At 42.0% G+C, this 144179-nt stretch overlaps 4 protein-coding genes and 3 pseudogenes across 7 annotated transcripts; 5 read left to right on the top strand and 2 right to left on the bottom strand.

Moving 5' to 3' along the window:
• The first annotated feature begins 52952 nt into the window (after positions 1 to 52952).
• AY761185 (cDNA sequence AY761185) lies at positions 52953 to 54007 on the top strand. The gene is made up of 2 exons (NM_001012640.2): positions 52953 to 53162; positions 53732 to 54007. The coding sequence occupies exons 1-2, from the start codon at positions 52991 to 52993 to the stop codon at positions 53842 to 53844; spliced, it is 285 nt and encodes a 94-aa protein (NP_001012658.1). The 5' UTR covers positions 52953 to 52990; the 3' UTR covers positions 53845 to 54007.
• A 21595-nt stretch (positions 54008 to 75602) lies between these two features.
• On the top strand, positions 75603 to 95741 carry Gm6040 (predicted gene 6040). 2 transcript variants are annotated; one of them, XR_001778383.2, is made up of 4 exons: positions 75603 to 75748; positions 79985 to 80064; positions 80554 to 80828; positions 95694 to 95741. XR_001778383.2 is itself a non-coding variant. In NM_001025353.2 (3 exons), the coding sequence occupies exons 2-3, from the start codon at positions 80010 to 80012 to the stop codon at positions 80688 to 80690; spliced, it is 192 nt and encodes a 63-aa protein (NP_001020524.1). In that variant the 5' UTR covers positions 75630 to 75748; positions 79985 to 80009; the 3' UTR covers positions 80691 to 81211. The 2 variants fall into 2 exon arrangements, 1 of the variants encoding a protein (NP_001020524.1); NM_001025353.2 differs by lacking the exon at positions 95694 to 95741 and having other exon boundaries at positions 75630 to 75748; positions 80554 to 81211.
• On the top strand, positions 95245 to 97095 carry Gm15056 (predicted gene 15056). Of its 2 annotated transcripts, none has more exons than NM_001177471.2 (3): positions 95245 to 95785; positions 96744 to 96830; positions 96927 to 97095. In NM_001177471.2, exons 1-3 carry the CDS (start codon positions 95728 to 95730, stop codon positions 97046 to 97048), a joined length of 267 nt encoding a protein of 88 aa, NP_001170942.1. In that variant the 5' UTR covers positions 95245 to 95727; the 3' UTR covers positions 97049 to 97095. The 2 variants fall into 2 exon arrangements, with proteins under 2 accessions (NP_001170942.1, XP_011240405.1); XM_011242103.2 differs by having other exon boundaries at positions 95717 to 95785; positions 96753 to 96830.
• Positions 97096 to 99977: 2882 nt separating this feature from the next.
• Positions 99978 to 105034, bottom strand: Defb33 (defensin beta 33). The gene is made up of 3 exons (NM_001039119.2): positions 104995 to 105034; positions 102518 to 102686; positions 99978 to 100194 (listed from the first exon to the last, which is right to left on the bottom strand). The coding sequence occupies exons 2-3, from the start codon at positions 102573 to 102575 to the stop codon at positions 100064 to 100066; spliced, it is 189 nt and encodes a 62-aa protein (NP_001034208.1). The 5' UTR covers positions 102576 to 102686; positions 104995 to 105034; the 3' UTR covers positions 99978 to 100063.
• Positions 105035 to 108587: 3553 nt separating this feature from the next.
• Gm21944 (predicted gene, 21944) lies at positions 108588 to 121202 on the bottom strand (annotated as a pseudogene). The gene is made up of 2 exons (NR_002880.1): positions 121149 to 121202; positions 108588 to 108725 (listed from the first exon to the last, which is right to left on the bottom strand). The product of NR_002880.1 is annotated as a predicted gene, 21944 (transcript).
• Gm20796 (predicted gene, 20796) lies at positions 109218 to 118571 on the top strand (annotated as a pseudogene).
• Gm20945 (predicted gene, 20945) lies at positions 127043 to 128369 on the top strand (annotated as a pseudogene).

Below are 144179 nucleotides of genomic sequence, written 5' to 3'. Positions count from 1 at the left end.
AAGGGCCAGAGAAAGAGAGAAAGATTGCATGCAGAGAGAAATAGAGAGAGGAGAGAACATGTCTAAATTACATAGGGGAAAGTCTCTGGGGTAGGGCAGCCCTACAGACTCAGTGTCAACTTGTACTTCTTCAGGAATCAATGATTATGTTCCAAGCTTCTAGAGTTCTGAGAGCAACCAGAGCCTAAGACAATACAAGGAATTCCAGGAATTCAAGAGACCCCAGATGTTCTCTCACACCTTAGGGAACTCCAAAAGAGAGCACTGTGTCTTTGACAATTAAAGGGCTCTCCTCTTTTAGCTGGGTCTCAGTTGCAAATCCAGTCTTTCAACAGAGGACAGCTGAAGTTCAAAATAAAACTTCAATTAATTTCAATTTATATTGAGTCTATAGTCTTTCAAAGTTTTCTGAGTCTATAACACTGAGAGCTAGGGTTATTATAAAAAAAGGTTTTGAAATGGTAAGTTTTTTATTCTTGATTCCAAGAGTCTTCACAAAAGCATATACCAAATGTTAGTAGAAAACTGCCTTAAGCCTAGACATATCAGGCCAAGCCAGAACAGCTCCCATAAAAGAGGTCTTTCTTAAAACGGGTGAAGCAATGAAAAAGAAAAAGAGAAAGATGGGGCAGAATATATATCTTTTATCCAGTCCTTGAGGGAGGAGACACAGGTAATGATATGCTCAGGTGATGGGGTTGAGGCATGCAGAGGGAATGTGCAGTGGTTTCCATGGCAACAGGGCAGGAGGGTCCTTGTCAACTGGATGACAATCTTCGATGGATTCATGGGCTAGCTGTAAACAGCTTTTGATGCTATCACCAAATATTAATGTAGTACATATTGTAAGGATTTTCTAGAGGGCACTGAATTGGAACCAAAGGGTTCTTTAAAGTCTTTTGTGTTGAATGGTGTTTTGCTAGGGTATACATGGGAAGGAACATTGAGCTGAAAGGACACAGGTAAAATGCTAAGGCAGAGTCGTAAAGAAATATTTTCTTGAAGCAAAACAGGACAAAGGATGTTTTGCTAAATCACGCATGTGGAAGGACAAGTGATGAATGATTCTCTGCTAACACACATGTATTACTCCATTTTACATAGTGTATGTGACCTACATTTGCCAAGACTCTATAGAGAGAAAAGCACCAACAAACTAATGGTTGTGTGCTCTGGCTCTCTTGCAGCTTCTGTGGACTGGGGCTAATTGGTATATTGATGTCAGCTGAGACAGGTTCTCCAGCTTATGGAAGACACAGGCTCAGGTAAGACCCATGGAGATCACATGATGTTTGGGGGGTATAAATAGGACTCAGTAGACAGTGATGAAGTCTGGGGTAGGCTTGCTGATAGAACTCGCTGTGCAACTCTTGTTGGTCTGGAGTCATCACTAATCTTCTCCTCCCTGAGAGAGGCACAGCTGAGAACTTTTGGCATTCCTGCTGGCCCCTCCTGCTGACTCTGGCTGAGGATACAGCCTGGCAGTCTCTGTTAGTGCCATTGCTGCTGATTCCTGCTTGCTAATCTGACTATCAATCTGGAACTGCTGGTATATCTATGAAGTGTTTTCAAGTGAATCAATTTGCAGCTGATAACCTGTAAACTGAATTGCCTCTTCCCAGAAAACAAGATGGGAGTTGCTCCAAACTAGTTGCTCCAAACTACCATTGCTAAATAACTGAACTTCCCCTTCCCCATCCCCCATCTCCCATCCTTTCTTTTTCACTACTTCCAGTTCCTGCTGGGCTAAAAGAGAGGTGAAAACATTTAAGAACCCTCACTAAAAATGAGGCTTGAAAAAATTAGAATTTACAGGTGACCTTGAGAAGAAAGCAAAATAAAGAAACAGTATTAAACATTCCCATGTAATAAGAAAGCAGAGTAGGAGTTTACTGTTTGTCTATTTCCTTTATAAAATATAGAGATGAACTTCATCCTGTGATACAAGTCTTTAAGTTAATCTCTTCTGGCAGATACATTTTTATGAGGAAATGTTCCAGAAATGGACCTAGAGATACAGAGAACATTAGGAACAAAAAATAAGGCCTACTACACACTAGCAGAGAATCTGAGAGAAGTCCCATGCTGAGATGGATGGGTTTACTGTCCTGGCTACATCAGAGCATGCAGCTTGAACAGCTCTACTAGTAGGAATTAAGATCCTTAAGACCTATCATTCCTATACATCTCCAGGATGTGAGGATTTTTCTTGCCGCTTTTCTTGTAGTTGTTTCTGGAACTCACACCCCCTGCCCATATGCATACACACACACATAAAATTCCCCAAAGTCTATAATCCCTTCTGATAGTTAGATGAAATAGATTCACTGGTTTAACTTAAATATTTAAATATAATATTAACTACTCACAGTTTGTTGTCTCACTGATAGTTAGTACATTTCACACATATCTTGGAATCAAAACACTATGGCAGAAGGAAATCTCCTATACATATTTGGTTCTCATGCATAATCACAAATGAGAAAAAAGAAAAAAAGATTTTACACACACACACACACACACATATATATATATATCATCATATATAATGTTTCCCTTATGCCATGGGGAAAGTGAGAGGGAGTTTGGTAGGTAAAGATAAAGAGAGAATGGGGTGAGGAAGAGACAGAGAGTGAGATAGAGAGATAGAGTCAACACAAAATATCTGAATTATTTAGGGAAGAGCTTCTGGGAGAAATGCAGCTCACCCCCAGGGTAGGAAAGCTAAACCTTGAAGGCAGGTTAAGCTAGGGAGGTACTGAAGAATGCTGGGAGAATCTGAAGGCCAGTACCACTTCGGTATGTAAAATATGCAACAAGTCATTTGACCCTTGGTTTGAAATTAAACACATATATATTTATATAAAAAAATGTGTGTGTGTGTGTGTGTGTGTGTATTTCCAGAATGTTTTAAGTATCTAGTCCCTAATTTCTAGATATCTAACCTCAATGGTGTGTGACCATTCACCTGTTCCTTGATCATGTTATGGTTCTCTAGAGATATTCCTGGTCTAGAGGTACCTCAGGTTTTTCTCAGCCAGCTGCATCCTGGAGCCATGAGAACCACCTTGAAAATCCTAGAGAAGAGGGTGAACTTCTCCTGCAGGATGAGGGAACATGAGCTAAGTGTATGCAGAGTGAAGGCTAACTGGATGCAGAGTGTTGAGGCAGGCCAGTGGCTCACATGTCCAGGTTCTACCCAGGAAGGCATCTTGGAATCTGGAAGAAAGAAGGGAATTTGGGGAAGAGAGAGAAAGAATGGAAACAAGACAACTACTCTGATCAAGGTTCAACTTTAATGTCAGCAAACACACTTTATAAAGAAGAGGGGAGGCCCATTCCCAGTCAGGCAAAGTTCCTTTGTAGAAGTCAGATCAGCCTTTTAGTAGGAACTAGTGAAGATCACAGTTTGGTGCTAACTCTGGAAAATCTCAGGCAGGTTGGGCCTCAGGCAGGTAGTTGCACATCAAAGGAGAGTGATGAGAAGCTGCACAGCAGGTGGCTCTGCCTAAGTGGTGGATGGTCTGAGGCCAGCCTAGCTAGGCTGAAAGGAGGTAACAGCAGAGGTCTCATATGATCCTGTCAGGGAAAGGCTTTTGTTAAGCAGTTTTCCCTAGAAACTGAGTTTCAAAAGAAACTTGGAGAGTTTTCATGATATTCAAAGTCATGCAATTGAGGTTATTCAATGGCTGCTGCATAGTTCCATGGGCTCCAGTACTAGCCTGCATTCTCTATTAACTCTTCTGCAAGTAATGGAACTGTCTCTTCTCACTTTGGGTAATATTTGTGCTCTGTGTCAAGAACCTAACAGGTGACTGATGAGTAATGTGAGACTATACTTGATACATCACTGCCTTTGAGAATGACTGCGAAGTCTTATATTTTTATTTATAAGGAGTTGAAAAGAAGCTAGTTATCTGGCATTGTAAGTCATAATTTTCATATATGACCATTACTTTGTAAATGGACACACTCTGTCCAGGAAATGGTAGCTGGGGTTCTCTTGAATTCCAAACTTCGCTATGGCAAAAAAGAAGGACAGTGACAATTAGGTCATCAAACTCTCTGGGATTCAGACAGTTGTAAGAAGGAATAAAATATTGAAATTGAGGCCCACCTTGTGGTTCAGGACTGTACATGATATGGAAGCACAAAACTTTGTGTCCATAGGCCATGACCTCTGATCCTACAGATGAGCAAGATTCTTTCTGAAGACCTGTTTTCTATTTCCCCCAAACCACCTCTCATATTCACAGGACATGTTGAGCAAGACATTCACTTGAAGGAGAAAGAAAAGGCCTTAAGTGACAAAGAAGTTGTTTGCTAAAAATCTTAAATACGTATTAGACACTATGGAGGGAATAATCTCGATTTTCAAAAATAACACTTGCAAAATTACATTCTTGTGTGTTTCTCCAGGCATTCTAACTAAAAGGAAATAAGTAGGAAATACTTGCAATGGAAATGAGATGTTTGTCCATTTGTTGAATTATGAGTAGAATGAGATACAGGAGAAAAGAAATATTTGTCAGAGATGTCAAGGTAAAAATTATGGATGCAGGTAAAAGGTTCAGTGGGAGTCCAGAACTAAGGACTGCTTCTGCTGTTGCAGGGCTTATGGGCCTCTCTTTAGGAGGTACCTGCAAATGCTCTCCTTTTGCTCTCACAGTCTCTCTTCTGGATATCTCTCTTCATTCCTTCCTTTGGGTTTAATAGCATCTCCTTAAAATATATCTGCAAATTCCCTCTTCTGGGGTTGGATGTGAAGTCAGTGGAACCTGACATTTGTGTACACTCTAGAAATAGGTAAAATAATAAAATAATACTTATTATAACCACCAGTAACACAAATTTCCTGTGAAAGTTGAACAACAACAACAAAAAAAACCCTCTCCTTTAAGAAATGTTGATGTAAGTAATCAAAGTTATTTTTTGGAGATATCTTTCTGTTTCCTATAACCTTGTTTGGGCAATTCAAGGAAGAGTGGTTGAGACAGTGTTCCTCTGTGTAGCTCTGGCTGTCCTGCAACTCATTTTGTACAGCAAGCAACCTGGCCTCCCCCTTATAGGGATTTCAGGCCTCCAGTTCTCAACTGCAGGGATGAAAGGAGTTGGCCACAACCACTCCACCACCAGACTTGAAATTTTTTTTAACCTTACTATTCTTTTGCTTTTGTATTATGTTTCCAATTTTGTTGAATTTATTGATTGTGTTTTTGTGTGTATGAGTATCTCATACTCTTTCTTAATTTTTGTTTGTGTGTTTGTTCTATTATTGTTTCTTTTGTTTAACTGCCTTGGTAGTGAGGCAAGAGAGAGGGGCGGAGGGAGAGAATGCATGTGTATAAGTGTCTCATGCCCTTTCTTAACTTTATTGGCGGGGGGGGGGGGGGGTTGTTGAGACAGGGTTTTTCTGTGTAGCCCTGGCTGTCCTGGAAATCACTTTGTAGACCAGAGTGGCCTTGAATTTAGAAATCTACCTGTGTCTGTCCCTCCCGAGTGCTGTGGAAAAAAAGGTGTGTGCCACCAAGGCCAGCTCCTTTCTTAACTTTTGTTTGTTTGTTTTGCTGTTCTTTGTTCTCTTTAACTGCCTGTTGGCAAGACAGAGAGAGACAGAGAGAGAGAGACATAGACAGAGAGAGACATAGAGACAGTCAGAGAGAGAGAATATGCATGGGTTTGGTAGGTATAGTGGCTATTTCTGGTTGTCAACTTGACTATATTTGGAATGAAATACAATCCAGAATTGGACGGCTCACAGGTGACCCTAATATTGAAGTTGGGGGATAGAAGTTTCTGATCCGGATCTTGGTATGGAGATCTTGAGGCATGGTGTCTATGGATTCCAGAAGATTAATACTGGGAGATCTGCAAGTTCAAGGTCATCTGGGATTAAAGGTGTGGTGGCACAGACCTTTAATCTGGCTACACCTTCTGCTGGAGACCATATAAGACAATGGAACAAGGAAGCCTTGCTCTTATTCCTTTGCCTGCTTATTGTGTGAGACTGAGAAACTGCTAGATCCTTGGACTTCCATTCAGTTACTAATTAACCACTGTTGTGAATTGGACTGAAGTCTGTAAGTAATCAATAAATTCCTTTACTATATAGAGACTATCCATAAGTTCTGTGACTCAAGAGAACCCTGACTAATAAGGAGTATTAAGGTAAGGAGTATTTGGAAGGAGATGGGAAAGTGGAAAACACAATGAGAGTGTTGTATGAAAAATGATATTTTCAATGAAAATAGAAACTGAAGAAGAAATGTTGTTGTGTGTATAGAGGTGAGTAGGAGAAGAAGAAAAACTGAAGGCTATGGCCAAAATCCTGTGTTCCATCTCTACAGCAGAGTGTGGTCTGAATATCTTTGAACAAGAGGGAAAAAAGTTGGCATGCTGAGTGCACCAATTATTCATGCTAAAGGTTAGTGGTAAGAGGCTAGGATCAGCTCTGAAGATTGGATTAAAATATGTGTGTTGGCTGAGGATAAAAAGGAGATTGCATTTAGAAGGACAGAAAATCAAGGGTAAGGGAGGAAAGGTATCCTCAGTGTCAACAAAGGGATTTTGCAGTCTCTGACTCTGTAGCACCATCTTTTACTTAATACTGTTGCAAATGTTTTACACAATGTTTAAAATCTTATAATTTTCTGTGGCACTAACTCCATAGTTTATACATCCTCTATCATTCCAAGTGTATTTTGTAAACCTTGGACTTTCTGTGGTTGCATTTTCCTTGCACAAATACTTGCCTTTAAAGTACTGTTCCTGAGTCAAGCTCTTTCTCTCCAAGCTTGGCTCTCATGAACTATGTCCTTTTGACCTAATCAGTAAGTGCACAGGAAGCAGGACAGCAGAAAATATTATTTTTCATACAATATTTTCTCATTGTGTTTTCCATTTTCCCATCGCCTTCCAAATACTCCTTACCTTAATACTCCTTATTAGTCAGGGTTCTCTTGAGTCACAGAACTTATGGATAGTCTCTATATAGTAAAGGAATTTATTGATGATTTACAGTCTGCAGTCCAATTCCCAACAGTGGTTAAGTAGTAACTGTGAATGGAAGTGTAAGGATCTAGCAGTTTCTCAGTCTTACACAATAAACAGGCAAAGGAACAAGAGCAAGACTGCCTTGTTCCAATGTCCTTATATGGTCTCCAGTAGAAGGTGTATCCCAGATTAAAGGTCTGTGCCACCATACCTTTAATCCCAGATGACCTTGAACTTGCAAATCTAGCTTTCTTAATCTTCTAGAATCCATAGACACCATGCGTCAAGATCTCCATACCAAGATCCAGATCAGAAACTTCTATCTCCCAGCCTCCAGATTAGGGTCACCTGTGAGCCTTCCAATTCTGGATTGTTCTTCTTTCCAAATATAGTCAAGTTGACAACCATAAATAGCCACTATACCTACCCACCCTATCCATATATTCTCTCTCTGTCTCTGTCTCTGTCTCTGTGTCTCTCTCTCTGTCTCTCTGTCTGTCTCTCTCTCTCTGTCTCTCTCTGTCTCTCTCTGTCTCTCTCTCTCTCTCTCTCTCTCCCTCTCTCTCTCTCTCTCTCTCTCTCTCTCGCAAACAGGCAGTTAAACAGAACAAACAACAGCAAAACAAACAAACAAAAGTTGAGAAAGGAGCCGGCCATGGTGGCACACACCTTTAATCCCAGCACTTGGGAGGCAGAAATGGGTGGATTTCTAATTTTGAGGGCAGTCTGGTCTACAAAGTGAGTTCCAGGACAGCCAGTGCTACACAGAGAAACCCTGTCTCGAACGCCCCCTCCCTCATAAAGTTAAGAAAGGGCATGAGACACTTACACACATGCCTCTTCTCTCTCTCTCTCTCTCTCTCTCTCTCTCTCTCTCTCTCTCTCTCTCTCTCTCTCTCTCTCTCTCCTGCCTCACTACACAGGCAGTTAAACAAAGAAACAATAATAGATCAAACAAACAAACAAAAATTAAGAAAGGGTATTAGATACTCATACACACACAAACACAGTCAATAAACCCCACAAAATTGGAAACATAATACAAAAGCAAAAGAATAGTAAGGTTAAAGAAAATATTCCAAGTCTGGTGGTTGGGTGGTGGTGACCAACTCCTTTCATCCCTGAAGTTGAGAAGTGGAGGCCTGCAATCTCTGTAAGTGTGAGGCCAGGTTCCTTGCTGTACAAAATGAGTTGCAGGACAGCCAGAGCTACACAGAGGAACACTGTCTCAACCACTCTTCCTTGAATTGCCCAAACAAGGTAATAGGAAACAGAAAGATATCTCCAAAAAATACCTTTGAATTACTTTACATCAACATTTCTTAAAGGAGAGGTTTTTTTGTACAACTTTCACAGGACATTTGTGTTACTGGTGGTTATAATAAGTATTATTTTATTATTTTACCTATTTCTAGAGTGTACACAAATGTCAGGTTCCACTGACTTCACATCCAACTCCAGAAGAGGGAATTTGCAGATATACTTAAGGAGATGCTATTAAACCCAAAGGAAGGAATGGAGAGAGATATCCAGAAGAGAGGCTGTGAGAGCAAAATGAGAGCATTTGCAGGTACCTCCTAAAGAGAGGCCCAGAAGCCCTGCAACAGCAGAAGCAGCCCTTAGTTCTGGACTCCCACTGAGCATTTTACCTGCATCCATAATTATTCTCCTTGACATCTCTCACAAATGTTTCTTTTCTCCTGTCTCTTGTTCTACTCATAATTCAACAAATGGAAAACATCTATTTCCAATGTTACTGCAGGTATTTCCTACTTATCTCCTTTTAGTTAGAATGCCTGGAGAAACACACAAGAATGTAATTTTGTAAGTGTTAATTTTTCAAAAGCGAGATTATTCTCACCATAATGTCTAATACGTATTTAAGATTTTTAGCAAACAACTTCTTTGTCACTTAAGGCCTTTTCTTTCTCCTTCAAGTGAATGTCTTGCTCAACATTTCCTGTGAGTATGAGAGGTGAGTTGGGGGAAATAGAAAACTGGTCTCCAGCAAGCATCTTGCTCATGTGTAGGATCAGAGGTCATGGCCTATGGACACAAACTTTTGTGCTTCCATGTTGTAGTTTCCCCTCTCTCAACCTGAAACCTGTTTGCTCAAGGGTGGAGCTTCTTGCTCAATCGTTTTGTCATGCCCACTGTTAGAACCTGCTGCTTTGCTGTTTGGAGTCATACACGTGGTCACCCTGCTACTAGACCCTGAGATTATTTGGCGGGAATCGGGCCCCCTTTTCCTGCTTTTTAACTGTGTGTGGAAGAGTAAACTTGAGCTTTGATCAAAATGCCTGTCTTAGCTACATTTCTTTCTCTCGTCGCCTAGCCCCTCTTCTCTTCCAGGTTTCCAAAATGCCTTTCCAGGCTAAAACCCAGGCTGCTGGCTGGACACAACACCATATCATGTATAGTCCTGAACCACAAGATGGGCCTCAGTTTCAATAGTTTATTTCTTCTTATAACAGTTTGTATCCCAGAATCTTTGATGAACCAATTGTTCCTGTACTTGTTTTGTGCCATAGAGCAGCTTAGAAGTCAATAGAACCCCAGCCACCATTTTCTGGACAGACCATGTCTATTTATAAAGTAATGGTCATATATGCAAATTATAACTTACAATGCCTGGAGGCTAAATTTACTTCAACTCTGCATATATAAAAGAGTAAGACTTCTCACTCAGTCTCAAAGGCAGGCATGTGTCAAGTATATTCTCACATTAGGTAATCAGTCAACCATTGGGTTCTTGACACAGAGCACAAATATTACCCAAAGTAAGAAGAGACAGTTCTTTGAAATGGAAAACAATTGATAGAGAATGCAGGCTAGAAGTTGAGCCCATGGAACTATGCACCAGCCATTGAAAAACCTCAATTCAATGACTTTGAATATGATGAAAACTCCCCAAGTTTCTATTGAAAATCAGTTTCTCATAAAACTTCTTAACAAAAGCCTTTCCCTGACAGGATCATAAGAGGCCTCTGCATCCAGTTAGCCTTCACTCTGCATACACTTAGCTCATGCTCCCTCATCCTGCAGGAGAAGTTCACCCTCTTCTCTGTTATTTTCCTGGTAGTCCTCATGATCCCAGGATGCAGCTGTCTGAGAAAAACCTGAGGCATCTCTAGACCAGGAATATGTTGGGTAGAGAACCATAACATGATCAAAGAGCATGTGAATGGCCATACACCATTGAAGTTAGATAGCTAGAGATAAGGGACAAGATAAATAAAACAATCTAGAAAGACACACACACACTCACACACACATTTTAATATAAATATATATATATTTGTTTTCAAACCCTGGGACAAAAGTCTTGGTGCATATTTTATTTACCAAATTTATAATTGACTTCAGATTCTCCCAGCATACATCAATCTGTCTCTGGCTTAACCTGCCCACAACCTTGAACTATCCTGCCCTGGGGTGAGTTGCCTTTCCCCCAGAGGCACTTCCCTATATAATACAGATAGTTTGTTTTCTCTCTCTCTCTCTCTCTCTCTCTCTCTCTCTCTCTCTCTCTCTCTCTCTCTCTCTCTCTCTCTTTCTCCCCCTTTTTATCCCTTTCTCTCTTTCTGTTTCCCTACACAACTCCTTCTTACTTTCCCCATGATGAAGGGGAAAGGTTATATATTACATACAGGTAATATATATATATAGTTTTTTTCCTCATTTGTGGTCAATCATGAGAACCAAATATGTGTAGGAGATTCCCTTCTGCCATAAACTTTTGATTACAAGATATTCTTAAAATGTACTCACTATAAGTTTCAGGAGACCAAACTGTGAGTAGTTAATATTATATTTAGATATTTAAGTTTAACCAGAGAGTCTATTTTACTCTAACTATTAGAAGAGATTATAGACATTGGAGAATATTATGAGTGTGTACAAGCATATGGTTAGGGATTGTGAGTTCCAGAAACAACTACAAGAAAAGCAGTAAGAAAAATCCTCACATCCTGGCGATGTACAGGAACTAAATGTCTTATGTATCTTACTTCCTCCAGTAGAGTTGTTCAACCTGGATGCTTTGTTGTAGCCAGCACAGCAAACCCTTCATTGTTAGCATAATTCTTCTCTCAGATTCTCTGCTATTGTGTAGTAGGCCCGATTTTAGTGCCTAATGTTCTCTATGTCTCTAGGTCCACCACTGGAACATTTCTTCATAAAAAGGGATCCATCAGAAGACAGTGACTTAAAGACTTATTGTACAGGATGAGGCTCATCTCTATGTTTTGCAAAGGAAGTAGACAAACAGGAAAATCCTACTCTGCTTTCTTACTACATGAGAATTATTAATACTGTTTTTTCAATTTGTTTTCGTCTCAAGGTTTCCTGTAACTTTTTTTTAACCCTCATTATTTTTTATAATTTTTATTAGGTATTTTCCTCATTTACATTTCCAATGCTATCCCAAAATTCCCCCATATCCACGCCCACTCCCCTATCTACCCACTCCCACTTTTTGGCCCTGGCATTCCCCTGTACTGGGGCATATAAAGTGTGCAAGTACAATGGGCCTCTCTTTCCAGTGATGACCGACTAGGCCATCTTTTCGTACATATGCAGCTAGAGTCAAGAGCTCTGGGGTACTGGTTAGTTCATAATGTTGTTCCACCTATAAGGTTGCAGACCCATTTAGCTCCTTGGGTACTTTCTCTAGCTCCTCCATTGGGGGCCCTGTTATCCATCCAATAGCTGAGTGTGAGCATCCACTTCTGTGTTTGGTAGACCCTGGCATAGTCTCACAAGAGACAGCTATATCTGGGTCCTTTCAGCAAAATCTTGCTAGTGTATGCAATGGTGTCAGCGTTTGGAAGCTGATTATGGGATGGATCCCTGGATATGGCAACTACTTGATGGTCCATCCTTTTGTCACAGCTCCAAATTTTGCTCTGTAACTCCTTCCATGGGTGCTTTGTTCCTAATTCTAAGAAGGGCACAGTGTCCACACTTTGGTCTTCATTCTTCTAGAGTTTCATGCATTTGGCAAATTGTATCTTATATCTTGGGTATACTAAGTTTTGGGCTAATATCCACTTATCAGTGAGTACATATTGTGTGATTTCCTTTGTGATTGGGTTACCTCACTCAGGATGCTGCCCTCCAGGTCCATCCATTTGCCTAGGAATTTCATAAATTCATTCTTTTTAATAGCTGAGTAGTACTCCATTGTGTAATTGTACCATATTTTCTGTATCCACTCCTCTGTTGAGGGGCATCTGGGTTCTTTTCAGCTTCTAGCTATTATAAATAAGGCTGTTATGAACATAGTGGAGCATGTGTGCTTCTTACCAATTGGGACATCCTCTGGATATATGCCCAGGAGAGGTATTGCGGGATCCTCCAGTAGTACTATGTCCAATTTTCTGAGGAACTGCCAGACTGATTTCCAGAGTGGTTGTATAAGCTTGCAATCCCACCAACAATGGAGGATTGTTCCCCTTTCTCTACATCCTCGCCAGCATCTGCTCTCACCTGAGTTTTTGATCTTAGCCATTCTGACTGGAGTGAAATGGAATCTCAGTGTTGTTTTGATTTGCATTTCCCTGATGATTAAGGATGTTGAACATTTTTTCAGGTGCTTCTCTGCCATTCGGTATTCCTCAGGTGAGAATTCTTTTTTTCAGCTCTGAGCCCCATGTTTTAATGGGGTTATTTGTTTTTCTGGAGTCCACCTTCTTGAGTTCTTTATATATATTGGATATTAGTCCCCTATCCGATTTGGGATAGGTAAAGATCCTTTCCCAATCTGTTGGTGGTCTTTTTGTCTTATTGATGGTGTCTTTTGCCTTGCAGAAGCTTTGCAACTTTATGAGGTCCCATTTATCGATTTTCGATCTTACAGCACAAGCCATTGCTGTTCTATTCAGGAACTTTTACCCTGTACCCATATATTCAAGGCTTTTTCCTACTTTCTCCTCTATAAGTTTCAGTGTCTCTGGTTTCATGTGGAGTTCCTTAATCCACTTAGATTTGAACTTAGTACAAGGAGATAGAAATGGATCAATTCAGATTCTTCTACATGATAACCGCCAGTTGTGCCAGCACCATTTGTTGAAAATGCTGTCTTTTTTCCGCTGGATGGTTTTAGCTCGCTTGTCAAAGATCAAGTGACCATAGGTGTGTGGGTTCATCTCTGGGTCTTCAATTCTGTTCCATTGGTCTACTTGTCTGTCACTATACCAGTACCATGCAGTTTTTTGTCACAATTGCTCTGTAGTATAGCTTTAGGTCAGGCATGGTGATTCCACCAGAGGTTCTTTTATTCTTGAGAAGAGTTTTTGCTAACCTAGGTTTTTTGTTATTCCAGATGAATCTGCCAATTGCCCTCTCTAATTCATTGAAGAATTGAGTTGGAATTTTAATGGGGATTGCATTGAATCTGTAGATTGCTTTTGGCAAGATAGCCATTTTTACTATATTGATCCTGCCAATCCATGAGCATGGGAGATCTTTCCATCTTCTGAGATCTTCTTTAATTTCTTTCTTCAGACACTTGAAGTTCTTATCATACACTTCCTTAGTTAGAGTCACGCCAAGGTATTTTATATTATTTGTGACTATTGAGAAGGGTGTTGTTTCCCTAATTTCTTTCTCAGCCTGTTTATCTTTTGTGTACAGAAAGGCCATTGACTTGTTTGAGTTCATTTTATATCCAGCTACTTCACTGAAGCTGTTTATCAGGCTTAGGAGTTCTCTGGTGGAATTTTCAGGGTCACTTATATATACTATCATATCATCTGCAAAAAGTGATATTTTGGCTTCTTCCTTTCCAATTTTTATCCCCTTGATCTCTTTTTATTGTCTAATTGCTCTGGCTAGGACTTCAAGTACAATATTGAATAGGTAGGGAGAGAGTGGATAGCCTTGTCTAGTCCCTGATTTTAGTGGGATTGTTTCCAGCTTCTAGCCATTTACTTTGATGTTGGCTACTGGTTTGCTGTAGATTGCTTTTATCATGTTTAGGTATGGGCCTTGAATTCCTGGTCTTTCCAAGACTTTTTAGCATGAATGGGTGTTGGATCTTGTCAAATGCTTTCTCTGCATCTAATGAGATGATCATGTGGTTTTTGTCTTTGAGTTTGTTTATATACTGGATTATGTTGATGGATTTCCATATATTGAACCATCCCTGCATCCCTGGGATGAAACATACTTGGTCAGGATGGATGATTGTTTTGATGTGTTCTTGGATTCGGTTAGCGAGAACTTTATTGAGGAGTTTTGCATCGATATTCATAAGGGAAATTGTTGTGAAGTTCTCTATCTTTGTTGGGTCTTTTTGTGGTTTAGGTTTCAGAATAATTGTGGCTTCATAGAATCCGTTGGGTAGAGTACCTTCTGTTTCTATTTTGTGGAATAGTTTGTGAAGAACTGGGATTAGATCTTCTTTGAAGGTCTGATAGAACTCTGCACTAAACCCATCTGGTCCTGGGCTTTTTTTGGCTGGGAGACTATTAATGACTGCTTCTATTTCTTTAGGGGATATGGGACTGTTTAGATCATTAACTTGATCCTGATTTAACTTTGGTACCTGGTTTCTGTCTAGAAATTTGCCCATTTCGTACAGGTTTTCCAGTTTTGTTGAGTATAGCCTTTTGTAGAAGGATCTGATGGTGTTTTGAATTTCTTCAGGATCTGTTGTTTTGTCTCCCTTTTCATTTCTGATTTTGTTAATTAGAATGCTTTCCCTGTGCCCTCTAGTGAGTCTGGCTAAGGGTTTATCTATCTTGTTGATTTTCTCAAAGAACCAGCTCCTCGATTGGTTGATTCTTTGAATAATTCTTCTTGTTTCCACTTGGTTGGTTTTGCCCCTGAGTTTGATTATTTCCTGCTGTCTACTCCTCTTGGGTGAATTTGCTTCCTTTTGTTCTTGAGCTTTTTAGGTGTGTTGTCAAGCTGCTAATGTGTGCTCTCTCTAGTTTCTTTTTGGAGGCACTCAGAGATACGCGTTTTCCTCTTAGAAATGCTTTCATTGTGTCCCATAATTTTGGGTATGTTGTGGCTTCATTTTCATTAAACTCCAAAAAGCCCTTAATTTCTTTCTTTATTCCTTCCTTGATCAAGGTATCATTGGGAAGAGTGTTGTTCAGTTTCCACGTGAATGTTGACTTTCTATTATTTATTTTGTTATTGAAGATCAGCCTTAGTCCATGGTGGTCTGATAGGATGCATGGGAAAATTTCAATATTTTTGTATCTGTTGAGGCTTGCTTTGCGACCAATTATGTGGTCAATTTTGGAGAAGGTACCATGAGGTACTGAGAAGAAGGTATATCCTTTGGTTTTAGGCTAAAATGTTCTGTAAATATCTGTCAGATCCATTTGTTTCATAGCTTCTGTTAGTTTTACTTTGTCCCTGTTTAGTTTCTGTTTCCATGATCTGTCCATTGGTGAAAGTGGTGCGTTGAAGTCTCCCACTATTATTGTGTGAGGTGCATGTGTGCTTTGAGCTTTACTAAAGTTTCTTTAATTAATGTGGCTGCCCTTGTATTTGGAGCATAGATATTCAGAATTGATAGTTCCTCTTGGAGGATTTTACCTTTGATGAGTTTGAAGTGCCCCTCCTTGTCTTTTTTGATGACTTTGGGTTGGAAGTTGATTTTATTAGATATTAGAATGGCTATTCCAGCTTGTTTCTTCATACCATTTGCTTGGAAAATTGTTTTCCAGCCTTTCATTGTGAGGTAGTGTCTATCTTTTTCTCTGAGATGAGTTTCCTGTAAGCAGCAAAATGTTGGGTCTTGTTTGTGTAGCTAGTTTGTTAGCCATTGCAGCAGGGTCCCCTCAAAACACCTGCTCTTCACGCTGCTTCCTGCGCGTCTCTCAACGCTTATTTTTAATGATGGTTCCTAAATGTTTTAACCTCTATTTTAGCCCAGTACATACCAGATGTAGTGGAAAAGAAAGCATTGGGGGTCAGGCAGAAATGGACTTATTTAGCAATGGTAGTTTTGAGCAACTCCCATTTGTGTTCTCTGGAAACAGGCAATTCAGTTCACAGGTTAGCAACTGTAGATCAATCCACTTGTAAACACTTCACAGATATAAAAGCAGTCGGGGTTTGATAGTCAGGATAGCAATAAGGAATCAGCAGCAATGGCACTACCTAGCAGAGACAGCCAGGCCTTATTATTCTCATCAAGAGTCAGCAGGAGGGGCCAGCAGGAATGCCAGGAGAAGTTCTCAGCTGTGCCTCTCTCAGGGAGGAGAAGATTAGTGATGACTCCAGACGAACAAGTGTTGCATAGCTAGCTCTATCAGCAAGCCTACCCCAGACTTCATCACTGTCTATTGAGTCTTATTTACACCCTCCAATCACAGTGTGTCCTCCACGGGTCTTGCCTGAGCATGTGTCTTACATAACCTGTCTTACATACCCGTCTCAGCTGACATCACTAGGCCAATTTGCCCCAGTCCACAGATGCTGCAAAAAAGCCAGAGCACACAACCAGAAGATTTTTTTGTTGCATTTCTCTCTATGGATTCTCAACAGATATAGGTCAACTACACCAGGTAAAGTGAACTAATAAAGGTGTCTGGTCCACAAAGTATCATTTATCACATGTCCTTTCACATGCTTGTTTTAGCAGAACATCCTTTCTACTGTGTCTGCGTCAAAAAAATATTCCTTAACAAATCTTCCTTAGCATTTTACCTGTGTCCACTTAAGCTAAATGTTCCTTCCAATGTTTGCCCCAGGAAAACACCATCCAACACAGCTGACTTTAAATAACCCTTAAGTTTTCATTTCAGTCCCCTCTTGAAAATCCTTACTACATGTTCTACATTAATATTTGGTGTTAGCATCAAAAGTTGTTTACAGCTAGTCCAAGAATCCAGTGATGATGTCATCCCTAGTTGGCAAGGACCCTCCTTTCCTGTTGTCATGGAAACCACTGCACACTCCCTCTGCATGCCTCAACCCCATTACCTGTGCATATCATTACCTAAGTCACCTCCTTCAAGGCCTCCATAAAAGACAGAGAGACAGAGACTCAGACCCATCTTTCTCCTCCTCCTCCTCCTCCTCCTCCTCCTCCTCCTCCTCCTCCTCTTCTTCTTCTTCTTCTTCTTCTTCTTCTTCTTCTTCTTCTTCTTCTTCTTCTTCTCCTTCTTTCAAAAAGGATCTCTTTCATGGGAACTCTTCTAGCTTGGCCTAATATGTTCAGGCTTAAGGAAGTTTTAAACTAACATTTGATATATGCCTTTGTGAAAACCTTGGATTCAAAATGAAATCTTATTATTTCAAAACCTTTCTAAAAATAACCCTAGCTCCTAGTGTTATGGACTCAGAAAACACTGAAAGATCATAGACTAGGCTGGGCGGTGGTGGCGCACGCCTTTAATCCCAGCACTTGGGAGGCAGAGGCAGGCGGATTTCTGAGTTCAAGGTAGGCCTGGTCTACAAAGTGACTTCCAGGACAGCCAGGACTATACAGAGAAACCCTGTCTCGAAAAAAAAAAAAAAGATCATAGACTCAATTTAAATTGTAATTAATTGAAGTTTTATTTCAAGCTGCAGCTGTTCTCAGTTGAAAGGCTGGATTTGCAACTGAGACCCAGCTAAAAGGGAAGAGCCCTTTAATTGTCAAAGACCACAGTGCTCTCTTTTGGAGTTCCCTAAGGTGCAAGAGAACATCTGGGGTATCTTGCATTCCTGGAATTCCTTGTATTGTCTTAGGCTCTGGTTGCTCTCAGAACTCTAGAAGTTTGGAAATTAATCATTGATTCCTGATGAGGTACAAGTTGACACTGAGTCTCTAGGTCTGCCCTACCCCAGAGACTTTCCCCTATGCAATCTAGACATGCTCTCTCCTCTCACCTCTCTCCTCTCTCCTCCCCTCTCCTCCCCTCTCCTCTCTCCTCTCTCCTCTCTCCTCTCTCCTCTCTCCTCTCTCCTCTCTCCTCTCTCCTCTCTCCTCTCTCCTCTCTCCCCTCTCCTCTTCTCTCTCTGCATGAAGGCTTTCTCTCCTTCTCTGGCCCTTTCCCTCTGTCTTTGTTCCAATTGGTGACTTCCCTGGCTTCCTTCCTTGGGACCAGGACAATCAACTTGCTCTAGAGTAGTTTATCAATAATAATTCTTGTTTATACATTTGTTTGTAATTTATGTATATAAGTTGTCCCAAATTAGTAGCTTTTACAAGATTAGTATTTTATAAACTTATATGTTGAGCAATTTTATTTACTTTAACTTTTTAAATTGTATATTTTGCTTGTTCACATTTCAATTGTTATCCCCTTTCCCGGTTTCCCCTCTTCAACACCCTATCCCATCCCCTCTTACCCTGCTTCTATGAGGATGCTCCACACCCACCCACCCATTACCTCCTCAATCCACTAACATTCCTCTACACTGGGACATCAAGCTTTCATAGGACCAAGGGCCTGCCCTCCCATTTATGAACGATAAGGACCCTTAGTCTCCTCCAGTCCTTTTCCTAACTCCACCTTTGGAAACCCTGTGCTCACTCTGATGGTTGGCTGCAAGCATCCCCATCTGTATTGATCAGGATCTGGCATACCCTCTCAGGAGATAGCCACACAGAGCTCCTGTCAGGAAGAACTTCTTGGCATCAGCAATAGGGTCTGGTTTTGGTGTATACCTGTGAGATTTATCCTCATGTTGAGAAGTCTCTGGATGGCCTTTCCTTCAGTCTCTGTTGCACTCTTTGTCCCTGTGTTTCCTTGATTATATTATTCTGCTTTCTAAGAAGGAATGAAGCATCCATACTTTGTTCTTGCTTCCTCTTGAGCTTCATGTGGTTAATTAGTTGTATCTTGGGTAATCCATGCTCTTTGCCTAATATCCACTTGTCCATGAGTACATACCATGTGTGTTCTTTTGTGACTGAGTTACCTCACTGAGGATGATATTTTCTTTTTTTATTAGATATTTTCTTCATTTACATTTCAAATGCTATTCCCTTTCCTAGTTTCCTCTCTGAAAGTCCCCTATACCCTCCAGATGCCCAGCTCTCTAACCTACCCATTCCTGCTTCCTGGCCCTGGATTTCCTGTACTGGGGCATATAATCTTTATAAGACCAAGGGCCTCTCATCCCATTGATGCCCAACTAGGCCATCCTCTGCTACATATGCAACTAGAGACACAAGCTCTGGAGGGTACTGGTTAGTCCATATTGTTGATCCTTCTATAGGGTTTCAGACCCCTTTAAGTCATTGGGTACTTCCTTTAGATCCTTCATTGGGGGTCCTGTGTTCCATCCAATAGATAACTATGAGTACCCACTTCTGTATTTGCCAGGCACTGCATAGCCTCACAAGAGATAGCTATATCAGGATCCTTTCAGCAAAATCTTGCTGGCATATGCAATAGTGTTTGGGTTTGGTGGTTTTTTAAGGGATGGATACCAGGTGGGGCATTCTCTGAATGGTCCTACCTTCGGTTTTGGCTCTGAACTTTGTCTCTGTAACTCCTTCCATGGGTATTTTGTTCCCCATTCTAAGAATGAACAAAGCATCCACACTTTGGTCTTCCTTCCTCATGAGCTTCATGTGTTCTCTGAGTTGTATTGTGAGAATTTCATGCAATTTTCCTAATATCCTCTTATCAGTGAATACATACCATGTGTGTTATTTGAGTCAGTTACCTCATTGAGGATGATATTTTCTAGATGCTTCCATTTGCCTTTGAATTCTGTGAAGTCATTATTTTTAATAGTTGAGTAGCACTCCATTGTGTACATGTACCACATTTTCTGTATCCATTCCTCTGTTGAGGAACATCTGGGTTTTTTCTAGCTTCTGGTTGTTATAAATATAACTACTATGAACATAGTGGAGCATGTGTCCTTACTACATGTTTAAACATTTTCTGATTGATATATGCTCAAGAGTGATATACCTGTTTCCCCAGGTAATACTATGTCAATTTTCTGAGGAACTGCCAACCTGATTTCCAAAGTGGTTGTACCAGCTTGCAATCCTACCAGCAATGGAGGAGTGTTCCTGTTCTCCAAATCCTCGCCAGCATCTGCTGTCAACTGATTTTTGATGGTAGCCATTCTGACTGGAGTAAAGTTGAATTGGGGTCATTTTGATTTGCATTTCCTTGATGATTAAGAATGTTGAACATTTCTTCAGGTGATTCTTGGCCATTCGAGTTCCCTCAGTTGAAAATGCTAAGTTCAGCTTTGTTCTCCACTTATTTTTGATAGGGTTATTTGGTTTTCTGCATTCTAACACCTTGAATTCTTTGTATATAGTGTATATAAGCCCTCTATCATATATAGGATTTATAAAGGTATTTTCCCAATCTGTGAGTTGCCATTTTGTCTCATTGACAGTGTCCTTTGCCTTACAGAATTATTGCAATTTTATGGGGTCCAATTTGTCTATTCTTGATCTTAGAGCATGAGCCATTGTTGTTCTGTTCAGGAAATTTTGACCTGTGCCCATGTATTCAAGGTTTTTCCCCACTATCTCTTCTATTAGATTCACAGTGTATCTGATTTTGTGGGGAGGTTCTTGATCCACTTGGACATGAGCTTTACACAGAGAGATAAGAGTGGACCAATTTGGCTCTGATTCTGGGACTCAGACAAGATTACCATCTTGTATCCTGGGTCTCTCAGAGACCACTCAGAGCAGGAGAGCATGGGGGCAAAAGAAGCAACTGAGCTTCTTAGACAGGGTCAATTCGGGCTATCATCCTCAGCCAGGAGGCAGAGCTGAGACACAGACCTCTGTGAACATTCCCTGCCAGAGTAGAGTCAGCCTCCAGAAAGGGCTCTGACCTTGGGACTCAGGAGAGAGTTGGACTCCAAAGAGTGCAGACAGAGGCTAACAGAATCACAGGAGGAACAAGTTCCAGCCAGAGACAGCTTGAACATCTAACACCAGAAACTAACAGATGGCAAAAGGCAAATGTAAAAAACTTACTAACAGAAACCAAGACCACTCAGCATCATCAGAATCCAGTAATTCTACCACAGTGTTGGAAGCTATTAAGACAACTCTTGATCTCTAAATTGGTCCTCTCCCCCCAAGAAGAAAAGAGGGTCAAAAGCCGGCCACCGACACATGGATTCTGAGAACAACCATGGGATGTTCCAGCCCTAAGTCATTGCTGATGTCCTGACCCCACCCTGGTACCACCAAGTTCCTGCTTCCCCATGTAGCTGCCAAAAGAAAGAATTTCTATTGCCCCCTCCCATAAGTACTTCTTTTGCTTGTATTGCCCTACCCCTCCCACTGATAAGTATCTGTACTTCCCCTTTTGCTTGTGCATTTAAGCCTCGGGCCTTTGTTAATACATTTGGGGCTTTGATGCATTCCAGAACGGTTTCCCTGTCATTATTCTCACAAGGCCCTCGTCTCTCTACCCCCCACTTGGTTCTTAGGGGGAGGTCCCCTCGAGACCCTCGAATAACTGGACCTGCTGGACGGGTCACCACAGTGAGTCCTGGATACCCCAGCTCACTGGAAAAGCAGGATTCGGGATTAAAATCCTATCTCATGATGGTGGTAGAGGATTTTCAGAAGGACATTGATAACCCACATAAAGAAATACAGGAGAACACTGCTAAACAGTTAGAAGTCCTTTACTTGGAAATAGAAAAATCCCTTAAACAATTACAGGAAAACACAACCAAACAGTTTGTGGATTGAATAAAACCATCCAAGGTCTAAAAATGGAAGTAGAAACAATAAAGAAAACCCAAAGGGAGACAACTCTAGGAAACACTAGGAAAGAAATCAGGAACCATAGATGCGAGCATTACAAACAGAATAGAAGAGATGGAAGAGAGGATCTCAGGTATAGTGGATCCCATAGAAATCATGGACACAACAATCAAAGAAAATGCAAAATGCAAAAAAAAGATCCTAACTCAAAACATCCAGGAAATCCAGGACACAATGAGAAGACCAAAAATAAGGATGAAATGTATAGATGAAAATGAAGGTTTTCAACTTAAAGGGCCAGTAAATATCTTCAACATAATTATAGAAGAAAACTTCCCTAAGAAGAGATGCCCATGAACATACAAGAAGCCCACAGGACTCCAAATAGACAGAACCAGAAAAGAAATTCTTCCTGACACATAATGATCAGATCAACAAATGCTCTAAATGAAGGTAGAGTATTAAAAGCAGTAAGGGAAAATGGTCAAGTAACATAAAGGCAGGCCTATCAGAATTACACCACACTTTTCACCAGAGCCTATGAAAGCCAGAAGATCCTGGACAGATCTTATACAGACCCTAAAACAACACAAATGCCCGCCCAGGCTACTAGACCCAGCAAAACTCTCAATTACCATAGATGGAGAAACCAAAGTTTCCATGACAAAACCAAATTCACACAATACCTTTCCATGAATCCAACCCTTCAAAGGATAATAAAGGGAAAACACCAACACAAGGAAGGAAACTGTTCCCTAGGAAAACCAAGGACTTAATCATCTTTTAACACACCCCATAATCAGCTTCCAAACGCTGACACCATTGCATACACTAGCAAGATTTTATCGAAAGGACCCAGATGTAGCTGTCTCTTGTGAGACTATGCCGGGGCCTAGCAAACACAGAAGTGGATGCTCACAGTCAGCTAACGGATGGATCACAGGGCTCCCAATGGAGGAGCTAGAGAAAGTACCCAAGGAGCTAAAGGGATCTGCAACCCTATAGGTGGAACAACATTATGAACTAACCAGTACCCCGGAGCTCTTGACTCTAGCTGCATATGTATCAAAAGATGGCCTAGTCGGCCATCACTGGAAAGAGAGGCCCATTGGACATGCAAACTGTATATGCCTCAGTACAGGGGAATGCCAGGGCCAAAAAAAAAAAAAAAAAAAATGGGAATGAGTGGGTAGGGAAGTGGGGGGAGGGTATGGGGGACTTTTGGGATAGCATTGGAAATGTAATTGAGGAAAATATGTAATAAAAAAAAAGAACACATTTAAGTACATTGTGTTAAATATAGTTTTATATTTTTATTTATGTCATTTGATAGATGCTACTTGATTTGCTGCCAACAATTCAGTGACATTACTTGATTACTGTGAGCCATTTGTGATAGATCATTTGAAGCCTTACTGTTTTCTGTATTTCCATTTTAGGCTGTTATTTTACAACATAAAAACTGATTTTCCTCTTGGCATTTCTTCATTACCATTGAACTTAAAAATACCATGTATGTACTAATATCACAGTGAAACTATGTATACACTATTTACCTTTTTATATCCATACCAGAAATTCGTACTTTCTTTTCATTCTCAACAACACCTATTTTCCAGGTTTTCTTCTCATAAGAAACTCCTTAGTAATATCCCTCATCCTGTTGTGAAGAAAATGGTACCTAATTGTAATTTCATTTGTTCTCCCCTAATAAAGAATGATGATCCTTTAAAAAAAAATCATCCTTTAACAAACACAGAACAAGGTAACCTCACAAACATAATTTTACCTCTAACAACAAAAATAATAAGAAGCAACAATCACTATTTTTACTTTTTACTTTAAAGAAAATGATTTATTTATTTTTGTTTTATAAGTGATTTTCCTGAATGTATGTATGTTTGTGCCTATTGTCTTTGGAGACCACAGTAGAGAGTCAAATTCCCTGGAACTGGAGGTCCATTATGGTATGTGCTGCTAAGTGATGTTAGAACTGAACATGGATAGTCTACAAGAGCATCAAGTGTTTTAGGCCACTGATCCATGCCATTAACCTAAAATTTTCTCCAATTATTCTATAGTTCCTGTTCAAAAAGTCTGGAAATTATCTCTTTGTAGCATATATTAAAATTTTCCTTAAGGATTATCCATTTTCTTTGTCTAGTTTTGTTTGTTGTTTTAAACAAACTGGTATTAATTTTTTTAATAATATTTCTGAGTTTCCTTTCTTTCAATTTAAATCTGTAAACCTCAAGCTTGTGTGTTTTAGTGGCATTAGCAAATACCTACCACATCCTGTGTTTGAGACAGAATTACCTTTCTTACCAACCAACTGCCCAACTGAGGAAGTTCTACTTTCTCATGGAGGGTGCTCAGGATCTTTTAATTTTCCAACATATGATACCACATGTGACTTCCCAAGGAGATATTGGGAAATAGGGCTGTGGATGGAGCAGGTGGTCCAGAGACACTGAAGTGATGATGGAAAAAAGAAGGAGCACTTTGTAGTCCATTGCTGTTTCTCCTTGTAATAAATCTTGTCCAAACATCATCATGTATTCAAACATGCCCTACAAATAATGGACATTAACCTCCAGTGGACTATGGAACCTTGAATCTTACACATGACACACTTGTGCACATGGGAGGGCTAATGCTCTTCCTTCCTCACAGGCAGTAGGACTCTGCTGACCCTCAGAAGGTACTGGTGTTTGTTTTTGTTGTTGTTGTTTGTTTTTTTGGAGACAGGGTTTCTCTGTATAGCTCTGGCTGTCCTGGAACTCACTTTGTAGACCAGGGTGGCCTTGAACTCAGAAATCCACTTCCCTTTGCCTCCTGAGTGTTGGGATTAAAGGCATGCACCATCAGAGCTGGCTCTTCATTTACATTTCAAATGCTATCCTCAAAGTCCCTTATACCCTCCCCTTGCCCTGCTCCCCTGCCAAACCACTCTCACTTCTTGGCCATTCCCCTGTACTGGGGCATATAAAGTTTGCAAGACCAAGGAGCCGCTCTTCTCAATGATAGCCAATTAGGACATCTTCTACTACATATGCAGCTATAGAAACGAGCTATGAGGGTACTGGTTAGTTCATATTGTTGTTCCACCTATAGAGTTACAGATCCCTTCAGCTCCTTGATTATTTATCTAGCTCCTACATTAGGGGCCCTGTGTTCCATCCAATAGATGACAATGAGCATCCACTTTTGTATTTGCCAGGCACTGGCATAGCCTCACAAGAGATAGCTATAACAGGGTCCTGTCAGCAAAATCTTGCTGGCATATGCAATAGTGTCTGTGTTTGCTGGTTTTTTATGGGATGCATGCTGGGTGGGGCAGTCTCTGGATGGTTCATCCTTTCATCTCAGCTCCAAACTTTGTGTCTGTAACTCCTTCCACGGGTGTTTTGTTCGCTATTCTACAGACGAATGAAGTATCCACACTGGTCTTCCTTCTTCTTGATTTTCTTGTGTTTTGTATATTGTATCTTGGGTATTCTAAGTTTCTGGGCTAATATCCTATTATCAGTGAGTGCATATCAAGTGAGTTCTTTTGTGAATGGGTTACCTCACTCAGGATGATATCCTCCAGATCCATCCATTTGCCTAAGAATTTCTTAAATTCATTTTTTAAAATAGCTGAGTAGCACTCCATTGTGTAAATGCACCACATTTTCTGTATCCATTCCTCTGTTGAGAGACATCTGGTTTTTTCTAGCTTCTGACTATTATAAATAAGGCTGCTATGAACATAGTGGAGCATGTGTCCTTATTACCAGTTGGAACATCTTCTGGGTATATGCCCAGGAGAGGAATTGTTGGATCTTCCAGTAGTACTATGTCCAATTTTCTGAGGAATCACCAGACTGATTTCCAGAGTGATTGTATAAGCTTGCAATCCCACTAGCAGTGAAGGCGTGTTCCTCTTTCTCTACATCCTCACCAGCATTTGCTGTCACCTGAGTTTTTGATCTTAGCCATTCTGACTGGTGTGAGGTGGAACCTCAAGGTTGTTTTGATTTGCATTTCCCTGATGATTAAGGATGTTGAGCATTTCTTCAGTTGCTTCTCAACCCTTGGGTATTCCTCAGTTGAGAATACTTTGTTTAACTCTGTACTCCATTTTTGATGGGGTTATTTGAATTTCTGGAGTTCAGGTTCTTGAGCTCTTTGTATATATTGGATGTTAGTCCCCTATCAGATTTTGGATTGGTAAAGATCCTTTCCCAATCTGCTAATGTCCTTTTCATCTTATTGACACTATCTTTTGCCTTACAGAAGCTTTTCAATTTTATGAAGTCACATTTGTCGATTCTTGGTCTTACAGCACAAGCCATTGCTGTTCTGTTTATGAATTTGTTCTGTCTGCCCATATCTTAGAGGCTTTCCCCCACTTTCTCCTCTATAAATTTCAGTGTCTCTGGTTTTATGTGGATCTACTTAGTCTTGAGCTTTGTAAAAGGAGATAAGAATGGATCAATTCACATTCTTCTACACGATAACTGTCAGATGTGCCAGCATCATTTGTTGAAAATGCTGTCTTTTTTCCAGTGGATGGTTTTAGCTCCCTTGGCAAATATCAAGTGACCATAAGTGTGTGGATTCATTTCTGGGACTTCAATTCTATTCCATTGATCTTACTTTCTGTACCTGTGCCAGTACCATGCAGTTATTTTTATCGCAATTTTTCTGTAATACAGCTTGAGGTCAGGAATGGTGATTGCACCAGAAGTTCTTTTATTGTTGAGAATATTTTTTTTGCTATCCTATGTATTTTGTTATTCCAGATGAATTTGCAAAATGCCCTTTCTAACTCAGTGAAGAATTGAGTTAGAATTTTGATGGGAATTGCATTGAATTTGTAGATTGCTTTCAGCAAAATAGCCATTTTGACTATATTGATCCTGCCAATCCTTGAGCATGGGAGGTCTTTCCATCTTCTGAGATATTTTCAATTTCTTTCTTCAGAGACTTGAAGTTCTTATCATACAGATCTTTCACTTCCTTAGTAAGAGTCACACCAAGGTACTTTATATTATTTGTGACTATTGTGAAGGGTGTTGTTTCCTTCATTTCTTTCTCAACCTGTTTATCCTTTGTGTAGAGAAAGGCCACTGATATGTTTGAGTTAATTTTATATCTAGCTACAGCACTGAAGCTGTTTTTCAGGTTTAGGACTTCTCTGGTGGAATTTTTAGGATCACTTATATATACTATCATATCATCTTCATATAGTGATATTTTGACTTCTTTCCTCCAATTTGTATCCCCTTAATCTCCTTTTGTTGTTTAATTGCTCTGGCTAGGACTTTAAGTACTATATTGAATAGGACAGAAGAAAGTGGGTAGCCTTGTCTAGTTCCTGATTTTAGTGGGAATACTTCAAGTTTCTCTTCATTTAGTTTCGTTGGCTACTGGTTTCCTATATATTGTTTAATTATGTTTAGTTATGGGCCTTGAATTCCTGGTATTTCTAACTACACTGATGTTTTTTTTTTTTTTGTTTTTTGTTTTTTTTTTTGTATATTAAACCATCCCTGCATTCCTGGGATGAATCCTACTTGATGATGATGGATGAGCATTTTAATATGTTCTTGGATTTGGTGAACAAAAATTTATTGAGTATTTTTGCATTGATATTCATAAGGGAAATTGGTCTGTAGTTCTCCTTCTTTCTTGGGTCTTTGTGTATTTTAGTTATCAGTGTAATTGTGACTTTAAAGAATGAATTGGGTAGAGTACCTTCTGTTTCTATTTTATGGAATAGTTTGAGGAGAATTGGAACTAGGTCTTCTTTGAAGGTCTGATAGAACTCTGCACTAAACCCATCTCATCTTGGTCTCTTTTTGTTTGGGAGACTATTAACAACTACTTCTATTTCTTTAGTGGATATGGGACTGTTTAGATCATTAATCTGATCCTGATTTAACTTTGGTCCCTGGTATCTGCCTAGAAAATTGTTAATTTTATCCAGGTTTTCCAGTTTTGTTGAGTATAACCTTTTGTAGTTGGATCTGATGATATTTTGGATTTTCTCATGTTCTATTGTTTTGTCTCCCTTTCCATTTCTGATTTTGTTAGTTAGGATACTGTCCCTGTGCCTTCTAGTTAGTCTGGCTAAGTGTTTATCTATCTTGCTGATTTTCTCAAAAAAACAGCTCCTTGTTTTTTTGATTCTTTGTATAGTTCTTTTTGTTTCCAATTGGTTGATTTCAGTCCTGAGTATGATTATTTCCAGCCATCTATTCCTCTTGGGTAAATTCGCTTCCTTTTGTTCTAGAGCTTATAGTTGTGCTGTCAAGCTGCTAGTGTATCCTTTATCTTGTTTCTTTTTGGTGGCACTCAGAGCCATGAGTTTTCCTCTTAGGACTGCTTTCATTTTGTCTCATAAGTTTGGGTATGTTGTGGCCTCATTTTCATAAAACTCTAAAAAGTCTTTAATTTCTTTCTTTATTTCTTCCTTTTCCAAGTTATCATTGGGTAAAATGTTGTTCAGCTTCGACATGAATGTTGGCTTTCTATTATTTATGTTGTAATTGAAGATCAGCCTTAGTCCGTGGTGATCTGATATAATGCATGGCATAATTTCAATACTTTTGTATTTGTTGAGGCCTGTTTTGTGACTGATTATATAATCAGTTTTGGAGAAGGTACCATGAGGTGCTGAGAAGAAGGTGTATCCTTTTGTTTTAGGATAAAATGTTCTGTAGATATCTGTTAAATCCATTTGGCTCATAACTTTTGATAGTTTCACTGTTTCTCTGTTTAGTTTCTGTTTCCAGGATCTGTCCATTGATGAGAGTGGGGTGTTGAAGTCTCCCACTATTTTTGTGTGTGGTGCAACGTGGGCTTTGAGCTTTACTATAATTTCTTTTTTTTTTCTTTCCATTTTTTATTAGGTATTTAGCTCATTTACACTTCCAATGCTATACCAAAAGTCCCCCATACCCACCCACCCCCACTCCCCTACCCGCCCACTCCCCCTTCCCGGCCCTGGCGTTCCCCTGTTCTGGGGCATACAAAGTTTGCGTGTCCAATGGGCCTCTCCCTCCAGCGATGGCCGACTAGGCCATCCCCTGATACATATGCAGCTAGAGTCAAGAGCTCCGGGGCACTGGTCAGTTCATAATGTTGATCCACCTATAGGGTTGCAGATCCCTTTAGCTCCTTGGCTACTTTCTCTAGCTCCTCCATTGGGAGCCCTGTGATCGATCCATTAGCTGACTGTGAGGATCCACTTCTGTGTTTGCTAGGCCCCGACATAGTCTCACAAGAGACAGCTACATCTGGGTCCTTTCGATAAAATCTTGCTAGTGTATGCAATGGTGTCAGCGTTTGGATGCTGATTATGGGGTGGGTCCCTGGATATGGCAGTCTCTACATGATCCATCCTTTCATCTCAGCTCCAAACTTTGTCTCTGTAACTCCTTCCAAGGGTGTTTTGTTCCCACTTCTAAGGAGGGGCATAGTGTCCACACTTCAGTCTTCATTTTTCTTGAGTTTCATGTGTTTAGGAAATTGTATCTTATATCGTGGGTATCCTAGGTTTTGGGCTAATATCCACTTATCAGTGAGTACATATTGTGTGAGTTCCTTTGTGAATGTGTTACCTCACTCAGGATGATGCCCTCCAGGTCCATCCATTTGGCTAGGAATTTCATAAATTCATTCTTTTTAATAGCTGAGTAGTACTCCATTGTGTAGATGTACCACATTTTCTGTATCCATTCCTCTGTTGAGGGGCATCTGGGTTCTTTCCAGCTTCTGGCTATTATAAATAAGGCTGCTATGAACATAGTGGAGCATGTGTCCTTCTTACCAGTTGGGGCATCTTCTGGATATATGCCCAGGAGAGGTATTGCTGGATCCTCCGGTAGTACTATGTCCAATTTTCTGAGGAACCGCCAGACGGATTTCCAGAGTGGTTGTACAAGCCTGCAATCCCACCAACAATGGAGGAGTGTTCCTCTTTCTCCACATCCTCGCCAGCATCTGCTGACACCTGAATTTTTGATCTTAGACATTCTGACTGGTGTGAGGTGGAATCTCAGGGTTGTTTTGATTTGCATTTCCCTGATGATTAAGGATGTTGAACATTTTTCAGGTGCTTCTCTGCCATTCGGTATTCCTCAGGTGAGAATTCTTTGTTCAGTTCTGAGCCCCATTTTTTAATGGGGTTATTTGATTAATGAATGTGGATACCCTTGCATTTGGAGCATAGATGTTCAGAATTTAAAGTTCATCTTGTTAAATTTTACCTTTGGTGAGTATGAAGTGCCCCCATGTCTTTTTTATTACTTTGGGTTGGAAGTCGATTTTATTCTATGTTAGCTTGTTTTTGGGACCATTTGCTTGAAAAATAGTTTTCCAGCCTTTTACTCTGAGGTAGTGTCTGTCTTTGTCCCTGAGGTGGGTTTCCTGTATGCAGCAAAATGTTGGGTCCTGTTTATGTAGCCAGTCTGTTAGTCTATGTCTTTTATTGGGGAACTGAGTCCCATGATATTAAGAGCTATTAAGGAAAAGTAATTTTTGCTTCCTGTTATTTTTGTTGTTAGAGTTGGGATTCTGTACTTGTGCCTATCTTCTTTTAGGTTGTTGAAGGATTACTTTCTTGCTTTTTCTAGGGCATATTTTCCCTCCTGTGTTGGAGTTTTCCCTTTATTATCATTCGTAGGACTGGATTCATGGAAAGATATTGTGTGAATTTGGTTTTGTCATGGAATACTTTGGTTTCTCCATCTATGGTTGCTGGGGACTGGCCCCAGTTGGCCTCCCTCAATCTGCAGAAGAAATTGGGGTTCCAGACAGGTGGGCAAGGAGTTGGCTATGAAAAGGTTGACAAACAAGTATGGACACAAGGAGTGTGGTATCTGAATGTAATTGTCTCAAAGCAAGCACCAGTCTTACAAGTGACTTTTAAACAAAAGAGAGGAATGCATACAAAAAGCTAACAGGAACCAACTGAAATAAAAATCAATGTTAAAAACTGGTATCAAAAGCAGGCCTACCTATGGTCAGCTTAATTTTAAAAGTCACAGGCAAGAGCTTTATGCCCTTTCCATAGTTCCAGTTAGAGTCTATTGTATAGTCCATCTTCCCCGTAGGCTATTGTAAATTCCTGTGTATGGGAGTGGCTCAGCTATCTATAGCTCTAAATATTTACTCTAGTTTCTCCCTAGAGTACAACCTTCCTTCTTCCTAGGCCATGGTAAATACTTGCATATGGGAGTAGCTTGCCCTGAGATTTCTAACTCTATGTAGTAGAGAGTAATGCCTGATTTCTTTCACTATCTTTTTTACAATATTAGAGGCAATTCTGAATGTCACTAAATAGACAACATTCTTACTGAATTCAAAGTCCATGGTCAGCTCAAGAACTACCTAGGGCATTGGTGAAGGCCAGGAAGCAAAGTTCGATTTGCTTAGATATTTGGCAAGTCATTGCTTGGAGACTCCTATAATTAAACAATACTGAGGGAAAGCACACATATCCATTCACTGACTAAAACAAGGACATTGGAGCATTTGTTATACAGGATGCCACGATTCGAGAAGAATAAGTTTCAGGGAATTATTTGCCTCAGGACTGTGTCCAGGTTTCTAGGCCTGTCACTCAGGTCACTACTTGAGTGGATGTAGCATATGGTAATTGAGAGTTTTGTGGGGTATACTAGCCTGCACTGACATTTGTGTTCTCTTAGGGTCTGTATAATATCTGTCCAGAATCTTCTGGCTTTCATAGTCTCTGGTGAGAAGTCTGGTGTAATTCTAATAGGTCTGCCTTTATATGTTACTTGACCGTTTCCCCTTACTGCTTTTAATATTCTACCTTTATTTAGTGCATTTGTTGTTCTGATTATTATGTGTTGGGAGGAATTTCTTTTCTGGTCCAGTCTATTTGGAGTTCTGTAGGCTTCTTGTATGTTCGTGGGCATCTCTTTCTTTAGGTTTGGGAAGTTTTCTTCTATAATTTTGTTGAATATATTTATTGGCCCTTTAAGTTGAAAAGCTTCATTCTCATCTATACCTATTATCCTCAGGTTTGGTCTTCTCATTGTGTCCTGGATTTCCTGGATGTTTTGAGTTAGTATCTTTTTGAATTTTGCTTTGATTATTTTGTCCATGTTTTCTATGGAATCTTCTGCACCTAAGATTCTGTCTCCCATCTATTGTATTCTGTTGCTGATGCTAACATCCATGTTTCCTGATTTCTTTCCTAGGATTTATATCTCCAGAGTTGTTTCCCTTTTGGTTTTCTTTATTGTTTCTACTTCCATTTTTAGATCTTGGATGGTTTTGTTCAATTCCATCACCTGTTTGGTTGTGTTTTCCTGTAATTCTTTAAGGGATTTTTGTGTTTCTACATTAAAGACTTCTACCTGTTTAGCAGTGTTTTCTTGTAATTCTTTAAAGAATTTTTGTGTTTCCTCTTTAAGGACTTCTACCTGTTTGGCAGTATTCTCCTATATTTCTTTAAGTGGGTTATCAATGTCCTTCTGAAAATCCTCTACCAGCATCATGAGATATGATTATAAATCCAAATCTTGCTTTTCTGGTGTGTTGGGGTATCCAGGACTCACTGTGGTGGGTGTACTGGGTTTTGATGATGATGAATGGTCTTGGTTTCTGTTAGTAAGATAATTACGTTTGCCTTTGCCATCTGGTAATCTCTGGTGTTAGATGTTCTAGCTGTCTCTGACTTGAGCTTGTTCCTCCTGTTATTCTGTTAGTTTCTGTCAGTAATCCTGGGAGTCTAACTCTCTCCTGAGTCCCAGGGGTCATAGTACTCGCTGCAGGCAAGTTCTCCTCTGGAGGGCAAGGTGCACAGAAGTCCGAGGATCAGCTCTGTCTCCAGGCTGAGGATGATGGATGGCCTGAAGGAATCCTGTCCAGGAAGTTCTGTTGCCTGTGGCCCACACGCTCTCCTGTGTGGACTGGTCTTTGAGATACCCAGGATAGAAGATGGCAAACTTGCCTGAGTACCAGGGTCAGAGCCTTCCCTGGAGTCCAACTCTCCTCTGGCTGGGAAGGCGCATAGAGGTCTGAGGATCAGCTCTGCCTCCTGGCTGAGGACGAAGGCCTGAAGGGACCTTGTCGAAGAAGCTCTGTTGCTTCTGCAGCCTGCACACTCTCCTGCATTGACTGGTCTCTGCCTCAGTGTCTTTTATAAACCTTGGAATTTCTGTGTTTGTGATTTCCTTGCATAAATACTTGCCTTCTAAGTCCTGTTCCTGATTCAAGGTCTTTCTCTCCAAGCTTGACTCTCATGAACTATGTCCTTTTGACATAATCAGTATGTGCACAGGAAGCAGGGCAGCAGATGGTGCTACAGAGTCATAGACTGCAATGTCACTTTGTTGACACCGAGGATATCTTTCCTCTGTTACTCTTGCTTTTGAATGTAATCTCCTTTCCATCCTCAGCCAACACACATATTTTAATCCAATCCAGAGTTGATCCTGGATTGTTACCACTAACCTTGAGCGTGATTAATTGTGCACTCAGCATACCAACTTATTCCCTCTGGTTCAAAAACATTCAGATCACACTCTGCTGTAGAGCTGGACTACAGGATTTTGGCCATAACCATCATTTCTTCTTCTCTCACTCACCTTGTATACACACACCAACATTTTTTCTTTGGTTTCTAATTTTTTTTGAAAATATTATTTTTCATACAATATTTGCTGACCATGATTTCCCCTCTCCAGTATCCTTCTAAATAACCCTTACGTGCGAAACCCAAGAATTCTCTCTCTCTCTCTCTCTCTCTCTCTCTCTCTCTCTCTCTCTCTCTCTCTCCAGCCTCACCCTAAAGGCAGGTCAACAAAACAAACAATAATAAAACAAACAAACAAAAATTAAGAAAGGGCATGAAAATACACACACACACACTCAATAAACCCCACAAAATTGGAAACCATGATAAACAAGCAAAAGTATAGTAAGGTTAAAGAAAATATTCCAATTCTGGTGGTGGAGGCACACTCCTTTCATCCCTGCAGTTGAGAAGTAGAGGCCTACAATCTCTGTAAGTGTGAGGTCAGCTTGTTTGCTGTACAAAATGAGTTGCATGACAGCCAGAACTACAGAGAGAAACCCTGTCTCAACAACCCTCCAAAAATCGCCCAAATAAGGTAATAGGAAACAGAAAGATATTTTGAAAAAATGACTTTGAGTTAGATTGCATCAATATTTCTTTTTTTTTTTTTTTTTTTTTTTTTATTCCATGTTTCACTTCGACCCTTTCCTAAAAATTCTCACAGGATTTATTTTTCTTTTTCTTTTTTTTTTTCCATTTTTATTAGGTATTTAACTCATTTACATTTCCAATGCTATACCAAAAGTCCCCCATATCCACCCACCCCCACTCCCCTGCCCACCCACTCCCCCTTTTTGGCCCTGGTGTTCCCCTGTACTGGGGCATATAAAGTTTGCAAGTCCAATGGGCCTCTCTTTCCAGCGATGGCCGACTAGGCCATCTTTTGATATATATGCAGCTAGAGTCAAGAGCTCCGGGGTACTGGTTAGTTCATAATGTTGTTCCACCTATAGGGTTGCAGATCCCTTTAGCTCCTTGGCTACTTTCTCTAGCTCCTCCATTGGGAGCCCTATGATCCATCCATTAGCTGACTGTGAGCATCCACTTCTGTGTTTGCTAGGCCCCGGCATAGTCTCACAAGAGACAGCTACATCTGGGTCCTTTCAATAAAATCTTGCTAGTGTATGCAATGGTGTCAGCGTTTGGATGCTGATTATGGGGTAGATCCCTGGATATGGCAGTCTCTACATGGTCCATCCTTTCATCTCAGCTCCAAACTTTGTCTCTGTAACTCCTTCCATGGGTGTTTTGTTCCCAAATCTAAGGAGGGGCATAGTGTCCACACTTCAGTCTTCATTCTTCTTGAGTTTCATGTGTTTAGCAAATTATATCTTATATCTTGGGTATCCTAGGTTTGGGGCTAATATCCACTTATCAGTGAATACATATTGTGTGAGTTTCTTTGTGAATGTGTTACCTCACTCAGGATGATGCCCTCCAGGTCCATCCATTTAGCTAGGAATTTCATAAATTAATTCTTTTTAATAGCTGAGTAGTACTCCATTGTGTAGATGTACCACATTTTTCTGTATCCATTCCTCTGTTGAGGGGCATCTAGGTTCTTTCCAGCTTCTGGCTATTATAAATAAGGCTGCTATGAACATAGTGGAGCATGTGTCCTTCTTACCTGTTGGGGCATCTTCTGGATATATGCCCAGGAGAGGTATTGCTGGATCCTCCGGTAGTACTATGTCCAGTTTTCTGAGGAACCGCCAGACTGATTTCCAGAGTGGTTGTACAAGCCTGCACTCCCACCAACAATGGAGGAGTGTTCCTCTTTCTCCACATCCACGCCAGCATCTGCTGTCACCTGAATTTTTGATCTTAGCCATTCTGACTGGTGTGAGGTGGAATCTCAGGGTTGTTTTGATTGGCATTTCCCTGATGATTAAGGATGTTGAACATTTTTTCAAGTGCTTCTCTGCCATTCGGTATTCCTCAGGTGAGAATTCTTTGTTCAGTTCTGAGCCCCATTTTTTAATGGGGTTATTTGATATTCTGAAGTCCACTTTCTTGAGTTCTTTATATATGTTGGATATTAGTCCCCTATCTGATTTAGGATAGGTAAAGATCCTTTCCCAATCTGTTGGTGGTCTTTTTGTCTTATTGACGGTGTCTTTTGCCTTGCAGAAACTTTGGAGTTTCATTAGGTCCCATTTGTCAATTCTCGATCTTACAGCACAAGCCATTGCTGTTCTGTTCAGGAAATTTTTTCCCTGTGCCCATATCTTCAAGGCTTTTCCCCACTTTCTCCTCTATAAGTTTCAGTGTCTCTGGTTTTATTTGAAGTTCCTTGATCCACTTAGATTTGACCTTAGTACAAGGAGATAAGTATGGATCGATTCGCATTCTTCTACACGATAACAACCAGTTGTGCCAGCACCAATTGTTGAAAATGCTGTCTTTCTTCCACTGGATGGTTTTAGCTCCCTTGTCGAAGATCAAGTGACCATAGGTGTGTGGGTTCATTTCTGGGTCTTCAATTCTATTCCATTGGTCTGCTTGTCTGTCTCTATACCAGTACCATGCAGTTTTTATCACAATTGCTCTGTAGTAAAGCTTTAGGTCTGGCATGGTGATTCCGCCAGAAGTTCTTTTATCCTTGAGAAGACTTTTTGCTATCCTAGGTTTTTTGTTATTCCAGACAAATTTGCAAATTGCTCCTTCCAATTCGTTGAAGAATTGAGTTGGAATTTTGATGGGGATTGCATTGAATCTGTAGATTGCTTTTGGCAAGATAGCCATTTTTACAATGTTGATCCTGCCAATCCATGAGCATGGGAGATCTTTCCATCTTCTGAGATCTTCCTTAATTTCTTTCTTCAGAGATTTGAAGTTTTTATCATACAGATCTTTCACTTCCTTAGTTAGAGTCACGCCAAGATATTTTATATTATTTGTGACTATTGAGAAGGGTGTTGTTTCCCTAATTTCTTTCTCAGCCTGTTTATTCTTTGTATAGAGAAAGGCCATTGACTTGTTTGAGTTTATTTTATATCCAGCTACTTCACCGAAGCTGTTTATCAGGTTTAGGAGTTCTCTGGTAGAATTTTTAGGGTCACTTATATATACTATCATATCATCTGCAAAAAGTGATATTTTGACTTCCTCTTTTCCAATTTGTATCCCCTTGATCTCCTTTTGTTGTCGAATTGCTCTGGCTAATACTTCAAGTACTATGTTGAAAAGGTAGGGAGAAAGTGGGCAGCCTTGTCTAGTCCCTGATTTTAGTGGGATTGCTTCCAGTTTCTCTCCATTTACTTTGATGTTGGCTACTGGTTTGCTGTAGATTGCTTTTATCATGTTTAGGTATGGGCCTTGAATTCCTGATCTTTCCAAAACTTTTATCATGAATGGGTGTTGGATCTTGTCAAATGCTTTTTCTGCATCTAACGAGATGATCATGTGGTTTTTGTCTTTGAGTTTGTTTATATAATGGATTACATTGATGGATTTTCGTATATTAAACCATCCCTGCATCCCTGGAATAAAACCTACTTGGTCAGGATGGATGATTGCTTTAATGTGTTCTTGGATTTGGTTAGCGAGAATTTTATTGAGGATTTTTGCATCGATATTCATAAGAGAAATTGGTCTGAAGTTCTCTATCTTTGTTGGATCTTTCTGTGGTTTAGGTATCAGAGTAATAGTGGCTTCATAAAATGAGTTGGGTAGAGTACCTTCTACTTCTATTTTGTGAAATAGTTTGTGCAGAATTGGAATTAGATCTTCTTTGAAGGTCTGATAGAACTCTGCACTAAACCCATCTGGTCCTGGGCTTTTTTTGGTTGGGAGACTATTAATAACTGCTTCTATTTCTTTAGGTGATATGGGACTGTTTAGATGGTCAACTTGATCCTGATTCAACTTTGGTACCTGGTATCTGTCCAGAAATTTGTCCATTTCGTCCAGGTTTTCCAGTTTTGTTGAGTATAGCCTTTTGTAGAAGCATCTGATGTTGTTTTGGATTTCTTCAGGATCTGTTGTTATGTCTCCCTTTTCATTTCTGATTTTGTTAATTAGGATTTTGTCCCTGTGCCCTTTAGTGAGTCTAGCTAAGGGTTTATCTATCTTGTTGATTTTCTCAAAGAACCAACTCCTCGTTTGGTTAATTCTTTGAATAGTTCTTCTTGTTTCCACTTGGTTGATTTCACCCCTGAGTTTGATTATTTCCTGCCGTCTACTCCTCTTGGGTGAATTTGCTTCCTTTTTTTCTAGGGCTTTTAGATGTGTTGTCAAGCTGCTAGTATGTGCTGTCTCCCGTTTCTTCTTGGAGGCACTCAGAGCTATGAGTTTCCCTCTTAGAAATGCTTTCATTGTGTCCCATAGGTTTGGGTACGTTGTGGCTTCATTTTCATTAAACTCTTAAAAGTCTTTAATTTCTTTCTTTATTCCTTCCTTGACCAAGGTATCATTGAGAAGAGTGTTATTCAGTTTCCACGTGAATGTTGGCTTTCCATTATTTATGTTGTTATTGAAGATCAGTCTTAGGCCATGGTGGTCTGATAGGATACATGGGACAATTTCAATATTTTTGTATCTATTGAGGCCTGTTTTGTGACCAATTATATGGTCAATTTTGGAGAAGGTCCCGTGAGGTGCTGAGAAGAAGGTATATCCTTTTGTTCTAGGATAAAATGTTCTGTAGATACCTGTCAGGTCCATTTGTTTCATAACTTCTGTTAGTTTCACTGTGTCCCTGTTTAGTTTCTGTTTCCACGATCTGTCTTTTGAAGAAAGTGGTGTGTTGAAGTCTCCCACTATTATTGTGTGAGGTGCAATGTATGCTTTGAGCTTTACTAAAGTGTCTCTAATGAATGTGGCTGCCCTTGCATTTGGTGCGTAGATATTCAGAATTGAGAGTTCCTCTTGGAGGATTTTACCTTTGATGAGTATGAAGTGTCCCTCCTTGTCTTTTTTGATAACTTTGGGTTGGAAGTCGATTTTATCTGATATTAAAATGGCTACTCCAGCTTGTTTCTTCAGTCCATTTGCTTGGAAAATTGTTTTCCAGCCTTTCACTCTGAGGTAGTGTCTGTCTTTTTCCCTGAGATGGGTTTCCTGTAAGCAGCAGAATGTTGGGTCCTGTTTGTGTAGCCAGTCTGTTAGTCTATGTCTTTTTATTGGGGAATTGAGACCATTGATATTAAGAGATATTAAGGAAAAGTAATTGTTGCTCCCTTTTATTTTTGTTGTTAGAGTTGGCATTCTGTTCTTGTGGCTGTCTTCTTTTTGGTTTCTTGAGGGATTACTTTCTTGGTTGTTCTAGGGCGTGATTTCCGTCCTTGTATTGCTTCTTTTCTGTTATTATCCTTTGAAGGGCTGGATTCATGGAAAGATATTGTGTGAATTTGGTTTTGTCGTGGAATACTTTGGTTTCTCCATCTATGGTAATTGAGAGTTTGGCCGGGTATAGTAGCCTGGGCTGGCATTTGTGTTCTCTTAGTGTCTGTATAACATCTGTCCAGGCTCTTCTGGCTTTCATAGTCTCTGGTGAAAAGTCTGGTGTTATTCTGATAGGCCTTCCTTTATATGTTACTTGACCTTTCTCCCTTACTGCTTTTAATATTCTATCTTTATTTAGTGCATTTGTTGTTCTGATTATTATGTGTCGGGAGGAATTTCTTTTCTGGTCCAGTCTATTTGGAGTTCTGTAGGCTTCTTGTATGATCATGGGCATCTCTTTTTTTATGTTTGGGAAGTTTTCTTCTATTATTTTGTTGAAGATATTAGCTGGCCCTTTAAGTTGAAAATCTTCATTCTCATCAATTCCTATTATCCATAGGTTTGGTCTTCTCATTGTGTCCTGGATTACCTGGATGTTTTGAGTTAGGATCCTTTTGCATTTTGTATTTTCTTTGACTGTTGTGTCGATGTTCTCTATGGAATCTTCTGCACCTGAGATTCTCTCTTCCATTTCTTGTATTCTGTTGCTGATGCTCGCATCTATGGTTCCAGATCTCTTTCCTAGGGTTTCTATCTCCAGCGTTGCCTCGCTTTGGGTTTTCTTTATTGTGTCTACTTCCCCTTTTAGTTCTAGTATGGTTTTGTTCATTTCCATCTCCTGTTTGGCTGTGTTTTCCTGCTTTTCTTTAAGGGTCTGTAACTCTTTAGCAGTGCTCTCCTGTAATTCTTTAAGTGACTTATGAAAGTCCTTCTTGATGTCCTCTATCATCATCATGAGAAATGTTTTTAAATCTGGGTCTAGATTTTCGGTTGTGTTGGGGTGCCCAGGACTAGGTGGGGTGGGAGTGCTGCGTTCTGATGATGGTGAGTGGTCTTGATTTCTGTTAGTAGGATTCTTACGTTTGCCTTTCGCCATCTGGTAATCTCTGAAGCTAGCTGTTTTAGTTGTCACTGTTAAGAGCTTGTTCTTCAGGTGACTCTGTTAGCCTCTATGAGCAGACCTGGAGGGTAGCACTCTCCTTAGTTTCAGTGGGCAGAGTATTCTCTGCAGTCAAGCGCTCTTCTTGCAAGGCAGGTACCCAGATATCTGGTGTTCGAACCAGACTCCTGGCAGAAGTTGTGTTCCACTCACTAGAGGTCTTAGGATCACGTGTGGAACCCTGTGTGGGCCCTTGCGACTCAGCTGGCAAGGTAGCCCGGGGCTCGAGTGGAGTGGAAGGGGTTTGTGCCCCAGATCAGGCCCGGGTAGCCTGCTTCCCTATGTACCGCAGTCTCAAGTTCCGTGCGATTGGATTGGGGCAGGCGCTGTGTTCCACTCACCAGAGGTCTTAGGGTCCCGTGGGGAGTCCCGTGTGGGCCCTTGCGGGTGTTGGGCAAGACTCTGCTGGCAAGGAAGCCCGGGGCATCAATATTTCTTAAAAGATAGTTTTCTATGCTCAACTTTCACAGGTCATTTGGGTTACTGGTGGTGATAATAAGTATTATTTTACCTATATACCTATTTCTAGAGTGTACACAAAAGCCAGATTCCACTGATTTCACATCAAACCCCAGTAGAGGAAATTTGCAGATATACTTTAAGGGGATGCTATTAAATCCAAAGGAAGGAATGAAGAGAGATATCCAGAGAAGAGGCTATGAGAACAAAAGGAGAGAATTTTCAGATACCCCCTAAAGAGAGGCCCAGAAGCTCTGTAGGAGCAGCAGCAACCCTCAGGTCTGGACTCCCAGTGAGCCTTCTAATTGCCTCAACAGTTTCTCTCCTTGATATCTTTCACAAATAGTTCTTTTCTCCTTGTCTCTCATTCTATTCTTAATTCAACAAATGGACAAACATCTATTTCTATTGTTACTGCAGATATTTCCTACATATTTCCTTATAATTAGAATGCTAGAGAAACACACATGTATGCAACTGTTTTAAGTGTTATTTTTGAAAATCGAGATTATTCCTCCTCTAGTGTCTAATATATATTGAAAAATTTTAATGCACAACTTCTTTGTCACTTAAGGCCTTTTCTTTCTCCTTCAAGTGAATGTCTTGCTCAACATGTCCTGTGAGTAGGAGAGGTGAGTTGGGGGAAATAGATAACTGGTTTCCAGCAAGCATCTTGCTCATCTGTAGGATCAGAGGTCATGGCAAATGGACACAAACTTTTGTGCTTCCATGTCATGTATAGTCCTGAACCACAAGATGGGCCTCAGTTTCAATAATTTATTTCTTCTTATAACTGTCTGCATCCCAGAATCTTTGATGAATCAATTGTTCCTGTACTTGTTTTGTGCCATAGAGCAGCTTGGAATTCAATAGAATCCCAGCCACCATTTCCTGGAAATACCATGTCCATTTAAAAAGTAATGGCTATATATGCAAATTATGGCTTACAATGCCTGATAACTAGCTTCACTTCAATTCTTTATAGATAAAAGAGTAAGACTTCTCACTTATTCTCAAAGACAGGGATGTGTCAAGTATAGCCTCGTACTAGGTGATCAGTCACCAGTCGGGTTTTTGACACAGAGCAGAAATATTACTCAAAGTAAGAAGAGACAGTTATGTGAAATGCAAAACAATTGATAGAGAATACAGCCTAAGTTGAGCCCATTGGGGCTATGCTGCAGTCATTGGATAACCTCAATTCAATGACTTTGAATATGATGAAAACTCTCCAAGTTTCTATTGAATCTCAGTTTGTAGGGAAACTGCTTAACAAAAGCCTTTCCCTGACAGGATCATAAGAGACCTCTGCATTCAGTTAGCCTTCACTCTATTCACATGCTCGCTCATCCTGCAGGAGAAGTTCACCCTCTTCTCTGTTATTTTTCTGTTAGTCCTCAGGGCTCCAGGATGCAGCTGACTGAAAAAAAAAAAAAAAAACCTGCGGCATCTCCAGGCCAGGAATATCTTGGGTAGTGTACCATAACATGATCAAAGAACAGGTGAATGGCCACACATCATCAAGCTTAGATAGCTAAACATAAGGGGCTAGATACACAAAACATTCTAGAAAGACACACACGCGCGCGCACACACACACGCGCGCACACACACACACACACACACACACACACAGATATTATTTTATATAAGTATATGTGTTTGGTTTCAGATCCTGGGAAAATGACTGAGTTGCATATTTTACATACCAAAGTTGACCTCTCCTACAGTTTCTCCCAGCATCCCAGCATTCCTCAGTATCTCCCTGGCATAACCTGCCCTCAAACTTTATCTTTCCCCCCCTAGGGGTTAGCTGCCTTTTGCCAAGAAGCTCTTCCCTATATAATACAGATATATTGTGTTTCTCTCTCTCTCTCACCCCTTTCTTTACCCTACTCAAGTATCCCTCATATTCCCCATGCCGAAGTGGAAATATTATATGTATATATACACACACACACACACACACATATATATATTTTTCTTTTTTTCTCATCTGTAATCAAGCATGAAAACCAAATATGTTTAGAATATTTCCTTGTGCCATAAACTTTTTATTCCAAGATACGTTTTAAATGTACTAACTATAAATTAGAGGAGAAAAAAATTGTGAGGAATTAATGTTATATTTAAATATATAAGTTTAACCAAAGAGTCTATTACATTCTATTAGAAGAGACTATACATATTGAAGAATTTTATGAGCATTAATAAGGATATGGGCAGGGGGTGGGTTCCAGGAACACCTACAAGAAAAGCAGTAAGAAAAATCCTCACATCCTGGAGATGCATAGGAATAATATGTCTTTAAGGATCTTCTTTCCTACTAGTAGAGTTGTTCAAGTTTCATTCTCTGATATAGCCAGCACAGCAAACCCATTCATCACAGAATGGGACTTCTCTCAGATTCTCTGCTATTGTGTAGTAGGCCTGATTTTAGTGCCTAATGTTCTCTGTGTCTCTAGGTCCACCACTGGAACATTTCTTTATAAAAAGGTATCTACCAGAAGACAGTACTTAAAGAGTTGTTTTACAGGATGAAGCTCATCTCTATATTTTGTAAACAAGGCAGACAAACAGTAAATTGCCAATCTGCTTTCTTATTACATGGGGATTATTAATATTGTTTCTTCAATTTGCTTTCTTCTTAAGGTCCCCTGTAAATTTTTTTTTCAATCCTTATTTTCAAAGATGGTTTTAAAAATGTTTTAACCTCTCTTTTACCACAGCACACACCGGAGGTAGTGGAAAAGAAAGGATGGGGGAGGCTGGAAAGGGAAGTGGGCTTATTTAATAATGGTGGTTTTGAGCAACTTCCATCTGTGTTGTCTGGAAACAGGCATTTCAGTTCACAGGTTCACAGCTGCAGATTGATCCACTGGAAAACACTTCACTGATATACCAGCAGTCCTGATTTGATAGTCAGGATAGCAAGCAGGAATCAGCAGCAATGGCACTATCTAGCAAAGACTGCCAGACCTTATCCTCAGCAAGAGTCAGCAGGAGGGGCCAACAGGAATGCCAGGAGAAGTTCTTATCTGTGCCACTCTCAGGGAGAAGATTAGTGATGACTCCAGACCAACAAGAGTTGCACAGCTAGCTCTATCAGCAAGCCTACCTCAGACTTTATCACTGTCTACTGAATCCTATTTACACCCTCCAAACACCATGTGTCCTTCATGGGTCTTGCCTGATCTGACATCACTATGCCAATCAGCCCCAGTCCAGAGAAGCTGCAAGAAGGCCCAAGCACACAACCAGAAGTTTTCGTTTTCATTTTTGGTTTTTTTTTTTTTTTTTTTTTTTGGTGCATTTCTCTCTATGGAGTCTCAACAAATGTAGGTCAATTACAGCATGTAAGATGGAGTAATACATGTGTTGTTAGCAAAGAATCATTCATCACGTGTCTTTTGACATGCTTGCTTTAGTAGAGCATCCTTTCTCCTGTGACAGCTTCAGGAAAATATTCTTTCACAAGTCGGCCTTAGCATTTTACCTGTGTTCATTTCAGCTCAACATCCCTTCACATGTTTGACCTAGCAAAACACCATCCAACACAACTGACTTTAAAGAACCCTTATGTTTCCAATTTAGTCCCCTCTAGAAAATCCTTACTATATGTACTACATTCATATTTGGTTTAGCACCAAAAGCTGTTTATACCTAGGCCATCAATCCAGTGATGATGTCAGCCCTAGTTGACAAGGAGCCTTCTGCCCTGTTGTCATGGCAACCACTGCACATTCCCTCTGCATGCCTCAATCCCATCACCTGTGCATATCATTACCTGGGTCACCTCCTTCAAGGCCTGGTTAAAAGACAGAGACTCTGACCCACCCTTCTCTTTTTCTTCTTCAATTCTTCCCCCTTTTAAGAAATGACCTCTTTCATGGGAACTGTTCAGGCTTGGCCTGATCTGTCCAGTCTCAAGGCGGTTTTCAACTAACATTTGGTATATGCCTTTGTGAAGACCTTGGATTTGAAAATAAGAATTTTATCATTTCAAAACCTTTTAAAAAATAACCCTAGCTCCCAATGTTATAGACTCATAAAACACTGAAAGACCATAGACTCAATTTTAATTTTAATTAATTGAAGTTTTATTTCAAGCTGCAGCTATTCTCAGTTGAAAGGCTGGATTTGCAACTGAGACTCAGCTAAAAGGGGAGAGCCCTTTAATTGTCAAGACCACAATTCTCGAGAGGCCCATTGGACATGCAAACTTTATAAGCCCCAGTACAGGGGAACGCCAGGGCCAAAAAATGGGAATGGGTAGGTAGGGAAGTGGGGGGAAGGGTATGGGGGACTTTTGGGATAGCATTGGAAATGTAATTGAGGAAAATACGTAATAAAAAATATTTTAAAAATATATAAAAAAAAAAAGAAAAAAGAAAAAGAAAGCAAGCTGAGCAAGTCAGGGGAAGCAAGCCAGTAAGTAACATCCCTCTGTGGCCTCTGCATCAGCTCCTGCTTCCTGACCTGCTTGAGTTCCAGTCCTGACTTCCTTTGATGATGAACAGCAGTGTGGAAGTGTAAGCTGAATAAACCCTTTCCTCAAAAAAAAAAAAAAAACCCAAACAAACAAACAAACAAAAACCCACAATTCTCTCTTTTGGAGTTTCCTAAGGTGTGAGAGAACATCTGGGGTATCTTGCATTCCTGGAATTCATTGTATTGTCTTAGGCTCTGGTTGTTCTCAGAACCCTAGAAGGTTGGAAACTAATCATTGATTCCTGATGAGGTACAAGTTGACACTGAGTCTGTAGGGCTGCCCTACCCCAGAGACTTTCCCCTATGTAATCTAGACATGTTCTCTCCTCTCTCCTCTTCTCTTTCTACATGAAGGCTTTCTCTCTTTCTCTGTCTTCTCCCCTCTGTCTTTGCTTTACTTGGTCACCTCCCTAGCTTCTTTTTCTTTTTTAAAGAAAATGATTTACTTATTTTTGTTTTATAAGTGATTTTTGTGAATGTATGTATGTGTGTGTCAACTGTCTTTGGAGACCAGAGTAGAGAGCCAAATTCCCTGGAACTGAAAGTCCATTTTGGTATGTATTGCTAAGTGGGTAATAGAACTGAACACGGATAATCTACAAGATCATCAAGTGTTTTTTGCCTCTGAGCCATCCCTACAGCCTAACATTTTCTCTAATTAATCTATAGGTCCTGTTCAAAAAGTCTGGAAATTGTCTCTTTGCAGCTTATGTTCAAATTCTCCTTAAAGATTATCCATTTTCTTTGTCTTGCTTTTGTTTACTGTTTTAAACAATCTGGTATTTAATTTTCTTTAATAATATTTCCGAGTTTTCTTTCATTCAATTTAAATCTGTAAAACTCAAGCTTGTGTATTTTAATGGCATTAGCAAATTTCTACCACATATTGTGTTTGAGACAGAGTTACCTTTCTTACCCACCCATTGCCAAAACTGAAGAAGTTCCACCTTCTTATGGAGGGTGTTCAGGATATTTAATGTTCCACCATGTGATATCACCTGTAAATGCCCAAGTAGACATTGGGAAATTGGGCTGTGGATGGAGCAGGTGGGCCAGAGACACTGAAGTGATGTTAGAAAAATGAAGGAGCTCTTTATAGTCCATTTCTATTTCTCCTTGTACTAAATCATGTCCAAGCATCATAATATATTCAGACATGGCCTAAAAAGAGTGAACATTAATCTCCAATGGACACTGAAATCTTGGATCTTACACATGACACAGTTATGCACTTGGGAGGGGTAGCCCTCTTTCTTCCTCACAGTCATTAAGACTCTGCTGACGCTCAGGAGGTGCTGGGTTAGATGGCTCACAGCTTGACAACTTATTTCCTCTTATGCTCTCTTGTACTGCTTCTATACCCTAAGACAGGTGAGGTATTCACCTCTGCACTTGTTTTGCCTCACAAGCCAGTGTGCAAAAACTCAACAGAACTCTCAGTTACCCTGAACAATCAACTCTATTTCTTTAGCAGTGATCCTACATGTGAGTTATTACTTGTGATAACTGGTAAAAAATAATTTAAAATAAACAAACCAATGTTTTGTTCAGATATTTGAAGGAAATTCAGGTTATTTATTGGTGGTCTCACATCAAACCCAAGAGGAGGGAATTCGCAGAGGTAGAGACCAAAGAGAAGTTGTAGAGGTACCATCTGTCAACAGATGCCTTTCCACTTTGATCTCTCATCAGGGTCTAAGAAAAGAAGTCAAATTATTCCAATAAATGACAGAAGGTGTTACTCTAAAATGCAGAAGTTAAGATGGAATATTGGGTAGTGGTAAAGCACAAAAGATTAGCCCATAGCACTGTTGCCTAATCTTCAGTATCTCTGAGTAATACAATTAACCTCTTCAAAGTTGTATTACAAACCCACAAAACATTGGTTAATAAAAGCAGCTACATTATTGGGTTATTGTGAAAACCTCTTATAGGAAGAGAAAAAAGATCTTACCAACTAGTAACTATTATCTAATATAATATGCTGTACACATTACATACCTTGAGAATGTTACCTGGCTTATCACTAGGTTCAATTTATCATGGTTTCCCTGAAGTTATGACACAAATCTGCCTGAGCTTTGCAATAAATGAAAATTTATTATCCTTACTTTACATAAGAAGTTGCCAAGTTCAATGGTATGTAAATGTTTTATCCAATAGCAAATGCTTATATTTGTCAAACTAATGTGTAATGCAGCTCCTAATATAAAATACCTCAAGAACTTTATGGCAATAACCTCCTTGATAAAGAGCCATCATACAAAACAAGCAGTTTCCCAAGTTAAGGTAAAAGGCATTACTTGTAAGGGCAAATGAGCCTGGGATGAAGTGAGAACTAATGGAGTACGTTCCAGATATTAATGATAATGGGAAGAAGAAAAATAGTAAAAGTCTGACAGAGTAATGTGCAGGTATTTCTGGCCAGAAGACTATGATGAAGGGTGCTTGATGGGAAATGAGTTGAGCTTTATGTTGGGTTGAGGAATGTCCTCAAACCATGGAGACAAACCTGCTTGGTTTAAAGATGCATGTTTAGGAACTAGAGAAGTATAGTGCAATTCTAATTATGAAGTCAGTATAGGACTTCTGATTCCTTCCCCAATGTACACACTTTTTCTCTGTCCTCTCCCTAGAGGGGCCAGAGTCCCAGTCAGAAGCTGTAACATGGGCCCGTCACAGAGTTGGCTGCTATGAGCCAGTAAGCATGTGTTGTCCATTTGAAGTTTCTGTGATGAGTGGGGTATTTTGAAAGATGTTGGCCATCTATAGGGTACTTTTTTCCCATGAAATCACAGGTTGCTCACTGCAATTTCTTTAGAGGTCCTCTGTAGTTATAAGTGATGGCCTTTTATCCATGTGGTGGAACTCGTTGAAAATACCATGTTGATAGAGAAGATGTGATTTCAATATGAACAGGTCTTCTGAGCATCACAACCTATAGCAATTCTCAGTTATTATATGCACTGGCAGTTCCTCAATGTTTGTTCGAGGCCAAGTAGAACGAACTGTTTTAGAGTTTTTGGGATTGGGCAAAACTAGAGGACCTTTCTTTGGACAAAAGCGTGCTTTCTCTAGCTAAACCTGGGGAAGTCTGTCTTGTGAAGGTTATCATTTTTGTAAAATTTGTTTTATATTTATTCCCTTATTGTATGTGTGGTGAGAACTTTTGTGTCGCAGAACTCATGTGGAAGTCAGAGAACAGCGAATGGCTGTCTGTTTGCTGCTTCCACGATGTTGTTCCTGAGACTTGAACTCAGGTTCCCAGGCATAGTAGATGCATCTCTCCCAGTAAGATTTCTGGGCTCTGTTTCATTTCAGTTACTGGCTCTTCGTGCACCATTTGTTGCTGCTGGTGTTGTTGGTGGATTGATATTTTATCACTTGAACAGCCTTTCTCTTTGATTTTTACTTTATTTCTCATTACATGGATTCATTGCTATTCCTTCTTGAAGTGTCTTGTGATTATCTGAATGAGATTGCTTCAGAAGAATATATGACTTTATCACATGAGAGATGCATCCATCTAAATTAAGGCAAAAGTAAGAGAAGAGTGTGAACCAGGGCAGCAGCATCATTTGAGCTTCTTCATTTTTACTTTGCATCTGAAAACTGTGTTCATCTTTGCATTTGCTACTCCCTGGTGTCAGGGTTTTCTTTAAAACAGTTTGATTTAGGAGTCTGACACTTGCATTCCAGATACTCTTGACTAATCCTCACAGCACCATGGGTAAATGGCATATAATTTCCAGGTCTCAAAGTGAGCCGTGATTTTAATTTCTCTTCATTAGTGATGATCTGAATGAGCAGCTTGTATCATACCTTATATATTACCAAAAGACTCAGTAAATCAAGTAAACTCTAGGACTATTCCAACTATGGTTGGACAAGTCTTGGTTAGGCTTGGTGATGCAGAGTGAGCCTAATGGAATCACCAGTGAGTAACATCTTGTAATGAAATTGAGGAATCAAGGATATTTGTCATATAGGCTTCCTGACAGTCAGCAGCATAATCAACTGTCCCAAGTAGAGGGTGCATGATTGATGCAAAACAAAAGCAAAATTACTGTTTCTTTTAAGCTCTGTGGAATCTGTATAAGTATTTTATGCATATAGATCTTGCGCGCGCTCAACTGGCCAGGAAGAACGACGCTGCTACAGGATCCTTCTGCACACGTTTATTCAGTCCTGTTTCTTCTTTCTCCATATATCTCCCTTGTTTATATCTCCCTTGTTTTTATATCTCCCCTGTTTATATCTCCCTTGTTTTTATATCTCCCCCTTGTTTATATATCTCCCTTGTTTTTATATCTCTCCCTTGTTTTTATATCTCCCTTGTTTTTATATCTCCCTTGTTTTTATATCTCCCTTGTTTATATCTCCCTTGTTTATATATCGCCTGTTTATATCTCTCCCGAACCCTGGGCCTCTCACTCCTTTTATACTCTCTCTCATCCACGAACCGCAGGCCATGCCCCCTCGCCAGTCACGAGGCTTCAGCTAATCAGGGCAGCAGGGGCAAATCTCCACCAAATTGGATTCACCTGTATCCTGGTACACCTGCGCAGCACTCAAGATGTTTGTGTCTTATATGAGGAAGTCAGGTGAAAGTCATATGACTTAGCTGCAGTCCCTGGTGCCTTTAGGACTGCCGCCACATCTGCTCCTAACATCTCCCCCTTTTTTCTTTTCTGGCAGAGAGAATGTCTGTAGATAGCCCCCCGCAGCCATGCCCCTTACCCGTCCTTGGGTGACAAACAGCATTGGTTTGATCCCTGTCTTAGGTTGGTGACATGCCCAGGGAGTCTTATCACTGACTACCTCTCAATCATGCCAAGCCACTCCTGGGGAGATTGTGTTTTGCTTGTGGCAGGTGCATCAAAAGGCCAGGATGTTAATGAACCTATGGCCAGATCTTAATTGCTGCAAGCAAGCCTCATGGGTGAAGGTAGAGGTCTGATCCCCAGTGTGCAAGCATAGGGGCCCTACACAAAACCATCCCTTAGGCTCATCACCCAGAGAGGTCTTGGCCAGCTCCCGTGTCGTTTTTCCTGGGGGAAGGGAACTAGGACACTGAACCTTCATGCAATCAGACGTGCCTTCCACAGGATGCCAACAGCAAGCTATCCTCTGTGCAGTGCTTAGCCTCGCAACCCATGGCATAAAGCAGCATTATTTCTTTTAGAGCGGCAAACCGAATCTGAGGAGATTGTCCCGCCTCCACTGCAGCAAAAGCCTACGCTACCATGGCGAAAGTGCGGGCTGCACACTCTGCACCTAACACATGTGCCAAACACACAACACACACACACACTATAACAAGCATACATCCCAGGGCTCTCATCCCCACTCATCTTCCCTGAAGCAAGGGATAGATAGCCAGAGGGGCTATCTCTTTAAGGGAAATTCAGGGATCAAAAAGGCATAGAAAAATTTGAATGTCATGTCGAGCTGGTATTGGCGCTTCTGGAACACCGAAAGGATCTCTCATCTCGGCTCCATCCTTTGTGCTTGTGGGATCATCCACCACATCCACAGGGGCAACTGGATCAGGAGCCTCATTCTTGCAGCGTCTCACCAATCTCTCCGGCACCCAAAGAGGTTCCATCTGGTCCTGTGGAAACACACAAACAGACCCTCTCGCCCACGTCAACACCTGATCCACTCGATCCCCAGGGGGGATGGACACAATACCTCGTGGTGATGAGACCATAACCTCAATCACCTGTGTGTCCATCTGGGGAGTCAATATGAGAGTCAAGTTTTCATTAGCTTCCCCTCTGTTAGGCAATGATTTCCAAGCCCTTATGGCAATCTGATTCACCTGCTCAAACACCTGCAGTGGATATCCTGTCTGTTGTTGTGCAAATCTACCTTGATCAAGCAGCATATCTCTATCCCATGCTATCTTTGCCCTGCTTGGTCGGTGAAAATAGGACATCCCAGCAAGGAGAATCTATCCTCTCTCCAAACCTCCGGACAGAAGGTCTGCCCATAGATGGCTGACGAGGAGGCATAGGGAGGGGGAGCAGAAGCTAATTCACCTCCTCCTCCGCCTCGACTCTGTTGTCCTGTCCTTTCTGTCCACCTGATAACACTGTGTCTCCTTTCTTTTTCCTTTTTCTTTTTAAGCCCTTTTCCTCTTCTGACATACTTTCTTGTTGCTCTGTAAGGATTTTCTGACCTGTCTTGACTGCCTCTCAATTCAAACAGTAACAGAGTCCATATATCAGAACAAACAAGACCAAAACTATCAGACCTACCCACAAAGGGTCAATGGGAGAAAAAAGCATAACTACACAGCGAGGATCTATTGATCACTACACTGAGGTTATCATAGTTCCTTAACTTGTCCCCAAACCAGGAACCTTAACTTGTCCCAAAGCCGGGAACCTTTCGTTACCTTGTGCCTGCTTGCTGGCAACTTTATGCTCACCTCTATTTTATCAGAGGTCCTTCCCAAACTCCTGGGTTACTTTGTGCCTACTTCCTGGCAACTTTATGCTCACCTCTATTTTATCCGAGGTCCTTCCCAAACTCCTGGGGTCGCAAGTTTCACTCACCGTGAACTTACCCTGCGGGCAACCACTGACTGCTGAAAGTTCTGAACTCGGTGGGGGAGTCGGTTCCCCATACGGGCCACCAATTGTCGCGTCCACTCTCAACCAGCAAGAACGATGCGACCACCAGTCCTTCTAACAGCAGTTTATTCAGTCTTCATCTTTCTTCTTTCTCTTCATCAGTACCGTTCCCCAGCTGAAGAGTTCTGAATCCACGCCGGATCCTTCTCAACAGTCTGTTTCACGGGAACTTTTATTAACCACTCCTTCCCCGTGATGCAGTTCTGAATCCTCCCTGTAGCAGATGGTCTTCGCTCTTGCCTGAAGATGTTTCTTTTCCCGGGTTTCGGCACCACTTCTTGCGCGCGCTCAACTGGCCAGGAAGAACGACGCTGCTACAGGATCCTTCTGCACACGTTTATTCAGTCCTGTTTCTTCTTTCTCCATATATCTCCCTTGTTTATATCTCCCTTGTTTTTATATCTCCCCTGTTTATATCTCCCTTGTTTTTATATCTCCCCCTTGTTTATATATCTCCCTTGTTTTTATATCTCTCCCTTGTTTTTATATCTCCCTTGTTTTTATATCTCCCTTGTTTTTATATCTCCCTTGTTTATATCTCCCTTGTTTATATATCGCCTGTTTATATCTCTCCCGAACCCTGGGCCTCTCACTCCTTTTATACTCTCTCTCATCCACGAACCGCAGGCCATGCCCCCTCGCCAGTCACGAGGCTTCAGCTAATCAGGGCAGCAGGGGCAAATCTCCACCAAATTGGATTCACCTGTATCCTGGTACACCTGCGCAGCACTCAAGATGTTTGTGTCTTATATGAGGAAGTCAGGTGAAAGTCATATGACTTAGCTGCAGTCCCTGGCGCCTTTAGGACTGCCGCCACACCTGCTCCTAACATATAGACACATAATGATAGACATTAGGATTTTCCTATGTATTAGAAGTACTCAAAAATAACTAAATTCAAACATTTGGAAGAGGACTTTGGTTTACAAAATTAGATTCAGAGCTAGAAATGACCAGAGTAATTCAATGCAGGAGAAAAATTTGATATATATACATATACATACATACATATATATATATATATATATATATATATATGTATTTTACTTTTCCTGCTCTCATTTGCTAAATGAAAAAAGTTCCTATAAAATCTCATATAGGAACCAAGGCATGTTACTGTATGGTTCCCAGGAGTGAAGAGGCACCCAGAACACACTCTTATGATATATGTTCTGTCACTGTGACTTCTTCAGAACAACGCACTCTAGCTTCCCTCTGACAAACTCTGTGTCTTGAACTCAATTCACTGGTGACATGAGGCCATTTTAGTTTCTTGGTCCCAAAGGAGAAGATTCACAAAATCTTCCTTCATGAGGGTGACTGATAATACCCTGAATCATGCAAAGAACTGACTGTCCAGTCCACCTGGTCAAGGTCTGGTCCAGGCTCCAAGTTGAAAAGACAATAATCCTTTGCTTCATGTACTTATTAAATTAGGCAATGCCCAACTCTTTTCTTCCCCGACCACTGAGAGGTAAATATTCAAGCAGATGGGAAACAGGGGAATATAGCAAGGACCCTTCATCATTATTAGTGGGAGGGGAGAAAGGAACTGAACGCACAGAGCAACATCAGGATGGTAACCTTGAGGACAGAGGAAGATCAAAAGGAACTTGAGGGTAACAGCCTCTCCCAGTTCCTACCAATGAATGCCTTCTCTCAGTGTGGAGGTTGTCTCTGCCCTATAAATGCTGGCTGGCTCCTCACTCTCCATACACTGGGCTCCTGTTCACCAATCCTCCAGGTGACTCCCAGCCATGAAGACACTCGTTCTCCTCTCTGCCCTTGTCCTGCTGGCCTTCTATGTCCAGGCTGATTCTACCCAAGAGACTGATGAAGAGACTAAAACTGATGATCAGCCAGGGGAAGAGGATCAGGGTGTGTCTGTCTCCTTTGAAGACCCAGAACGCTATGTTCTTCAAGTTTCAGGTGAATGTTGGTGCCCAGTGTGCTTGGTGTCTCCTGAGGGAGGGTTGAAGATGAGCCCTGGTATTCTGTCAAGAGCAGTCTGGTTCAGGTAGTTTCCCCTTGATCCTCTAAGAACTTTCCTGTGTTATTTATAGAAGTAAAAGTGAGAGTTAAACCTTTTTAAGGTTTTTGATCTACAAATGTTTTTGTGAGAAACCTTTAAAATAAAGAACATGTTTATAAGTCCTTTTATACCTGATTAATAATTTTGTTATGGAAGAAGAGTCTGTTTTGCTTAAAAAACAAAAACAAAAACAAAACAAAAAAAAAAAACTTACCTAGGAGCCAAATTCAAATGTATGAATGTGCTGTGTCAGGAAAACACAAAAAGTGTGAAGAAATGTTGTGTGTGTGTCATGGCCTGTATGTGATCAACACTTGTTAAATGTCCTATTTTCATGGTGCTGGCTGTGATGTCACCAGTACAACAAACCTACTCTGTACTATGTAAGTACATTTTCATAGGTTGTTTACTACTACACACTGCTGGCCTCCTTACTTAATATCTTAAATTTTGTTTGTGTCCTCAGGCCTAGGAAAGCCTCCCCAGTGCCCGAAGTGCCCAGTGTGCTCAAAGTGCCCACAGTGCCCACAGTGCCCACAGTGCCCGGGGTGCCCGAGGTGCAATTGCATGACAAAATGAAACTGCAATTGTCACCAAAGGTCCTAATAGACAGCATAAATAGACAGCAGCTGAACATGGAATCCGGGTCCAGAAAATCATTTGCTCTTGGACCTCAAGATCTGTCAATACCCTTGTGCTTAGCTTTGACTGTTTCATTCTCCAATAAATTTCATGCAGAAAAATTATCTGTGTTTATGTTTCCTTGGTGTTTTCTATGTGGGTTAGACAGGAATCTTCTAAGCCATGTAGCAGAATCTTCAGTGAATCCTTTGTAAAAGAACTCTTGGTTCCATTTTAGCAGTCATATCAACGATGAGCAGGAGGTTAGAGACAAGACATTCTGCTCTAGCTACTTCTCTGTCTTTCAAATCTCCTATCCTTTACATTAGACTCACTCTCAAAAATTATTTACACATTTTCATGATCCATTTTTTTCAGTTAAAGGACATTATGTCCTTTCCTTACTATAGCAGTTGAAATCTCAGAGGCAATGAAAATGTTTGAGCAAGTAACTGTGAGGGAGGTCCCTGAGTCCTTGGGCATTTGCCAAGGAGTGGTACAGCTGTGCCATGGAGATTTCCCTGCAGTTTTGTGAGAGTTCTTCACACTGACTTCCTTAGTTCCTGTTCCAGCTTGCAATCCCACCAACAGTGCCTGAGAGTTCCCCTTCACCTAGAACCTCACCCCCACTTGTGGACAACTGTTTTCTTAATCTTAGTCATTCTGACAAGGCATAGATCATACCTCTGAGAACTTTCAATTTCCATTTCTCTGATAAAAATGTTGAACACTTTAAAATATACTTCTTGGCTACTTTTATTAATTCTTTGAAAGTTTCCAACAACTGGTTAGCCTATTTGGATAATACTCATCACTGTGGAAGCTCTTCCCAGAAACATCCCCTTCCCTAAACACTACAATTCATTTCCTTTTTAAAAGCCACTTGGACCAATTTGTGCCTTTCCATATGTTTTTAAGATTTCCACTGGAACATGGTCCATTCACAAGGAGATACACTCATAAAGAACTGTCTCTCTCACCCAGCAGCTAATAATTGTCAATACCTCCACTATAATGGGTAGAGTTCTTGTATCTATCCCACAGCTTCGTGCTGGAATTTGTGTAACTTGGGCTTGCACAGTATAGCCCTGTCACCTTGAACATTCCTAATCTTATTTCAATCATTTGTTTGTTTGTTTGTTTGTTTTTCAAAAATTCTCTTTTCAGATCCATATGTGATTTTTAATTAGGTTGTTTTATTAACTGTCTTACTTTATTTTCCTAGTTCTTTGTATATTTTGGATACTAACCCATAGCAGATGTATAGCTTACAAAGGGTCTGTACCACACCATGAGATTTGTCTTTACTGGATTGAGTGTTTTCTTTGCTATAGTGAAGGTTTTAATTTTATAAGGTCACAATGTCAGTTGTATGCCTAAATCCCAAGTGGTTAGCCATAGACACATGGATGCATGAGCAATGCTAAATAGACTCTTATAGTAACTTGTGTGACTATGTATACATTAAAAATATGTGCATATACATGTATATATATATATATATATATATATATATATATATATATATATATGTAACAATTATCATTTAAGAATTGATAGTGCCTAGCTGTTCATAAATATAATAATTTAGCACTGATGCACATGTTTTATCAAATGTTTGAAATCTTATAATTTTTTGTGGCACTAACTCCATAGTTTATAAGTCCTCCATCATTAACACTGTATTTTGGAAACCTTGAACTTTCTGTGTCTGCTATTTCCTTCCATAAATACTTGCCTTCTAAGTGCTGTTCCTGAGTCAAGGCCTTTGTCTCCAAACTTGGCTCTCATGAACCTTGTCCTTTTGACATAATCAGTAAGTGCACAGAAAGCAGGACAGTAGATATTGCTACTGAGTAGGAGACTGCAAAGTCACTTTGTTGACACTGAGGATAAATTTCCCCTGTTACTCTTGCTTTTCTGTCCTTCAGAATGGAATCTCCTTTCCATCCTTAGCCAAGACACATATTTTATTTCAATCTCCAGAGCTGATCCTAGCCTCATACCACTAACCTTGAGCAAGACTAATTGGTGCACTCAGCATGCCAACTTTTTCCCTCTGGTTCAAAGACATTCAGAGCACACTCTGCTGTAGTACTGGACCACAGGATTTTGGCCAGATTTCAGTTCTTCTTTCCTCTCTCACTTACCTTGTATACACGCACCAACATTTCTTCTTTAGTTTCTAATTTTTATTGAAATCATTATTTTTCATACAATATTTTCTGATCATGTTTTCCCTTCTCCCATCTCCTCCTAAATACTCCTTACCTTTCATCCCCATGCATTCTCTCTCTCTCTCTCTCTCTCTCTCTCTCTCTCTCTCTCTCTCCCTCCCTCCCCCCAACTGGCAGGTAAATAAAACAAACAATAGCAAAACAAGCAAACAAAAACTAAGAAAGGGCATGATATACTCTCTCTCTCACATACACACACCCCATAAAACCCCCAAAATTGAAAAACATAATATACAAGCAGTAGAATAGTAAGGTTAAAGAAAAATATGCCAAGTCTGGTGATGGTGGCATGCACTTTTCATCCCAGCAATTGAGAATTGGATGCTGTTAAATTTGAGGCTAACTTGCTTGGTGGACAAAGTGAGTTCCAGGATAGTCAGAGCTCCAAAGAAAAACCCTGTCTCATACTCCCTTTCCTTTATCTGCCCAAACAAGGTAATACAAAACAGAAAAATATCTCCAAAAACACCTTTGAGTTATTTTACACCAACATTTCTTAAAGAGAGTTTTCTTTGCTCAACTTTCACAGGACATTTGGGTTACTGGTGGTGATAATAAGTATTATTTTACCTATATACCTATTTCTAGAGTGTACACAAAAGCCAGGCTCCACTGATTTCACATCAAACCCCAGAAGATGGAATTTGCAGATATACTTTAAGGGGATGCTATTATACCCAAAGGAAGGAATTAAGAGAGATATTCAGAGGAGAGGCTGTGAGACCAAAGGAGAGAATTTGCAGATACCCCCTAAAGAAAGGCCCAGAAGCCCTGTAGGAGCAGCAGCAGCCCTCAGGTCTGGACTCCCACTGAGCCTTGTTCCTGTCTCCACAATATCTTTTCTTGATCTCTCTCACAAATATTTCTTTCCTCCTTGTCTCTCATTCTGAAAGATCCTGACAGAATGTAAAAGGTCACAGAAGCCCTGAAATTGGCAAGATAGATGTCACTGTTAGCAGAATTAGCTTCACTGATTTAGAAAAATAGAGGTGCACAATGCTCTGGCCACTCGTTGAACCTGTGTGTCTGCCAATGTTTTGATCATTCCTTGACCCATTTGTGTGCCCACTGATGAAGCCCATTGCCAGGTGTTTGTGATATTGGTTGCTGAGAAAGAGTCAGAAAATCTCCCCAGCAACCACAGCCCAGCCAATCCTGAGTTGCTACACCTGCACCAGACTCTTTCCTTGTACCCCTCCCATACCCATTTCTTGAGAATAGACATTGTTTAGATCTGGAAATCCCCTCTCCCCCCCCCTCCTTTCTCCCCTGAGGGCCTATAAAAAACTGGGACCTCTTTTCTCTCGAGGTCGACTCCTCTACCCCTGCGTCAGATATGAGTCATCCCCAGAGCTCTGTCTTTCCCCGAATAAAGCCTCATGTGGTTTGCAACAAGCTCCGTCTATTGTGAGCTCTTGGGTGTCCGCTATTGTCCTGAGGCCTGAGTGAGGGGCTCCTCTCAGAGTCTTTCAATTCTACTTTTAATTCAACAAATGGACAAACATCTATTTCCATTGTTACTGCAGGTATTTCCTACTTATTTCCTTATAATTAGAATGCCTGGAGAAACACATATGTATGTAATTTTTTAAGTGTTATTTTTGAAAATTGAGATTAGTCTAATACATATTTAAAATTTTTAACACACAACTTCTTTGTCACTAAAGGCCTTTTCTTTCTCCTTCATGTGAACATCTTGCTCAACATCTCCTGTGAGTAGCAGAGGCTGAGTGTGGGGGAAATAGAAAATTGGTCTCCAGCAAGCTTGTTGCTTATTTGTAGGATCAGAGGTCATGGCCTATGGACACAATCTTTTGTGCTTCCATATCATGTACAGTCCTGAACCACAAGATGGGCCTCAGTTTCAATAGTTTTGTTCCTTCTTAAAACTGTCTTCATCCAAGAATCTTTGATGAACCAATTGTTTCTGTCCTTGTTTTGTGCCACAGAGCAGGGTGGAAGTCAATAGAATCCCAGCCACCATTTCCTGGACAGACTGTGTCTATTTAAAAAGTAATGCTCATATATGCAAATTATAATTTACAATGTCTGATAACTAGCTTCACTTCAACTCTTTATAGATACAAGAGTCACTCAGTCTCAAAGGCAGGGATGTGTCAAGCATATAATCATATTAGGTGACCAGTCACCTGTTGGGCTCTTGGCACAGGGCACAAATATCGCCTAGCTGAGAATAGTTGCTTCTTGAAATGCTAAACAGTTCACAAAGAATGCTAACTAGTGGTTGAGAACATGGGACTAGGTAGGAGTCATTGAACAATCTCAATCCAATGACTTTAAATATGATGAAAACTCTCCAAGTTTCTGCTGAAACTCAAATAGAAAACTGCTTTAAAAAAGACTTTCCTATCCAGTGTCTTCAGAGACCTCTGCATACACTTAGCCTTCACTCTGAACATCTGAGCTCATGCTCCCTCATCCTGCAGGAGCAGTTCACCCTTCTCTCTATGATTTTCCTGTTAGTTCTCAGGGCCTCAGGATGCAGCTGTCTGAGAAAAACCTGAGGCATCTCCAGACCAGGAATATCTTGGGTAGAGAACCATAACATGATCAAAGCTGGTGAATGGTCACAGGCCATTAAGATTTGATAGCTAGAGAGAAGGGATTAGATACGTAAAACATTCTGGAAAGACACACAGATGCACACACACATACACACACACACACACACACACACACACAGAGAGAGAGAGAGAGAGAGAGAGAGAGAGAGAGAGAGAGAGAGAGAATTTTATATAAATATGCATGTGTCTGGTTTCAAATCCTGAGACAAGTGACTGAGATTCATATTTTACTTCAGTTCCTACCTGACATACCCTGCCCCCAAGCTTGAATTTTCCAGTCTTGGGGTTGAGCTGCCCTTCCCCCAGAGGCTTTTCCCTTTATAATCCAGACATTTTGGGCTCTCTCCTCTTCCCCCTCCCCCTCTCCTCCTCCTCTTCCTCTTCCCCCTCCTCCTCCCTCATCCTTCCTCCCTCCTTTTTCTATTCCTCAACCCCTTTCTCTCTTTCTCTTTTCTTCCTCAACTTCCACTCACATTCCCCATAGGGACTTCCCTGATCAAATTATGACTTCAGTTTAGTAACAATTAAAAAGATTTCTACCAAATGAGATTATGACTATGCAATCAATTTTAGCTATTCCTCCCTTTTCCAATTATGACCATTTCTACATTCCCTAGAAAGACAACTATAATTATCCCCTCCAGCATCAAAGCCCAGGGAACTGGGTCGACAGCTCTTTATAACTTCTTCAAACTGAATATGTATATTGACATATTTTGAAGGGGAGAGAGGAGAAGAGGGGAAATAGGATTGCTTAATCTCTGATATCTGTGTCTTGACTGGAATGGGCTGAAAGTCCAGGACACCAGGAGTTCAAGCAGGTCAGTTCAGCATGTCTAACAATGCTGTATATTCTGTAATATACAAATCTTAAAACAAAATTTTAATATCAAGATATTCTTTTTGTTTGATTCTCTGGAATCTAGTTCTTCGGGGGGGGGGGTGGTCTCCCTCTATCATATTACTCTGGAAGGTATATAGACTTTAATCACCTTTTCTAAAAACACAAAGACAAAACCTTTCTTCCAAATCAGCACACCCTTGAACCAGTAACCAGAAAAACCTTTATTTTGACCTCTCTCCCAGAGGAATAATATAACCACAAAACTCAACATCATACCCATTTTGAAAAGTAATACAATCCGAAACAAATGAAGCAAACCAAAATACTGTATGTGCCTATTCTTAGACCGTTTCTATTTTGCCATGCAGAATAATAACCCAGAATTCCCATGGAGCCCACATTAGAATTTGAGTATCTTGTGAGGCATATTAGAGCAATATATCTTTATGCCATCTTCAAAACAATTGATTCATACTTCTATATGTACCTGCTTATAAGCAGGCAACTAGTCAAAGCAGGATTTAAACCCAGAATTCCCATGGAGCCCACATTAGACAGAATTTGAGTATACTGTGAGACATATTAGAGCAACAAATCTTTATACCATCTTTCTGTTAAGCTTTCTACCTAGAGCAGCCATCCGTCATCTTATGCCCTCTATCTATTTGTCTCTCTGCCTGGAGCCACAGATATTATTGATTAGTACCTGTTCACTGATCTCTTTACTTGAAGATAATGACTAATTTTCCCTATCCTAGTTCTGAACCACAGGCAAAATTTCCCAAGGATTCTGTCAAAATCTGCATATAAATCTATCCTAAAAGCAAATAATCCCAATTTTATAAATTCACAGTTCAAACCTCTGCCCTAAAAAGTAGGCAACTTCATTCTTTTCCTAACTCAGAGCAACCTGCCATTCCCCACAACAGGGGACCTCAGGGCTTTTTTTGTTTCAATTCCCACTAGTGAGTCACATGACTCATGAACTTGCTCTCACTTAGAAAATGAAACTTTAATTTTAAGGCTATTAATCTTAAATTTCTTGTGGATTCATGCCAACATGTTGGTTTTCCACCTGTTGTAGGAAATATTAAAAAGATCTGCAAGTTACCGAGCTTCACCCTGCTACTCTCTTCCCCAGTGGGCTCACCTACCAGTTTTTATCTCAAGGAGACTCTCAGAGCTACAAAATCTCTCCACCCAGCTTGCTAGGTTCCCACTGGTGGGTTGTTACCATGCTACACCCAGGTTTCAAATCCTCCACAGTATTTGTGGTGCACCTCAGGCAAACCCACACTTTGCCACTGTATCTTTCTCTCTTGAACCTGGATGAGCCACCAGGTGAAGGAAAACACAACACAAACTTAGTTCAGAAACGATGGTAACTCAATCGTTGGGCTCAGCAACTAAAATCCTAATCTTGTAAACCTTACTGAATCTAAATCCTCTGGCAGCAAATCCTGACAGATTTGCCATTGAAACTGGGAGACACTTGTAGCTACATCTTGTTCTCATGCTATCACCATCCAAAATCCTTTCTAAGGCACTTAATATGAAGGGAAGTTGAATTTTGTCAAATGCTTTTTCAGCATCTAATGAGATGATCATGTGTTTTTTCATTGAATTTGTTTATGTAGTGGATTACACTGATACCCATATATTGAACCATCCCTGCATCCTTCCTGGGATGAAGTCTATTTGATCATGGTGAATGATCATTTTGATGTGCTCTTGGATTTGGTTTTTGAGAATTTTATTGAGTATTTTTGCATTGATATTTATAAGGGAAATTGGTCTGAAGTTCTCTTTCTTTGTTGGGTCTTAGTGAGGTTTTGGTATCAGCATAACTGTGGTTTCTTAGAACAAATTGGGTAGTGTTCCTTCTGTTTCTATTTGTGGAATAGTTTGAAGAGTTTTGGTATTAGGTCTTCATTGAAGGTCTGATAGAATTCTGCACTAAACCCATCAGGTCCAGAGCATTTTTTGGTTGGGGGATTTTAACGACTGACTCTATTTCTTTAGGGCTTATGGGACTATTTAGATGGTTTATTTGAACCTGATTTAACTTTGGTAAACTTAATACAGATGTTCCAGTTTTGGTGAATATAGGCTTTTTGTAGTAGGGCCTGATGATTTTTTGAATTTCCTTGGTTTCCGTTGTCATATCTCCCTTCTCATTTCTGATGTTGTTAATTTGGTCTCTGTGCCGTTTGGCTAAGGGTTTATCTCTCTTGTTGATTTTCTCAAAGATCCAGCTCCTGGTTTGGTTGATTCTTTGTATAGGTCTTTTTATTTCCACTTGGTTGATTTCAGCCCTGAGTTTGATTACTTCCTGCCATCTACTCCTCTTGGGTATATTTGCTTCTTTTTGTTTTAGAGCTTTCAGGTGTGCTGTTAAGCTGTTAGTGTATACTCTCTCCAGTTTCTTTTGGGAGGCAATAGAGCTATGAGTTTTTCTCTTATGTGTCCCATAAGTTTGGGTATGTTGTGGTTTCATTTTCATTAAATTTTAAAAAGTCTTTAATTTCTTTATTTCTTCCTTGTTCAAGTTATCATTGAGTAGAGCATTGTTCAGCTTCCAAGTGCATGTAGGCTTTATCTTGTTTTTGTTGCTACTGAAGACCAGCCTTAGTCCCTGGTGATCTGATAGGATGCATGGGATTATTTCAGTCTTCTTATATCTGTTGAGGTCTGTTTTGTGGTCAGTTTTAGAGAAGATACCATGAGGTGCTGAGAAGAAGGCATATTCTTTTGTTTTAGGAGAAAATATTCTATAGATATCTGTTAAGTTCATTTGGTCCATAACTTCTGTTAGTTTTACTCTGTCTCTGTTTAGTTCATGTTTCCATGATCTGTCCATTGATGAGACTGGGATGTTGAAGTCTCCCACTATTATCGTGTGAGGTGCAATATGTGCTTTGAGCTTTAGTAAAGTTTCTTTATGAATGTGGATGCTCTTGCATTTGGAGCATAGATGTTCAGAATTAAGAATTCATAATGGTAGATGTTTCCTTTGCTGAGTGTGAAGTGTGCTTCCTTATCCTTTTTGATAACTTTTGGTTGAAAGTTGACTTTATTCAATATTAGAATGGCTAGTGCATTTTTTTCTTGGGACCATTTGCTTGGAAAATTGTTTTCTAGCCCTTTATTCTGAGGTAGTGTTTTTCTTTGACACTGAGATATGTTTCCTGTATGTAGCAAAATGTTGGGTCCTGTTTATGTAGCCAATCTGTTATCTATGTCTTTTTATTGGGGAATTGAGTCCATTGATGTTAAGAGATAGTAAGGAATAGTGATTGTTGCTTCCTGTTATTTTTGATGTTATTTTTAGTTTGTGTGGCTATCTTCTTTTGGGTTTCTTGAAATAAGATTACTTTCTTGCTTTCTCTAGGGTGTAGTTTCCCCCCTTCTGTTGGCATTTTCCATTTATTATCCTTTGTAGGTCTGGATTTTTGGAAAAATACTGTGTAAATTTGGTTTTGTCATGGAAAATCTTGGTTTCTTTATCTATGATAATTGAGTGTTTTGCTGGGAATAGTAGTGTGTGCTGGCATTTGTGTTCTCTTAGGGTCTGTATGACATCTGCCCAGGACCTTCTAGGTTTCAGAGTCTGGTGAGAAATCTGATGTAATTCTGATAGGTCTGCCTTTGTATGTTATTTGACTTTTTTCCCCTTAATACTTTTAATATTCTTTCTTTGTTCTGTGCATTTGGTGTTTTGACTATTATGTGACTAGAGGAATTTCTTTTCTGCTCCAATCTATTTGGAGTTCTGTAGGCTTCTTGTATGTTTATGTGCATCTTTTTCTTTAGGTTAGGGAAGTTTTCTTCTATAATTTTGTTGAAAATATTTACTGGCCCTTTATGTTGAGAATCTTTGCTCTCTTCTATACCTATTACCCTTAGGTTTGGTCTTCACATTGTGTCCTGAATTTCCTGGATGTGTTGGGTTAAGAGCTTTTTACATTTTGCATTTTTTTTGATTGTTGTGTCAATGTTGTCTATGGTATCTTCTACCCCCAAGTTTCTCTCTTCTATCTCTCTGCATTCTGGCTTTCTCTCTTTCTCTTCCTCCTCCCCTTTGTCTTTGCTCCCCTTGGCGACTTTCCTGGCCTTCTTCCTTGGGACCAGTAAGCTCAACTGGGCCCTAGAGCAGTTTCCCAATAAAAATGATTGTTTATATATACGTGTTTACAATATATTTATATAACTTGTTTATGACAAGTTAGTGTCTTTTAGAAGATTAGTATTTACTACAATTTTATCTCTGTTAAATTTTAGCCTTAAGAATCACAATTTTTCTAGTACATTTGTTTGTCTGATCAAACCAACAATTAAAAGCTATTGACTAGATATTCAAATTCTACTCTCTACACCTATTTGCACTGAAGTCTTAGATGGCTCAAGGAATTATCAATTCTCCAAGTATCAGTTTGCTTTCTTCAATATATTGTATATTGTATTGTTACAAATGTAAACCATCTTTAAGAAGATATCCTTCCATACAATATGGGGTTGACATAATTGCAGTTGGGGGTGTGGTTGGCATACTTACTTGTACTTTAGTACAAATTCTAGATTCTTATATACAAAGGCACCAAGTAATTGCTTGTTGTCAGCACACTGTAGAGAACTGTAGACTGGATAAGATCCAGATGCCATAGTCCCTAATACAACCCTGAGTTGATAAGATTAAGGCATCTCTGACCCAACCCTGAGATGGCCCCAGGAAAGGGTGTTAGGCCCCAAGGGAGAGTTTCATGTTCCCAGCCCCAGGGCAATTTCCCAGAAACAACTCAATAAAATACTTCTCAGACAAACCTTAAAATGTACTGGCTGAAGGCCACCTGGGCCCTCTGGGAAATAGAGGTGCCCACCAAGGATGATTGTTGTTACTGTAATCTGCCCCTAAAAATGTATAAAGGTGCTTGTAAGTTGGAATACGGATGTCTCTGATCTCTTGAGAGAATGCTGAGGTTTGATCCTGGAGCACCAGGAAAATAAACCTCTTGATTTTGCATTGATCCAAGTCTCATTGTCTTACTCAGGGTCTCCTGACAGGTAAAGACCCTCTGGGACTTTACATTTGGGGTATCCTCCAGGATCCAAGTGGGCATTTACGACCCCCTGAATTGTAGGACCAGGATCAATCTCAAGTCTGCATGTCTGAATTGTGGAGAGTGAGTATTTCTCTGTTCTTTTACTTTCACTTTGGCTCACAAGTGAGGGAAATAGCCAAGAGGGCTACTGAATGGGATGATCAATTAAAGATGGACAGACTGGGGGAGGTCTAGAGAATGCTTCAGACTCCCTAGATGGAGCCAGGAATACTCTCCTCCTTTCTGAGCCTGTGGCTATAGTAGGTGACCAACTCCAACCGAGTCACACTCTACTTCACCTCCTGAAGTCTTGGAGGGTTTAGTTTCTGTGTTTGTTGGTTAACTTGTAATGTTCATGGACTTGGTCTGATGATATTTTTGGACAAGGGACAGACTGAGTCTACCCTGTTGAATATCTTAGTGATACATTGGAAGTAAGTTAAGGGAAGAGAAGAAAACTTGTCTGTTGTAGTATAAAAGGGCAAATTGTTTAACCTATGTTCCTCAGAGTGGCCTGCCTTTAGTATAGGGTGGCCCCCAATAGGAACCTTTGACTTGCCTGCCATCAGGGCAGTTGAAGGGAGGATTTTTAGACAGGGACCACATGGTCACCCTGACCATGTACCCTACATAATAACTTGGAAGAATCTAGTAGAGGATCCCCCATCATGGATAAAGGCCCTTTTCCCCACAAGACCCACCTCACAGGTTCTGGCCATCAGGTAAAATGAAAAACTGGAAGAGGGATCCAGACCTGAGAAGAAGTCAATTCTCCAAGATCCTTCAACAGTGGACCTGTTGCTCCAAGACCTTCCTCCTCCATATCCCTCTACCCTTGCCCCCATGGCCACACCAGCACTAGCATTAACCCCAGGATCTTTGGCTGGGAGGAGCAAGAGGAGACCCCCCCCAACCTCCCAGTCCTGCTATGGGGACCTGAAGTCAAAGAGCCACCTCCCCTGATACCATGGTGGCTATTCCACTGAGGGCATATGGGTCTCTAGATGATGAGGGCAATCAGAGTATGCTCTATTGGTCATTCTGGTCTGCTAACCTATACAATTGGAAGACTCAGCATCCCCCTTTCTTAGATAATCCCAGGAGTTTGATTAATCTCTTTGAAATTGTATTGTTTACCCATCAGCCCACCTGGGATGACATACAACAGCTTATGATAGTCCTCTTCATCACTGAGGAGAGAGAAGGAACCCTCAATGAGGCCTGAAAGAATGTGCCCTTAGATGCAGGGGCTCCCTCAGAAAACTCAGCAATCATTTATGCAGAATTCCCTTTAACCTGACCTGGTTGGGACTTTAATTCAGCGAAGGTATACCACCAGGCTCTATTGGCAGGTCTCAGTGGCCCTCAGATTAGACCAGGGTACATGAGGTTAGACAGGAATCAGATGAGTCACCTGCTGCCTTTCTAGAGCTGCTAGTGGAAGCATTCCACCAATATACACTCTATGGCCCTAGCAGCAAGGCACATAAAACTACTGTGACTATGGCTTTTATAGACCAGGCTAGTAGAGATTTCAGGAAAAAGCTTCAGAGGCTAGAGGGACTTCAGGGCAAGCCATTGAGGGATTTAGTGCAGTTTGCTGAGAAAGTCTACAATAACAGGGAGACAGAGAAGAAGGGACAAAGAAAGAGATATGAAGCAGATGAAAGGGAGATGAAAAGAGAAAAGTGACAGGAAAAGAATTTACAGAGAATCTTGGCTACAATAGTTAGGGAAAGCAGAGAAGAAAGACTCCAACCAAAGAGAGACAGAAAACCCTTGAAAAGGACCAGTGCATATATTGCAAGGAGAGGGGCCACTGGGCCCAAGAGTGCCCCAACAAATGGAAGCCGGAAGCAGGAAATCCCAGGCCTTGGGAAAAATACCCTCAAATGGTGAAGGTGTTAGCCGTGGGGGAAGACAGCAACTCTCTCCCCCAGCCCAGGGTAACCTTGAAAGTGGAGGGGAAACCCACCCAATTCATGGTAGATACTGGGGCCCAACACTCGGCTCTCCTCAAAGCTGATGAGCCAGTCTCCAGCAAAAGTCGTGAGTCCAAGGGGCCACTGGGACCTACCCAGAGAGTTGTGGACCTGGGCATGGACCGGGTATCCCACTCCTTCATGGTCATCCCTGACTGCCTCATACCTTGCTTGGCAGAGATTTGCTCTTCAAGATGGGGGCTCAGATCCACTTCCTTTCTGAGGGCTCTCAATTGAGGGGGCTCACTGGAGAATCTGTACAAGTCCTTATTATTAAGCTGGAGGATGAATACAAATTGTTTTGAGACCAAAACCCAAAAGACAGAGTATATTGCTTGGTCGCTGGAAAAGATTCTTCTTGCTTGGGCTGAAATGGCTGGGCTAGGACATGCTTGTCTGCAGGTCCCTGTGTATGTGGAGCTTACATAGACCCATGCTGATGCTGCCTCAGTGCATTAGTACCCAATGTCGTGGGAGGCATGAGAAAGTATTAAGCCTCACATTGACAGGCTGCTACAACTGGAGGTCCTTCCCAAGTGCTGCTCTACTTGGAACACAGTCCTGTTGCTTGTAAAGAAGCCTGGTATTCAGGACTGTCACCCTGTGTAAGATCTGAGAGAGAATCTGATACCTTTTTTCTGCCTGTCACTGGCCCAAAGAGCCAAGAGTACTTTGACTTTGAGTGGAAAGATCATGAAAAACGGCTGGCTGAGTGACTGACATGGACACGGCTTCCATAAGGGTTTAAGAATTCACCCACTATCTTTGATGAGGCTCTCCTCAGGATCTACATGAATTTGGAGAAAAACACCCCTAAGTAACTCTTGCAGTATGTAGATGACCTCATCACCACTGAGACCAGAGAACAGTGTCTAGAAGGTGCTAAACAATTGTTAAAGGAACTAGGGAAGCTAAGATATTGGGCCTCCTTAAAGAAGGTCCAGATCTGCCAGAAGAGGGTAAACTACCTAGAATATCACCTGGAGGATGGGCAGAGATAGCTCTCCCCGGGCAGGAAGGAGACCATACTACACATCCCTCCAACAAAGACTCCCACACCAGGTATGAGAGTTTCTGGGGTCCACGGGGTTTTATAGATTGTGGATACCAGGGTTTGCAGAAATTGCCAGCCCATTATACCCTCTGAGCAAAACCAATCAAAAGTTCTGCTGGGGAGGGGAAGAGCAAGCTGCTTCTGACACAATCAAGTTAGCTCTGGTGTCAGCTCTGGCACTCAGACTTCCTGACATTCACAAAGCCCTTCCAACTGTTTGTAGAGGAGAGCAAAGGGGTCGCAAATGGAGTGGTGACACAGAGACTGGGCCCTTGCAAAAGACTAGTGGCCTATATTCCAAAGAAAACTTGACTCAGTAGCATCCCTCTGGTTTCCCTGTCTCTCTGTATGGTTGCAGCTGTACTAGCTATGGTAAAAGACCAATAAGCTGACCATGGGTCAGAATCTGTCAGTCACAACCTCCCACACAATAGAGAGCTTGGTAAAGCAGCCTCCAGGCAGATGGTTAACCAATGCCCACATGACCCACTCTCAGTCCCTTCTCAATCCTGAAGTGATCACATTCACAGCCACCACAGCACTATCAACACTGCCTCCTTGCCCCCAGCTCCCGATCTGGAAGCTCCCTTGCAGGATTGCTGGGAAATACTTGCTGAAGCATGCGGTTGGAAGGACATAACTGACCAGCCCCTTTCTGAATCAGAAGTCACGTCGTTCACTGATGAGAGCAGCTTCTTGGTTTGATGGCCAACAGGAGGCTGGAGTTGCGATGGTATCTGACCCACAAGTAATCTGGGCAGAGGCATTACCACCTGGAATGTCTACCCAGTAATCAGAACTAATCAGCCTCACCAAGGGTGCTTAGAGCTTGGCACTGGGAAGAGAATTAACATCTACACAGACAGCAGGTACACCTTCGTGACTGCACACATGCTTGGGGTCATTTATCAACAACAGGGACTCCTAACCTCAGAAGGCAAGGTCATCAAGAACAAGCCAGAGATTGTTGCCCTACTGCAGGCCCTTTTTAAACTAGCAAAAGTAAGTATAATCCATTGCCCTTGGGACCACAAGGGTGAGGATCACATAGCTAGTGGGAACTGTCTGACAGACAAGGTGGCAAAGGAAGTAGTAATGGAAGAAATAAAGACTATTCTCTTGACAAACCACCTACCAGGAGAAGAGAGCCCAGATTGGAACTTGAGAAAGGGTTGGTTACCACCTGGGTATACTGATCATAAGCTTAAGTTGATTAAAGGGTGACCCACTAACTATTTGGGCAAAAGTGGACATTGGAAGACACTTGAGGGAAAACCCATCCTACCAGAACATAAGGCTCTTGAGCTGTTTACACAAATGCACAGATTCACCCACCTTGATAGTAGAAAATTAGAGCAGGTGATCAAGTGATTAGGTATAGTTATTTTACATATAGGAAATCTAACAGACAAGATAGCTAGAAATTGTAAAGCTTGTCAGAAGGTAAGTGCCTATCCCACTAAGGCACCATCAGGAAAAAGGATTGGTAATTGTCCTGGAGTATTTTGGGAAGTTGATTTTACTGAAGTCAGGCCAGGAAAATATTGGTATAAGTACTTCCTAGTCTTTGTAGATACTTTTTCTGGATGGGTAGAAGCCTACCTCCCCAAGAGAGAAACCGCACAGGTGGATGTGAAGAAGATAATAGAGGAGATGCTTCCTAGATTTGGTATGCCTAAAACCATCTGTTGCAGGAAATATGAAATGAATCCGCATGCTCCCTCGCTTGTGCCTCTGCCTCAGCAGCCTGGCCTGCCATGCACTGGTGGTAATGGCGGACCTGTTTTATCTTGTGGAGACTCTGACTCAGAATTCCTCAATTTCTCTACCCAGCTCACTAGGTTCCCACTGGAGGGCTACTACTACACCAACCAACCCCTTGCTTCAAATCCCCCACAGCCTTTATGTTGTACCTCAGGCAAACTCACACTTTGCCACCATACCTTTCTCTCTTGAACCCAGATGAGCCACCACATGAAGGAAAACACAACACAAACTTAGTTCAGAAACAATGGTAACTCAATCTCTGGATGCAACAACTAAAACCTAATCTTGTAAGCCTTATTAAAATCTGATTCCTCCGGTGGTGAATCCTTGCTGATCAGCCATGATACCAGGAAGCTCTAGCAGCTACGTCTTACTTACCATCGTGCTGTCCCTGTCCAAAAAGGACCTAACTCTCCCATGCTTCCTCTCTTCTTCTGTTAAACCCAAAAGTCCTGCCGACTTGTCCAGTGATTGGCTCCTTTATTCATTACGGGATTGGTTCACAAGAAGTCACCTGAGTATGTGACTCATTCCTCATTCCAGATAGCCTCTCCTGGGAGAGCAAGCAGGACAGAGCCATCCACAGCAACCATTGGCTCAGATAATGGGCCAGCCTTTGTTTCTCAGGCAAGACCGATTTCAAGTTTTCCAGATTAGCCACCAGGAATTGTGGCCTAAACTTTGTGCCCTGTATAACACAGGTACCCCAGAGATTCCACAGGAGTACCAAGTTGGAGATTGGGTATATGTTAAGAGGCATCAGGCTGAAAACTTGGGAGCAAAGTGGAAAGGGCCATTCCTGGTGTTGACCACCCAGACCGCTGTTAAAGTGAGTTACATGAACTCAGGTTCACTCTATGCCTGAGTTCATGTAACTCACTTTAACAGTGTGTGTGTGTGCGCGCGCGCGTTTGTGTCTGGGAGGAAAAGAGGGAAGGGCTGTAATTGAGATGTGAAATAAATAAATAAATAAATAAATAAATAAATAAATAAATTCTAGTCAACTATATGTTGTTTCATGTATAAAAATTTTTAGAACCCTGGTGTTGAAATACAGTTAAAAAATACGGAAGAAAAGGAAAAAAGAAAGAAAGAATGAAGTAGTAGTTCATTCGAAAATATAGCTCCATAAGCTATAACAATCATCTATAAGGCTACTGAAACACACAATGCAAGATTCTCTCTTGAGAAGCCCATACCCATGTCTAGGGTATAGCTGTCATTTTCCTAGGCCCCTACAATTACCTATGCTTAATTCACTGTTAAAAACTTTTAAAAAATAGATTCTAACTCTGTTTCATATGCAGTGGTCCTAATACTCTTCTCTGTTATACTCAAGGATGCTCCTTCTCCTGAGTGAGAGTCCTTAAGCAGAGCCCCACAGGCTTCTGACCGCAGTGCTGAGCCATACATTCTGGCTGCCTCTAACCTTATCACCAAAAAATTATGTGGCTAAATATATATTTAATCATTAGAAATATTTTCTTTTTATGCTAGTTACACAAAATATATTTTATGATTTTCCTCACTATTTTGGACATTGACACATACAATGTACTCATCATAATTTGTGACATTACACTAGATGCACCATTTAATAACCAATAGTGAGTTATTTACTATTTGTTGGGCATTTGTTTTGTAACCTTTCTAAAAATTGAAACAATTCTAAGGATTATACATTAAATGAAATGAAACAGTCAAACATCTCAAAATTCTGAAAAAAAGTGACAAAAATAGTTAAAAATTCAGATAACACTATAAAACCAATCAACAATGCTCCAAAATAAAAGAAGCTCGGCAATCCAGAATTTGAATGTTTTCATTTCCGATCTGTGACTCAGGTCAACTGGGTAACAGTATCCTTACCCCTATCCTTTTTTTTTTCCTTTCTCTTCCTTCCTTCCTTCCTTCCTTCCTTCCTTCCTTCCTTCCTTCCTTCCTTCCTTCCTTCCTCCCTCCCTCCCTCCCTCCCTCCCTCCCTCCCTCCCTCTCTCCCTCTCTCACCTTGTTAAGTCTCAAACTCTGGAACAAACTGCTGAGGTGCCTGTTTAACCTATCAAAGTAGGCCTCATCAGATTCTCCCAATATCCTTAGTCCCTCCCTGTTATGAGGCTTGGCTAGTGTTCTCCCAGAGGCTCTTCCCTATCATGCCCTCTCATTATTTTTGTTTTTCATTCAGCTCTAACTTCAGAATGAGAATCCTCCTCAACGGTCATAAATAAGGATCTACATTTCTGAGACAAAGATCAATCCTTCTACCTTCTCTGCCTTCACCCCCCTTAACTTTATCCCCCTGTCAGTATTATTTTGTTATTGCTCTTAGTATAAATCCATGTTCTACTGTTATTAGATTTTCCATAAGATCGATTTTTTTTTAGATTTAGAGGTTCTGAAGGTACCTATAAGTACTCTCTCTCTCTCTCTCTCTCTCTCTCTCTCTCTCTCTCTCTCTCTCCCTCTCTCTCTCTCTCTCTCTCTCTCTCTCTCTCATACTGACAAGGAAAGAGGTCTACACTCTGGGAAGGCCCAGGTTCAGCATTAGGGTGCATGTAGTATGGGATTTCCCCCACCCCCATATCCTGTGGAGCCCCCCCAAAGCCTGGAGTTGATAGAGTCAATAGAGAGTCAAAGTGAAAAGGCACAAAAATAACAGTCCTGCTCTACACATTTGTGGTAAGCACACATGGGACTATCTGCCAACAGTGTCTTTCTTGCCAGGGAAGGATGAAGGGTGAAATGAGAGAATGCCTTGGGAGTGCCTGAGTAGCTCAAGAATGCTCCAAATGGAGCAGAGGATGGATATTGTATCTTCTGGTAACCTTAGTGGACCTAGTAGGTGTTAGCATAGCAACCAACTCTGTCATCAGTGTCTGGACATTCAAGTCACTTATGACAGGAGAGGTTCTTGAAAAGTTTAGGCTTGTAGGCATAGAAAATAGTGGAGACTCACCCACCCCCCAAACCTGGAGAGAACACAGGAAAAGTTAGAGTTAGGAAGAATTGGGTCTCTGAAACTGTGTTCAAAGGCAAGGTTGTCAAAGAGGTGATTAAGGCTAAATAAGGCTATTGGTATGTAAACTGGCATGAGCACTCCATGGTATGGTTAAGGGGAAGGTTTTTATTGTAAATAGGAGAGAGAACATCCAGAGGTATGAAGAAATCAGAGCAAAGCTAGAGAGGGAGAGAGGGATGGAGGGCAGGAGAGAAAGAGACAGGGAGACTGAACATGGCAAGCATACTGGACCCGAGAAACAGGAGCAGAGCAGAGAGATAGAGGAGGAATGGAGAGGTGTGTACAGGAGTGTGTGTGTGTGTGTGTGTGTGTGTGTGTGTGTGTGTGTGTGTGTGTGATGTGAAGACAAAGTGCAGGCAAAAGTGTGATGTATCTGAAATAGCAACACCATAAGGAGACTAAGTAGCTAGGGGTGGAGAAACTCATTGGTGTGAGAAGTTTAGAGTAAGAGAGGAGGAGGGAAGAGCTAGGGTGTCAGCATTGACTCTGAAATGTATAATGGGTACCTGTGATACTGAAGGAGCCTGGAGGCCAGCGTGCTCTTTGGTATGTTAACGGACACAATAGATAGTCAAGTGTTCCTTCTGCCAGTTATGAGGAAAATGACTCATTTGTTAGAGTTAACAGGCTTCAAGTTCCTGAGGAGTGCTAGCTTTAGTCTAACCCAGAGAGTTTGGAGAAACGGAGCATCCGAAGCAGTAGAGCTTAAGAAGTGATATTAGAAGGTTCTGCTCACAGACGAAAGGTCACCAGATGAAATGACAGAAAGTAGCATCTTGGGCACCAAGGGAGACAGGCCTGGGTATGATGCACCCTTGTCACCTCCTTGGTCTTGCATTTCTAACCTCCAGAATTGTGTACAAATTACTATTTCAGCCACCCAAATGGTCCTGTTCATTTTCTGATAGGAGCCCCAACTGAGAAACGTGAATGGATTATGAAATGTTACAGTCAGCGGAGAGCAATGAAATTACAGAAACAGCAAAGGGGAGAGCACACTGCAGATTTCAAACTGGAGAGAAAGCAGCAAGGGAACCCCCACCTTCCATGCTGGTGGGGGTCCAGGCTGACCCCCATGTAGGCAGTCAGAAAACAGAATGTTAAACAGTGGTGCTCATTTTGTTCTCTCCTTTTCATCTTTGTATTCACTCTAAGACTTCAGAATATGGACTAGTGCTACCCACATTCAAGGTGAGCTGTTCCTCCTTAGTTAAACCTTTGTGAAACACCTAACACATATACCTAAAACATATCTCCTAGGTCATTCTTAAATTCTGTCAAGTTGACCAAGAAGATTCCCCACCTCAATAGCCAATCCTGTTTCAGGAAGGATTACTCCTTCAAATAGTCTTAGAGCATATGCTACCAGTCTGGAAATCATTGACTCAATGGTTCCCTCAGCTCATTAGCACCAGTGTGATCAGAACACAGTCAGGGCATTATTGTAACCTGTAGCAATAACTACTCAAGAGTGAAGAAACTGAGTACAGTACTCTGCTGCCCACAGGAGCAGGGCCAGGCTTAGGGGGGCTGGGGACTGAGCTTTGTGATCCAGTTCACCTTGTTTTAGTTACTACATCCTTCCAGAAGATGTAATTAGAACAGAAGACCGTGTTTATTCTTTCTCATCTTTCTCAGGGCATACATACTCCAAAACTTTATTCATTCATGTCTGTTTTCTGCTCAATGTTCTTATAGTCTCTGGACCTATTCACAGGGAAGGACTTAATACACAGGAAATCAAAGTTGCACGATGCTGTTGAGCATGAGTATGACTTTAATTTGAGCTGATGTGTATAAATTGGAGTAAAGTTTGATCTCCACTTGGTCTGGGCCTATGTTCTTCTCTCTGGAACAGCCCTTCTTTGAAGTGCCTCTAAAGATGGCTTTGAGATGGTAAAGTGAAGGGTGGTGTGGATTGGCTAATACAACCTCAGAGCTCAAGACAAGATTATTGTTGGACATGGCTGATGCCTGTTTTCACATAACAGCTACTCCAGAGACAGAGAAGGGTTTATGTTTTATTTTCAGGAGCAAGGCAAATATATCCTCTTAATACCTTATCTCAAGAGCACTCTGATGTGGATGTGATGCTGCCAAGGGATTGGAAATTCTTAACTGAAGGAGGACTTTGGAGGCACATACTCAATGTCTAGGTCTGTGAGGTCAACATATAGACAGGAGTGATCTGAAGGATTCCACGTCTTTGTGAAAGCTGTCACATTGTCACGAAAAAGCATCATTCTCTATATGCTTCATACCAAGTAGCTCAATGCCAAGAAGACAGAAGGCAACAAGAGGTAGCCTTGGAATGATGGGTGAGCTAGCTTTGGAATGATGGGTTAACACACTAGAGGGTCTAACCTGCTTTGGATGACAGAGAAGCAATTATTTTTTCTAGTGAGAGAGGAGGTTGATTCTGTAGGCCTGACAGAGATGATGCAGGAGGCCTGGGATTCTAACAGGCCAGAGGGTTGCAGTGAGAAGAGAATAGAAAGCTTTTGTGTTTTGTTTTCCTGAAAGAAATGAGATAGGTAATTCTCTAACTCGCCAGTTATCTGCTGAGATGCTAGCTTTTTCAGAGGACACCTCCATGAGACGTTAAAGGATTTCAAAAGACTCTCATGAAGTTCTCCTCCCCTGCTTCTTTTCTTTCTTTTCTTCAGTTACTTCAGCATCCACCTCTTCTTTCTCACTTTGCTTCCTTAAAAAGAATTACATTTAGCTTTTGTTCCCCACTTTCCCTATGTTCTCAGGGACTGTTTTCAGAGCTTCAAACAGTGACAACTCTCCCAGTATTGCTAGATAAATAACCTTGGCTTTTTCCTTATTCAATAAATTTCTTGAGTTGAACAGAGTCACATCGTTTCTGGACCCTAATGGGAGCATACTCCGGTGAAGGATCATAGAGGCAGCAGGCTTTTCTGTGCTCATTAAAATTCTTTCAGTTTCTCTGCTAGGCACTGACTCATTTCTGATCTCCAAGAACATCTGAGCTAAAACTACAACCTGTGCTTAATGCATGAGTTGAAATTCGTAATCACATTCTGGAAGAAAAATCAAAGGCTTTTTATGGAAGGTATTACACATGTAAAAAAAACCTGCAGAAACATCTATTTTTAAAAATCTGATTTATTCCCCTTCTGGGTTTCAGATATTAAAGAAGTTTGTACCTCTTATGTGAAGTATCAAGGAGCAAGGAAGAAAATGGGGAGGAAATAAGGCAATTTCCCATGTTCTACTAACTGAGAAAAAGGGTGTCTATGGCAAGTTGCTTGGTAAGGTGGAGTTTGTTGTTATTGTTATTGTTGTTTTTTTTGTTGTTGTTGTTGTTTTCTCATCTGACTATGGTTTCCCATGGATAAGTTAACAGGTTAAGAGATTGGTCTCTGGAAGTTCTAGCAATTTTAATGTTATTCTGTGCTATTAGATAAGGAGGCAAAAGGACAGTTCTTTACATAATTATGTGTTTATGTTTGAAAACTGCTAATAAGTGTTACAGTTGCAACATTCCCCTAGGTTCCTGGGTTTGAATGCTTGGAACCCCCAGCTGCTGGTACTTGGGGAGGTTGTGAAGCCTTTGGTAGGTGGATCTAACTGGAGGAGGCGAGTCATGAGTGTGGGTCTTGTGATTTACTAGGACCTGTTTGTGGTGAGTTCTCTGATTCTTGTTGCACTAGGCTATAAGAAGGTGAATGGTTCTGGCCACATGGTCCTGCTGCCATGGAACCACCTATGGCGGTGTTTTCTCTGCTATGATGGCTTGTATGCATCAGTTGCTTTAGCCAGGTATCCTCACAGCAATATTAAAAGTAACAAATGGGAGAAATAACTACCAAAAGGTAAAGAAAAACATTAAAAAATCATGTGTGAGATTGTAGGAAAATTAAAATGCAAAAATCAACAGATTTGTCCTCAGAAAACAGAACAAAACAATAGCAAACCTTGTCAATTATCAAACAATGAAAGACTTGCAGAGAAACTATAAAGCATAAGAGTTCATAATAACTGTCAACAATGTTGAGAAAACGTTCTGGATCTATAGAAAAACCTTATTACATGGAACCAAGGAGACATGCTAGTAAGACACATGCAATGAAGACAAACTCTTATATCAGGCTCTTGACTTTTTTTTTCCTAAAAAAAAAAAAAAAAAAAAAAAAAACCTCCTACAATTTAGATTTAACATGTTAACAAAGCAGTACCATGGATTCCAATTTGATAATTCAGAAGTGATGTTGCAATATTGAATCCTGGACAGTCATCATGAATTCCAACTATTCCTGATACACCCTCCTTGAGTCAAATTATGAAGGGCTGGCACAGGGAGATACAACCCAAAGGATGAAGATAATAGAATCCCTAAGCAACCAGTGGCATCCAGGCATGCTGGGCAATGTTGGTATTAAGAGCTCTGAAATTTTGAAGTCTCCCACTATTATTGTGTGAGGTGCAATGTGTGCTTTGAGCTTTGGCAGTTACTCAGAAAATTGGACATAATACTACCAGAGGATCCAGCAATACCTCTCCTGGGCATATATCCAGAAGTTGTTCCAACCGGTAAGAAGGACACATGTTCCACTATGTTCATAGCAGCCTTATTTATAATAGCCAGAAGCTGGAAAGAACCCAGATGCCCCTCAACAGAGGAATGGATACAGAAAATGTGGTACATTTACACAATGGAGTACTACTCAGCTATTAAAAGGAATGAATTTATGAAATTCCTAGGCAAATGGATGGACTTGGAGGGCATCATCCTGAGTGAGGTAACACAATCACAAAGGAACTCACACAATATGTACTCACTGATAAGTAGATATTAGCCCAAAAACTTAGGATACCCAAGATATAAGATACAATTTGCTAAACACATGAAACTCAAGAAGAACGAAGACCAAAGTGTGGACACTGTGCCCCTTCTTAGAATTGGGAATAAAACACCCATGGAAAGAGTTACAGAGATAAAGTTTGGAGCTGTGACAAAAGGATGGACCATCTAAAGACTGCCATATCCAGGGATCCACCCTATAATCAGCTTCCAAACGCTGACACCATTGCATACACTAGCAAGATTTTGCTGAAAGGACCCAGATATAGCTGTTTCTTGTGAGACAATGCTGGGGCCTAGCAAACACAGAAGTGGATGCTCACAGTCAGCTATTGGATGGATCACAGGGCCCCCAATGGAGGAGCTAGAGAAAGTACCCAAGGAGCTAAAGGGATCTGCAACCCTATAGGTGGAACAACATTATGAACTAACCAGTACCTCAGAGCTCTTGACTCTAGCTGCATATGCATCAAAAGATGGCCTACTCAGCCATCACTGGAAAGAGAGGCCCATTGGACTTGCAAACTTTATATGCCCCAGTACAGGGGAATGCCAGGGCCAACAAGGGGGAGTGGGTGGGTAGGGGAGTGGGGGGGGGGGTTGGGGACTTTTGGGATAGCATTGGAAATGTAAATGAAGAAAATACCTAATTAAAAAAAAGAGCTCTGAAATTTTGTAGCCAGAGAGCACGAAGAATGTTCTTCTACAGTACCATGCTCCATCACTCCATAGGTGAGCATCCCCAAATCTTCTTTCCTCACAGTACTTGTGGCCAAAGTCTATCAGACTCAATTCCTCCAAAACCTAGCAAGAAGCCATACCTGTGCTTTTTATATGAGATTACACACTCAATAACAGGGTTTCTGTGGGCTTCCAAAGTCCATATCTCTGGATGGGGCAAAGTACACTCTTCATATAATTACTGAGAATGCATGGCTGCCATGCATTTCAAAACTGTCTCCAATCCAGGGCTCAAAAACTAAGGATTGCCCTGACAAAAAAATGCATACAGAATTAGATGAAACCACAAATAAAATGAGCATCCTTAAGAGAAGATGAACATGAGTAATATACAGGGAGTATTGAGCACAGTCATGAGTATCAGCTACTGGATGATAAAGTGCCAGGCAAAAGCAAATCAGAAACTCTCTGTCTGATACATGTGACAATGAAAGATATGTAGTTTAAACATATGTGAAATTCTTTGGAATCATGAAGAGGGGTGGAACAACCTGAAAATGAGTCAGCAGTGAGAAAAATAACCAGAGAGCATGAAAAGCACTTCAATCTCAGAAAAAAAAAGAATTAAAATGCATACTAATATAAACAGAAATATTATTACTCAGTTATCTCACTGACACAGATCAAAATAATTTCTAAAAATCAGTCTCTGCAATAGCACTGTTAATAGTTAATAGTTAATGCTTTCATACACATTAGTAAGAGAGTAGAGTATATGGCAGTTTCCAAATGAGTAATTGATAACATGTAGTAAATCTTTAAGTATGTTTTGCTATAATATTCCATTTCTAAGAATTTATGGAAGGCCATAATCACATACGTTTTTAAAGATACACATTTAAGATGAATATACTTGCAAATATTAGAGATGTTTCAAGAAAGCCTTTAAATGGAAAAATATAAGTGAGCTGGCTATGAAGATTGATCACATATGCTAAATTTAAAATAATATTTACATGATTTTATGAACAAAAGAAAATAATTAAAACACTCTAAATCAGTGGTCCTCAACCTTTCTCCTGTGGTGGCCCTTTATTACGGTTCCTCATGTCCTGGTGACCCCCATCATTTCATTGTTACTTCAGAACTGTAATTTTGCTATGGTAAGAACTGTAATGTAAATATCTGTGTTTTCTGATGGTCATAGGCAACGCTTAATTGAGGAAAGGGTCACTTGCCCCCTTAGTTGAGAACCACTGCTCTAAACTGTAAATAACGATTATATTTGAAAAGTGGGAAGCAATGGGGTCTTTTTATTAACCTTTCACTTTTAGTATTTCTCCGTTATTTTGAATTTTGTAATATATGCTTTTAAATCATAAAAATGATAAATTTAAGTGCAAGCAAACAATAATATTCAAATTTCAGAGGTAAATGGATGTATTCTTTTACTATTTCTTGACAAGTATGATGTCCCTGTTGTCTTAGTGTAGATATCACCTAAGTTTATACCTAGCCCCAACCCATAGTGAATTTTACATTTAAAGAGGTTTGAAATACCCAGCCAATCAACATATTTCAGATTCCTGTCCTGGCTTGTGAGGGACCATTCTTGGTCTCCAGTTGTAATAACCTGACTCCATGTCAGGGTGTGGTAGCTTCTGACATTCATATCTCAGACTCACCTCATCCTTATCTTCATATCTGGTAGTTGGAATGTGTGAAGGGAAGAAGCAGGCAGCAATGGGTGGGACCTAGAGAGTCTGCCCAGAGGATGATACTACTGTGAGCAGTCACTGTGAGCGACCGAGGGCAAAATCAGGACTTTAGGACAGTACAAAATTTTCATGATTTTATTAGCCAAGGAAAATAATCAAATCACTTTAAACTGTGGATAATGGTTTTACTCACAGCTGGTCTCAGTAAAGACATGTGGGCCAGCATGAGTTCCTCTCGTAGAGAAACAGCCTTCTAATTTTACCTTCTTGATTTTCACCATTAGGGCTCTGGGACCAACCTCCACAATAATGAGACTCCATGGTTTCTTCTTGGCTCTCTTTGCCGTCTTCCAGGTACTGCACGGTAAATACCAACCATCATGGCCTTTTTCATTATTTCTGCTTTCCTCTTTCCTGAAGCTAATGATCATTGGAAGGTAAAGCACTAGAGGATGACTGGAATGTTATCCTCTGTGCCCCCAAATTATCTGTAAGACATGGGATTCTTCCCAGATACTGCTAAAAGGAGGAGAAGGAAAGTGAAAGAGAATGGAGGGAGGGATAGAGGGAGGGAGGGAGGGAGGGAGAGAATTAGCTATGAACATTCCTTTTGTATATGATCATCATGTCTTCATGACACTCCAGGTGTTCTTAGGAAACTCATCTTCAGCTGCCTCTCTACCAAATAGACAGGATGAGGTGACATCTAAACTTATACACTTGGCTGCCGTAAATGTGCATGAGAGCAAAGATTCTTTCCATAGGCTCTGAACAGCGACATCTGAGCGTTCTCATCACAGCAATGATGTCAAGTTTCTCCAGTCTTGATGCAAATGTTCTCTTTTGCCTTTAGCTATCAGCAGTGCACTCAATTTTGAAAGACCTTGCTACCTCCGAGGAGGTATCTGCCTGAAGCAGGGGACACCAAACTGTGAGCCTTTCAGAGGACCCTGCAGAGCTTTCACTGTCTGCTGCAAAATAAGAAGTTGACACGCCAGAGGGTCAAGGAACCTGGCGGGTGAGGGATCTGAGTGTGGCTCCTGTGGTCTGAGTGAGAGCAACATGTTCAAGTCTGAACCATACATCTCACTGCCGTCACCATTGCTGGCTATTGTGGCCAGAGAAGAGGTAGGCAGAGTGAGGAAGACAATGGGGAGAATCCATGTATATTATAATATTTACAAAGATTTTTATTTGAAAACATTCTGTTTTATCAAACACATTTTATAGATATAGAAATTAAAATTTAACCAGGTTGAAAAACTTGCCAAAAAAAAATCACAGACAATAAATAGAAATGCCAAGTCAAAGGCTCTTCTATTTTCCAAAAACACTCTGCCTATATGGAATGGGGCTGGATGCAAAAGAGTTCACCAGTGCGAGGTGGGCTAGCTGGAGACAAGCTACTATAGTAGGTAAAGTGTTATCCAAAAAGCTCGCTGAGGAATGGCATCATGACGCTGGGCCCGAGGAGGAAGCCTCTGTAAGTTTCTATTGCTATAATAAACATCATGAAAAGAAAACTTGTGGAGGAAAGGGTTTATTTTATTTTATAGCTTGTAAGTTCATCACCCAGAAGAAATCAAGGAAGACATGTGGAGGCAGGAGCTGATGCAGAGGCCAGCAGGGATGCTGCTCATTGGCTTGCTCCTTCCTGGCTGGCTTCCTTAGGCTGCTTTCTTTTAGAACTCAAGCACCCCCCCCCATTCAGGGGTGGCACTGCCCACAGTGAGATAGACCAACCCCCACATTAATTATCAATCACAAATATGTCACACACATTTGTCCACAGGTGAGTCTGATGGGGCTACTTCATTGAAGGTGACTCTTCCCAAGTAACTCTAGCTTGTATCATGTTGACATAAAACTAGCCACCACAGCCCCAGGGTTCTTATACTACCTGTAAGATCCCACTGTTCTTTGGAAATGTGGATGGAAGCCTGAGGAAAGGCAGGATTTCAAATTACAGTCAGAGGGTTTCCTTGGCAGGGCTGTAGTTTTTTTGTAGTCACTTATCTCATCCTCATCTGGACATTATCTGTGGTATCCTGATCCTTTGTTTCTGCCTCAGAGAGGGACTTGGTCTAGATGTACAATGCAAAGTTGGAATCGAGAGGACATGAAGGCAAGAACTATTGCAGACCAATCAGGGAATTGTAAGGCATGGAGAAAATGCCATAATACCAGCATTTTCACCAGACACAATCTCATGGAAAGCAAGAGCTCATGACTGGCCTCAGAACACATGACAAGCAGTATCAGCCATAAATTGGATCCTGATCAGTGACTACTTAAAGAAAATGCTGTGAGGGTTTGCAGTCATTGAGGTACCATTAGCTGCAAGCCAGGATTTGCGAAGATGATCGTAAAGATGCTGCATCATTGGTATCTATTCCCTATACTGTCTGTTAAGAGGGATCACCACAGAGGTTGAGTTCCTGTCTTTCTGATAATTGTATTCTTGTGACTATAAACAAACACAAAATCCTCAGGGCTGTACAAGAGGATGGAAACTAGAACTCCAATCCAGACATTAGTTCCTCTGGCAAGCAGCTTTGAGATCTCTAGGTTTTCATGGTAAAAATATATTCTAGGAATTTCATAAATTCATTTTTTAATAGCTGAGTAGTATTCCATTGTGTAAATGTACCACATTTTCTGTATCCATTCCTCTGTTGAGGGGCATCTGGGTTCTTTCCAGCTTCTGGCTATTATAAACAAGGCTGCTATGAACATGGTGGAGCATGTGTCCTTCTTACCAGTTGGAACATCTTCTGGATATATGCCCAGGAGAGGTATTTCGGGATCCTCCGGTAGTACTATGTCCAATTTTCTGAGGAACCGCCAGACTGATTTCCAGAGTGGTTGTACAAGCTTGCAATCCCACCAACAATGGAGGAGTGTTCCCCTTTCTCCACATCCTCGCCAGCATCTGCTGTCACCTGAGTTTTTGATCTTAGCCATTCTGACTGGAGTGAAGTGGAATCTCAGGGTTGTTGTGATTTGCATTTCCCTGATGATTAAGGATGTTGAACATTTTTTCAGGTGTTTCTCTGCCATTCGGTATTCCTCAGGTGAGAATTCTTTGTTCAGCTCTGAGCCCCATTTTTTAATGGGGTTATTTGATTTTCTGGAGTCTACCTTCATGAGTTCTTTATATATATTGGATATTAGTCCCCTATCCGATTTGGGATAGGTAAAGATCCTTTCCCAATCTGTTGGTGGCCTTTTTGTCTTATTGACGGTGTCTTTTGCCTTGCAGAAGCTTTGCAATTTTATGAGGTCCCATTTATCGATTCTTGATCTTACAGCACAAGCCATTGCTGTTCTATTCAGGAATTTTTACCCTGTACCCATATCTTCGAGGCTTTTCCCTACTTTCTCCTCTATAAGTTTCAGTGTCACTGGTTTTATGTGGAGTTCCTTAATCCACTTAGATTTGACCTTAGTACAAGGAGATAGAAATGGATCAATTCGCATTCTTCTACATGATAACTGCCAGTTGTGCCAGCACCATTTGTTGAAAATGCTGTCTTTTTTTCCACTGGATGGTTTTAGCTCCTTTGTCAAAGATCAAGTGACCATAGTTGTGTGGATTCATCTCTGGGTCTTCAATTCTGTTCCATTGGTCTACTTGTCTGTCACTATACCAGTACCATGCAGTTTTGATCACAATTGCTCTGTAGTACAGTTTTAGGTCCGGCATGGTGATTCCACCAGAGGTTCTTTTATCCTTGAGAAGAGTTTTTGCTATCCTCGGTTTTTTCTTATTCTAGATGAATCTGCCGATTGCCCTTTCTAATTCGTTGAAGAATTGAGTTGGAATTTTGATGGGGATTGCATTGAATGTGTAGATTGCTTTTGGCAAGATAGCCATTTTTACAATGTTGATCCTGCCAATCCATGAGCATGGGAGATCTTTCAATCTTCTGAGATCTTCTTTAATTTCTTCCTTCAGAGACTTGAAGTTCTTATCATACAGATCTTTCACTTCCTTAGTTAGAGTCATGCCAAGGTATTTTATATTATTTGTGACTATTGAGAAGGGTGTTGTTTCCCTAATTTCTTTCTCAGCCTGTTTATCCTTTGTGTACAGAAAGGCCATTGACTTGTTTGAGTTAATTTTATATCCAGCTACTTCATTGAAGCTGTTTATCAGGCTTAGGAGTTCTCTGGTGGAATTTTTAGGGTCACTTATATATACTATCATCCTGAGTGAGGTAACCCAATCACAAAGGAACTCGCACAATATGTACTCACTGATAAGTGGATAATAGCCCAGATACTTAGGATACCCAAGATATAAGATACAACTTGCCAAATGCATGAAATTCAGGAAGAATGAAGACCAAAGTGTGGACACTTTACCCTTTCTTAGAAATGGGAACAAAACACCGATGGAAGGAGTTACAGAGACAAAATTTGGAGCTGTGACAAAAGGATGGACCATCTAGTGATTGCCATATGCAGGGATCCATCCCATAATCAGCTTCCAAATGCTGACACCATTGCATACACTAGCAAGATTTTGCTGAAAGGACCCAGATATAGCTGTCTCTTGTGAGACTATGCCGGGGCCTAGCAAACACAGAAGTGGATGATAACAGTCAGCTATTGGATGGGTCACATGTCCCCCAATGGAGGAGCTAGAGAAATTACCCAAGGAGCTAAAGGGAACTGCAACCCTATAGGTGGAACAACAATATGAACTAACCAGTACCCCAGAGCTCTTGTCTCTAGCTGCATATGTATCAAAAGATGGCCTAGTCGGCCATCACTGCAAAGAGAGGCCCATTGGACTTGCAAACTTTATATGCCCCAGTACAGGGGAACACCAGGGCCAAAAAGGGAGAGTGGGTGGGTAGACGGCTGGCGGGGTGGGTATGGGGGGCCTTTGGGATAGCATTGAAAATGTAAACGAGGAAAATACCTAATTAAAAAAAGAGTATAAAAGACAATAATGCTTTAAAATAAAAAAAAGGCTTTAATCTATCCTTAAATAAAAATCCCCTCACTAAAATATATATATTCTATCTATGCTCCAATTTCAGCCCATCTCCTAAACAGTTTTAGGGTCACTTCTGCAGTGCCCATAAAGACTGATTATGGGGAAATTCCTTATGATTAAATGAATCTAATCCCTGACCTGGCAAAGACATAGCATTCCAGTTGGGTATGTCAATCATCTAGCAAATGGACCAGTCCTCATGAAGGTTCTACCTTAAGCCATGCTGAAGAGATAGTAGGGCTAATTAGTCCTTTAACGAGCTAATGTATTTTTCCTTCCCAGAAGTCCTACCCTTAACATACTTGCTGCAGATCTCCCTTAAGATTCTGTTAGGTTTGTGCTCCTTCCTGTGTCTTGACTTCTCCATCTTCCCCTCATTTGTCTTTTACACATTGACCAGAGCCTAAATAAGCTTCCTAGGGTAATTTGGACTTTTCATTTCTCTAATGGTCCCCTCCCCATCACATGGCAGCTTGCCTGCTGTGTGACAGACCTGCGTGCCAACCTAACTCAGATGGTGGTGCTTCCTCTCTTCTCCCCACACCCCCCATTTCCTTCCTCTAATCATTTGCCAAGAGTTACAGCTAACATTCTTCATATGTTTCTTTGAAATTCTATTAAAACTGTCCCTGAGCTTAAAAATAGCAATAAATAAATAACACTCAGTATGTTGTATATTGACAAATGTTGGATTTCAAAAGATATCAAGGGAGAGAAATATGAAGCTTTGAAGGTTTTTTAGCTGGGTCTCCATGATGGGCCTCACTGAATAGTACATAAGAGACAGGCTGTTCTCTGGCACCTCATGCCACCTGTTTTACAGTTTGGCTATTAAGGTCTTCTGAATTTGAAGCTATGTTCAATCATGGGTGTCTCGAAGAACTATCAGATCTTCATAAATCAAGGGCCAGATAACAGATTGTGCAGGTCCGAGATGCAGGTGTGTTTCACTTATTCATCATTAGTTAGCACTGCTATTTATACCTTTCATTGATTCACTTATATGTTGCAAAGCATATGTTTATATTAACTGGCAAGTAACATTCTATATACTTACTATATAACATGACACGTTGACAGTAGTGCACATTGTAGAATTGCTAAATCAAACTATTTACCCATGCATTATTTCACATATTCTTTTTCCATTTTTAAATACATTAATTTATTAACAGAAGTCTGTGTAGTCTGTCTGCTGTGTGCTCAGTCTCTTGTGGTAATGCTTGTATGTGCTTTCAGTGTCAGAACCAACTGCTTAAAATATTTTATTGATGTCCCGCCTTGGGGGTATCAGGTTAAATAAAAATACCCTTATTGCTATCTTCCCTCAATTTAGGGACATGCTGGAATAAGCCACACAGAAAGCACTATTAGAAATTCTTTAATGCATCAAAGATGACACAAAAGCTCACTCTATTGCCACTAAGCCTCAGGGGCAGACACTCATGTGGAACCCATAATTTAATTTTTTCTCTAGACAGAGGCCAAAGAGCTCTGGGATTAAGTCCTCAAGAAGATATAAACCAGCAGATCTTCCTGAAATTCACTATCACCTATCACTTTTAGTTAGTTACTAACTTGTAGGATTAATAGACTCAATAAATCAGGGCACACACAATGTTTCTTTATTCACACAGAGAATAGCAGGGATAAGATTCAAAGCAATGAGGACCTGCCTCCCAGTATTAGGTTGCTTCAATTCTTTCCCAAGAAATATGTATCCCACATGCATTATGGAGGTGGTCAGCAGGGATATAAATGATCCAGAAGATCTGACACCCTTTTCTGTCCTCCAAGGGCAGCAGGCCCATATATGGTACATATACACACAGGTAAAACACTCGTTCATATAAAAATAAAACAAAGTAAATATGTGCTTTTAAAAGTTTTTTTTATCAAAGGAAAGTATAAATTAAAAATGCAATGAACAAATTGTATCTTATATCTTGGGAATCCTAGGTTTGGGGCTAATATCCACTTATCAGTGAGTACATATTGTGTGAGTTCCTTTGTGAATGTGTTTCCTCACTCAGGATGATGCCCTCCAGGTCCATCCATTTGGCTAGGAATTTCATAAATTCATTCTTTTTAATAGCTGAGTAGTACTCCATTGTGTAGATGTACCACATTTTCTGTATCCATTCCTCTGTTGAGGGGCATCTGGGTTCTTTCCAGCTTCTGGCTATTATAAATAAGGCTGCTATGAACATAGTGGAGCATGTGTCCTTCTTACCCGTTGGGGCATCTTCTGGATATATGCCCAGGAGAGGTATTGCTGGATCCTCCGGTAGTACTATGTCCAATTTTCTGAGGAACCACCAGACTGATTTCCAGAGTGGTTGTACAAGCCTGCAATCCCACCATCAATGGAGGAGTGTTCCTCTTTCTCCACATCCACGCCAGCATCTGCTGTCACCTGAATTTTTGATCTTAGCCATTCTGACTGGTGTGAGGTGGAATCTCAGGGTTGTTTTGATTTGCATTTCCCTGATGATTAAGGATGTTGAACATTTTTTCAGGTGTTTCTCTCCCATTCGGTATTCCTCAGGTGAGAATTCTTTGTTCAGTTCTGAGCCCCATTTTTTAATGGGGTTATTTGATTTTCTGAAGTCCACCTTCTTGAGTTCTTTATATATGTTGGATATTAGTCCCCTATCTGATTTAGGATAGGTAAAGATCCTTTCCCAATCCGTTGGTGGTCTTTTTGTCTTACTGATGGTGTCTTTTGCCTTGCAGAAACTTTGGAGTTTCATTAGGTCCCATTTGTCAATTCTCGATCTTACAGTACAAGCCATTGCTGTTCTGTTCAGGAATTTTTCCCCGGTGCCCATATCTTCAAGGCTTTTCCCCACTTTCTCCTCTATAAGTTTCAGTGTCTCTGGTTTTATGTGAAGTTCCTTGATCCACTTAGATTTGACCTTAGTACAAGGAGATAAGTATGGATCGATTCGCATTCTTCTACACGATAACAACCAGTTGTGCCAGCACCAATTGTTGAAAATGGTGTCTTTCTTCCACTGGATGGTTTTAGCTCCCTTGTCGAAGATCAAGTGACCATAGGTGTGTGGGTTCATTTCTGGGTCTTCAATTCTGTTCCATTGGTCTACTTGTCTGTCTCTATACCAGTACCATGCAGTTTTTATCACAATTGCTCTGTAGTAAAGCTTTAGGTCAGGCATGGTGATTCCACCAGAGGTTCTTTTATCCTTGAGAAGACTTTTTGCTATCCTAGGTTTTTTGTTATTCCAGATGAATTTGCAAATTGCTCCTTCTAATTCGTTGAATAAGATACAATTTGCTAAACACATGAAACTCAAGAAGAATGAAGACTGAAGTGTGGACACTATGCCCCTCCTTAGAATTGGGAACAAAACACCCTTGGAAGGAGTTACAGAGACAAAGTTTGGAGCTGAGATGAAAGGATGGACCATGTAGAGACTGCCATATCCAGGGATCCACCCCATAATCAGCACCCAAACGCTGACACCATTGCATACACTAGCAAGATTTTATTGAAAGGACCCAGATGTAGCTGTCTCTTGTGAGACTATGCCGGGGCCTAGCAAACACAGAAGTGGATGCTCACAGTCAGCTAATGGATGGATCACAGGGCTCCCAATGGAGGAGCTAGAGAAAGTAGCCAAGGAGCTAAAGGGATCTGCAACCCTATAGGTGGAACAACATTATGAACTAACCAGTACCCCGGAGCTCTTGACTCTAGCTGCATATGTATCAAAAGATGGCCTAGTAGGCCATCACTGGAAAGAGAGGCCCATTGGACTTGCAAACTTTATATGTCCCAGTACAGGGGAATGCCAGGGCCAAAAATGGGGAGTGGGTGGGTAGGGGAGCGGGGGTGGGTGGGTATGGGGGACTTTTGGTATAGCATTGGAAATGTAAATGAGCTAAATACCTAATAAAAAAATGAAAAAAAATGCAATGAACACTTTAAAAATATATTTTGCTGGGTTTTTGTTGTTGTTTGTTGTTGTTTTAAATTCTGGTTCACCTGACCACTGGCTCTGAGAATCTTGCTAACTCCTCTTCCATGGTGTTATTTCAGAGGAACACTGACACTCTTGGCTCTATGCAGCAAAGGTATGTTTCCTCATGGAATTTGGATTGTCATCCTGGCACTTCCCTGCCACATTGTCTCTTAAGAACCAGAGCCTCTTCTAGACAACCAGAAGATTACTTTAACCCCAATTTGCATAGCTATCCCTGTCTTTTTATGTACAACAGAATCTGGGATCCTATGGAAACCTAAAACCTGTCCTTTGCTGATGTCTTTTGTTTTGTTTTGTTTTTGGTGAATTCTAGAGTAGTATCATTGACTTTAAAAAAAACAAACAAACAAGCAAACAAACAAACAAAAAAAACAAACAAACAAAAGCTCCCAGCTCAATTTCTTATAGAATTTGTCAATCATTAACAGCTTTGTCATGAACATTACTGACAGGAAGGCAGTTTATATGACACAATGATGATGCACCTTTCCCATGTCCCACTGCCAAGGCCACTTTTTTGACGATTCAATGCCCATTTTGGGTTTCTTACAAAAGAGGAACTGGGATCTCCTGGTAAGAATGTCCTGTATGACATTATAAAATATGTTACCAGGAAACATGCTTTGTAAAGATTATGAAATCTTTTCAAAAATTAAAGATTACAAAATCCCCTACTTCCTCGTTTTTACCATAAATTAAGAGTTCTAAAGCTAAAAATCCTAAGTGTGAAGGAACCCACTGTAAATAAAAAGAAGAAAGGAAATGAATATGAATGAAAAATAAATAATATAGGATATACCTTTTTAAGGAAGCATATATTAGGGATGCTTTTTTAAGAAGAAAAAAATCATCTTTGTCCTAAAAGAAATAAAGTTATAGATAATTCCTCAAAAAGAAAGAAAAGAAGTAAGATGCATCATGGAGAAAGTTACAGCTGTGGAGAAGATGTTTCATGAATGGTTAAGCTGCTGTGAATAGAGTAATTTGCTCACAGGGCCTTTCAATTTCTTTCAGCATCCCCCTGAATTATTGGTCTAAGGCATCTTATAGAGGAAGTTTTACTTTGTTTGATAAATAGTCTGTCTACAATGTCTCCAGTTTTGTTTGAGCTTCTACAAGGAGGAGAGATGTTAAATATCTAACATGCTGAATTGCAGTGTGTGCCTTTCCAACATAGATGGAATCCTCTCAACTCCACGCTTGAGCTGTCTTCTTTCCTCCTCAGAAATATATTTTATCCTGTTGCTTTCCTGATGGCATCAAGTGCAGCTAGGATACAAACATGAAGAGATCCATGAAAAACGCTGGCACACATGCAATTCTAATGCCCAGATTACTAGACCAGAGATGAACTTTCAGACCTCTAGTGAAATGCTCACGGGCTTATCAAATTGCTCATATGGTATCAAGCATAACAGAACTGTATGACTGAATGGATAAAGCAGGAAGGTGTGATCTTTATGATCTTTGTGACTTTTAAAATTGTTCTAGAACTTGGAAGCCCCTGTCAACTATTCCTGCCACAGCCACAAGAGTATCTGAAAACAACAACAACAACAACAAAAAAAACAGAAAAACAAACAAAACAAAACAAAAACTCCATAAGAAGTTATTCTCCAAATGGCAATATGGAATTGAGGAAGTCCTGGGCTTGGTTTCTTAGCACAGAAACTTGCAAAACCTCCAGTGACACACACACACACACACACACACACACACACACACACACACACAGACATATACATCTTACTGGAGCTAATAAAGCATATTGGGTATTATCAAAACTTTAAGTAAAAATAATATTTTAAAATAACGACTAGATGCTATTTGCGTTAAGCTTACATAAATTATCATTTAAAATGTAAAGATTTTTATAAAGAATAATCAGCCCTACTAGGATCATGTTGAATAAAATCAGTGCTACTCATAAATAAAGGTTTTCTTTTTTTTTTCTATAGAAAACTATAGTTCACCCATTGTAAAGTAAGCTTTACTCCTAAATATTTGTTGAGGCTTTGCCATCCATCTGTAAACTGGGTTGAATCTTCCATTTTCTAATTTCACTGCAATGTTAAAGTGTTCTATTCTAAAGCCTATGAATTTTAAAACAAATAACATGGTTAAAGTGAGAGCCCTGTGGCTGATGTATGCATGGTTTGTATATGAAGGCTCTCACCACTGATGGACTGTTTAATTAGGTCACCCAGAGAGGACCGCAGGCTTTAAAAATCACTGTGTTGCCACCAAAGCATCTGTTTGGCAGGCTGAAGGATATATAGGAAAGTCCCAAGGTGTGGGGGAGGGGGGTCAAAAGTGCACACCACAGATATGAGATATTACAGGGATCTGGGCTCCATGCAGAAACTGAAGTGACTGTCCTTATTGTCCTAAGCCTGTGGAGCTGTGGGAGAGGTTCCAAGCAAAGTCTGTAAGTCTAAATAGTGTGAATCTGGAAAAACCCGAGCTGGTCATCAACTATTAAGAGCCCTTTAAAAAAAAATTCTCAATTTTAGGATACAGATTTTAGCAGATTAAAACCGATTAAGTATGACCTACCATTCAAAACTTGCCAAGCAGAGAGAGATTCTTCCTCCACCCCCAAAAAATGGCCCCACAGAAAATAATGACTGATCATGTAACAACTGCTTACATTTGTAAAATGCAAACTTCACAGAGATGGTAAAACGGACCAGACATATTTGAACAGATGTTACCCACAAGCACAATTACGGATCAGAAACTCAGCTTAACAGCTAATGGTAGACTCGACACAGCCGAGGAACGCGTGATGGAGCTGGAGAAGCCACGCAGATTAAAGCACAAAGATGACTGAAAGGAAGGCTAAAGATAAGAAGGGTGACGCCATGAAATAGAAACAAAGGGAAAGGAAGCAGGCATAAGACAGCCTCGTCAAACACGTAGCAAGCAGTCAAGGATGGAAACGAAGCAACACTTAAAAATATAGTGATTAGCGTTGGGGGTGGGGTGTTTAAAGACAGGGCTCTATGGATGTGAAAAGTGCCATGCACCCAAAGAGAGCAACGAAAATAAAATTTAACCTTGACGTATTGATTTTAAACCACAAGATCAAGAAAAGAGAAAAGAGACCAAAGTGGGCACCAGCAGCAGCAGAGCTCAGCAAAGATGAAGATGAAGCTCCCTCATTTATTTTCTTTTTTCTCTTTCTTTTTTTAAATGAAGCTTCATTTTCCACACAGCTATGATAGCTACAGAATCCAAAAAAATATAGAACCAGTGTCCAGGTAGTATTATGCTGGCTGTGTCGTGACAACAGATAGTGAAAAGAGACTAACTGTGAAAGTGGGTGGTGGCTTACTCTGAAACAGTGTTTTTTTGTTTTGTTTTGTTTTGTTTTGTTTTGTTTTGATTGAATATTTTATTTACATTTCAAATGTTCTCCCCTTTCTAGGTCTCCCCTTCAGAGCCTCCCCCTATCCCATCTCCCTCCCCCTGTCTCTATGAGGGCGTTGCCCCACCCGCTCACTTCTGTCCTCCCACCTTGGCATTCCCCTACACTGGAGCATCGTACACCGTCAGGCCCAATGGCCGTTCCTCTCCACTGATGACCAACAAGGCCATCAATTTGTCACATATGTGGCCAGTGCCATGGCTCGCTCCATGTGTATTCTTTGGTTGGTGGTCCAGTCCCTGGGACTTGACACTGCTGGAGCTCCCGCATCTTAGAAGCCACAATGTGGCACGAATCTGTGTTCCAATATGAAGGGGAAGGTGCCAGTTGGTTGCTAAGAGCATGCGCAAGCCTGGACTTGCAAGGAATGCGTGAGTGCAGAGACTGTCTGCTAAAGAACGAATGCTGAATGGGATTCGTCATGCAAGGAAACAAGACAGTCATTGTTTGGGAGAAAAGTCAGCAGACACTGTGGATGCTAAAGCTGGTTTGAAAAAAAAAGTTTCAATGAGAAACTATGGATGAACAGGAAAGAAATGAAGAACAGAAAACCTTAAGAATATGAGAGATCTGGGTACTGAAGAGATGAGTAAGTGGTTTTGCACCACTTGACAGCAGGTGGTGCAAAACTGCCTTTAACTCCAGTTCCAGGGAATTTACTGCCTTGTTCTGGCCTCTACAGGCACCTGCACAGACACAGACACAGACACAGACACAGACACAGACACAGACACAGACACAGACACAGACACAGACACAGACACAGACACAGACACAGACACAGACACAGACACAGACACAGACACAGACACAGACACACAGATACACATACAGACACACATTTTCTTATTGGCTGGTCCTAATTGTGAGCAGGGTATTGAGCTCGGCTTCTATTAGCTGTGCACTTCTCCCTTCAGCTCAGTCCATATTTGCTTTATGTATTTAGATACTCTGGTGTTGGCTGCATAGATGTTTACAACTATTACCATATCTTCTCTCACCAATCATTTTATCATTATATAATAGCCTTCTCTGCATTTCATGACAGTTTTTTTTTTTTTTTTCACTTAAAGTTTTGCTGGTCTTATAGACACTTTGTAGATCTATTTTTTTTTTGTATTTTTATTAGCATTTTTATGGATTATCGTTCCATTCCTTAACTATCACTCAGTGAGCACCCAAAATACAATGTGAGGCTCTGCGGACGGCATATATCTGAATACCTTTATTCATTTAGCTGCTCCGAATCTAGATGAAAGCTTCTGATCCATTGTCTTCCAGGGCAATGATAGAGAGGGAGGGACTAGATATTGATATTTTACTCGTTGTCTTGCGATTCTTCTGTTCCCCCTGCTTTTAATTTTTTTCCTTTCTTGCTTCGACATGCCACGTGGTTTGAATTGTTTTCTGGTTTTGCACATCTTTGAAATATTTTATTTGTGGCTGGAAGGCTTTCGGAAAATATCATATGCTCATTAACAATTTAATTTAAGCTGATAACAGTTAAACTCGGAAGTGTTCTACGACTCTGCAGGTGGGCTTCTCTGGTTGACCATTGGTGTGACAGATGTTACGATTTATGGGTTTTTGTTTTGTTTTGTTTTGTTTTGTTTTGTTTTTGTTTTTGTTTTTTTTGTTTGTTTGTTTGTTTGTTTTTTTTTTTGGTTTTTCAAGACAAGGTTTCTCTGTATAGCCCTGGCTGTTCTGGAACTCACTCTGTAGACTAGACTGGCCTCGAACTCAGAAATTCGCCTGCCTCTGCCTCCCAAGTGCTGGGATTAAAGGCGTGTGCCACCACGCCCGGCTACGATTTATGTTTTTTATATCATGTTCACATAAACTTTTTGTTAACTATATTTCAGTCCTTTAACTTTAATGCCTGACACTGTTCTGTTATGGTAGTCATCTTTATTGTTCAGTGTATTAACCCTACTGACGTTCATATCCTCTCTTGTTTATTTTCATTTCACTTTGAAGATCTGTCTTTTGCACACCCTCTGTGACAAGTCCTCCCAGCTTTGGTTTGTTGGGGGATATCTTTATATGTGTTTCTTTTTAAAATTAATACTTTTTAAAGAATGAATAATGCTTTGAAAATTCAAAACATTTATACACTGCATTTTGTCCCTTATGTTCATAAGTATGTATAATGCATTTTTATTTTGTTATTCAGTTTGTTTGTTTGTTTGTTTGTTTGTTTTTTACCTCAGGACTTGTTCTTTTAAAAACTTTTGAAGACTCGAAATAGCTTTAATTTCTTAGATTTTCTGCACTGATCTTTATCCTAATCGAAATAAAGTCAGAAATAATTAAGTGGTTACAAATAATAAAGAAACTTTATGGTTTTGGTCTAAACATTTTATGAACAATGGTGTTTTTAAACAGCAACACTTATTGGGAAGAGTAGAGTTGGTTTCTAAAGTCACTTTGTTCTGAATTAAAGATGGTTGTTTCTAGTCTACAGAGAGTTGTTAATGCTAAGAGCTTGCAGCTAATAGCCAAGCCTTGTGAGATAATAGTACACTATCTAGTGCATTGAAGTGCTCAGAGTCCAGAGGCACACTGCAGTGTAGTTTTGGTTTCAGCATATACAAGCTTTATCACCATATTAATACTTCTAAATTCATTGCCTTCAATTCCTTGGGGTTAGCATCAGTGCCTCAGTCTGATAAGACTAATTTCCTTTTACCTGTAAGAAAATCCCATTAATCCCAATATGTTCCTTGTAACTGGTCCTAGTATATAAAGTACATAATCAAGGGAGAAGAGGAAAAGACACAAACGTTTTGAATCAGCCACTTCCCAAGACACTTCTTACAATGATTCATTGAGGAAAGCCCCTCAGATTTCATGAACCCAAGGACTGTGTTAGGCTTAGCAGTGCAAGAGCCAAGAACATAAGATTCTATCAGTCAGTCATGTGACTCCATCATCTTCTGAAGAGAAACCTGAATCAGCAGGGTTCTTCCAGACATATTTGACAGCTCTCATTGGTCCATGTGGGGTAGGGCCAGCCTTCACAAGAACGAATGGAAAAGGAGGCAGCAGTGGCTGGGTATGTGGTGGGTGTCATATATTTATGGAGACATGAACAACTATATCCTGAGAGAAGAGACCCCATAAGGAAGATCTTAAGAGGTAGGCAAAGGTTTTTATTTTCTTTAGGCATTCTCATTAGGCATTCTTGATTACTGTGAAGATAAGATGTTTGAGTTGAGGTAGAAGGTCATAATTCTTAAGTGAGGGCATCTAAAAACAGCGCCACAAACATCAGAAGCTTTTTCATAAAACAGATCACCAATTTTGTCATTTTTCACTTTTACTATCTTTGTTTCTGTTCTTTCCTAATCCTTGATCCACTAACAGGAGAAATACCCTCAGCTAGGCATTCATTATTAAACATTGTTCAGTTCATGGTTATCCATTGTTGCATATTTTAACCTGCAGTCTCAACACAGCAGTGTCCTCCCTACCACGTGCAGCCATGACGATTAATCCTGTCAAAGAGAACCTTATATTCTGCTCAACATCACCATTGTTTCTTCCAGGGGCTTCAAGGCATTTTCCACTGAAGTGGGTGCCATGAAATTACTTTACCTTCTCATCCCTGTTATCCTCTTGATTTCTCAAGCCATGGCAGGTAAGCCTTATTCAGCATCCATCTTCTTAGTTCTGATAAGTTCAGCTTCCAGTGTGGAGTGGAAGGATGTTAAAGGGAGAGCCCCACAAATCATGTTTTCACTCTAACCTTGAACAGTGCAGAAATGGGTATCTGTGAAGTATCTCTACTATGACCATAGTTCTAGTCATGTCCCTTTCAGTGTGTGGACAGAATGGCACCAAACTGGTCTGTCAAGCTGAGGCCAAGTTAGGAGGACATGGGATGGGTAGACCTTGCATTCAGCTCTGGTATTGGTTTTCACATCTTATGTGCAGAGCCCAGAAAGCTACTCCAAGGCTATGATGCTAATATGAGTCACCTCAGGAGCATCTGCTGTCTGAATTATGAAGTTGGTAGCTTCTGCGGTTGTTCATAATAGACATGGCAGACCACAGGGGGCACCCACAGCCCCTGCATTTGGTATAAGTGTTCCTTTCCCTCCAAGTAAGAGGCAAGCAGGAAGCTACATTTAATCTTGAGTAAGGTGCAAGTTGTTTTTCTGGTTAGGAAGTCTCTACCTTACATGGCACCTGACATTCTGAGTCCTTTACTCATGAAATTAGAAAATTATATCTATAATCTCATTCTCTTATGACACATACATTACAAAACATGGGTTTGTAAGCCTTGGAATTAATATACATTTTTTGAATCTTTGGGGCATATCATATATCTTCAAATGTTTTACTATCTGTGGGAAACAAGTGATTGTATTATAGTATCAACAGAATTCTGTTCTGGGAGGACGAACGCTGCTTTTGTTTCAAAGCAGCAGTTTTGAGCAGCTCTATGACAGAGCTCTAGTAGTATGTATACATGTTCCATGATATGTTGATCCTATAGGAATACTTGAAGATTCTCATCTTTCAAATTACAACACAAATTCTTTAATGTTTAATTTGTTTATTGTTATTTTCATTAACACCTGTATACCCAACTCCTGAAGGCTGTAAACAGGAAAGACAGAATGAGTGGAAAGATTTGGCACAGAAGAAAGGCACCTTCATCAATGCCTTCATCAACAGTGAGTCCATGGGTTCCTGATCCTACTGGATGCTATAGATTTTTGCACAGGAAGCTTGAGAATTTCTGCCTAAAACAGCTTGTGTTCCTTCTACAGATTATGAGCACCATTACTGTGACTCTCCTACCACTGTGTGCCTGAGGAGGAAAACAAAGTGTATTCGCATGCCAGGGTTTTGCCCTGGCAGGAGCTTCTGCTGTATGAGAACCATGACCTGAGGAAGTTATCTTTCCTGTCCTTCCTGAATTATATCAGAACACTGAGACCCCCATGTGTCATTCTCTTTATTTACTAATTTTTAATCAACCACTGAGTATCTGAACTGTGCTAGTGAGCTGGAGACATAACTCAAGGTAAACTTTAATCAGAAACTCACAGGCATGGAAGTTATAACCAGGAACAGATCAAAATCATCTACCTGGTAAGGTCATGCCTGAGCAGAATTGTAACATTTAAGGACTACCAGCGAAAACTGAAATGATCTAAAAATTTTTCGATGTGAGGGAAAATATGTATGGCTTTCACACCAGAATTATGGTGGCTATTACGGGGGAATTAGGAAACTAAGCCATAAGAGACAAAACTTGCAAAGGACTGGCTGTTATTTGGAGTATGTCAGATACTACACTAAGTGAATCTAGTTTGTGTTTTGTATTGTGAAGTAACACTGGAGAATTTTTAGTGGTGTGGAGAAGGGTTAGAAGGCTAGAAACGGAAGCCAGTTAGTACATTACACAACTGAAAAGGAAATATTTGTAGGCAAGGATTCCGGGTACGGATTAAGATAGTGCCAAAGACACACAATTGGAGTTAGTGAAGAGACAAAGAAGGATAGGTGAAACCAGATAGCCTAATCCTAGGACTTGGGTGGTGAAGGCTGCAGGATTAGGACGTTTAAGGTCCCCCTTAGCTACATGCTTTCAAGGTAACCCAGGCCACATGAGAGAGAAACAAAACAAAACAAAACAAAACAAAACAAAACAAAACAAAAACGTGGCGCACTCCTTTAATCCCAGCACTTGGGAGGCAGAGGCAGGTGGATTTCTGAGTTCGAAGTCAGCCTGGTCTACAAAGTGCATTCCAGAACAGCCAGAGGTACACAGAGAAACCCTGTCTCGAAAAACAAAACAAACAAACAAACAAAAAACAAAGGGAAAAGAAAAGATATACAGGAAGTGGCAACATGAGATTTGGTCCTTAGAGATGCAGAATCTGGAGGAAAACTTCCATTGTTGGCTAGTGGAATAATGGACATTTCCAGCAAATTAGGTTCTGGTGTTGGAGCTCTAAAGTGTGTCTTAGACAGGAGGTGGTTATTTTAGAGACCTTGGGACTCATCTGTGGCAGAAGAGGTAGTATTCACCCATAGGAACACAAAAGTAGCAGAGAGTGTGTGAGGAATAGATACCTTCGAGGTATGGGCACAGGTTAGACATTGAAAAGACATTGCACAAGTTCCTCGTGTCGAGGGTGCCAAACAAAGAGGCAGATGAAAGCCATCTGTGGGGTTGAAGTGAAACCTATGGGGGCTTCGCTTGTAACCATCCTGATAAGCTTCCTTCCTGTGTACATTCCAGCAGCAACACAAACTTGCTGAAGAACTATGGGGTTAAAAGCATCTTAGCTGAATCTTCAATTCTGATGCCTCCTAGGGAGCCATGCCCAGCTTGAATATTGCACTGAGAATCTATCTTCTTTGTAGGGTCAGTTGAGTTTTTAGAAGGTGGATTTTTTTTTAATTTATTTTGCCTGGACTGTGAAGGGCCAGCACCCCAGAACTGTTCACAAGTCCTATTGTTAAGCATTGATGAATTATTAATGCTCTGTTAAAGCACAGATTCTGAATTCCTTAGGTCACCAAGTGGAGTATAGCTCAGTGAGTTATAGAAAATAATTTATGAAAACAGGAAGACAGTTCAGTGTAATAGATATCCCTGTTGTAGATTTATGAAGCCTGGAGTTTGAATCATGGGACCTGTGTGAAAGCTGGATGTAGTGACTAGTTCTTGTAACTTTAATACTAGGCAAAGTCAGAGGTGAGCTGGAGGGCCTAAGTTTAGTCAAAGATTTCATCTCAAATGATAAAGTGGAAAGTGCTAGAGGAAAGATCCTAAGCCAGCCTCTGACTTTCACACACACATGAACAAGTGAACACATGTGTACACATTTCTATTGCCCCTACCACACACAGAACAAACAAATCATTTCAATCATGATTGACTCTGTCTTTAGATTTATCTTTCTAATATTTCAGGACATTTTATGTATTATAAAACCTCTGCCTAATATAACATATCAGCTACTTCCTGGTTAACTAGACATTTCTCTAGGCGATCGTACAAGATTAGCTTCTCAGAGGAAACTCAGCCAGCTTCCTGAAGGTTCATGGGGACAGTCACTGGTGACTCTACCTCAACTTTACAGATATTCACTTAACTCCTGTCTCAGTTATTCTATTGCTGTGATGATGAAGGCAAGTTACAGAAAAAAGCATTGAACTGGGGGCATGTTTACAGTTTCAGAGGATTAGTCCATGATCTTTATTGTAGGAAGCTTTAAAGCAGGAAGGCAGGCATGACTCTGGAATGATTCCTCACAAGATTCAGAATTATAGGCAGAGAGAGAGAGAGAGAGAGAGAGAGAGAGAGACTAAGCCTCACGTGAGCTTTTGAAACTTCAAAGCTTATCTTCCAGTGACACACTCTTCAAACAAGGCCACGCCTCCTAATCCTTTCCAAACAGTTCTACTAACTGGGGAGCCATCAAATATGTGAGCAATCAGGGGCCATTCCTATTCATTCCAATCTGTTTCAACTTTGAGTGCCATTGACAAGTTGGCTCAGCCTTATGTTTCAACTCCCCAGATTGTCTGGTTTAGTTTCCACAAATTGAACCACACACCATCCCTGAGATGGGAAAGGCAGGCAGGACATGGGAATTTCAATACCAACTTCATTTGCTTTTAGCCCCAAAGTTTCAGCAAAGATTCCTCGCTCCTTTTGTAATTCTTTGTGAGCCTTTAATTTCTTGAATAAGAGGCCAAGAACCTGGAAACACTGGACTCCAACCCCATCAACAACAGCACATTCTCCACTTTTAAGCTCACTGCCATCTCACCTAAAATCTACACCACTGAAAAGAATAGCTAGCTGTACATCGTGGTGTTTTTATTTCCCAGAAATCAGAGCAGTTGACTGCTCTCTGGCAGTACTGCATGTATCAGCAACTGGCCATCACAACCTACAGCAGTGTTTGTATCGACTCTTGCATTCTGCAGGCAGGATAGAGCATCCGTGAGTTTTCTGAGACTTGCAAATGCCACCCATTTTCTCACACGGACGAAACTTTGAGTTTCTTTTGCGCCCTGTGAGTAAAAAGGAAAGAAGTGAAGAAACGAAACTGCACTTCATTAAACCAAAGATACTATAGTTTATTGTACCTGGGAAGAGTGGGTTAAGAGTCTATGACACCCATGGTGGCTTTCTGGTGGCTCAGGTGTGCCCTGCGCTGGTAACCATTTTCTCACTGACCAACTATTAAAGGGAAAATCAGAAGAGGGGGATCATTTGATAATGAGTGAAATTCACATTTCAGTGTCTTTGAAGAAAACAACTGGAGGAGAGACAAGTTTACTCTCTCTCTGTCTCTGTCTGTCTCTGTCTATCTCTGTCTCTTTGTCACTCTCTGTCTCTGTCTCTCTCTCGTTGACTTTATGTTAAGTACAGAGATGACCTGTGGTATCTGAGATCCATGTGGCCTTCAGAAAGTCTGGGATGCCTGTAGTTTAGTTTCATTTTCCTGAAGATGCTCAGAGCAGAAAAAGCACCCCGCATGACTATGTTCCAAGAATGTGAGTCTAATTTACTTCCTTCCATGTGTTCTTTATAACGCCTTTCTAATGTGCCTTCCTCCTAGACAGTGTGAAACTTGAAAGTGTACACCAAATATCAGGCAGACACAATGACTGAATGACGTATGTTGCTGATGCTTGAGCAACATGCCTCCCGTGTTTGGTGTGGTGTGTGTGACTTCATACCCTGTGACAGCTTCACACATGAGTGTCAGCTCTCCTATGACCCAGCATGTTAGAATGTATGAAGTCATGGAAAGAGTAGGGCAGGAGTAGAAGAGAACCCAGATCCTGTACAAAACCAAAACCCAGGAATGAAAGACAGAAGGAAACACTAAGTTTCTACCAAACATGTGGCTTTTTTGAAGTGCTTGCAGTGTGTTGTGATGTAGAGCAAGCAGCTGGAATATAACTACATCACATTGCCACTGTAAACAAATAGGCTTTTTCAGATGAAAACAAAAGAAAACCCATGCAGCTATAGACATATGCTTCTGTCTATAGCCATCTCCACAACCAAATTTATCAAGCATGGATGTAATCATCATCTTACTATTATCTAAAACTATCATTCATCTATCCATATTCCCCTCCCCTTCTCTTCTCCTTTAGATTGTTCAAAAATCCATCTGGATCGCCACTGTTTCGACATAAAAAATATGATCATCTTATCTTTTGCCTAAGTACATATAGCTATGAGCTCAGCCAGTGAATTTTGACCAGCAATGGTACCTCTGGTGACTTGAGTCTTTAACTTCTAGTGGGAAAGTCCTTAGATGCTCTTCCCATTTGCAGTGGCCAGCGACAGTAATGGTGGTAGCTGCTCCATCAGCTGGACTGATGGATTGCAGTGAGCAGAACATCCTTGTGGCCTGAGTGGAAATTATTTTTTACCTCAGCAAGGATGAACCCCTTTATTCTTTGATGATGCCAAGCCTGAGGTCGCTGTTTCCTCCATGCGAGATCAAGATCGCCAGGTAAAATGTAAGACCACCTCATTGAATGTAAATTTTTAGCTAGATAAGAATTGAGCTTGTAGAATAAGCAAACTTCAAACACTGTGTGGGTCATATTCACATGGAAAAGCAACTCTTGTTTACCTATAGCATCATAAATAGATTTCTTATCTAACATTGTTGGGTATTTGAAAGTATCACCCATAGAATTAAATCATTTTTACTTGTGAATTTCACCATGTATTGCCTGTGTGCCTTGAAGCAAGTTTACATCATTTTCTACATAGCAGCTATAAAATACCCACTCTATAACTATTGTTGCAAAGGGTGAAGGAGCTATGGCATGTTAGAAGCCTGCTTTGTGGCCAGGCATGGTGGTGTACATTTTCAGCCCTAGCATTTAGAAGGAGAATGATGTGAATTTGAGTCCAGCTTTGTCTACATAGTGAGGTCCAGGCCACTGGTAGTATATGAAACTCAAAGTATACCATGGCTGTGAGCTCACATCTTCAGGAGCTTCATGGAGTCTGGCCTTGTTGCATCAGAGTCAAGAATCAGAGAGGGGCACGTGCATGCATCCCAGAGGTTAGCTTACATCCTTTTTACAGATCAGGATCCGATGCCCAGGAAGTGCATGGGTCTTCCCTTATCAAAATACATAATCAAGATATCCCCCTGTAGACATACCTAGAGGTCCTTCACCAACATGATCCTGAGTCTGTCAAGGTGACAGCTCCAGTAGCCAGATACATTATGCTTCTTGTGGTTATGTCAAGACATTTTATTATTACGTATTTCGTTTCATGATTAAATTTGTTTGCTTTACTCCAGGCTCCAAATTCAACTATTATCTCCTCCATCCAGGTGGGTTCACAGCTTACCTGATGTAGTCTGAGCAAGACACACAAGGAGGATGAAGAGAAGAAATAACAGCCTCATGGTGAGAAGTGGGGTCTTGGGGTAGAGGGAGGGAGCAGCGGTGTGTGAGGGCAAGTCCTTCAGTGCACACCGATGGCAGCAGATTGATCTAGGAGAGTTGGAATGATGCACCTGGAAGAACAGTTTGCATGCTTAGTGCAGATGTTCAACTAGGACTAAGGTGGGACTGAGGATGCCTTACCTATGAACACATGAGTACAGTCCCAAAGACAGAAGCATTTAGCTGAGCATGGCAGTACACACTTGTAATTGCAGTCCTTGGGAAGTGAAAGGCAGAGGGATTGTGAGTTGAAGCCAGCCTGGGTTATACAGCGAGTGCCAGAACAGCATGGGCTACATGGTGAAAATATGTCTCAAACACACACACACACACACACACACACACACACACACACACACACACACTTCATTTCTTGTAGCCATGGAGGTGAGAATCCCATGGTAAGAGTGTTGGCAGATCTGTTTTGTAAGAATGTGTATCACTCTAATGAGAGCCCTCATCACAACACTTACTCTCACTTCATTCCTCACAGGGGTATCTCAACATGGAGTTTTTCAGGGAACAAAAACATGAAGCCTATTAACACTTCTTTGTCTCCTCTCTGCTCTCTTTCATCTGCTTATCCATTTATTCAGCTGCAAGCTGATGGCTTTGAGACAGCATCAGTATTAAGCAGCTTCTGGCCCTGTGTATCTTGCCAGCTCTGCAAGAGCCAACCATGGTAAGAGCTTGAGCTCTTTCTCAATTGGTTAGCACAAAATACTGAAACTGAAAAGAGAACGAAGGGAGTTTCCATTGACAAAATTTCTTCCTATTTTTAGCTTCTGAAATGGGGGAGGTGTGCCCCTATAATCCAAGCTCCTGACATACAGAAGGAGAGTTCAAGGCCAGTTTGGTCTACATAGCAAGTTTGAGGTCAGCCAGGGCTACATGGAGAGACTCTGTCTCAGCAAACAAAACAAACACAAGTCCATTGAATCACATGTCGAAATGAAACTCATTGGAAAATCCTGACTTACTATAAGGATGTGTGGTGTGTGTGTGTGTGTGTGTGTGTGTGTGTGTGTGTGTGTGTTTCTGTCTGGGCTGTGTATATGTATGTATTTGTGGGGGTTTGTATGTGTGTGAGTTTTGTGGGTGTTTCAATGTGTTTGGGGTGGTTGTATGTATATGCATGTGTTTGTGGTGTGTGTGTGTGTGTGTGTGTGTGTGTGGTGTGGTGTGCACATGTACCACCCACATACTCTCATGAACTCACATCCCTAAGAACTATAAGATTAGGGAATGTATGTGGGTCACAAAGGTCTAGTCATCCTTTCTATCAGAGGGCAAGGCCATGGCAGGGTAGACTGTGGTAGGTTGAGAGGCTAAAGCAAGGTTACCAAATGAGTAATCACCTGAAGAGAAGTGCATCCTAGATTTTAAGGTTTCATTACTGATAATTGCAATGGGACAAGAGGCAGACTGGGAAACAGAAGCTATGGCTGCCTCATCTCTAGGGAAACTCCTCATTTAGCAAGCATATACCTGCACCATAGAGCCATTCTCTTTCCTCTCCATCCCCAACGCCTGGTAATAACCTAAACCAATGACTGACCAAAATAGTTTTGTAGAACATGATGATTATTGATGGCTTATCTTTCCAACTTTTTATTTGCCCATTTCCCTTCTCAGCCTAAACATAATGGAAGGATTTGATCAGAGGATGTAAGTAAGTGAGTACCTGGTTCCTACTTGGAAGTCACCTCTACAGTTTAGAATGTATCTCCAAACTTACAGTAAAATCAAACAACCTTCACTTTGCGCTACACACTATCACAGTGCATCTCATGAAAATAGTACCCATGCAGACATTCCTTAATCTCAAAGGAGACTCTGAAGAGGTCCCCCCCCCATCTATTCTCAATTGTAAAAATACATCTATTTTTCTCTTTAAAAGTCTTCGACACAGTAGGGTATAATCAGTTGGTTTTAGAGTGAGGCTTGGATGTTATGGATGACTTCCTTTACATTCAGACCCTACTGTGCCCCCTACTGGGTTTGGAGAGATCTGGAGAAGATTCATTACCTTGCTCTTCAGTGTCTCTGGGAAAACATTTACTTCCTCCCCAGCTTCCTCCTCCCAAGTCTTCCTCACTCATAAGGAAACTAATTCTACTCAAGAAGGCTGCCAGTGTCAAATCAAGTACCCAAAGTCTTGCTTTCTAATATTCCCTGCCCTGTGATTTATATTTGAACAGGTAACTTTTGAGCAGATACCACACTCAGATGATAACAAATGAGGAAAGAAAAGAAAGCACGTGGTGTGAGCTTTGCCCACATGTTTCTCTCTTTCTTATATGTGCAAGTAAAAAAGCAATCCTCTCCATTAGTCCCTCACCTCTTCTTCATCACAAGATGTCTCTCTTAATAGCTTACCTAGAAGGTGGCTCCCTCTGCCCTCCACAGGTAATGTGCTGCCTGTCCATTGAGGCAGGGCCACTTGGGAGCAGGTGCCAATTATGACCTAATTAGGAGTCAGGAAAACCATGTGCAGAGGGAAGGTCTCATAAGACACCCACTATGACCCTGCTGACTAGTCAGACCTGAGTGGGGAAAGGAAGACAAAGGAAGTGTGGCTTGGGTGATACCTGTTTCAAGCTATTTCACTGAAAAACTAAGCAAAGCAATGCATAGTAGCCGAGGGGTAACAGGGTCAAAACCGTCTTTATATTCATACACTCAGTAGTGGGGTATACAAGATAAAACTTTATGGCCAAAGAGCCAAGCTCCTCTCAGTGATTTCCATGAACTACATCTTTCTAGTGTGTCTTCAGGCTCAGTTTTGTTGTTGTTTCTTTTGTTTGTTTGTTGTTGTTTGTTTGTTTGTTTGTTTTTTAGATTGATACTTTTCAAGAAGACTAAACAGTCTACAAACCACAGGAAAATAGAAAATATTAGGATAATCAAAATAGCCCTTTTGAGTTCCACAAATAGCCCATGCTTGACAGGCCCCAGGAATAAAGAATCAGTGTAATCAGAGTCAAGAAACACCAATCTTGGAGTTGTAACCATACCGCTTTTACGTCTAAGTTTGCCCTGTCCTCTGCAATAAACACTGGTCACACAAGCTAAGTTTTATCAGTCACAGGCCAGAAGGAAACTCCTGCAGTCTTAGCCCCATTGTATAAGCTTGTAATGGAAGATTTTTACAAAAGATAAAACCACCCTCAAACTTAGTTCACTTAAACACCTCTCATGGTCCTTGGGCTATACTGAGCTTGACTAGGTGTCTGGTAGGAAGGATGTTCATGAATTGGCAGATTGAAGCTGGGCCTAGAGTCTTCTCAAAACTCATGCATATTTGCTGAGCTGAGAGGGCTTGAGAAGCTGGTGGGGACAGCCCTCTTCTTTCCCTTATGGGCTCTCAAACATAGTGATTTCAAAATGATTAGGACTTGTATCTTGTGTTTAAAGGCTCACAACACCTGGCATGGATTGTGGCAGCCAGAGAACCACATGTCAGACTCCCATCCTTTATGACATCAGAGGTTCTTCAGCAAGATTACCTTCTTAGTTGAGACAACTGCAATGGCCTACTTTGGAGGCAAGGGAAGCTTCCATAAGCCATCTCTTGATGGAAGATTGAACTGCTTTGACATTTGGAAATGCAATATCTTGTATGCAGAATGTAGAAGCACATATACTACAGAGAGAGTCCTTAAAAATGAAACCCAAATCACTTTACCTGGACCCCCCCCCCCCCAACACACTGTTCAGGAGAAGCTGAAGTTGGGACTGTCCATGCTGGATCCAATAGGCCTGAGTTCCAAATGATAGCCATGTTTTGGGGAAAGTTAACAGACTTTTCCTTTCCAACCACTTAAAGACTCTGGCCTCAGATAAGGAGAGATATTTGCCTACCCTTTTGCACAATTTGCCCCACCTTTAGGCACATGCTAAATTTCCTGTCAACTCAGATGATTTAAGCTAAAACCAGCTTTAGGTTAAAAGTTGGGGGGGGGGGTCATGAAATGGGAGCAAGACAATAGTCAACATAATTCTTCCTTTGTCTACACCCACATGGACCTAACATGCTAACCCATCTATTTACCACATGAGTACAAAAATGACCAACACATATTGGTCTTCCTAACAGTGATGGCAATCAAATATATCTGTGGTTTTGAGTCACTTATACTGTGTTTTGATCTAAGCATTTTCCAAGTATTGTTTCATTAAGTTCTGTTACAAGAGTGAATCTACATTCTCCAGTCTTCTGGGACCAGTGTTCACTCCCAGTCACACAGCTAAAAATCCTAATGATGAATGTGGGCACATCTCTATTGTTTCTGAAAAGTCCCCACATGCATTTGTGCTCAACCTGCTTTGCTCCCAGTACTCCCCATCCTTGACCGTGTCTCTTCAGCACCCAGGACATCTACACTTTTCCTTGAGCAGCTTCCTCCTGATCCCTGACACCCATTGTGGTGCAGTCTCTATCTCTCTGTCATATCCTACAATAGTAGACTGCTGTGTGTGACAGGATCCTGTGAACCTCTAGAGAGAGTATATGAAACTCTCTGCTGATCAAGGCATGGAAGAGAAGAAATTAGCTGAGGAAAGGAACATTCTTTCTCACCATGGGACTCTGGCATCTTCTCTCATTTTTTTATCTATAATATACCCCTGAAGAGAGTGCCTCTTTCTTCTCTCCTATAAATCAGAATTTCTCCAAACACGCCACTTTCTTGTGAAGATTTTTTTTTTAAATTGGAAACAACTGTGTTTGCCTAAAAGTGGTCTTGGACTCTGACCCACCAAGCCTAACTCTAGAAACATCCATGCCCCCAAAAGCAATGAGCAGAACATGCCCAAAAGACTCACTAAACCAATTAGTATCCTCTATGTGTTTCACTCTCATCTTGATGCCCCCAAAAGGCTGACCTCTGATCCCCCTTTCTGGTCTTCTTCTATACCCTTTGTTGAGATGTTCCAGTTCCACCTGGGGTCCTCTTGGGGGATAGACCCTATACTCTTAAAACTTGCTCCTGCTAGTTGTCCTGACTCACTTCAATCCCCATGGTCAGGGCCAAAGAATCCAGGATGACTGAAGGAAATATCTTCCTCCTTCACATCCCTCATGAACCACAGTCCCTAGTGACCTCCACAACAACCTTGTAGTAGAGAGTCTTGTAAATGACAAACTTGTTTGGGCTCCTTGCTTTCCTTCACTGCCATATTATATATGATTTCAAGAGGCAAAAGCAAGAAGCCATGTGAAAGTGAAAACTTGGTCTGCCAGTGGAAATGTCAAGCTTAAGACAGACTCTGATCTCTTTCCCTTACTCACTATAGCCTCTTTTTGGTCTTCACCCTGCTATTCATTCTCATTGCTTTCAACAGTATCTTGTTTTCCATAAGTTCCTTGTGTCTTATGTCTACATGTAAGAAAGTTCCCCACTGACTCACCTTGGCCATTCAATTTAAAATAACATGATGCAATATTTCCCATCAGTGTCCAGTACATAAATGAATAAGAAACTATGTAACCTACACCCAAAAGTTCTCATAGCCAAAGTGTGCACTAAAGTCTTAACCACACCCATACTAAATGATGACTAAATAAATGACTAAGACGAATAAGCTAAAGGGAAGCTGGGGTCACATTCTTTGCATGCATTGGGATTTGATGGACAAAGCAAAGAGGTTAAGGAGGCAGAGGGATGCAGAAGGCAGGCAGGGTGGCTGTGTGTGCTGGCTACAGGGAATCACCCAGCACATAAGAGGCAGAAACAGATAGCCATAAAGTCTGGAAGCATAAGAGAGCCCTGCTTATGTCACTGATTGATTTCTACAGGGATTTTAGAATTCAGCCCATGAGAAAACAAACTTCGAGCTCACGCAGCTCTTAGGCAACAGGTGTTTGCATTTAAGCAAAGAACTTTAATTTTGTTTAAGTTCTGTCCATCTTCATGGAGGAACAAATTCTGGTGTTTCTTTGGTTCATAGGATGTTTGTCTTCTTCTATATTATCTCTTGCAGCATTTGAGGAAAGGAGCTCCACAACTGTCAATCTTATGAGTATTACCAAAGCACCTATACTGGCATATGCCTCATTTCATCCAGCAACTTAATTGACTATTGATTTTTTTGGCTAAAAGATGAAAGATAAGTAAGAAAAAAACACACATTAGAATTGAAAGTGCCGGGCCTCGGGTCCCGAAGATTTGGTAGAGTTGGCAGCGGGGGACAGCGGGGATGGAGGCAGCCGACGTCAAAATGGGAAGAGCACCGGCTGCAGAGGAGGCCACAGACCTTTCAGGGAGCTGAAGGGCACTGAAGCAGCGCTGTTAGTGACAAACACCCACAGACATCCAGGAGATCAGGCTCTATGTCCCTGGGAGAAAAAAGCTTCTCAGAGTCCTGGTTCCAAGGGAAGGAGGCTCCTGTTCAATGTTCATCTGCAGGGGACCCCCAACTTCTCTCCTTGGAGAGGACAACACCCCTTGTTGCTATATGCCTTTCCTCGGGCGCTGGTCGATTTGTCAGCAAAGGGAGACCCGCTTATGGTGCCAAGGGGAATTCTTTATTCAAAGGAGCGACTCCCACTTTGGTCAGCATCTTCCAAGTAAAGGAAATTCTCAACTTTTCCAAAAGTGACAGAGAAGAGGCCTCTTCTACAAATTCCCTCATGGAAGAATTGGATACAGTGTCTGAATGTCCCTTATGGAGGGACTGGCTGCAGAATCTGAATCTTTGGAAAAGAAAGCCCTTTTCTCAAGACAAGGTTTTGCTGTGTGACCCTGGCTGTCCTGTAATTCTCTCTGTAGACCAGGCTGGCATCAGTCTTGGAGATCCATCTGCCTCTGCCTCCTGAGTGCTGGGATTAAATGGTAAACCACTGATGCAAAAGACTTGACACCATAATCTCCATCTGCCCTAATGCTGTTATCTAGAGTAGAGACCCAGCCAGTTCCACTTGATTCCTCCATGTCTGCTGTGGTACAGGATTTGTACTCGGAACTCTCAGTATGTGTCTCCAAAGAGCTTCATGCGGAGCAGGAGCCAAGTAAGATTGCAGATGTAAAGCCTGGAGCCTCACGCTCTCCTCTAAGTCATGGCAGGGCCTCACCCCTGGGGTTGCAGAGGACTCATGCAGAAGGTTGTCGAGAAGAAAGCTCTGAGACCTTGGATTGTCGGGGCAAGAATGGGTGGTGCGGACTAGTGGATCCTACAAGAGATCCTATGGCTTATGAGATCTTGGATAGGGAAGAGAGACCCAAGAGCATGGAGCCAAAGGTCTCCAGAGATCAAGGAGACCAGACACAAGTTTTCAGAGACCCAGGTGAGAGAGCAAAGGAAGACCGGTGCCAACATTCCACAGCTACTAAAGAAAAGATCTGCCCCTGTCAGAAGGCACTTATAGGAGCTGCATGCTGACACACACCCGCAGTCCCACCACTCAAGAAGCTGAGGCAGGATGACTATAGCTTTGTATGCATCTGCTTCAAGTTCAGACTCCAGAGAAGATCTCCTCCTGAGACAATCTAGCAATGGATCTGTATGTGCAGACCTCCCTGGAGATCCACAAAAGAACAGAGGAAATGTACACAATACAACTGCAACTCTGCCAGAACTCACAGAAGAGAGACAAGGGAACTGTACTGTTTCCAAAATGAGCAAAGGGAAAGAAGAGTCATGTGACTTATACCCTGTCTGTGAAGAAGATGACAATCACCAGCAGAGTCTCAGTGTTTTCTCACTGCAAGGAAAAGCACAATTCTGCACATGATAGCTCCATCCCTAAAGGAAGCATAGATACTATAAAGCCCTCGGAAGAAAATTCTAAAATTTTATATCTCATATAATTTTTGTCTGGTCCAAAATCCTTAGAAAAATGTGGTTTCGAATGCAGTGGATTGATAAAGGCATGTGCTGGAAAAACCCAGAAGGTTGATCAAATGGAGGACTTCACTTGTGGAGAAGAAAGGGCTGTGGAATCGAGTAACCACAGCAACTGTCACAATCAAGTTGGTTGTCCCTGTACAGACAGCTGTACTTCCAGGCTAAATTCTTCTACTGAAGCCACAGAAATTATGCTTTTAAAAAAATGATGTGAAAACTACTTTAAACCTTCATGGTAATTTGATAAACTCTGAGGACCATAGAAAAACTGTTGATGTGACTCATCCTGAGAAATGCTCTGAGGAAAGCAACTTTTCCTTGTTGGTGCATATTGGAGAGCCTGAACAAACAACTGTAAAGTCCAGTGCATTAAATGGGAAGATTTACAGTAAAGATGCTACTAAGTCTGTAGTCAGCATCCAGAGGAGTCTGGGTGACTCTCTGCCAAGTACAGCATTGTGCAATGACTTTCTGTTTGAAAGAAATCCTCCTCAGAGTTTGATGTCAGAAGACCCAGGAAGTTCTGAACATAATGAAATATCAAAACCCGAGAAATGTACTGTAAAATTACCATCATCTCCAGGAAAACCCGTTCAGACCTCATGTGACAGCATCTCACATTTTGATGAACCCATCACCACCTGTGAGATGAGTGAACATTCTCCTAACCGCGCCCTGGTTGTACACAAAATAGAGCATGAATGTGTTTCACATCAACAAGTGTCTCTTAGTTCTCAAGACCATGTGACAACTGACTCTCTAAGTATAAACAGAGAAATGCCTTCAGCAACATGCAGAGATGTTCAAGAGAGCCATCATTCTCTGGAGAATGGAGTAAATGTTACCACTGATACTCAAACCATTCCTGCTGAGACAAAAATTAAGTCATGTCTCCACAAGGTGACAGAGCCTGTGGTGCCTCTTCATTCATACAAACCTTAAACAACAAAACAAGAAGCTCAGAAGGGTAAAAAGAAATGACTGCTGTACATTCCACGTTATTCTCAAGTGTGAGAGGAGCAGCTGCCTCTTCCTTTGTCACAGAGTGTCAAAACGTTCAGTCTCAGGATATCTTCAGTTGTCACTGCATAACACGAGATGCATCTGAAAAGAACATGTGTTCTACTTGTGCTGCCTGTGAACCAAGAACAGATTCTCTGAAAGTTAGCAACTGTAAAATCAAATGTGGAAATAAATCTCAGGATGGTAATCACTGTTCCCAAAGACTAGAAGGTTTTGTAGAAGAGAGCACCCTCTTGGAGAGTGAACCTGCTGGGAGAGAAATGCAAAGCAGCTTTCTAGGAGGCAAGGTCAGAAGTGCAGTGACAGCAGCTGTGACACATAGTGCTTCTCTGAACACAGCCACTCACATGGAAACTGGTGATGAAGGACTGCTTGGAAAGAAACAAGATCAACACAGACACTGAGATTTATAACCACAGCATCTCAGCTTATGACACCCAAGAACTAAAGCAATCTGCAAACATTCCAAGTCCTGAAACATTAGTGGACCAGCCTCTGAGTGTATTTTCATCTCATTTTAGAACCATATACCAAGCAGCTGAAAATCTTCACCAGAAAGCAGATGAAGTCTCAGACTGTCAGAGTAACCAAAATAGTCTAGACAAGTGCAGATGTGAAGGTAAACCAGCCAGGGAAGGACTAAATGGTGACTCTGGAGAGACGGTCCCTGAGGTCAGCCACAGGCAGAAGGATCTGACAGTCAGCTCAGGCAGTAAAGTCCCTCTGTCTTGTGGTTTAAAGCTAAAAGATCCCAAAAGAGCCTTTACAGATATTCCTAGTTCTGAAGAGTTCACACACAGTATGCTAGATGTCATATGTCCAGACTGCACAGATGAGCCTCCAGAGGGAGTGCTGGGTGTGGAAGCATCTAGTCTGTCTGGTCATGGTACAAGGCAAGATACACTGGCATACCACGAGGCTATAAGAAGTATCTCATTGCTTCAAGGAGAACTGAATGTTGGATTTAAAGGTACAGAACTTGTACAGAACTTGCTGCTGCTTCTTCAGTAGACTCTCCTGAAATACAAAAGTCATGTGAAGAAAAAGTATGCAACTCTCTAAAAGACTATGAAATGGAAGACTGTCCAGACTCTGCCATTGATCATGAAGTAAAATCTGTTGTAGATCATGAACCAAATATAAGAGCACTGGATAGAGCAGGTGTATCTTTAAATTCCATTCATTGTGAGCATCAAGGTAAAGGAGGATCCATGATAGAAGGGCTGAGACTTGAAGCAAATTCTGAGTTTGGCAAGAAGAAAACCTTTGGATTATCCTTAAAAGACTCAGTGTCTCCCGGGTGCCAAGACTCTATCAAGATGGTGCACTCTTTTCTGTCTTCTCGGGAACATTCAACAGCTGGTGTTTATGATGAAATGCCTAACTCAAAACATCACTTTAAACCCAAAGATGATGAAATGCTTTGTGAAAATGTCAAGGATTGCACAGTCCTTTCTGACATGAAGGCAGGAACACCGATGGATTTACATAACCCTAGTGAAGGAGAGAGCACATACATCCGTGTCAACAAAAAGGTTTGCAAAATTGTCACTCTCATAAGAATTCCATTGATAAACATTTGCTTATGACAATGGAAACAGCAATTAGAATGAATAAAGAAGAAACTGAAAAACATCAGATGGGACTACTGGGTCACATACCTGCTGGAGAAGCATCTGAGGAGACTATCACCAGAGAAGGTCATGGTGGTAATTCCCAGACCCACTTGAAATGCCAGAGAGTGCAAAATGTTACTGAAGCCCCACAAAACCAGGGAGGTGTGGACTCTGCCTTGCCAAAGGAAGCTTGCACATATCAAAAAGGCACACATGTACTGCTGTAACAACACTTGTCAGGCACATTGTCAGATGAGATGCAGGATAAGCAACCTGTGGCTGACCAAGATGAGTCCATCCTGATGGGAGCAATCACCCTAAGAACAGCTTCAGAGGTTGAAATACCCAAAAGAAGAAAGCTTATGTCACTCATTAAAGAAAGACACTGAGTTATGCACAGGTACTTGCCTTCCTGGTGCCTCCTGGAAAGAACATGACCCCACCTTTGCTGGGGTGACTGAATACATGGTGCCTTTGTGACTCTGTCATATCAGCAAAGATTGCTTCCTTTAAAGAAGCAGCTGCATCGGATGTGTAAGAGAATTTCCTGTCAGGAGCCGGTCACTGTGTGCAGAAAAATAAGTAAAGTGAGAAACTCTGATTGTGGAAAGACTTTCTCTAACCCAGTCCCCACAAAAGCACACAGACTTCTCAGCCCATGTACCGTGCCTGCCAAGCCATTGGAATCTGAAACTGTAGCTAGCGAGAGCTTGCGTGGCCACATACCAAAGCTGAAGGCTACTCTGTGCCATTCCTTGAGGAGCTTGAGTATAGAATCAGCCTTACTAAACAAGCTGTCTGTCCTTGCCTCCAGACTGACAATGGCAACAAAGCCCCAGAAACTCAGATAGGCGGTATTCCTCTTCCCTTGTTCCATTGGCTAAAAACTACAAGCGCCTCGGATATAAAAAGCTCCTAGATGGATTTTCACATAATGCAATGCAGCTGGACCCATATTTGGCAGCTACTGGGTGGAATAGAGGGTTTAACAGTAGGCCCTTGGCACTTTATTCTCTTGAAGCTGTTAAAATGAGCTCCATAGATTTGAGCAACAAGATACAGTCACTGCTGTTTGGTACGGAAAACGTCCCGATTTCCTTTCATGTGAAATCAGTGTCCCCCTGCATGGCTGAGTCCTCCAGGACTTTTCCTGAGCACTGCGCTCCATCGAGGTTTGCCTTAACAGAGGCCTTCCAGTGCTCAGCTCCAGCTCCCAAGTGGACCTTCTCTTTTTTCTTGTCCCACGGTTGCCCTGGGATGGCCACATTCAGAGAAGACACTGGCCTCAGTAGTCAGACACACACACACTCAGGCTCCTCTCCAAGATTAGGGAGGCACTGCCATAGTTCAGACCAGGGCAGACCGCTCTGGCCTTGGCGTTCACACACTTCTAGCACTTTGTTCACCTGAATGTTACTGAATCTGGACAAAAAAAAAAAAAAAAAAAAAAAAAAAAAGGAACTTCTCCAGTAATATGCCTATCATGCAGAGGCTCTTCCTGACCCAGTTTACACAGGGCCTAAAAGGGTTAAAGTCTCCAGCCTCTATTGCAGATAAGGTCTTCTGTTCTCTTCGGTGGGCCTTGAGTGTTATCCCTTTGGAGTCAGCATGGGCCCTCTTGTACCTTCAAATTGCCATCTCTTCATTCCACTCATAGCAAGCAGCAGGGGAGTAGCGAGTAGCCACACCACCATACTAAAAGTGCCTCTTCCAGGCATGGGCGCTGTCCACAACACCAACAGCAGTCACCTGAGGCTAGAGCCTGTGTTTCCTGCTTTGGTGCCAAAGTCTTGCTTGGTAACAGAAGTGCTGTCAGCACGCTGCTGCTCTCTGCCTCTGGGCTCTGGGCTCCTGGTGTGACGAGTTGGATGGTGTGTTAGCAGCCTGCCCCCGACTACAGAGCAGCCCTGCACAGCAGAAAGAGGCTGAGCCAGAGAAGAGACCAAAGAAAGTCTCACAGATCCACATCTGGAAAACTATTCCTAAACCAGATCCCAACCTTAGCCCAATGGGCCTGCCTCGGCCCAAAAGGTTAAAGAAGAAGGAGTTTAGTTTAGAGGAAATCTATACAAATAAGAATTACAAGTCTCCTCCTGCGAGCAGGTGTTTAGAGACCATCTTTGAGGAACCGAAAGAACGAAAAGGGAACCCTTGTCTCTATCAGCCAGCAGAAAAGGAAGCGTGTTCTGGAATTCCAGGATTTTACCGTCCCTCGAAAGAGACGAGCTCGAGGTAAGGTGAAGCTGGCTGGCAGCTTCACCAGGGCCCAGAAGGCGGCTCTGCAGACTCAGCAGCTGGACGCTCTTCTGATTCAGAAGCTGATGGAACTGGAGACGTTCTTTGCCAAGGAGGAGGAGCAGGAGCATCAGCCAGCTGCTGAGAACAGTTCGGGGTCTCCATTTTGAACTTTTGCAGACGTCCCTGGAAGAGGTTCCCTGAGTGTAGCCCTGTGCCCAAACCACTCACAATGCCCAGCCCATGGATTTTTACTTATTTCAAGGTGCAGCCTTTTTGGAAGCTGGTGAAGAAGGGCCCTCTAATTCTACTGCTGAGTCTAGAGCCTCAGGAATGCTCCCTTTCGCTTGGGAATGGTCCCGAGTGACCAGGCCACCTCCTTCCCGTCTCCCATCACAGGTGGAAAAGCCACACATCTTAAGCAACACTAGGAATCTAAGGCCTCATTGTCTGTGCATCCACACGAAAGCTCCTCTCCATTCATGGTGCTGCTTGCCCAAGATGACTTAGAAACCTGGCCTGGGGAGGACCTGGCTGCCTGGCCTGTGTGTTCTCACCAGCTTGTTATGGTGACTGAGAAAGATGAACTGCTGTGTTTCCTGACTTTGATTCTGTCTGCCCAGGACCTTTATCCTGAGAGAATGTGTGTTTGTGTGTGTTTGTGGTTTTTCCCCATCTTTTCTCCCATCTGTGACTGTGGGTCACTAGTGCCAGAGGAGCTGTCCAGGCCCCAGTGTAAGTTGCACTTTTTAATGTTATGGTGTTGATTATTTTCATTTTTCTTCTTCTTTTGTTTTTGTATTATTGCTGCATGTTTGGGGTCTCTAAATGTGATTTTAAGCCATTTTGTAAGACATTAAGGAGAAAGACAATATATGTCTTAGGAGAATATGTGACAGGCATTGATCAGCACATGGGGGGGGGGCAGTGTTCCCAACCATGTGTTTCAGGCAGCCCTCGCCCACCCCCAGCTTTTCATGTAGTTCACAAGAGGAAACACTTTTCCACCTCCTTCTCAGTCCTGCCCACTGAATACACATATTCGTTTAGTGACGTGCATAAAAGCCGATTTCTCTCATAATCACTTAAAAACTGTTAAGGTGGAATGTGGTTTTCTCTGAAATGTTGGTATACGATGAAGTTAGCAGTGGTGTCAGAGGCTGACCAATAGTGTTTTCAGCTGCTAGAGTGCCTGGTTCTGTCAAGGGCCAGAGCCAGTGCTCTCTGAGAGTGCCTCTTGGACTCTGCTCCCTCGTCAAACCTACTGGAAAGGTTTGCATGCTACAAGTAGCACAGTTTCTAGGTTTGTGTCCAGAGGAGTCTGCAGGCGGTAGGCTGCCGTCGTCTGAGCAGCAGGCCCTCAGAGCTCACCCTCCCAGTGTTCTCGCTATGCTCCTTCCTCTCCTGTGTGTTCTCATCCCACCCTCTCTCCCATTCATTCTTCACACCTACCACTCAGAGTTCAGAAGTTCAAACTGCTTGGCTGATGGCTAAGATGAACAATGCTCATTTCTTCCCATTCTCCTGGCTTGGTCCAGGGATATTTCTCTGTCCGTCTGTCGAGAAGAGTGAGCAGTGCTGTCCTGGAATGTCGGCCAACGCTTCTAGGATTCTTTCATTCCCCATTTGTCAGTGGCTAAGGAGAAGGGGCACCAGTTCAGGGTCTTTATGTGCCTTTCCTTTGTGGGTTGGTGGTCTGGGCCACCCTGAAACAGTAAACTGGACATAAGTATGGGGAAACGTATCATGTCCTTTACCTCCTCAGCTGCTTAAATAAGTTAACACACACCTGCTGGTGTATGGAGACTTGAAGGTCACAGCTCTATCACAGAAGAGAACAGGTTAGTTCTCACGATGGTCTTCAGCAGTGTATGCAGATCCTGATTTACACATGATGCCCAGACCATACAAATGTGACCTGTGTTCACCTGAATATCTCTCCCTCGTTGGGGCAGGAGTTTTAGTTACTCAGTTCCTCTGAACTCTGTGTTGTTACTTCAGGGACTGAAATGAGTTATACATTTGCCCTTCTACAAGTACATCTAAGACACTGTACATTAGACAGCTTGCAAGCTGGTGGGCAGCAAACAGCCTTTCATCAGTTTAACCACCATGGTTACTGGGGCATCAGATTACCCAGAAGACAAAAAGGTGAGGCATCCACAGCTGGGGTACCACCAGCATACAGACATTTTTAGAATTTGTCCATGACTAGTGTGGCATGTAAGAGGCTGGAAACACTGGTCTGGACTCTTAGCATCTCAGAGCACAAGACTTGTCTTGGAAATTGGAAGAGGAAATCTGCCATCTTGGTCTGCCCTCCAGCTCAGAACTAAGAGACTCAGCCACACCTGTCTTACCATCATGTTTCACAGTGGTCAGCCAGCCTCCGAGACACCTTAGTGTCTTCGGAACCGTGGTCTTTGACCATGACTGGAGGTGTTGGCTGCCGGCATGTCACATGCCAAACCTATAGATTGGTTCTGTAAAGGGAATTGGTAGAATTTCTGAGGATTGGGGACTTCCCACTTATGTGATGAGAAGCTGCCATTAAGCACAACATACCTAGCGGTAGCACACCTCCAAAAGTTTAGTGTTTTCATGATTATGGGGAAAGAAGAGAAATTTCAGATCCAGCCAGATTTCAGTCATTTCCTTGGCCACCTCTCAGTCTCTCGACAGAGCAGCCTCCTTCCTCACTAGTGTCTGTCTTTTTATCCTCCCCTCTGTCCCATCCCGCCTCTCCATCCATCTAGATGTACCTCATCACCTGTTAAAGCAGATTATGTCTGTCTTCCTGCTGCCCTTACTGTAAAAGCTGACTGAGAGAGGTGCAGTGGGAAGAGATGAAGCTTTTTTTTTGCCTTACTCGAGTCTGAAGAGCTCAGAAACTCGTGCTGTGAATCCTAAACTTTCTGCTCCTCCAAGAGCTGTGAAAATCATGACTTCTTTTTTTTTTCCCAAAATTTTGCCTGAAAGGGTCTTCTGTGAGGGCTCCAGAGCCAGCCTGACGTCAGTTCTAGATTCCACCCTCTGGGCATCCTTCCCCTGGGTGTGTCCTCTGCCCACCAGGCTAAGAGCAGCAGCAAGTCTGCAGGGCTGTGGCAGCAGGTCCAGGGCTGCAGTGCAACCAAGTGGACACAGCCCTCCATCTCCCCAGACTGGGGCTCTGTCTCCTCTGTGCCATATGCATTAAGATCTGTGCAAGACCAACTTTTAGGTTGTGATACTGTCTTAGTCAGGGTTTCTATTCCTGCACAAACATCATGACCAAGAAGCAAGTTGGGGTGGAAAGGGTTTATTCGGCTTACACCTCCATACTGCTGTTCATCACCAAGGAAGTCAGGACTGTAACTCAAGCAGGTCAGAAAGTAGGAGCCAATGCAGAGGCCATGGAGGGATGTTCTTTACTGGATTGCCTCCCCTGGCTTGCTCAGCCTGCTCTTTTATAGAACCCAAGACTACCAGCCCAGAGATGGTCCCACCCACAAGGGGCCTTTCCCCCTTGATCACTAATTGAGAAAATGCCTTAGAGTTGGATCTCATGGAGGCATTTCCTCAACTGAAGCTGCTTTCTCTGTGATAACCCCAGCTGTGTCAAGTTGACACAGAACTAGCCAGTACAGATACTTTCTTCCTGGTACCTGGTTTGGGGGGGGGGGGAGTATGCAGTTGGTGCTTTCTTTAATATCCTTGGTTTGTTTCTATAGCTTTTCCCCTGGTATCATGTAAAGGGTCTTTTTAATGACCACATTGTGGGTGGCTGTATCTAAAATATAAATAATTGGCCAGTGGTATGGACTGTCCTCACCTGCATTCCTGTCAGGAGAGGGCTACTTTCCTGGACTGAACTATATAGAACTGGCTAGGAAGATGAGGTAAATTTTGTTCAAATCACAATTAATATTCCAATTTAGCCACACTTTGACCAGCAAAAGATATCTTGGTTGTGAAGCTGGGGCCCTCATTTAGCCACCATCCAGCCCAGCATGCTAAAATCTGAGGTTCATTCTGTCTTTATAAGACTGTCTGGTGTTGGTTGGATTTTAATTCTCAACAAGAGACCCCCTTGACCTAGGATCTGGGCCAGTAAGTTGCTGTCCCAAGTGTTCCTGTATTATCATGGCTAATAGTTCATTGACATGTGTCCATTTTGGTAATGCTAGTATACATGATACCCTACAGTTCCTTTTCTGTTTGATAGTTTGTGAGTCTAAATGCCCACTGTTACATTAATTAATTTATGGGAATAAATTTTTCTTGAAAACCAATAAATAAATAAATAAATAAATAAATAAATAAATAAATAAATAAAAGAATTGAAATTGCCAGGTCAGAAATACATACCAATGTGTTCTTAAGATGAGTAGATCCCAGCAGGCTTTTCCCCCCAAACAGGGATGCCAGTTTTAGCAGGGCTGAATCCAATTCTTGATAGAGACAGACACTGTTGCAGTGTAGAGGGGGTGCTGGTTTTCCTAGGAGCCAAATGTTGAAGGGTCTGCCCCACCCCTGACTGACTGGAGTTTTCAGGTCCAGCAGGCAGGAGCTCAGAAAAGATTCTGTGTGAGTCTCAGCAGCCCTGCCTTTGCTTTTCCACATACAAGTCCTTTGTTCTAGTATCTGAAACAGATACTGAGTGTGACTGTGCACATGAATGTGCATGTGTGCACACACATATAGAGGCCAGAGGTTGGCCTAAGATGTGTTCATCAATTCCTCTCTGGCTCATTACTTGTTTTAGCTCCCTCTCTTGAGGTGTCTAACCCTATTATTCTGTTTGTCTAATGTTAAGTATGAAACACAGCTTGGACCCTGGAAAGATGGCTCAGCAGTTAGGAGTGCGTACCTCTCCTGCAGAACAACTAAGATAAGCTCCTAGTACCATATCACACAGCCCATATGTGCCTACAAATAACCCCAATCTCTGAGAGATTGGATGTCCTTTTATGACCTCTGTGGGTACTGTAATACATAGCACACAACCACACACAAATCCATACATATACACATAATTTGAAAGAATATAAATCTTTTCCACAAAATAAAATTCAGGCAGATATTGGGAGACTGGGTTTCATAGCCTTCCATGAGCTATGAGCCTCATTACCTTTGTAGACACTGTATGCTTAAGTGTAGGTACTCCATCAGGGTAGAGGGAGAGGAAGTTCTCAAACACAGGCTAGGCTGGTTATTCTGAAAAGTTCTCTAGAGTAAGCAGAGACTCTACTCCTTATATGCAAAAATTTCTAAATTAATACCTTTCTTTTCAGGTAAGAATCAAACATTCTTAATGTTATTATTTTTAAGCCGCCTATAAGACACCCATTTGATAAGCTTAGCGTAAGGAGTTAGGAAATGGAAGTCAAGTGCTACAGATCAGCAGAGAATGAGTCTACCTTAGGCTGCTTCAAAGGAAAAAGAAAGATTCCTTGGTTTGTGTTAGTAGTCACACAATACACATTTTTTAAAAGGCTTAGAAGAAGGAAAGAAAGATGCAACAGTAAGGAGGGTAACCAGAAAAAGGAGAAAGAGACACAGACAGAAACATACAGATAGACATAAACATGGAGAGACAGGCATACATACATAGAGACAGAAAGACAGATACAGGCACAGAGGAATACACACACACACACACACACACACACACACACACACATAAAGTGAGAGGGAGACAGACTGACACACAAAGATTAAGGGACAGAAAGACACAGACACACACACACACACACACATACACACACACACACTGTAGGGAGATATCTCTCATTTCAGTGTGGGATCACCATACTCCCCTGACTCACCTGCAAGTGGAGATAGCAGCACCAGGAGAAATGCAAAGAGAAGGTAATGGATCCTCATGACTGAAGCCTGGTGAGGTGCAGAGATGCAGAGGGACTTGAGCTCAGTGCCTTATATAGTGCCAGGTGCTGCCTCCTGGGTAGGATTCTATACTGACTTGAATCCAAGGAATTACAATTATGAAACACAGAGCACCTTCTCTTGTCAAAGTGACCTTGGAGAGCACACTGAGTCTCTTATGCAAATGTGAGGATCCCCAGATGATTTCCTCCTGCACTGCTCAACAAGAACAACTTCCTGCCCCATTTCTTAGGTGAGTAGAACCCATGCTCTCCTAGGACAGACTTACTGGTTACAATTGGAGCTTAGTTGTCTATTACTCAGACATTTGACTTGGTCATCTCAGAGTCTGGCAACAGGATTAGGCCTCAGTGGGGAGTAATTTCACATAGATCCATTTGAGCTTGGGCACACTCAGCTGCTGGAGGCAACAGAATGTGAGCCAAGTCAAGGTTCCCCAAGCTTTTTAGGTCAGAACATGGGCCTCATTTTATAGATTTCCCCAAGTTATTGCTCAACAGTGGAGCTCATTTACTACAGTGGAGTGTGCTGCTTCCTCTCTCAGAGAAAACAATGAGTTGGTAATGTGATACCTGAACATGGGAACCCATGCCCACCTAGAGGAAAGCAGGGAGTAGTGGTTCTCACCACTATGTGATGAGCAACTCATGGGACATACTAGCCTTTGTGTCTGTGGTTATTCTCTTTCTAAGATGATGTGAGTATCAGTGGTGAGGGTGTCAAGTTGCTTTTTGGATATAATTGTAAGAATCTATGATAGTGAGATTCAAGTCCCTTGTACCATCTCCCTATTGCTCTCTCTGGGAACTCTGTGAGGGGTGCTGTGTGGCTAACCTCTAAGTGAAGTCTCTTATGAATTTTTGTAACTCAGTTACAGAATTTATCCTCGAAAACCAATGACAAGTATCAGGGCTAAACCCATCCAGAGAACTGAGAAAGGAGGATTTTGTAAGAGAAAATAATTTATCTTCCTCAGGATTTCTTCTTCCCTAAAGGAAGATGAAATAACCAGATGAGCAGAAATCTATAATATATGAACAGTTTTGACAAAGGCTCTTGTATGGAGTTCCCAGCAAAGAGATTTGAGGCTGCAGAATGAAGAGTTTGGACCCACACTAGAATGCCTCACTGCCACTGCTCTGCTGTGAAAACCCACAATTTTGGGCTTGATGGACACAATTTTAAACTGGCATACAGAAGAGATTTTAAAATAAAACCAGATATAGTAAATATTCATATTTGTGGACTTCTGTGTACTATCTTAGTATATACATACAATAGGGAATGATCAACTCAGCATAATTACTATATTTATCATTTCAAATTGCATAATTTTACTGTACTAAGAGAAGCTCCAATGCCCTCTCATTAGCTTCAGTGATACTAACATACAATAGATGCAGTAGAAACCAGACATAATTCTCCTGTCTTTCTGTCTTTATTTAAACACCAACATCTCTCTATTCTCCTTACCTATACCTTTCTCTGGTCATTATTTTTCTGCTCTGCAATTTTAGGGCTTCTTAAAAGTAGCTGGTGGTTGATCTGTAATAATGACTTGATCCAAAGAGGAAGTTTCTGCTGGATTAGGGAATGACAGGTGTGGGTTAGGGTAAAGTTACATGCCTTAAACGAGTTTTGTTGGGATTGGAGGATTTCTACATGCTGTCTTGTAACCTCCCCCCCTCAGCTCAGGTTTCACTGTTAGCAAGAAGAGAGCATGTGGTGGAGCCTGCTGCCCTTTCGTTCTGCCACTCCCACTGCTGGAGCCTGCCACCTTGCTGTTCCGGAGCCAAACACGTGGTCACCTGCAACTTTACTCCAGGATGATTTGGCGGGAATGGGCCCCTTCCCCTGCTTCATAACCGAGTGTCATATATAGTAAAATCGAACCCTGATCAGAGCGGTTGTCTTGTTTCCATCTTTATTGCGCCACCTAGCCTCCCCTCTTCTCTTCCAGATTCCAAGATGCCTTTCCAGACTAGAACCCAGACATGTGAGCTGCTGGCCTGCCGCAACACTGTCTCACCCCTCTTCAGGCCTTTGCTTCCCTGTGTGATGCAGGTGTCTATTGAAAAAGCGTGCTACTCATCCCCAACACTAAGATATTTCTTCCAGGCAAAGGAAGAGCAGACAAAACTTTAATGTGGAAAAATTGTCTGTAAATGCTCAGCCTGAATTAATGCACCACCCTCTCCATTTGCATAATTTCCTCACTTTCCAGTGGTGCTCTGTGTATGTGTGTGAGTATATGAGTGTGTGAGTGTGTTTGTGTGTGTGTTTGTGTGTGTGTGTGTGAGAGAGAGAGAGAGAGAGAGAAAGAGCATGTGTGTGAGTGTGTGAATGTGTGTGTGAGTGTGTGTGCTTTTGTGTGCATGTTCCCCCAGCTCTTAGTTGTGCTATGTATGTGTTCATCTACACCTCCAGTGGTGTGGTGCTCTCTGTTACCCCACCTTTGTCCAGTGGTGTGCTGAAAAGCATATATAACACCAGCTCAAGTGGTACATTGCACTCTTTGTGCCCCCCCCCCAAGTTCCAGTGGTGCCCTGCAAAGTGTGTGTGTGTGTGTGTGTTTGTGTGCACACGTGTGTTGTGTCTGTCTGCTCCCCCAGCTCCTGAGGCATGCTTCTATGTGTGCATCCCCTGTTAGCTGAAAATGGTTTATTCCTGAATAATCATGCCAAGCCAGCAGAGTTCACACTTTGAGAGGTCTTTATTGAAAGAGGGAAGAAAAGAGAAGAGAGAGATGGTAGGTCAAGGTAAGGGTTTGAAACTAAAAGGTCAAATGGCAGTAAGTGCCATTTATGAAGGGGGATTTCAAGGAAGTAAGGACATTGGAGGCATGTTTGATTAGTTCTCATATTTTTCCAATATCTAGAGGTTTGGCAATTGAGACATATTTTGTTTGGATGTGAATAGAATTACTGGCGTCCTAGATTTATTTTTATGATAGAGTGTACCAACAACACCTGTTTCCCACCTGGGATTCCATGGATATTTTATATAGAGGGTGTTGTGTTGTTTATAGAAGACATGAGTGGTCTGTATTCTTAACATTTGTATCTGGTTTCTGGTAAGACTAATATGAGCATCCCCCATACTCACCTGTTCATTTTCTTCTTTTTTTTATTGGACATTTCCTTTATTAACACTTTAAATGTTATCCCCTTCCCCAGCCCTCCAGGCATGAAAAATCCCAATCCCATACCTCCTCCTTCTACTTTTGTGAGGGTGTTTCCCCAGCCACCTACCCACTCACTCCCACCTCACTGCCCTGGTATTGCCCTACACTAGAGCACTGAGCCTTCATACAACTGAGCATCTCTCCTCCCACTGATGCCTGGCAAGACTATCCTCTGCTAACTATGCAGCTGGAGCCATGGGTCCCTCTATATGTACTCTTTGGTTGGTGGTTTAGTCTCTGAGAGCTCAGGGAGGGGGGGTCTGATTGGTTGATATTGTTGTTTGTCCTATAGGGTTGCAAACCCCTTCAACTCCTCTAGTCTTTTCCCTAACTCCTCCATAGGGGGCTGTGCTCTGTCCAACGTTCTCCTGTCAGCAAGCAGTTCTTGGCATCCACAATAGTGTCTGGGTTTGGTGTCTGATGGATCCCCAGGTGGGGCAGTCTCTGGATGGACTTCCCTTAGTCTCTACTCCAAACTTTATCTCTATATTTTCTCCCATGAGTATTTTGTTCCCCCTTCTAAGAAGGACTTATGTATCCACACTTTAGTCTTCCTTCTTCATAACCTTCATGTGGTCTGTGAGTGGTATCTTGGGCATTCTGAGAATTTTGGCTAATATCTGATTATCAGTGACTGCATACCCTGTGTGTTCTTTTGTGATTGGGTTATCTCACTCAGGATGATATTTTTTAGTTCCATCCATTTGCCTAAGAATTTCATGAAGTTATTGTTTTTAATAGCTGAGTAATAGTCCATTGTATAAATGTACCACATTTTCTGTACCCATTCCTCTATTGAAGGACATCTGGGCTCTTTCCAGCCCACCTTCTGGCTACTATAAATAAGACTGCAATGAACACAGTGAATCATAGGTTCTTGTTATATGTTGGAGTATCTTTTGGATATATGCCCAGGAGTAGTATAGCTGTGTCACCAGGTAATACTATGTCCAATTTTCTGAGTATCTGAAAGACTCATTTCCAGATTAGTTGTAACAGCTTGCAATCTCACCAACAATGGATGAGTTTTCCTCTTACTCCACATCCTCAACAGCATCTGCTGTCACCTTAGATTTTAATTTTAGCCATTCTGATTGATGTAAAGTTGATTCTCACAGTTGTTTTGATTTGCATTTTCCCTGAAGTCTAAGGATGATGAACATTTCTTTAGGTACTTCTTGGCCATTTGATATTCCTCAGTTAAGAATGGTTTGTTTTGCTCTGTACCCCATTGTTAATAGAATTATTTGATTCTCTGGTGTTTTAACGTCTTGAGTTCTTTGCATATATTCGATATTAGCTCTCTATCAGATGTAGGGTTGGTAAAGTCCCTTTCCCAATCTGTTGGTTGCCATTTTGTCCTATTAACATTGTCCTTTGCCTTACAGAAGCTTTGCAATGTTATGAAGTCCATTTTCCCATTGTTGATCTTAGAGCATAAGCCATTGGTGTTCTGTTCAGGAAATTTTCCACTATGTCCATGTGTTCGTGGTTTTCCCCTACTTTCTCTTCTATTAGTTTCAGTGTATTTGGATTTATGTTGTGGTCCTTGATCAGATTGGACTTGAGCTCTGTAAAAGAAGATAAGAATTGATCAATTTACATTCTTCTAAATGATAGCTGCCAGTTGAGCCAGCACCATTTATTGAAAATGCTGTTTCTTTCCACTGGATAGTTTTAGATTCTTTGTCAAAGATCAAGTGACCATAGGTGTGTTGGTTTATTTCTGGGTCTTCAATTCTATTCCACTGATCTACCTTCCTTTCCCTGTACCAAAACCTTACAGTTTTTATCACTATTGTTCTATAATATAGCTTGAGGGCAGGTATGGTGATTTCCCCAGAAGTTCTATTATTTTTGAGCATAGTTTTTGCTATCCTGGATTTTTTTTTTTTGTTATTTCAGATGAATTTGCAAATTGCTCTTTTTAACTCTATGAAGAATTGAGTTGGAATTGTGATGGGGATTCCATTAATCTGCACATTACTTTCGCCAAGATGGCATTTTCACTATATTAATCCTGATAAACCATGTGCTTGGGAAATCTTTATATCCTCTGAGATCTTCATCAATTTCTTTCTTCAGAGACTTGAAGTTCCTGTCATTAAAATCTTTCACTTGCTTTGTTAGAGTCACACCAAGGTATTTTATACTATGTGTGACTATTGTGAAGGGTGTTGTTTCCCTAATTTCTTTCTCAGGTTGTTTATCCTTTGAGTAGAGGAAGACTACAGATTTTTTTGAGTTATTTTTATATGCAGCCACATTGCTGAAGTTGTTTATCAGATTTAGGAGTTCTCTGGTGGAATTTTTGGGATCACTTAAGAATACTATCATATCATCTGCAAATAGTGATATTTTGCCTTATTACTTTCCAATTTGTATCCATTTGACTTCCTTTTATGATGTAATTGCTCTTACTAGGACTTCAAGTGCTATATTGACTAGATAGGGTGAGAGTGGACAACCTTGTCTAGTTCCTGATTTTAGTGGGATTGCTTTAAAATTCTATCCAAGAAAGATAAACCCTCAGTAAGACTAATCAGAGGGTACAGGGACAGTATCCAAATTAATAAAATCAGAAATGAAAAGGGAGACAAAACAAAAGACTGAGGAAATTTAAAAATTAATCATGGTCGGGCCCAGGGTAGCCTTGTGCAAGGCGGTTTTCTTAGCCCTAAGGCCATCGCCAATAGAAGTAAAGTCCAAAGGGCTCCAGAAGCTTCACCGGTACTGCCAGATGTGCCAAAAGCAATGCCGCCACGAGAATGTCTTTAAGTGTCACTGTATGTCTAAATCTCATCAAAGACCACAGTTGCTGGCTTCAGAAAAGCCTCAGCAGTTTATACATTATTTTTCAGAGCACTAAAAGGGCCCACAACAACATTGTCTACAATGAATATATCAGCCACCAAGAGCACATCCACATGAATGCTACCCAGTGGGAAAAGCTGACCAACTTTTCCAAGTGGCTGGGCAGAAGGGCTTGTGTAAAGTGGGTGAGACACCAAAAGGCTGATACATCTGTACATAGACAGAGACCCAGAAACTATCTGTGGGCAACTGAAATTAGAAAAAAAAGAAGATGGAAGATCTTGACGATGAAGAAAAAACTGCCAAATTCATTGAGGAGCAGGTGAGAAGAGGCCTGGAAGGGAAAGAGCAGGAGACACCTGTTTTTTACAGAATTAGGCAGAGAAAATAAGGAAGAAAAATTTATGGTCAATCTGAATAAAGGAGTGGGTGGCTCAGCAGGAGCTACAAAGTCCAGGTCAAGTTCTTTGGGACCAAGTGCACTGAAGCTGCTGAGGAGCACAGCATCCGGGAAATGGAAAGGGTCTTCACAGAGCTCCTCCCAGCCTGCAAAGAAGAAGAAGATGTCTGCCCTGGATGAAATTATAGAGATTAAAGAAGAAAAGAAAAGGACCACACGGACAGACTCCTGGTTACAGCCGGGAATCATTGTGAAACGTATAAGGAAGAAGCTTGGGGAGAATATCACAAGAAAAAAAGGGGTCATTACGGAAGAGATTGACATGTACACAGCTGTGGTAAAGGTGACTGACTCTGGAGACAGGCTGAAACTGGACCAGACTCATTTAGAGACAGTCATTCCGGCCCCAGGGCAAAGGGTTCTAGTTTTAAATGGAGGCTACAGAGGAAATGAAGGCACCCTCAAATACATCAATGAGAAGGCTTTTTCGGCTAAGATAGTCATTGAAATTGGACCTTTGAAAGAACACAGAGTAGAAGCTATTCAATATAAAGACATATCTAATCTTGCTTGAGTTTGAAAATTTGTTAGAAACACATTGAAATTGTAAAGCATCAAATTGATGCTAGTCAAGGCACTTTGTAACTCTACTGTGTTAGGGGATTTGTTTTGTATATAAAAAATCATCTATTTAAGTAATACTAAATAATTCGTTAAATAAAATCTTATGTTATTTTTTTAAGTGTCAAAGAAATTAACCAGATCCTACTACAAACGTTTATACTCAACAAAAATGGAAAGTCAGAATAATATGGACAATTTTATACACAGATAACAGGTGACAAAATTAAATCAGGATCAAATAAACAGTCCCATAACCCTTAAAGATATAGAAACAGTCATTAAAAGTCTCACAACCCAAAAAAAGCCCAGGACCTGCCACAGGCCCTCTGGTCCCCTGTGCCTGCGTAAGAAAGGGTCTCTAGAGTAGATGGGCAGAGATAAGATGTAGTGACAGACAGTCGAACACGGAGAATGGTGTTGGATCTGAATGTATTGTACTGGTTGAGCTTCAGACTTATATAACAACGAATTATCAGAGGATACAAATCACAAAAAGACAAGATACACTGAAATTCACCAGTTACAGCAGAAAGGAATTTACAGGGACTAATTAAATGTTTACATTAGGGATAACAAGCCCTGCCTAGGATCAGCCTAATGCCAGGCAAGAATTTCACACTTTAAGGTTAAAAGCATCAGGGGGTTGTTAACTCTTGACAGGCCTTAAGAGTAATGCGCTATCACAGAGCTCTAAATTCTTAGGTCTAGTAAAACTTATCTTGTCTGGAGAGTTTCCCCTTATCAGGGTAGTATATCAACTTATACTTGACATGGAAGTAGCCTGTAGTAAAAGATTTCTATCTCAGTGAGACTTTTAGTCTCTATCTGTAAACAGCTGAGTAAAATGGCAAGTGCTTAATTGTTTACTGAATGGGTTAAGCTCCTTGCTGCTATCTGGAATCTAAGAACACTGGAAAAAGGCTTTAGCTATGTTAGAATACAATCTTAAAAGGCATTTACTATAAGGTAATACTATATAGAGTGCACGTGGATCTATACACTAGACTAATGTGGGAATGGAAAAATTAATTTTATGGTTTATATAGATTAGGGAGAAAATGCCAGGCCCCCGGGAAGGGAGTTTCCTTGAAACTCTTTGCTTCATGAACCAGCTTCCCAGCTTTCGCTTTGTCAAGCTGACTCCACCAGAGTCCCTGGCAAGGACCAAATAATTTTAGTGCAAAATTCTATTAGACCTTCTAAGAAGACCTAATACCAATACTCTTCAAACTATTCCACAAAATAGAAAGAGAAGGAATACTACCCAATTCTTTCTATGAAGCCACAATTATGCTGATATGAAAACCCCACAGAGACCAAAGAAAGAGAACTTCAGATCAATTTCCCTTAGAAATATCAATGCGAACATACTCAATAAATTTCTTGCAAACCAAATCTAAGAACATGTCAAGTCATCCATTGAAAGACCCCCGAAGGGAGACCCCCACTCAGGCACTCAAGTCCCGGGACAGCCGCGGACCCAAGAAGACACTGAGACCATACATAAAATGTAGAAGGTAAGATTTAATAAGGCAGCAACATGAAAGCACACAGACCAGAGCTCTGGGGTCGAAACTCATACACCTAGTGGCACCTAGTGGTGTAGAGGAGAATCGACGGTCAGCCAAAATTTTTCACAGGCTTATATAGTAAAACTTAAAGGGGGAGAACTGGGCAGGGAAAGTACAAGTTTACATCACTAGGGAGTTCTGCCAAGGGACAAGGGGTTCTGCCAAAAGAATCTTCGTAACTAAGGGGTCATGTCCTATTATTTGGCAATGTACCCGGTTCATTTTGAGGTTGTTCCAGGAGGCCTTTATCTCAAAAATGTTCTTGGAACAGTTTTTAGTTGGGAGGGTTCGAACTTTAGGGTGAGGAGTTCAGGAATGCATTCTGGGGTGAAAAGTTTAGGAGTGTTCCGGGAACAATCTCTAAATGGGAGGGGTCGGGCTCTGGGGTGAAGAAGAGTTCAGTAAAAATTTTTATTCTTCATTCCCCACTTCTTCTAGAAGATAGTTCTAATCTTAGAACGAGTTTTCAACCTCCTGAAGGACCCGATTTTGTTGTCTTAGTACCATAACTTGTACTGCGTTTATCCTTTCTCTAATAAAAGCTACTAACTTATTAAGGATGCATGGGCCAAAAGTAAGCAAAAGCATAAGTGTAATTAAAGGTCCTGCTATAGTGGAGAGGAGAGTGGTGAGCCAAGGGGACTTATTAAACCAGCTTTTAAACCATCCTTGTTGGCTTTCTCTTTCTTTTTTTCGTATATCTAGGCGTTCTTTAAGTTTAGCCATAGAATCTTTGATTACTCCTGAATGGTCAACATAAAAACAACATTCTTCTTTTAAGGCAGCACAGAGTCCTCCTTCTTTAAGGAATAATAAATCTAATCTCCTTCTATTTTGCAGCACCACTTCGGACAGGGAAGTTAAAGATTCTTCTAATTTGGTTATAGACTGTTCTATAGTTCTAAGATCAATATCCATAGCTGCACGTAGTTCTTCATAGTATTGGGGGGTCTTAATTAAGGCAGCGGTTCCTGTACCTACTCCAGCTGCTACTCTTAATCCTAATAGAACTGCCAAAGTTAAGGTAACGGGTTCTCTTTTTCAGCGGACCCGATGTTCAAATTTATCTAAAAAAGAGCTATCATCATGATACAAGAGTCTGGGAATAAGCTGAACCAAAATGCAGAAATCTTTGGAACTATTAAAAACGGACATAGACACACAAGGAGTGAGACCGGTATTGCAAGCCCACACTGTGTCTAGGGGAGGTACCAAATACTGACCACTTTTGCTAGACTGGATGTTCTGGGTCTGATTACAGAGGTGCCCTTTATCCTGAGGTACCCGGCCCAGACAAAGCCCCCTTCCTGAAACTGCTGCTAGAGTCAGCTTTCTGTTTTTTCCCCAAAGGCATTGAGAATGATCTGAAGTAGTATTATAAGTCCTGATCTGAGCTATTCCTTCATAATAAGGGGGGCTAGAGGCATAGAATAACCAGCATGATTGAGTCATATTAGGGTTAGTCCTATTCAGAACTAAAAAAGCTCCTTGGACTAGACTGACCAGACGGTCCTCTGTTCCTAGGGGCAGTGGGGAAGCCAAGGTAGGCTTTCCTAGGGAGGATACCACTGTGTTGGGCTGTGGAGTTGGTGGAGCTGGTACAGTCGGGACCTTTGGGGGAGCCAGTATGACTGGGGGGCCCTGTTCTATAAGGACCTTGTTGGGCCCTACGAGTGTCACTGCCGGGTCTCTCACTGTCAGTCTGATCGTGAAAATGAACCCAGGATCTCTTAGTGGAATGTATACTCGCCAACCCCACCTATTTCCTTTAAGCCAACTTAGACGGTGTTGTTTTCCGTTCTCGGTGAACCTTATACGTAGGGGGTTGCAGTATTTACCTTTGCATGGTCCTGAGGGTGCTCTGTTTTTAAAAGCGCACCCACTCTCTTGATATTTATAGGGGTTTCTTTCTCCTTCGTTTGACTTATCATAGCCACTACCTCGTTTTACCGTGATTAGGTCCCATTTAGAGGAGGGCTTCCAGTAAGCATCCCCTGTCGTTTCACATGTCCATTTACCACAAAAGTAATCTGATGCCCCCCCGCATTCCTGTTGAAGCCTCTTGTTCTGACCCTGACCAGGGTAAACATAAAAATGTGCAGCTCTAAGATTAGCTCGGTAGAATTGCCCCGAACACCCATATGTGCTCCCTATCCCATTTGGGACACACCGCTCCTCAGGGGGTGGGTTGCTAAGATCAGTATGATCTGAGAGGTCCCAATTGGGGGATCCTGCCACTAACTTACAGACGTCAGGCGTGAGATCAGGCCACCAAGTCCAGAGGGGATGGACTGCAGTGGTTGTCCATACAATGTTTCCCTTCTCATTAAGCACCTCCCAGGACTGTTGAATTGGAGCATGAGGGTTAAGATTCCCTAGGTCTAGAGTGGCGCCTGTGACGCAGACGAAGCTTAAGAGGATTGTCAGTGGCTGCCACTGTCCAATTGTCGTCGTGGTTTTCATCTTGGCTGGCGGTCCTCTTGACGTGGGAGGCGTGGATCCAGGAGGCGATTCCGTCAACTTTTACCGCAGTAGGGGTTGTCAGTAACACCAAATAGGGTCCCTTCCACCGTGGCTCAAGGCTGCTGGTTCGATGCCGCCTGACCAAGACTTTGTCTCCAACTCAGAACCCGTGGGGTACTGCGGTGGTCCCTGGGGTATAGGCTGCTTTCAGTTGGTCCCAAATCTGGGTCCTAATCACTTCTAGGGCCTTTAAATGAATAAGCAAAGAGGAGGGTAAGACAGGGTCAGAGTCGGAAACTAATGTTCCACCAGCTTCCATTGGGGGGGGGGGGGTCCTCCATACAGAACTTTAAAAGGAGTGAGCCTGAAACGTCCAGGAGTGTTTCGGGCTCAGAAGAGCGCAAGAGGGAGGAGAGCCACCCAGTCTTTCCCGCAAGTCTCAATGGCTAATTTAGTCAAGGTCTCTTTTAAGGTCCTATTTATCCTCTCTACCTGTCCTGAGCTTTGAGGGCGGTAAGCACAGTGTAATTTTCAATCGATGCCCAACTGAGTGGCCAAGCCCTGACTTACCTGGGCAACAAAGGCTGGTCCATTGTCAGACCCGATTACCTTAGGGATTCCAAATCTTGGCAGGATTTCTTCAAGGATCTTCTTGGCCACAATCTGGGCAGTCTCTGTTTTAGTGGGAAATGCCTCGACCCATCCTGAAAAGGTGTCTACAAATACTAACAGATACTTGTTACCATACATTCCAGGTTTAACTTCAGTAAAGTCTACCTCCCAATACACTCTAGGATGGTCTCCCCGTTGTCTCTTTCTAGGTTCTCTGTAGGCTTTAGTTGCATTAGTGAATGCACATGGTTTGCAGGAGTCTATAACCTTTTGAGCCACTGACTTCAGGTTGGGGACTTGGTATCGGGAATTTTTAATTAGTCTCATCATTTTTTCAACTCCCAGGTGGGTGAATTGGTGTAGTCCTTTCACAAATTTTATTCCTTCTTCGGGAGTTAATTCTATTTTTCCTTCAAAAAAATATGGGAAGGGATCTCTGGTCCACCATAGCTCTTTTATGTTATATCTCTCGTCCTCAGTGCTTTTGGGCGGATCACCTTTTTTAGTTAAGATCATGGCCCCTTGAGCAACTTGTTTTGCTACTGAGTCTGCCATTCGGTTGTCCCTGGCCACCAAGTCTTCTCCTCTTTGGTGGCCGGGGCAGTGGATGATGGCTACCTTCTTAGGTGCATGTATGGCTTCCAACAGGGCCAGAATTTCTTCTTTGTTTTTAATGTCTTTACCAGCCGAGGTCAATAGCCCTCGCTGCCTGTAGATGGCCCCATGGATGTGTGCGGTAGCAAAAGCATAGCGGCTGTCAGTGTAGATATTAATGATCTTACCTTTAGCCTCTTGGAGGGCTTGAATAAGCGCTATAAGTTCAGCCTTTTGTGCTGACGTTCCTTCAGGCAAAGCGCTTGCCCAAATTACCTTTTTCCAGTCTACCACCGCAGCTCCAGCCTTTCGCTTCCCCTCTATCAGGAAACTGCTGCCGTCCGTGTACCAACTGGGAGCTCCAGGCCAGGGCTGGTCAGTCAGGTCACTTCTGGTCCCAGTTTCTTCAGCGAGGATGTCCATACATTGATGTACTGGGACGGAATCATTTGTTAGAGGGAGAAGGTTGGCTGGGTTGAGGATGACAAGGGGCGCAAAGGTTACACGCTCATTTAGCAACAGGCTCTGATATTGTGTCATTCGAGCATTTGTCATCTATCTGTCAGGTGGCTGCCGCACGATACTTTCTAAGGCATGAGGGGCCACAACAGTCACCTGTTGTCCCATTGTCAATTTGTCAGCATCTTTAATCAACAGGGCTACTGCTGCAATAGCTTTCAGACATGTGGGCCATCCACTAGCAACAGGATCTAATTTTTTTGACAAATAGGCTATAGGTCTCTTCCAGGGTCCCAGTGCTTGTGTCAACACTCCCCTGGCTACACCCGCTCTCTCGTCCAAATATAGGACGAAAGGCTTAGTCAAGTCTGGTAATGCTAGTGCGGGGGCAGTCATTAGAGATGACTTGATAGCCTCAAAAGCTCTCTGGTGTTCTTCTTTCCACTCGAAAGGAACCCCTTCCTTAGTCAAAGGATATAGAGGTGCTGCTAGGGTTGCAAAGCCTGGAATCCAGAGTCTACAAAAGCCAGCAGTCCCCAGAAACTCACGTACCTGCCGTGGGGTAGTTGGCGATGGGATCATCATAACAGTCTTCTTCCGGGCCTCTGTGAGTCATCTTTTGCCCCCTCGGAGGGTATGCCCCAGGTAGGTTACCTCAGTTTGACAGATTTGTGCCTTTTTAGCCGAAACTCGATACCCCAAGTCACTCAGTTCTGCAAGGAGCCTCTCAGTTCCCTGGTGACACAGCTCCTTCGAGGCTGCCGCAACCAAGAGATCATCCACATACTGTAGTAGGGTAAGCTGAGGGTTTCGAGCGCGAAAAGGCGCGAGATCCCGATGGAGGGCCTCGTCAAACAGGGTGGGGGAATTTTTGAACCCCTGTGGTAGCCTAGTCCAAGTTAGTTGACCAGTCTGTCCGCCCTCTGGGTCCCTCCATTCAAAAGCAAACAGGAGCTGACTCTTAGGGTGCAAGCGCAGGCAAAAGAAGGCATCTTTTAAGTCCAGAACTGTATATCATGTTCTCTCAGGTGGGAGAGAGCTTAATAAATTGTACGGGTTCGGGACTGTGGGGTGAATGTCCAGGACCCTTTTGTTAACCTCCCGGAGGTCTTGTACCGGGCGATAGTCATTGGTCCCTGGTTTTTGAACCGGCAGAAGTGGTGTATTCCAGGGGGACTGACAGGCCACTAAAACTCCTTGGCCCAGCAACCTCTGGATATGAGGCCGGATGTCTTCTCTAGCTTCCTTGCTCATGGGGTATTGTTTCACCGAAATGGGGGTGGCATCAGCTTTAAGTTCTACCACAACCGGAGGCACTTGTTTAGCCAACCCCATTCCTGCTTGTTCTGCCCAGACATTGGGGAACGCAGTTAGCCAACCTGAAGAGACTGCATTTTTGGGTTGTTCTTCATGCAACCGGTACTCTTCCTCTGTGTTGAGGACAAGGCAGGCAACAGGGGCCTTTCCCCAGCTTATTTGTGGGCCTTCTGAAGTAAATTGGACTTGAGCCTTTAGTTTGGTTAGCAGATCGCGCCCCAAGAGGGGAGCAGGGCACTCAGGTATCACCAGAAAGGAGTGGGTCACCATATTCTTATCTATCTGAAGAGCTCGTTTGGTCGTCCAGGGGTAAAATTTACTACCAGTGGCTCCAATTACCATGGTCTTTTTGGAGCCCAGCTTGCCTAGGGGGTTAGTGAGTACTGAATGCTCTGCTCCGGTGTCTATCAGGAAGTTGACAGGGGTCCCCTCCACGGACAAAGTTACCCTAGGCTCAGGGAGGGGGTCTGAGCCCCGACTTCCCTAATCATCTTCTAGGGTCAGGACCTTGGATCGCTCCCGCTTCTTAGGGCAATCTCTAGCCCAGTGTCCTTTCTCTTTGCAATAGGCGCATTGGTCTTTGTCCAGTGGTATCTTTCTGCCACCTAGCGGTTTCACTTCCCTGTTGCCCAGGAGCCCTATTTTACCTTTTCCTGACTGTCTATCATTCACAACTGCGGCCAAAATTTTACTCAGATTTCTCTCCTGACGGCGATCCCGTCTATTTTCCCTCTCCTCTATTTCTTTCTTCTCTCTCTCTTGCCTCTCTTTTTCTGTTTCTCTCTTATGATAGACTTTCTCTGCTTCTTTTACTAAATCTTGGAGCGTATGATCTTGGAGCCCCTCCAGCCTTTGCAGCTTTTTCTTAATGTCGGGAGCGGACTGACCAATGAAGGCCATGGCTACAGCGGCTCTCTGCCCCTCTGACAAGGGGTCTAAAGGGGTGTATCTCCTATATGCCTCCATTAGACGCTCAAGAAAGACTGAGGGTGGTTCAGTCTGCCCCTGCAAGACCTCTCTTACCTTAGCCAAATTGGTGGGCCGTCTAGCGGCTCCTCTGAGACCTGCCACTAGAGTCCGGCGATAGACAAGGAGGCGTCCCCTACCTTCCGCGGTGTTGTAGTCCCAGTTGGGGCGGTTCAAGGGAAAAGCCTCGTCCACGAGGTTAGGGAGGGCAGTGGGTGTGCCGTCCTCTCCCAGAACATTTTTTCTCGCCTCCATCAGGATTCTTTCTCTTTCTTCTGTGGTAAAAAGAACCTGCAAAAGCTGCTGACAATCATCCCAAGTGGGTTGATGGGAGAACATAAGTGACTCAAGGAGCCCAGTAAGTCCAGAGGGGTTCTCTGAGAAGGGAGGGTGGTTAGTTTTCCAATTGTATAAATCAGAAGAGGAAAAAGGCCAATACTGTAAAGGAATGAGATCATTAGGTCCTGGTGCTGGCCCTCCTACATGTGCTCTGAGTGGCAGGGCAACTGTTGAGTCTGGCCCCCCTTCCTCCCCGGGGCTTCGGCCTCGGCAACTCCGAGTCCCCCCCGCCGGTCCCTGAGCCCCTCTCGCTACTGGTCCCTGTGGTGGGGCAGCTGCAGGTGGCTGTTGGGGCAAGGGGTAAGGGGGAGGTTGGGAGTCCATCCAGAGGAGGTCGTCAATCTCTGGATAGATCTTGGGGGGTGCTGATGGGCCGGACTTTCCGGCTGCATCAGACTGGGCAACCGCTACCGTCAGCTTCGAAGAGTTTGGGGTCCAAGGCTTGACCCATGGAGGTGGGAATTGGACGAGATTCTGCCAGGTCACAATGTAGGGGATCTGATCAGGGTGACCTCCTTCCTCCTGAAAAACAATTCGCCTGACGGCGGCGATTAGTGACAAGTCAAAAGCACCCTCAGGTGGCCAGCCCACTCCAAACGTTGGCCACTCGGAGGCGCAAAAGGTCTGCCACTGACCCTTTCTGACCTCCACCGACTGGTTGTGGGCTCTGACCCGCACCTCCTTCCAATGCTCCAGAGTCAGAGAAAGGGGAGTGGACACAGATTGTCCCATTTCTAGAAAAACAGTAGTCACAACAAGAGCGGACACAAGACTAAGACAAAAAAGAAACCAGAAACGGGGGCGACTCCGCGTCGACCACAAGCAACTTAAAGAATCAGATGGCCTCTCTAAGGCCGGCCGATTGAGACCCTCTGCACGAGGTGGGACTCGAACCCACGATCCCGTGACCAAATGCGAGGTGGGACTCGAACCCACGGTCTCGCAACAAGGTGCGAGGTGGGACTCAAACCCACGATCTCGCAACAAAACGCGAGGTGGGACTCGAACCCACGATCTCGCAACTGGGCACGAGGTGGGACTCAAACCCACGATCTCGCAACCCCAAATGGTCTCTTGGCCTTCAAAGGGGTCCACCAGGCGTCCCTGATCCTCCCCTGTTCCTCTTAGGACGTCTCCCAGGGTGAACGGACGGTGGACACCTGGACACGTCTATCCTTATCCACCCCGCGCTCCCTCTCGGAGCGTGGTCTCACTGAGCGTCTGCAAAACTGAAACTGTGATCGCACCAAACTTAGAAACAGAACACAGACATCAGACCAAAACAGAACAAAGAATCTTACCTCTAAGTGGGTCTAGGACCTCTGGGTGGTCGTGCTGTTTCCCGGCCAATGCACCAAATGAAAGACCCCCGAAGGGAGACCCTCACTCAGGCACTCAAGTCCCGGGACAGCCGCGGACCCAAGAAGACACTGAGACCATACATAAAATGTAGAAGGTAAGATTTAATAAGGCAGCAACATGAAAGCACACAGACCAGAGCTCTGGGGTCGAAACTCATACACCTAGTGGCACCTAGTGGTGTAGAGGAGAATCGACGGTCAGCCAAAATTTTTCACAGGCTTATATAGTAAAACTTAAAGGGGGAGAACTGGGCAGGGAAAGTACAAGTTTACATCACTAGGGAGTTCTGCCAAGGGACAAGGGGTTCTGCCAAAAGAATCTTCGTAACTAAGGGGTCATGTCCTATTATTTGGCAATGTACCCGGTTCATTTTGAGGTTGTTCCAGGAGGCCTTTATCTCAAAAATGTTCTTGGAACAGTTTTTAGTTGGGAGGGTTCGAACTTTAGGGTGAGGAGTTCAGGAATGCATTCTGGGGTGAAAAGTTTAGGAGTGTTCCGGGAACAATCTCTAAATGGGAGGGGTCGGGCTCTGGGGTGAAGAAGAGTTCAGTAAAAATTTTTATTCTTCATTCCCCACTTCTTCTAGAAGATAGTTCTAATCTTAGAACGAGTTTTCAACCTCCTGAAGGACCCGATTTTGTTGTCTTAGTACCATAACTTGTACTGCGTTTATCCTTTCTCTAATAAAAGCTACTAACTTATTAAGGATGCATGGGCCAAAAGTAAGCAAAAGCATAAGTGTAATTAAAGGTCCTGCTATAGTGGAGAGGAGAGTGGTGAGCCAAGGGGACTTATTAAACCAGCTTTTAAACCATCCTTGTTGGCTTTCTCTTTCTTTTTTTCGTATATCTAGGCGTTCTTTAAGTTTAGCCATAGAATCTTTGATTACTCCTGAATGGTCAACATAAAAACAACATTCTTCTTTTAAGGCAGCACAGAGTCCTCCTTCTTTAAGGAATAATAAATCTAATCTCCTTCTATTTTGCAGCACCACTTCGGACAGGGAAGTTAAAGATTCTTCTAATTTGGTTATAGACTGTTCTATAGTTCTAAGATCAATATCCATAGCTGCACGTAGTTCTTCATAGTATTGGGGGGTCTTAATTAAGGCAGCGGTTCCTGTACCTACTCCAGCTGCTACTCTTAATCCTAATAGAACTGCCAAAGTTAAGGTAACGGGTTCTCTTTTTCAGCGGACCCGATGTTCAAATTTATCTAAAAAAGAGCTATCATCATGATACAAGAGTCTGGGAATAAGCTGAACCAAAATGCAGAAATCTTTGGAACTATTAAAAACGGACATAGACACACAAGGAGTGAGACCGGTATTGCAAGCCCACACTGTGTCTAGGGGAGGTACCAAATACTGACCACTTTTGCTAGACTGGATGTTCTGGGTCTGATTACAGAGGTGCCCTTTATCCTGAGGTACCCGGCCCAGACAAAGCCCCCTTCCTGAAACTGCTGCTAGAGTCAGCTTTCTGTTTTTTCCCCAAAGGCATTGAGAATGATCTGAAGTAGTATTATAAGTCCTGATCTGAGCTATTCCTTCATAATAAGGGGGGCTAGAGGCATAGAATAACCAGCATGATTGAGTCATATTAGGGTTAGTCCTATTCAGAACTAAAAAAGCTCCTTGGACTAGACTGACCAGACGGTCCTCTGTTCCTAGGGGCAGTGGGGAAGCCAAGGTAGGCTTTCCTAGGGAGGGTACCACTGTGTTGGGCTGTGGAGTTGGTGGAGCTGGTACAGTCGGGACCTTTGGGGGAGCCAGTACGACTGGGGGGCCCTGTTCTATAAGGACCTTGTTGGGCCCTACGAGTGTCACTGCCGGGTCTCTCACTGTCAGTCTGATCGTGAAAATGAACCCAGGATCTCTTAGTGGAATGTATACTCGCCAACCCCACCTATTTCCTTTAAGCCAACTTAGACGGTGTTGTTTTCCGTTCTCGGTGAACCTTATACGTAGGGGGTTGCAGTATTTACCTTTGCATGGTCCTGAGGGTGCTCTGTTTTTAAAAGCGCACCCACTCTCTTGATATTTATAGGGGTTTCTTTCTCCTTCGTTTGACTTATCATAGCCACTACCTCGTTTTACCGTGATTAGGTCCCATTTAGAGGAGGGCTTCCAGTAAGCATCCCCTGTCGTTTCACATGTCCATTTACCACAAAAGTAATCTGATGCCCCCCCGCATTCCTGTTGAAGCCTCTTGTTCTGACCCTGACCAGGGTAAACATAAAAATGTGCAGCTCTAAGATTAGCTCGGTAGAATTGCCCCGAACACCCATATGTGCTCCCTATCCCATTTGGGACACACCGCTCCTCAGGGGGTGGGTTGCTAAGATCAGTATGATCTGAGAGGTCCCAATTGGGGGATCCTGCCACTAACTTACAGACGTCAGGCGTGAGATCAGGCCACCAAGTCCAGAGGGGATGGACTGCAGTGGTTGTCCATACAATGTTTCCCTTCTCATTAAGCACCTCCCAGGACTGTTGAATTGGAGCATGAGGGTTAAGATTCCCTAGGTCTAGAGTGGCGCCTGTGACGCAGACGAAGCTTAAGAGGATTGTCAGTGGCTGCCACTGTCCAATTGTCGTCGTGGTTTTCATCTTGGCTGGCGGTCCTCTTGACGTGGGAGGCGTGGATCCAGGAGGCGATTCCGTCAACTTTTACCGCAGTAGGGGTTGTCAGTAACACCAAATAGGGTCCCTTCCACCGTGGCTCAAGGCTGCTGGTTCGATGCCGCCTGACCAAGACTTTGTCTCCAACTCAGAACCCGTGGGGTACTGCGGTGGTCCCTGGGGTATAGGCTGCTTTCAGTTGGTCCCAAATCTGGGTCCTAATCACTTCTAGGGCCTTTAAATGAATAAGCAAAGAGGAGGGTAAGACAGGGTCAGAGTCGGAAACTAATGTTCCACCAGCTTCCATTGGGGGGGGGGGGGTCCTCCATACAGAACTTTAAAAGGAGTGAGCCTGAAACGTCCAGGAGTGTTTCGGGCTCAGAAGAGCGCAAGAGGGAGGAGAGCCACCCAGTCTTTCCCGCAAGTCTCAATGGCTAATTTAGTCAAGGTCTCTTTTAAGGTCCTATTTATCCTCTCTACCTGTCCTGAGCTTTGAGGGCGGTAAGCACAGTGTAATTTTCAATCGATGCCCAACTGAGTGGCCAAGCCCTGACTTACCTGGGCAACAAAGGCTGGTCCATTGTCAGACCCGATTACCTTAGGGATTCCAAATCTTGGCAGGATTTCTTCAAGGATCTTCTTGGCCACAATCTGGGCAGTCTCTGTTTTAGTGGGAAATGCCTCGACCCATCCTGAAAAGGTGTCTACAAATACTAACAGATACTTGTTACCATACATTCCAGGTTTAACTTCAGTAAAGTCTACCTCCCAATACACTCTAGGATGGTCTCCCCGTTGTCTCTTTCTAGGTTCTCTGTAGGCTTTAGTTGCATTAGTGAATGCACATGGTTTGCAGGAGTCTATAACCTTTTGAGCCACTGACTTCAGGTTGGGGACTTGGTATCGGGAATTTTTAATTAGTCTCATCATTTTTTCAACTCCCAGGTGGGTGAATTGGTGTAGTCCTTTCACAAATTTTATTCCTTCTTCGGGAGTTAATTCTATTTTTCCTTCAAAAAAATATGGGAAGGGATCTCTGGTCCACCATAGCTCTTTTATGTTATATCTCTCGTCCTCAGTGCTTTTGGGCGGATCACCTTTTTTAGTTAAGATCATGGCCCCTTGAGCAACTTGTTTTGCTACTGAGTCTGCCATTCGGTTGTCCCTGGCCACCAAGTCTTCTCCTCTTTGGTGGCCGGGGCAGTGGATGATGGCTACCTTCTTAGGTGCATGTATGGCTTCCAACAGGGCCAGAATTTCTTCTTTGTTTTTAATGTCTTTACCAGCCGAGGTCAATAGCCCTCGCTGCCTGTAGATGGCCCCATGGATGTGTGCGGTAGCAAAAGCATAGCGGCTGTCAGTGTAGATATTAATGATCTTACCTTTAGCCTCTTGGAGGGCTTGAATAAGCGCTATAAGTTCAGCCTTTTGTGCTGACGTTCCTTCAGGCAAAGCGCTTGCCCAAATTACCTTTTTCCAGTCTACCACCGCAGCTCCAGCCTTTCGCTTCCCCTCTATCAGGAAACTGCTGCCGTCCGTGTACCAACTGGGAGCTCCAGGCCAGGGCTGGTCAGTCAGGTCACTTCTGGTCCCAGTTTCTTCAGCGAGGATGTCCATACATTGATGTACTGGGACGGAATCATTTGTTAGAGGGAGAAGGTTGGCTGGGTTGAGGATGACAAGGGGCGCAAAGGTTACACGCTCATTTAGCAACAGGCTCTGATATTGTGTCATTCGAGCATTTGTCATCTATCTGTCAGGTGGCTGCCGCACGATACTTTCTAAGGCATGAGGGGCCACAACAGTCACCTGTTGTCCCATTGTCAATTTGTCAGCATCTTTAATCAACAGGGCTACTGCTGCAATAGCTTTCAGACATGTGGGCCATCCACTAGCAACAGGATCTAATTTTTTTGACAAATAGGCTATAGGTCTCTTCCAGGGTCCCAGTGCTTGTGTCAACACTCCCCTGGCTACACCCGCTCTCTCGTCCAAATATAGGACGAAAGGCTTAGTCAAGTCTGGTAATGCTAGTGCGGGGGCAGTCATTAGAGATGACTTGATAGCCTCAAAAGCTCTCTGGTGTTCTTCTTTCCACTCGAAAGGAACCCCTTCCTTAGTCAAAGGATATAGAGGTGCTGCTAGGGTTGCAAAGCCTGGAATCCAGAGTCTACAAAAGCCAGCAGTCCCCAGAAACTCACGTACCTGCCGTGGGGTAGTTGGCGATGGGATCATCATAACAGTCTTCTTCCGGGCCTCTGTGAGTCATCTTTTGCCCCCTCGGAGGGTATGCCCCAGGTAGGTTACCTCAGTTTGACAGATTTGTGCCTTTTTAGCCGAAACTCGATACCCCAAGTCACTCAGTTCTGCAAGGAGCCTCTCAGTTCCCTGGTGACACAGCTCCTTCGAGGCTGCCGCAACCAAGAGATCATCCACATACTGTAGTAGGGTAAGCTGAGGGTTTCGAGCGCGAAAAGGCGCGAGATCCCGATGGAGGGCCTCGTCAAACAGGGTGGGGGAATTTTTGAACCCCTGTGGTAGCCTAGTCCAAGTTAGTTGACCAGTCTGTCCGCCCTCTGGGTCCCTCCATTCAAAAGCAAACAGGAGCTGACTCTTAGGGTGCAAGCGCAGGCAAAAGAAGGCATCTTTTAAGTCCAGAACTGTATATCATGTTCTCTCAGGTGGGAGAGAGCTTAATAAATTGTACGGGTTCGGGACTGTGGGGTGAATGTCCAGGACCCTTTTGTTAACCTCCCGGAGGTCTTGTACCGGGCGATAGTCATTGGTCCCTGGTTTTTGAACCGGCAGAAGTGGTGTATTCCAGGGGGACTGACAGGCCACTAAAACTCCTTGGCCCAGCAACCTCTGGATATGAGGCCGGATGTCTTCTCTAGCTTCCTTGCTCATGGGGTATTGTTTCACCGAAATGGGGGTGGCATCAGCTTTAAGTTCTACCACAACCGGAGGCACTTGTTTAGCCAACCCCATTCCTGCTTGTTCTGCCCAGACATTGGGGAACGCAGTTAGCCAACCTGAAGAGACTGCATTTTTGGGTTGTTCTTCATGCAACCGGTACTCTTCCTCTGTGTTGAGGACAAGGCAGGCAACAGGGGCCTTTCCCCAGCTTATTTGTGGGCCTTCTGAAGTAAATTGGACTTGAGCCTTTAGTTTGGTTAGCAGATCGCGCCCCAAGAGGGGAGCAGGGCACTCAGGTATCACCAGAAAGGAGTGGGTCACCATATTCTTATCTATCTGAAGAGCTCGTTTGGTCGTCCAGGGGTAAAATTTACTACCAGTGGCTCCAATTACCATGGTCTTTTTGGAGCCCAGCTTGCCTAGGGGGTTAGTGAGTACTGAATGCTCTGCTCCGGTGTCTATCAGGAAGTTGACAGGGGTCCCCTCCACGGACAAAGTTACCCTAGGCTCAGGGAGGGGGTCTGAGCCCCGACTTCCCTAATCATCTTCTAGGGTCAGGACCTTGGATCGCTCCCGCTTCTTAGGGCAATCTCTAGCCCAGTGTCCTTTCTCTTTGCAATAGGCGCATTGGTCTTTGTCCAGTGGTATCTTTCTGCCACCTAGCGGTTTCACTTCCCTGTTGCCCAGGAGCCCTATTTTACCTTTTCCTGAC

The sequence above is a fragment of the Mus musculus genome, chromosome 8 (assembly GCF_000001635.26).
Source record: "Mus musculus strain C57BL/6J chromosome 8, GRCm38.p6 C57BL/6J".
NCBI classification, from domain to species: Eukaryota; Metazoa; Chordata; class Mammalia; order Rodentia; family Muridae; genus Mus; species Mus musculus.
The sequence above is the reverse complement of the archived record's forward strand: the minus strand, read 5'-3'. Positions and strand labels throughout refer to the sequence as shown.

Bases quoted from the DNA above. Each gene is read 5' to 3' on its own strand.
- AY761185 (NM_001012640.2), top strand. From the start codon at position 52,991: ATGAAGACACTCGTTCTCCTCTCTGCCCTTGTCCTGCTGGCCTTCTAT. The intron at 53,163-53,731 runs GTGAATGTTGGT...TTGTGTCCTCAG, and splicing joins CTATGTTCTTCAAGTTTCAG to GCCTAGGAAAGCCTCCCCAG.
- Defb33 (NM_001039119.2), bottom strand. From the start codon at position 102,575: ATGAGGCTGTTATTTCTTCTCTTCATCCTCCTTGTGTGTCTTGCTCAG. The intron at 100,195-102,517 runs GTAAGCTGTGAA...TTTTACTCACAG, and splicing joins TCTTGCTCAGACTACATCAG to GGCGCAAAAGAAACTCAAAG.
- Gm6040 (NM_001025353.2), top strand. From the start codon at position 80,010: ATGAGACTCCATGGTTTCTTCTTGGCTCTCTTTGCCGTCTTCCAGGTA. The intron at 80,065-80,553 runs GTAAATACCAAC...TTTTGCCTTTAG, and splicing joins CGTCTTCCAGGTACTGCACG to CTATCAGCAGTGCACTCAAT.
- Gm15056 (NM_001177471.2), top strand. From the start codon at position 95,728: ATGAAATTACTTTACCTTCTCATCCCTGTTATCCTCTTGATTTCTCAA. The intron at 95,786-96,743 runs GTAAGCCTTATT...CTGTATACCCAA, and splicing joins GATTTCTCAAGCCATGGCAG to CTCCTGAAGGCTGTAAACAG. The intron at 96,831-96,926 runs GTGAGTCCATGG...TTCCTTCTACAG, and splicing joins CATCAATGCCTTCATCAACA to ATTATGAGCACCATTACTGT.